Here is a 140,046-nt window from a genome sequence, read left to right on the forward strand (position 1 = left end):
CATGGAATCTTGGTACAAAGACTTCAACGCTTGCCCAAACCTTTGGACGATGACCTACTTACATTAGTGGCAGGTCCCACTAAGATCCCGCCTCCTCCTGCTTCAACTCATCTCACCGCAGTATATAAGCCACCTCTCTGGCCCTATGCTGCACTTACTACAAGAGTGATGGACTGAACACATCGAATCCAGGTTGAGGGACTGATTACCTCATACTTCTACTCTCCTTACCCATTTCTACTTTGTATTGGACTGATGAAGCCACTGTGTGGCGAAACGTTTCTTCAATAAAGATTCCCATGTGTTGCATAAGTGTCTCAATTCTTCAACTTGTCGGTTTTCAAAACCATTCATCACATCCCTGGGGTGTTATAATGCGTGGTGTAGTATCCCTGGGGTGTTATAACGTGTGGTGTAGTATCCCTGGGGTGTTATAACGTATGGTGTAGTATCCCTGGGGTGTTATAATGCGTGGTGTAGTATCCCTGGGGTGTTATAACGTGTGGTGTAGTATCCTTGGGGTGTTATAACGTGTGGTGTAGTATCCCTGGGGTGTTATAACGTGTGGTGGAGTATCCCTGGGGTGTTATAACGTGTGGTGTAGTATCCCTGGGGTGTTATAACGTGTGGTGGAGTATCCCTGGGGTGTTATAACGTGTGGTGGAGTATCCCTGGGGTGCTATAACGTGTGGTGTAGTATCCCTGGGGTGTTATAACGTGTGGTGTAGTATCCCTGGGGTGTTATAACGTGTGGTGGAGTATCCCTGGGGTGTTATAACGTGTGGTGGAGTATCCCTGGGGTTATAACGTGTGGTGTAGTATCCCTGGGGTGTTATAACGTGTGGTGGAGTATCCCTGGGGTGTTATAACGTGGAGTATCCCTGGGGTGTTATAACGTGTGGTGGAGTATCCCTGGGGTGTTATAACGTGTGGTGGAGTATCCCTGGGGTGTTATAACGTGTGGTGGAGTATCCCTGGGGTGTTATAACGTGTGGTGGAGTATCCCTGGGGTGTTATAACGTGTAGTGGAGTATCCCTGGGGTGTTATAACGTGTAGTGGAGTATCCCTGGGGTGTTATAACGTGTGGTGGAGTATCCCTGGGGTGTTATAACGTGTAGTGGAGTATCCCTGGGGTGTTATAACGTGTAGTGGAGTATCCCTGGGGTGTTATAACGTGTAGTAGAGTATCCCTGGGGTGTTATAACGTGTGGTGGAGTATCCCTGGGGTGTTATAACGTGTAGTGGAGTATCCCTGGGGTGTTATAACGTGTAGTGGAGTATCCCTGGGGTGTTATAACGTGTGGTGGAGTATCCCTGTAGTGTTATAACGTGTGGTGGAGTATCCCTGGGGTGTTATAACGTGTAGTGGAGTATCCCTGAGGTGTTATAACGTGTGGTGGAGTATCCCTGGGGTGTTATAACGTGTGGTGGAGTATCCCTGGGGTGTTATAACGTGTGGTGGAGTATCCCTGGGGTGTTATAACGTGTGGTGGAGTATCCCTGGGGTGTTATAACGTGTGGTGGAGTATCCCTGGGGTGTTATAACGTGTGGTGGAGTATCCCTGGGGTGTTATAACGTGTGGTGGAGTATCCCTGGGGTGTTATAACGTGTGGTGGAGTATCCCTGGGGTGTTATAACGTGTGGTTGACAAGATAGATGGCAGTGGTAGCCGCCTCACACCCACACAGTGGATGATTTTCACTAAACTTGGTGTGTAAGACACATTGTGGCACCTGTGAGGGTAGATAACAAGAAGGAAGGAAGACCAGGTCCTTCAAGAACACGGAGGAAGGAGGAGGGAGCAAAACCAGCACCATTAAGCTTATATTCTTCACATGTTAGAGGTGAGTGATGGTTCACACGCTGGCGTTCATGGTACCCAAGTAGGAAGTTCAGTCTGTTATATTTTCCACTGATGTCCCTGGTGCCCTTGATGCCCTTGCTGCCCTTGATGCCCCTGCTGCCCTTAATGTTCCTGCTGCCCTTGATGTTCCTGCTGCTCTTGATGTTCCTGCTGCCATTGATGCCCTGCTGTCCTTGATGGCCCTGCTGCCCTTGATGGCCCTGCTGCCCTTGATGGCCCTGCTGCCCTTGATGACCCTGCTGCCCTTGATGGCCCTGCTGCTCTTGATGTCCCTGCTGCCCCTGATGTCCGTGATGCCCTTGGTCCCTGTGCCTTTGATATAGATGGTGTCCGTGATGTCCCTGCTGTCCTTTATACCCCTGGTACCCTTGATGCCCCTGATGTCCTTGATACTCCTGGTCACCCCGGTGCCTCTGGTTTCCCTGGTATCCTTGATGTCCCAAGTTCCCCTGGTGCCCTTGATGCCCGGTGGTCATGATCCGAGGAAGTGGAGAGATCTTGTCTATGGATTGAACCTGATTTCCTCCCGTTGATCAAGTGCTGTTGTGTCGCTTATTTATTTATTTATTTTATGTCTTTGCAAACAGTACATTGAGATTTTATATTTACAATAGTGGGTTGCAATGCAAGGAGAGCCTCTATTATGCCTAGACATTATGGGCCAACTTAACATTAATGGCTTACAGACTACTTAACACTGAGGAGTATATCATAGTTGTACAGTAGGACAGTAATTATTTCATAGTTGAACAGCTGTATAACCCTTGTGGTTTAGCGCTTCTTTTTTATTATAATAATAATAATCATAGTTGAACAGTTGATTATTAATTATAAGTGAATCAAAATTTGTATAAGATAAAAGATAAATTCATCTATTCAAAAAAAATGCTTTTTGTGAAAACAATCCCCTCAAGGAAGGTTCCTTGATGTTGGTGAGGGGCTCTTGATTTAGGGAATTGGATCTGTGCTCCAGTTCCCCAAATTAAGCCTGAATGCCTTCCACATCCCCCCCCAGGCGCTGTATAATCCTCCGGGTTTAGCGCTTCCCCCTTGATTGTAATAATAATAATAATGTGAAAACAATGATTCAATTATATTCCTGTCAACAATGGATAAAAGGTTCAAAGTGATTGTTGAAGTTATGATGTGGGAGAACATAATGAGTATGTGTGTACTGAGTATTAGTGTTTAGTCTAGGGTGATTAAGTGGCTTTTGAGTAGTCCTGAATTGATTTTCAGACTGGGTTACTTTAATATCTTCTGATAATGAATTCCATATTTTGGGGCCCTTTATGTGCATAGAATTTTCAGTGTGATATGGACACGAGGTATATCAAAAAGAGATCTGTGTCTTGTGTTGTGGTAATGTGCCCATATGAGTTTAGCACTTCCCCACGAATATAATAATAATAATGTATAGGTAGGGCGTCAAGTCACAGTTATTATTATCATGGATATACATAGTTATTATTATCATGGATATGCTTTAGTTAACATTTCAATACATACAACTTATGTCCAGTATGTATATCATGGAATAATCAGTTTCTCGCACAAATTTTCATTTGGGGAGATAACGAAAATGGATTAGGTTACATTTAGCTAATGTTAGGTTACATTTGGTTAATGTTAGGTTAAGTTACATTTAGCTAATGTTAGGTTAGGTTATATTTGTTTTATGTTAGGTTAGGTTACATTTAGCAAATGTTAGGTTAGGTTACATTTACCTAATATTAGGTTAGGTTACATTTACCTAATGTTAGGTTACATTTACCTAATGTTAGGTTAGGTTACATTTACCTAATGTTAGGTTAGGTTACATTTACCTAATGTTAGGTTGGGTTACATTTGCCTAATGTTAGGTTAGGTTACATTTAGCTAATGTTAGGTTAGGTTACATATAGTTAACATTAGGTTAGGTTACATATAGTTAACATTAGGTTAGGTTACATATAGTTAACATTAGGTTAGGTTACATATAGTTAACATTAGGTTAGGTTATATATAGTTAACATTAGGTTAGATAACATTTAGCTAATGTTAGGTTAGGTTACATCTAGTTAATGGCAGGCTAGGAAGGATATAGGAAAGCACTGGTTTGGTAATAGAGTTGTGGATGAGTGGAACAAACTCCCGAGTACAGTTATTGAGGCTAAAACGTTGTGTAGTTTTAAAAATAGGTTAGATAAGTACATGAGTGGGTGTGGGTGGGTGTGAGTTGACCTGACTAGCTTGTGCTGCTGGGTCTAGTGCAGTGCTCCATCCTTGAGTGGAGATGACCAGGCTGGGTGGGTCATTGGGATAATCCGGGGGGGAAACATGGACCTGCTCCACATGGGTCAGTAGGCCTGTTGCAGTGTTCCTTCTTTCTTATGTTCTTATGTTTGGTTAAGGTTAGTAGTTAGAATTGGTTTAGGTTACCGTAAGATAAGATTTCATTTGAATTTTTAACCCTGTGAAGGGTTATCCACCCAGGATAACCCAAGAAAGTCAGTGCATCATCGAGGGACTGTCTGTCTTATATCTATTGTGGTCCTCAATCTTGTCCCCCAGGATGCCACCCACACCAGGCAAATAACATCCTGGTACCTACTTGCTTGCTAGGTGAACAGGGACAGCACGCCCAATGTTTCCACCCTTGCCGGGGTTTGAACCATGGATACTCAGTGTGTGAAGCGAGAACTTAACATGTCACTAGCACGTTAAGAGACCATACAATAAGTGTCAGGGGCCCGAGACTGTTCAACTGCCTCCCAGCATACATAAGGGGGATTACCAACAGACCCCTGGCAGTCTTCAAGCTGGCACTGGACAAGCACCTAAAGTCGGTTCCTGATCAGCCGGGCTGTGGCTCGTACGTTGGTTTGCATGTAGCCAGCAGTAACAACCTGGTTGATCAGGCTCTGATCCACCAGGAGGCCTGATCACAGACCGGGCCGCGGGGGCGTTGACCCCCGGAACTCTCTCCAGGTAAACTCCAGGTCCGGGTAAACCAGGCCATGGGCTTTGGTATGGCAAAGTTATGTTTAGTCAGCCTTAGGTTACATTAGGTTACATTTAGTTGAAGGTTAGGTTAGGTTTAGTTAACCTGGAGTTTACCTGGAGAGAGTTTCGGGGATCAACGCCCCCGCGGCCCGGTCTGTGACCAGGCCTCCTGGTGGATCAGCGCCTGATCAACCAGGCTGTTGCTGCTGGCTGCACGCAAACCAACGTACGAGCCACAGCCCGGCTGATCAGGAACTGACTTTAGGTGCTTGTCCAGTGCCAGCTTGAAGACTGCCAGGGGTCTGTTGGTAATCCCCCTTATGGTTATATATTATGGTTATATATTATGGTTATATATTATGGTTATATATTATGATTAGTTAAAATTAACTTTGGTTAGGGTACATTTAGTTAGTTAGGCAAGGTTTGGTTATGTTGTGATTAGTTAAGTAAACCTTTTTGTATTCTGAAGCCCCATTAGGAGCCCACATAGCCTAATCCTAATATATAAAATTGTTAAAATTGCTTGATAGGCAACACTCTTGCTTCACACACTTGAGTGTCTGTGGTTTGATCCCTGGCTGGGTGGAAACACTGGATGTGTTTCCTTACACCTACTGTCCATTTATCTAGTAAGCAAGTAGGTACCTGGTTGTTAGTCAACTGGTGTGGGTCTCATCCTGGGGAACAAGATTGAAGGACCACAATGTAAATAATGCCCTTTAATCTTAAGTTAATTTTAAGCCAGCCCGTAATGCTATGCATATAAGTGCCTTTGGCATGCTGCTCTTACCTGTATTTTTTTTGTACCTCTGTATGTATGCTAAAATTTATAAATAAATAAATAAATAAATAAATAAAACAAAAGATTAATATCTGGATCGATATCTGCATTCATAAGACTAATGGAGAATTTAAGTGTATATTTAATAATAGGTAAATAGAGAATAGCTGTTATAATTATTGAAATGAAAAACAATTACTATTACTACTAACAAGGATGAGTATATGGATTGGGCAAATTAATCTTGTGCCAGCTTTTCTCATCTGCAGTTCAGTAATTAATTATACTCTGATGAATGGTTTGAAAACTGACAAGTTGAAGAATTGAGACACTTATGCAACATATGGGAATCTTTATTGAAGAAAACGTTTCGCCACACAGTGGCTTTTGATGAAGCCACTGTGTGGTGAAAAGTTTCTTCAATAAAGATTCCCATATGTTGCATAAGTGTCTCAATTCTTCAATTAATTATACTCTCAGGGCATTGGCTTATGTTTGACATTTTTACTCATTATACATATATCATTTCTCAGTGTAAGCATAGTATTGTTTCTTTATAATTGTTGTATTTTGCTTTTACTCTGAATCGTATCATGCTGATTACATTCATTCATTTAAATTTGTTCATTTATTTATATTTATTTATGACTGACTTTTTCTTTTGCCTGCAAAAATGTGTAAAATATACGATGTGGCTCTCGTAGTGAAAAGTTTGGAGGCCCTTGGCTTAAAGTACAGTACTGTACTGTAAGTTTATTACCGACTTTTACATAAAAGTCTTTAACACTGTTGTATAATATTTTACAAAATCAATACTGTGAAGGTAAGTGGAGTGCTGTTTACTTGTATAGTAAATGATGTTAGATGTTCTTTTTCTTTACAGGTTTAAATGGTGGATGAGAAGTCTTAGTGTAATAATACAAAATGTGAAACAAACAACTGTGCAGTGAAAACAGTGACAAAACTCTCAGCTGCTGATTAATTCATCATTAGTTCATATATTACACTGTTGAACAAGTTATCTGGAAGCACTTGATGATCTGAGAGTGAACACCTGACCACCTGGAGGATGTGGGTGAAGAAACTGGGTCGCATGAGTATACTGGCAGCTGCAGCAGGAGGTGCCATTGTGGGCTATGTTGTCAGCAGTGATGAGAGGAGAAGGACAGCTCAGGCATCGTGGACTACAGGCTACACCCCATCAGTTAAATGGGACTGGAACTGGGATAGGTTGGTAGGTTATTTTATAAAGCTATTGCTTTCCCCATAATACTGTGACATAGAGGTATTACCTATACGTGCTATTATAAATGATGTGCGTTACTGACAAGTTAATTAATAAGACTCGTGCAACACATGTCTTATTCATCATTATCCATTTCTAGCTGTAGGAACAGGGAGTGTAATGTTGGGATTAGTTATTATATTTACTGTAAACAATAATTTTGTTAATGTTCATTTTAGAAAATGTTCAGTTTAGAAAACCACTATGTTGTTCATAAAATGTAATTATTACCACTGGGAAATAAAAGTGCCAATATTGTGGCTGAACCATTGTCAGTTTAAATTAATATATAAATACAGGTCAGCGGTCACTAATCTGGCAATCAATTATCTGGTTCCATCAGTAATCCGGCATTAATTTTGGCTAGCATAATTTCAGATTTCATCATTATACTGATTTAAATCATTATACTTACTCAGATTTCATCATTATACTGACTCAAACTGTGCAGATGTTTGTAAATCCACAGCAGCAAGCCAGTGAAGTAGAAAGCAGTGATGAAAATGAGGAAGATGTAGCAGAAAGAGTCTCTTGATAGGTTAGTTAAGTGTATTCTAACTTAACCACTCTGTAATTTGGCAAACTCACTAATCCGGCACACTACAGGTCCCAGTGATGCCGGATTAGTGATGGCCGACCTGTACTTATTTCCAAATTATACATAATGTTTACACAGTTTGATGACATTTAATTGTATATGTGGAAAGACCAGGTTATGCAAAGCATTGTAGGCCAGCTGGAACTAATATAGGATTAATAGAACAGGGATAGAGACAGATAGATGGGATGGATTGAACTGTGACCCTAGTATTGGCAGGTCCAGTGCTTTTCCAGTTTGATTCCCCTTTCCCTCTTTCTGTTTATTCACTTACAGTCGTTTATTATGACTTAAATTGAGTTAGTGATGGAACATTAACATTTACATAGTGTATCGATACAAAGTTATTCAAGAAGTACATAATACATATAAATGTACTTGTGTTAACCAGTAATATTGAAGGATCAGTTATGGAAGGAGAAGAGGGAATATAAATGTATAATTTCAAGGATTATGTGGATTAAAATAAGGGTCAGATCCGAAAAGTGGGTCATAATAAGTTTGTATGCACCTGGAGAAGGTAGGGTGACCCAAAAAAGAAAAACTTTCACCATCATTCACACTATCACTGTCTTGCCACAGGTGCACAGATATGATACTTTATATGTCCTTCTAAACAGCACATATTCCAAACCCCTCTAAAGTCCAGGCATTGTAATTCCCACCTCCAGGACTCAAGTCTAGCTAACCAGTCTCCCTGAATCTCATCACAAAATATTACTCTGCTCACATTCCAACAGCTCATCAAGTCCCAAAAACTATTCATCTCCACTCCTATCTAACACTCACACATGTCTGCTGTAAGTTTAAGTCCCTTACACCTATTGGACTTGTTTAATTGAATTTTGTTGACTTGGTTAAAATTTTTTGGTTCTATTAGACAACATTATTTCTTGAAGCAGTACATTTGCAAACATTATTTTCTTTCAGAAGAGAAGCTCATAGTTTAGTGAAGCCACGTAATCCAAAAAATGACATTAACAATAACATTGTTAATGGTAACTTTGAGGACCGCGTGGAGAAGGTTAAACCTTCAGCCTCTCGTCACTTGATATTTATACGTCACGGACAGTACAACCTGGAGGGTGTCTCAGACTCGGAGCGATACCTTACACAGTTAGGTAAGTGATTGTTTATCATCTTGCCTGGGGTTTTGAAGACTGTCATCTTTTGATATGAACTTAGTGTGATTTAAAAATGGAATGTAATACTGCATTTCGTGTGATGATGATGTGAGCTTATGGTGAAGGTTAATTAATGCTGGTGTATGATACTTTACTATACTTCATCATAGCTCAGCTTGTACATTAAAGTTCATCACTTTTATGTACTTTTTTACATAATATGGACATAGTGAAGGTTAAAGATTGAATACAGTATACAGTGGACCCCCGCATAACGATCACCTCTGAATGCGACCAATTATGTAAGTGCGTTTGTACGTGTATGTTTGGGGGTCTGAAATGGACTAATCTACTTCACTATATTCCTTATGGGAACAAATTCGGTCAGTACTGGCACCTGAACATACTTCTGGAGTGAAAAAATATCATTAATGTATGGGCATTCCTCACCTAAAGACTGAGTTCTGTTCCTACAAGTAGATCGGTAAGCAAACTGGTTGATAAGTGAGGAGTGTGCACTTACAGATATTTCAGATATTGTGTTTATGTTACCTTTGCACTATTTATAACATTTCTGGTATATTTTTAAATGTTTATACAGTAGTGTACTGTATATTGTAATAAACAGAATAGAGGAAATCAGCTCTAATATAAATTATTTAGGTATGAATACTGGTCAGAGAGCCCGCCGAAAGTCCTAGACGTCAATAAACGAGTACATCACTAAGTGAGAAGAGGCTGTATTATTATTATTATTATTATTATTATTATTATTATTATTATTATTATTATTATTATTATTATTATTATTATTATTATTATTACCATTGACATACCTTGTTTATTGTGAAGGGGTTACATGGTGTGTTTGTCTGTTTGTCTACATTCTTGTCATCTTTCTTTTATGATGGCATCTAAGGGTAAGTAAGTGTATTAACCCTTTGAGGGTCGACAGGCCCTCTCCAAGACTTGTTCTCAGGGTCGGCCAAATTAAAAAAAAAAATTATTTTTCTTATGAAAAGATAGAGAATCTTTTCCTGGTCATATTGACACCAAAAGTATGAAATTTGATGGAAAACTTAGGGAATTATGCTCGCGAAGTTAGCGGTCTCGACGATGTTTACGCCTTGGCAATTTTGCCCACTTTGAGCCCTATTTTCAGCCAATTCCAGTGTACTTGTCGACAAAAATCATGACTATTTCTCTAGAACTCTATTTTTTCTATTGAATGAGTACAAGAAACCACCCATTTACTGATTTCAACTGTCCAATACAGTGGTCAGAATTTAGCAATTTTGCCAATTTCACACAAATTTCAAAAGATGCCAATTTCGAAATAGGGTCCAGAATAAACAAGAAAGACATTCCTGGCACTAAAATAACATTTCCTTTGTTTGTTAGTCACATCCCCAGGCCCCTCTTATATTTCTTTGGTTTTCCACTTTCAATTTTTATTCTTACAAAAAATAGAAGATTTACTGTTATGCAGACTGCTGCATTAGTGTAGAAATGGTATAAATAATATCAGCGCACTTGTGAAAGAATATTAGACTCACCAGTTGACACATATTGGTTGCTTGGCATGACTTGTTTACTTTTGAACTTTGGTAAAAATCGAACATTTCTGTTACTTTGAGCTCAATTTCAAGGTACTTTTCATTGTAAAACCAGTCAAAATCATCTCAATTTCTGTAATATGTCTTCCATTCTATAAAATGAGACCAAGAAAACTAGAATACAACAATAAATAACCCCTGGCTGCCTTCAAGAGAGAGCTGGACAGATACCTAAAGTCAGTGCCGGATCAGCCGGGCTGTGGCTCGTACGTTGGACTGCGTGCGGCCAGCAGTAACAGCCTAGTTGATCAGGCCCTGATCCATCGGGAGGCCTGGTCATGGACCGGGCCGCGGGGGCGTTGATCCCCGGAATAACCTCCAGGTAACCATCTGAAAATACAGTGCAAAGTCGCTGTTTTATTCCAAAAACATAGTCTTTTTTTTTCTCATTATGCACTGTGTGCTGCAGGATTTTTTGTATACTGCGCACACTGACCACATAGACCCATTCTTTCATATGTATGCCTACCAGCTTTCTCCCACTAGATTTGAGGGCGCTAGAATTTAGGCGTACTAGTACGTCAAAAACCTTGGGTCGTAAGCCGTACTAGTACGGCCGAAACTCTCAAAGGGTTAAGGTACACATAAATACAGTTACATAGATTATCATACATAGCAGCCTGTGTATAGTGTACTTGTGGATGAGGGAGTGGAGTGTACTAATGGATGAGGGTGTGGAGTGTACTAGTGGATGAGGATGTGTAGTATACTAGTGGATGAGGGTGTTGAGTGTACTAGGGGATGTGGGTGTAGAGTGTACTAGGGGATGTGGGTGTGGAGTGTACTAGGGGATGTGGGTGTGAGAATGTACTAGGGGATGTGGGTGTGGAGTGTACTAGTGGATGAGGGAGTGGAGTGTACTGGATGAGGGTGTGGAGTGTACTAGGGGATGTGGAGGCACACACCCTGGGATGCATCACCATAATCCATTTATGATTAAGAAGCATGGCCCAATAGCTAGAGCTCACTCATGAACATAAATAGGGAAGTGCAAGTGGATATGTGTACATCCTCTTTCCCCCTTCCTTATATCCCTTTCTTACACAGTATCCCTTTCCCATCCTTCTCTTAAATCCTTCTTTCCAAGTTTTCCTGCCAGTGTTTGATCCACTGTGTGGGGCACAAATTTAATGTAAATCTAGTATGCTTTTGTTTAGTTATAATCATTCTCTTCTGTGTATTGAAGTGATACACGTGGCTTGTGCAGCATGAAGGACCAGCATTGAGGTTATGAAATAGTATTTCTGATTTCCATGATTTCGTAACTACGCCTTTTCTCCATCTTTATGTCAGTCACTTCGTAACATCCTTCAACCCCATTTTACAGGTCGTGAGCAGGCATCACTGACGGGGGATCGACTCAAGCAACTTAACTTGCCATACTCGCGTATTGTCTATTCTACGATGACCAGGGCTGCAGAAACAGCAAGGATAATCATTGAGAGGCTGGACAATGTAGAAGAGGTTGAACACTGTGACCTGCTACGAGAGGGGGCACCTGTTCCACCTGAACCACCCATTGGAAGCTGGAAGCCAGAAATGCACGTATGTTGCTGTTATTAAGTTCAGGGTGCCTGCACTCTGAAGGAGAGGTGGGGAAGTTGCAGTTCAGAGGGTCATCCGAACTATGATGTCTAGCAAGATTGAATGATTGAAGGTGAAAGTGTTTCCTCTTTTTTGAGTTGCCCTACCTCAGTAGGAGATGGCCACAGTGTTAAAAAAAAGAATACTCTACAATAATATACTATATTTGACAGTAATTAGAAAAACATTTTCTACCCATGCACCATCATCACTCAAAATTTCCTCTCCAAAAGGGGGGGCTGTATATTAAATTTAGTGTTGATCATTGAATTACAGTCGTCTCTGGTATGCATGGGGATATTGGTTCCAGGACTCCCCATGGATACGAAAATCCTTGGGTGCTCAAGTACCGTATACAAAATGTCGTAGTATTTGCATATAACCTATGCACAACCTCCCGTATACTACTTTAAATCTTTAAAACAGCCTTTGAGGGATTGCTTTGACAATTTAACCATTTAACTGTTTTATTCATTCCAAATTTATTACACTTTCATGATACTAACAATGGAATTCAGCCACAAAATACACTATGAAAATGAAAATGATTATTTCTCTGCAAAGCTTACAATGTGTGGCTTACATATTACAAAATATTAAGTACAAAGAAAGCAATTAGCATGCCTAGGGATTCCTGGCAGACTAAGCCTAATTCTTACTGTCTGCTCTGTATTGACACAGGTTATGGAACAGTACATTTTAATATTTGTTATCTCTCATTATTATAAAAGTTTATCATTAATAAGATTGATAACAGTGAGGTAGCAAAAAACATGTAACAGTATTACAATTAGTATAATTTAGTAATGGGTGTGGTTTTATCTCGTCATGATGCACTGCTTCTATAATCAAAAGCTCCTATATTAGCAAGAGTATTTCAGGACTAACTTAAAATTAATTAGGCAGTAACTAAATTAGAAATTTTATGTTTACAGTCATTTGGGTGAGTATAAGTATAAAACTGAGAGAATTACAGATAATGAGAGTAAGTCTGTTTTGTTACGGATGTGTTCAGGATATTGAAAATAGCATGTGTAGTTTTCACATAGCTGATGTTGGGTTATGTTAGGGAGAGAAGGTGTTTTTTAATGGTAGTTTTGAAAATGGTGGTAGAGTCTGCGGTTTTGGAGATTTCAGGCAGAGAATTCCAGATTTTGGGCAGTCTTATGTACACTGAATTTTTGAAGAGATTTAGTCAGACATGATGTATATTTACCCATGTCCATGGGTCCAGTTTCTGCTGTTTAGCATGGCCCAAAAATAAGCCATAAATTGCTTAATATTGGCACAGTAGTTCAAAAGTAGTGAGGGTGACAGTTCTTTAAAGCCTAAGAGATACCATGAAATGCTTTCCATCAATGAAAAAGTGATAATTCTTGACATACTGTGTGTAATTTATCAACTAAACTATAATAGGTAAGTCTTTCTTCTTTCTTTCAACAAACCAGTCGTATCCCACTGAGGCAGGGTGGCCCAAAAAAGAAAAACGAAAGTTTCGCTTTTAAAATTTAGTAATTTATACAGGAGAAGGGGTTACTAGCCTCTTGCTCCTGGCATTTTAGTCGCCTCTTACAACACGCATGGCTTACGGAGGAAGAATTCTGTTCCACTTCCCCATGGAGATAAGAGGAAATAAACAAGAACTAGAAAGGAAAGAGAAGAAAACCCAGACGGGTGTGTATATACAGTGGACCCCCGGTTAACGATATTTTTTCAATCCAGAAGTATGTTCAGGTGCCAGTACTGACCGAATTTGTTCCCATAAGGAATATTGTGAAGTAGATTAGTCCATTTCAGACCCCCAAACATACACGTACAAATGCACTTACATAAATACACTTGTTAGGTAAGACACATATGCAACAGTTAGGTATCTTTATTTTGAAACGTTTCGCCTACACAGTAGGCTTCTTCAGTCGAGTACAGAAAAGTTGATAGAAGCAGAAGATACTTGAAGACGATGTAATCAGTCCATCACCCTTAAAGTTTTGAGGTGGTCAGTCCCTCAGTCTGCAGAAGAGCATTGTTCCATAGAATGAAACAATATGTTGTTTCATTCTATGGAACAATGCTCTTCTGCAGACTGAGGGACTGACCACCTCAAAACTTTAAGGGTGATGGACTGATTACATCGTCTTCAAGTATCTTCTGCTTCTATCAACTTTTCTGTACTCGACTGAAGAAGCCTACTGTGTAGGCGAAACGTTTCAAAATAAAGATACCTAACTGTTGCATATGTGTCTTACCTAACAACCTGTCGGTATTTTATACCATTTTAATGTTCATAAATACACTTACATAATTGGTCGCATTCGGAGGTGATCATTATGCGGGGGTCCACTGTATATGCTTGTACATGTATGTGTAGTGTGACCTAAGTGTAAGTAGAAGTAGCAAGACGTACCTGAAATCTTGCATGTTTATGAGACGGAAAAAAGACACCAGCAATCCTACCATCATGTAAAACAATTACAGATTTCCATTTTACACTCACTTGGCAGGACGGTAGTACCTCCCTGGGCGGTTGCTGTCTACCAACCTACTACCTAGGTAATAGGTAAGTATGTAAATGAAAAACGACTTGTATGTTGGTTTCAGTATCTGTGGCAGGTGCTTGAAACATATCCCCGCAGCTACGGGGGTTCTACTATACTGATTATTCTAAGTGAAGCATTGTTTGAAGTGCTAAACCACCTTGAAACACGTCTAATATAAGAAACTAGTCTGTATAGTGTTAAACATTAAAAACAATTAAATAACAGAAAAACAGTCACGTCTTAACATCAGTAAATTGTAAAATGTAAATATCACTAGCACTTTTATACTAGTGTTGCTGATTACTGATAATTTTTTCACCAACTTTATCACATCATAAGTTATCAAATCTCGCTCTTGTTCAATTCAGAAAAACAAGCTCTATTGATCTGTAAGATTTTTTTTTTTGTCATTTTTCTATATTTTTTCCATAAATTTTGATCGACAGTTGGTTGAATCCGCAGATGCGGAACCCACAGATACGGAGGGCCAACTGTACTTCATCACCATCCTCACTGAGTCCCTTCAGAGATATAACCCAACTTTCATTCTAACAGCATATCATGTTCTTCAGATCATTCTCCTCTGTTCCAACCAAATACGGCTAGATGGTTAAGCCTTCTAACTCTCAATAGATCTTTCTGCTAATTCTTCCTTGTGTGTTCCCAGTGATGTTTCATTCATGCAAAGTTTATACATCTTAATCAACGTTTTTACATTATTAAAACATTTCGGGCCCCAATGATCTACTTTGAATTATACTTTTCATAATGTTTTGCAACACTATAACTTATGGTAGTATTCTTTTTTTTTTTTGGTCTCAATTTGATAGAATGGAAGATACACTACAGAAATAGATATGATTTTGATTGGTTTCATCACGAAAAGTACCTTGAAATTGGACTCAGAGTAGCGGAAATGTTAAATTTTTGCCAATGTTCAAGAGTAAACAGATGATGTCACTGTTCAGTACATGTTCAACTGGCCAGTCTAATACGCAGTCACGATTGGGTTGACATTATTTATACAATTATTACAATAGTGGAGTAAGCCACTTAACAGTAAGTCTCCTATTTTTTGTGTGAATAAAAATTCAAAGCTGAAAGCAAGCGTAATATAAGAGGGGCATGGAGATGTGACTAATAAACAGAGAAAATGTTATTTTAGTGCTAGGAATGTCCGCATTGTATATTCTGGACCCTATTTTGAAATTGGCATCTCTTGAAATTTTTGTGAAATTGGCCAAATGACCAATTTCTGACCATTTTATTAGGTAGTTAAAATAGGTAAATGGGCAGTTTCTTGCATTCAGTTGACAGAATAGAAGGAATACTAGTGAAATAGCTATGAGTTTGGTAAACTGGAATAATGGAATGGGTCAAAAATAGGGCGTAAAGTGGGTGAAATCACCAATGGGTAAATATCACCGTTGGGTTAAGTGTATTCTAATGTAACCACTCTGTAATCCATCAAAATCACTAATCCCGCACCCTACAGGTCCCGATGATGCCGAATTAGTGATGGTCAGCCTATATTGACACTTGTTTTTTCTATGCACCACCATCTCTCACCAAGACAGGGTGACCCAAAGAAGAAAACTTTCGTAATGTTTTTCTTCTTTTTTGCATTTAGTAATGTGCACAGCAGAAGGGGTTACTAGCTCCTTGCTCCCAGCATTTTAATCGCCTCTTACCACAAGCATGACTCACAGAGGAAGGAGTCTTCTCCACTTAACCGTGGAGATTGATATTATTATAACTTCAAATATTGATTTATACAATATCTGCTTCTCAGTTGCAACTTTCCTACTAGATCATCATTTGTGCAATGATATTTACAGCAGTTAACATGGGTAGTGCATGTGTATTTTTTTTTGTGTGTGTGTGTGTGTATTTTTTGTGTACTTTTGTTTTTGTTTTTTGCATTTTCATTTGTTTTTAGTTTTTTTGTGTTTTTTGTTTGTGTGTCAACAGTGTTACTGATTCCCTATGTGATATACTTGTGTAGTTATCCACAGCATGTTAGTACTGCGTACTACTGTAGTCATAGTAACCATTACTGGTTCACCTCCCTGTATGAATCACTGATTGTTATATCACTGACTGTTATGACTCACTGCTGACCTAACATGATGTTTGAATGCCGCCGTTGCCCTCCGGACACGATAGGGCAGTCCTAGTCCAGCCACCCATCGTGTGTGTTTATTCCCTAATCCGTGATTGAACCCTATTCAACATGTGCATTTTTGTTTGTGTGCTTTTGTTTATGCATTTTTGTTTGTATTTTTGTCTGTGTGTTTTTCCTTGTGCATTTTTATTTTTGTGGGTTTTTTTTTTTTTTTTTTTTTTTTTTTTTTTTTGTGCATTTTATTTTTGTGCTTTTGTTTTTGTATTTATTTTTGTATGTATATTTGTTTGTCCATTTAGTTTTTGTGTGTTTTTGTTTTTGTGTATTTTTTGTTTGTGCATTTTTGTGTTTGTGTTTGTTTTGTTTCTTTTGTGTTTTTTTATTTTTGTTTCTTTTGTGTTTTTTATTTTTGTTTTTGTGTCTTGTTTTTATGTGTTTTTTGTTTTTGTATCTTTTTGGTTTATGTAGCCTTTTGGTTTTTGTGGCCTTTTGTGTATTTTGGTCTTTCGGTTTTTGTGGCCTTTTGTGTATTTTGGTTATTGTGTTTTTCTTTGTTACACAGACCTCTTGTTGTTGTACAGCAGTATTTGTCATTATTATTTTCCTCAGAAGTTTTATGCCGATGGTGCTCGCATTGAAGCAGCCTTCAGGAAGTATGTCCATCGTGCTCCCACTTCCCAGGAGAAGGATAGCTACGAAGTATTTGTGTGTCATGCTAATGTCATCCGATATTTTGTCTGCAGGTTAGTCATTATTGCTGGTGGCATATTAGGTATTACACTGACCTTTCAAATACAAATTAGGATAAGGTATATTTCTGAAAATACAACAGTTAAAATACTTACCGCTCTACGGCCCTTACTTTACCTTCCCTTCTTGCTGATGGACCCTCCTTTAAGCCAGACTCTCTCTTACTGACTTTTTGACAGCAACTGATTTACTGTGTAAACTCTGATGATGATGCCTCTAGTACTCCTCACGGCCCTTTTTACCTCAATCTCTGGCTACTCTCCACCCCTGCACTATCCACTGCCCCACTGCACTGCATGACCTAATAATCATCCCTCTCCCTGTTGTTACCCATTACCCTTGCAACCTTCCCTGCCCGGCTGCACTGTATGACCCTTGTAGGCTTAGAGCTTCTTTTTGATAATTATAGACATTTTGATTAATCCATCTATGATAGTTTTTCAAAATTATACATGTATAACAAACATGCTACGTAACATATAAATATGATAAATACACCCACAGTAGAATAAATTAGCAAATGTGAAATGTTTTTCCAGTCGTCTTGTTGGACTGTCGGAAAGAATAATGTTTTCTCAAGTTCAACACCAAAGAAAATGTTACACAATAGTATTACTGGGAGTAACTTTAGAAAATTATTCCTTTCGTATGCCTTCACTCAGAGCACTATTCCTTCTAAAAGTGGTGTGTTACATGAGAATGGGAGTGTTGCTCTTTATTTATTCTACTTTACCAATGTGGGGACAACTTGTACACAATGTAACGTGTTTGTATTATGGTATAAGATTCACAGACATGGGAATGAATATGTATGAACCAAAAGCAGACGTGTTCGTCTGTTTGTTTACATACTCCGTGGCTCTGTCCTCTCTCATTTGCTCATTCTCTCTCTCTCTCTCTCTCTTGTTTATTCACTTTTATATAGTTTACTCATCTCTCACCTTACATTAAGACTACAAATATTTTAACGTATGATATAGCACGTAATGAAAGTAGTTTGTTAGATTATGTGTTGGTGGATAAAAGGTTGATGGGTAGGCTCCAGGATGTACACGTTTATAGAGGGGCAACTGGTATAGCGGATCATTATTTAGTTGTAGCTACAGTTAGAGTAAGAGGTAGATGGGACAAGAGGAAAATGGCAACAAGAAGTAAGAGGGAGGTGAAAGTGTACAAACTAAGAGAGGAGGAAGTTCGGGTGAGATATAAGCAACTATTGGCAGAAAGGTGGGCTCGTGCAAGTATTAGTGGTGGGGAAGTTGAAGAGGGTTGGAATACATTTAAAAATGCATTTTTAGAATGTGGGGCAGAAGTTTGTGGTTATAGGAGGGTGGGTGCAGGAGGAAAGAGGAGTGAATGGTGGAATGATGAAGTAAAGGGGGTGATAATAGAGAAAAAGGTAGCTTATGAGAGGTTTTGACAAAGCAGAAGCATTATAAGAAGAGTAGAGTATATGGAGAGTAGAAGAAAGGTGAAGAGAGTGGTGAGAGAGTGCAAAAGCAGAGCAGATGATAGAGTGGGAGAGGTACTATCAAGAAATTTTAATGAAAATAAGAAAAAATTTTGGAGTTAAACAAGTTAAGAAAGCCTAGGGAACGAATGGATTTGTCAGTTAAAAACAGAGTAGGGAAGTTAGTAGATGGGGAGATGGAGGTATTGGGTAGATGGCGAGAATATTTTGAGGAACTTTTAAATGTCGACGAAGAAAGGGAGGTGGTAATTTCATGCACTGGCCAGGAAGGTATACCATCTTTTAGGAGTGAAGAAGAGCAGGATGCGAGTGTGGGGAGGTGCATGAGGCATTACATAGAATGAAAGGGGGTAAAGCAGCTGGAACTGACGAGATCATGACAGAAATGTTAAAAGCTGGGGGGGGATGTAGTGTTGGAGTGGTTGGTATTTTTGTTTAATAAATGTATGATAGAGTGGATAGAGGAGCAATATGGCAGATGTTGCAAGTATATGGAATAGGTGGTAAGTTATTAATCGCTGTAAAGAGCTTTTATGAGGATAGTGAGGCTCAGGTTAGGGTGTGTAGAAGAGAGGGAGACTACTTCCCGGTAAAAGTAGGTCTTAGACAGGGATGTGTAATGTCACCATGGTTGTTTAATATATTTATAGATGGGGTTGTAAAGGAAGTAAATGCTAGGGTGTTCAGGAGAGGGGTGGGATTAAATTTTGGGGAATCAAATTCAAAATGGGAATTGACACAGTTACTTTTTGCTGATGATACTGTGCTTATGGGAGATTCTAAAGAAAAATTGCAAAGGTTAGTGGATGAGTTTGGGAATGTGTGTAAAGGTAGAAAGTTGAAAGTGAACATAGAAAAGAGTAAGGTGATGAGGGTGTCAAATGATTTAGATAAAGAAAAATTGGATATCAAATTGGGGAGGAGGAGTATGGAAGAAGTGAATGTTTTCAGATACTTGGGAGTTGACGTGTCGGCGGATGGATTTATGAAGGATGAGGTTAATCATAGAATTGATGAGGGAAAAAAGGTGAGTGGTGCGTTGAGGTATATGTGGAGTCAAAAAACGTTATCTATGGAGGCAAAGAAGGGAATGTATGAAAGTAGTATAGTAGTACCAACACTCTTATATGGGTGTGAAGCTTGGGTGGTAAATGCAGCAGCGAGGAGACGGTTGGAGGCAGTGGAGATGTCCTGTTTAAGGGCAATGTGTGATGTAAATATTATGCAGAAAATTCGGAGTGTGGAAATTAGGAAAAGGTGTGGAGTTAATAAAAGTATTAGTCAGAGGGCAGAAGAGGGGTTGTTGAGGTGGTTTGGTTATTTAGAGAGAATGGATCAAAGTAGAATGACATGGAAAGCATATAAATCTATAGGGGAAGGAAGGCGGGGTAGGGGTCGTCCTCGAAAGGGTTGGAGAGAGGGGGTAAAGGAGGTTTTGTGGGCAAGGGGCTTGGACTTCCAGCAAGCGTGCGTGAGCGTGTTAGATAGGAGTGAATGGAGACGAATGGTACTTGGGACCTGACGATCTGCTGGAGTGTGAGCAGGGTAATATTTAGTGAAGGGATTCAGGGAAACCGGTTATTTTCATATAGTCGGACTTGAGTCCTGGAAATGGGAAGTACAATGCCTGCACTTTAAAGGAGGGGTTTGGGATATTGGCAGTTTGGAGGGATATGTTGTGTATCTTTATATGTGTATGCTTCTAAACTGTTGTATTCTGAGCACCTCTGCAAAAACAGTGATAATGTGCGAGTGTGGTGAAAGTGTTGAATGATGATGAAAGTATTTTCTTTTTGGGGATTTTCTTTCTTTTTTTTGGGTCACCCTGCCTCGGTGGGAGACGGCCGACTTGTTGAAAAAAAAAAAATGTATGAAAGAGGGGAAGGTACCTAGAGATTGGTAGAGAGTATGTATAGTCCCTTTATATAAAGGGAAGGGGGACAAGAGAGATTGTAAAAATTATAGAGGAATAAGTTTACTGAGTATACCAGGAAAAGTGTACGGTAGGGTTATTATTGAAAGAATTAGAGGCGAGACAGAATGTAGGATTGCGGATGAGCAAGGAGGTTTTAGAGTGGGTAGGGGATGTGTAGATCAAGTGTTTACATTGAAGCATATATGTGAACAGTATTTAGATAAGGTTAGGGTGTGTAGAAGAGAGGAAGACTACTTCCCTGTAAAAGTACGTAGGTCTTAGACAGGGATGTGTAATGTCACCATGGTTGTTTAATATATTTATAGATGGGGTGGTAAAAGAAGTAAATACAGTGGACCCCTTGTATTCGATGGCATCGGTATTCGATAAATCCAGTATTCGATGCATTATATCGCAAAAAATTTTCCTTGGTATTTGATTGAAAACCCGGTATTCAATACGATTCGTACAAGACCTGTCCATGTGTGGCCTGAACTGCCCCGTGTGTGCCAGTGTTTACAAGCCAGCCAGTGTGCGTGCATCTAAGGATACATTCGGTACATTCCATATTATCCATATTATCACTGTGTTTGGTGCTTGTTTCTGCAAAATAAGTCACCATGGGCCCCAAGAAAGCTTCTAGCACCAACCCTGTGGTAAAAAGGGTGAGAATTAGTATGGAAATTAAGAAAGATTTTGAAGGGTTTGGGGCTAACCCTGAGAAGCCTATGCCAGTTGTGGAATCCATTGTGCCTACTTCAAAAATTAAGGAAATGTGTGCACAGTGGGTTGAAGTGCAAACCTTTATGGATGAAAATCACCCTAACACAGCTATTGCAAGCTGTGCTGGTGACTATTACAATGACAATGTTGTGGCCCATTTTAGACAAATTGTAAAGGAACGGGAGGTACAGAGCTCTATGGACAGATTTGTTGTGCGACAGAGGTCCAGTGACTCTCAAGGTGGTCCTAGTGGCATTAAAAGAAGAAGGGAAGTAACCCCAGAAAAGGACTTGCTACCTCAAGTCCTAACACCTCTCCCCTCCTCCCATCCCATCAATCATCACCAGATCTTCATTAAAGGTAAGTGTCAATTATTTTATTATTATTGTAATTATTCTATTGCATTAAACTTAATATTTCATGTAGTAAAAATTTTTTTTTTCATACTTTTGGGTGTCTTGCACGGATTAATTTGATTTCCATTATTTCTTATGAGGAAAATTGATTCGGTTTTCGATATTATCGGTATTCGATGAGCTCTCAGGAACGGATTAATATCGAATACCGGGGGTCCACTGTACTAGGGTGTTCAGGAGAGGGGTAGGATTAAATTATGGGGAGTCAAATACAAAATGGGAATTGACACAGTTACTTTTTGCTGACGATACTGTGCTTATGGGAGATTCTAAAGAAAAATTGCTAAGGTAAGTGGACGAGTTTGGGAGTGTGTGTAAAGGTAGAAAGTCGAAAGTGAACATAGAAAAGAGTAAGGTGATGAGGGTATCAAATGATTTAGATAAAGAAAAATTGGATATCAAATTGGGGAGGAGGAGTATGGAAGAAGTGAGTGTTTTCAGATATTTGGGAGTTGACGCGTCAGCGGATGGATTTATGAAGGACGAGGTTAATCATAGAATTGATGAAGGAAAAAAGGTGAGTGGTGCATTGAGGTATATGTGGAGGCAAAAAATGTTATCTATGGAGGCAAAGAAGGGAATGTATGAAAGTATAGTAGTACCAACACTCTTATATGGGTGTGAAGCTTGGGTTGTAAATGCTGTTGTGGGCGAGGGGTTTGGACTTCCAGCAGATTATTATTATTATAATCAAGGGGGAAGCGCTAAACCCGGAGGATTATACAGCGCCTGGGGGGGGGATGTGGAAGGCATTCAAGCTTAATTCGGGGAACTGGAGCACAGATCCAATTCCCTAAATCAAGAGCCCCTCACCAACATCAAGGAACCTTCCTTGAGGGGACTTCCAGCAGAGCTATGACATCTCTGTATGTGGCTGATTCCTTATCTTGTCAGCCTTATATACCATTATTGTAATGATATTTCTTGTAATTTTGAAAGATTGTCATTATTAATTTATTGCATTTGCAGAGCATTGCAGCTTCCCCCTGAAGCCTGGTTACGCATGACTCTGCACAATGGCAGCATGACGCACATTGTGGTTCGTCCTGATGGTCGGGTTGGAATGTGGCATCTAGGTGAATGTGGCTACATGCCTCCCGAGAAACTCTCCCGCTCATGATAAACATTTCCTTTAAAAGTGTCATAAATCTTCAATATTGGTTAATAAGTTATTTCTTGTCGAGGCATATAAAATGTATATTATTTACATGTGATCAATATTTCAATTTGTGTAGTCATTTTACTGATGATGGATGTGTTAACCTTGCTAGTTTAAGCAAGGTGGGGAAGACTTTTTAATTCATGTTTCAAGTTTGTTGTAATTATTTACCACTTGACTCAGGACCAATTTGTACAACTATGTCAAGGTTTTTAATGCTATAAATAAGCAGCTTAATTAAATTTAATGAAAAATGTGAATTACATTAGATTGGTAATTAATTGTACAACCATTTGTGAATAACAGATGGAGTGATGTACCCAAATACACACATTTGTTTACCAACTACAGAATAGTATACAAAAATATAGATGTTTGTATGGTTTCCATGGCTACTTTTGTTGCTTTAAGATAATTTTTTTTAAAGAGATTACATGCTTATAGATATTTTATAATATAACCTTTGATAGTGTTACAAACTTGCGCATGGTATCAGTACTGGTGCGGCTACACTGGTTTACATGTTTGCTTAACATGTACTTGTCTAGGATTAAATATTTGTATGCCTTCCTTTGTTTATTATATCACCACCTCTCTGACATGCTTGTTGCAGCCATCCTCCTCACTGACGGTCCAGCCATCATCCACAACATGCAAGGTGATCTCTTAACCGATACAGATTTTGCTACATCAACTATGACCCTCCAGTCTTTCAGATGATGACCTTCCCTCAACACCACCACCCTCTCTCTACCATCATTTTCACCCTTGCCTTGCAATACTGAATAACCCTCAAAGGTTTAGCACTTGTGATGAGAGTAATAATAATAATATGCTATCACTACACACTTCAAGATGGCCCTAATACACATTTTGTCAAGTGTTTGTGCAGGTTCCTGATAGTAGTTTTTAGTTTTACATATGATACTGAAGTTATATGATTTATATATACTTCTGGTGATATACTCTGCAATGCTTATTCACAGATCTTTCTCTGTGCACATTGTAGTACATCCTCCTAGTTGATAAGTTGTTTGGTCATTTTTTTCCCTCCTTTTCTTTATATTGCTGTGCAGTTGTCTGAAATGAATTCAAACGATCACTTTCCCATCCACATTTGCAGTCTATTCGTCTTGCTGGAACCTCTGTCATCTTCCTCATTAATTTAACATCATTCACCAACTGCAATATATGGGATTTAATTTCTTTTGGCAGGTTATTATGTAAATCAGAAACAGCATTATTCATGCACTGGTATCTGGAGGTCTGTACTCCCACAAGGAAGGTTCCTTAATGCTGGAAAGGGACTCTTGATCCAAGGGATTGGACCTGAACTCCCTTGGATCAAACCTGAATACCTTGCATTCTGCAGGCACTATATGACCCCTATGGGCTTAGTGCTTCCCCAAGTAAAATTAATAAATTTTCTTGAGTGACATTTTACCACAGTTGTATGCTGGTTGTATGACTTCTGGTGAATACTGATTCCATGTTTATGGTCCTGCAAATCATTATAAAACCACTTGTATTGTATGGGAGATTACCACCTCAGCAGCTTCTTGTAGTGCCACTCTTAAGTAATATATCTACACCATCCAGGTCTTCTGGTAGACTTTGGGTTATTTATTACAGCTCAAGCTGAAAGTTGTAGGACTAACCCTGATTACCTCCCATTTCTCCCAGGTGCTGTCATCACTATGGTTATAGTGCCCCTCCCCATGAATTTAACTCTCAGATGCTTATAAGTCATGACTGCTGTTAATTTATTTGCACTTGACTCATTCAGTGGCTCCTTAGAAGAAGTTAACTTGATATATTTACGTACCCCCATAATCACCCTGTGGCTGGTAGTCAGAAAATTAGAGATGAATTATTACTATTACACTCTTAGAGGAGTGCTAAACCTGTAGGGGTCATACAGCACCTGGGGAAATGGAAGGCATTCAGGCTTAATCCAAGGAAGGGGAGCACAGGTCCAATTTCTTAGATGAAGAGCCCATGATTGGCATTAAGGAACCTCCTGCCCCTCTGGGGAAGTTCCTTGATGCTGGTGAGGGGCTCTTGATATAGGGAATTGGATCTGTGCTCCAGTTCCATAAATTGTCTGAATACCTTTGATTCCCCCCCCCCACAGGCGCTCTATAATCCCTACGGGTTTAGCGCTCACCCATGATTATGATAGAAGGAACCTCCCAAACAGAGCAGTACTTAAGGTCAAGGAACTAGGTCTCAACATCTGTTTAAATTAGTGCTAATGAAATAGTTACAAATTTGTCTTCAGAATAATAGTGATGAGTGCGTATTCATCAATTCAATCACAAAAAAAACATAATACGTAACCGGTACATATTAATGATTTAATGTGCTATGTGCCGATATGGGTTTAGTGCTTAGTTTTGATTGTAATAGCTACAAGTTAATTATATTAAGTTTGAAGGATGGGAGCTCAATTCTTGATGTATGATCCAGTTTCTATGTGGGATCTATTGCATTTTATGGCTATAATAAACTGCTGTCAGTGGCTCGATGAACAGGGTAATCATCATAGTTTGTGGAAGAGAATGCCATGTGGTTAAAGCATCAGTCCAGCTTAAAGCACAATGCATAACTTCAAAACAAAGTTCTGATTGTATTTTATTAAGGTTCCTAGGAATGGGGGAGGGGAGAATATAAGAGACAGTGATTGGACAGACACATTTTTTCTCGGTGCAAGGAAGCGCTGCTGCCTTACTTGACATACATGTACATTGTGCATCAGATTCATTTGAGGGTCAGTTCCAGTTTTAAAGATCTATTTGGAGGAGTGCTCACCTGTGGTAAAATATTTATGGGGAAGCACTAAACCCATAGGGGTCATATAACACCTGGGGAATAGGAAGCATTAGGCTTGATCCAAGGAAGGTGAGGGCTGGTTCAAATAAAGGGACCTCATCAGAGGTATTGGTATCTTGTCTTACATTCGAGCCAAGACTCATCGTGCCACTGGATCCTGTGGACTGCACCTACCTGTTGATGACTGTGCTATTTCTGTACCTTTGTTTTCTTAGTCAAAACGATCATTTCCTTTAGGGGGAGTGCTAAACACACAGGGGGTCATAGAGTGCCTGGGGGAATGGAAGGTGGCTTTCAGACTCAATCCAAGAAAGGGGAGCACAGGTTCAAATTCCTTAACCGAGAGCTCCTCACCAGCATCAAGGAACCTGCCCTGAGGGGCTAAGGTGATCAACCCCAGGTCCCAACATGAGTAAGTTTATTTAGACACAGGTACACAAGTACAATTGTCAAGTATAGCACAAATTGCCTAGGATACCCAAAAAAAAAGTCAGTGACTTCATTTCCATTATAGATGGAGAACTGGTAGTATGACAAAATTAAAGCTAGTAATATAATAACTTGGCGGTGGGTATTGAGAACTTTCAGAACAATAGACCCTCAAAGAAGGTTCCTTGATGCTGGTGAGGGGCTCTTGATCTAGGGAATTGGATTTGTGCTCCAGTTCCCTGAATTAAGCCTGAATACCTTCCACATCCCCCCCACAGGCGCTACATAATCCTACGGGTTTAGTGCTCCCCTTGATAATAATAATCAGAACAATAGAAATAATGCCAGTAGTGACACTTACCAAATCGCTAGTGTTCCCTCATTTGGAATACTGCTGTGTTGATGGCCCTGTTCAAGGCAGGAGAAATATCAGAACTTGAACAAATATAGAGATCATTTATAGCCCACATAGAGCCAGTAAAGCATTTAACCAATTCAGGGTCTGGGGTGTTGTTCTATGTCTTTAAAATCAGGGTCAGTGCTGAACTTCTATGTCAAAATTCTAGCGGCTTCAAATTTAGTGCAAGAAGGCTGGTAGGCCTACATATGAGAAACTGGGTTTTCGTGGTCAGTGTGTGCAGTAAACAAAAAATTGGGGCACCCGCAATGCATTGCAAGAACTCCACCTCAGTATGCCTTTTTCACCATGCCTCGTGGTAGGAAAAATCTCACTCCCCATCGTATTGGGAATCTCTTCCCAAGTGACAGTTCTAACAGAAGTGGATCTATGTAGGCCCAAATTTACTGGTCACAGCTTATCTGAGTGAGCTGAGCTCATGGCAACCGACAGTGGCTTCAAAGCCACCTTATCTTTTATGGACAATGTATGGTGTATGTACTTTACACAATGAGAAGCATTTCTTTTATTCATTGGAACCATGGCTAGGGCTAAAAGTGAGCAGGTTATCACAATAAATGGAGAAAAGGAAATTGGAATGACTTGTGCAGCAAGTAGCGCCACAAAACAGTAGTGGCAGGTTGGTATGGAGACCATGGAAATTTGAAATTATGCTAGCTGAAATTAGTTCTGGATTACTGATTGCTAGATTAGTGATGGCCAACCTGTGTAAAACAAATGATCTATAAAAAAAAATGGAAAAATAGCAAAAAATTATAAGAAAATCTTAAAATGCAGGAACTTCCTGTGGAAAGCAATCATGCTGCCATTCAATGGTCACAAAAATTAGCTTAAAATTTATCTCTAAGTAATAATCATATTTCACTCATTCTTCTCTTGTAAACCATACCATGGGCGGGGTTAGAACCCGCGATCAAAGTTATAAAACTCCAGACCGATGCGTTAGCCACCGGGCCAGCTAGCCACAATAAGATTCATCCAGCTAAGTATATTTATACACCATTGGAAGGTTAGCATAAGCACCACTGTGACCACAAATGAAAGTTTTTACAGATGAATCTGCAACTAGCGTGGCCATGATACTCTAGCTCAAGTCCCCTCAAAGCCGTCAACATGATTCACGAAATCGTAATGACATGATTGCAAACAGGGTTAGAACCCGTGATCAGAGTCATAAAACTCCAAACTCTCTGACTGTGTGTTCTAACCCCACCTGTGGTATGGTTTGTTTACAATCGTGTCATAATTTCGTGAGTCATTCTTCTCTCATACTTTTAAAATTAGGGAGAATTTCTTAGCAATGTCATTTTTTTCAAAATCACCATCACCGAGAGCACATTAATTTTAGACCCTACAGCAGTTAAGTGTTAAGGAATATTTTGACTTGTGTATATTACTCAACACCCATAGGCATAAAAAATATACACAATAAAAGCAAGGATAAAATCAACAATCAACAAAAGAAACACACATCAACATAACACAAATATATCATGCAAGTTAAAATAGCCAGCATCAATTAAAAAAATCAATAAATTGTCAAAATGACTCGAAAAAAGTTCCATGAAGTGTCTACAGGCACCTTGGTAATTATATAAAATCATGACAGAAACAGAAAAACCTCAGTCAAGGGCAAACTGTTAAAATATGACCCCATAGTCACTGGCACATCTAAAGCTACACACGGCAGATGACAGGAGCACCCGTGTCCAGGTGTGTGTGTCAGATCCTCAGTTGACACATTTGTCTTAAAGTGACAATTACTGTTGGAGGGACAAACATCATCTTGATGAGCTCATTAAAGTGACCAGCATTGGGGAGAGAACACAAACTTCTTTTATTCCACAACCTCATTAACCTTTTCACTCTACAGAGCCCAAAAACAAAACTGCTCACATTGTCCACATTAAAAAAAAACTCACGATGGGAAACATGGAATTATGCAGATGCAAATTTAGTAGTTAGGTGAAATTTATGCATTGGTGATTTTGCAAACATTGAGTCCCATTTTAAGCCAATTCCACTGTTCAATTCAACTAAATTCTTAGATATATTGCTAATATGCCTTCCAATTTATTAACTGAGCACAAGAAAATGCCCATTCAACTATTAAAACTACACTATACAGTACACAGAATTTTGTTTGGATAATTTTATGCAAAATTAAAAAAATTCCAATTAATAGTCCAAAATAAACACTGTAGATATTACAGACACTAAAACAATATTTCCGGCCATACTAGTATGGCTTACGACCCAGGGTTTTTGAAGTACTAGTACGCCTAAATTCTAGCGCCCTCAAATCTAGTGAGAGAAAGCTGGTAGGCCTACATATGAAAGAATGGGTCTAAGTGGTCATTGTGCACAGTATAAAAAAAATCCTGCAGCACACAGTGCATAATGAGAAAAAAAAAAACTTTGACCGTGTTTTTGGATTAAAACAGCGACTTTGCACTGTATTTTCAGATGGTATTTATTGTTGTATTCTAGTTTTCCTGGTCTCATTTTATAGAATGGAAGACATATTACAGAAATTGAGATGATTTTGACTGGTTTTACAATGAAAAGTACCTTGAAATTGAGCTCAAAGTAACAGAAATGTTCGATTTTTACCAAAGTTCAAAAGTAAACAAATCATGCCAAGCGTCCAATACACACCAACTGGTGAGTCTAATGTTCTTTCACAAGTGCACTGATATTATTTATACCATTTCTACACTAATGCAGTAGTCTGCATAACAGTAAATCTTGTATTTTTTTGTGAGAATAAAAATTCAGTGGAAAGCAAAAGAATGTAAGAGGGGTATGGGGATGTGACAGAGGAAATGTTATTTTAGTGCCAGGAATGTCTTGTTTATTCTGGACCCTATTTGGAAATTGACATCTTTTGAAATTTGTGTGAAATTGGCAAAATTGCTAAATTCTGACCACTCCATTGGATAGTTGAAATCGGTAAATGGGTGGTTTCTTGTACTCATCCGATAGAAAAAATGGAGTTCTAGCAAAATAGTTATGATTTTTATTGACAAGTACACTGGAATTGGCTGAAAATAGGGCTCAAAGTGGGCAAAATCGCCGATGCGTAAACATCGTCGACACCGCTAACTTCGCGAGAGCATAATTCCGTAAGTTTTTCATCAAATTTCATACTTTTGGTGTCATTATGATCGGGAAAAGATTCTCTATCTTTTCATAAGATTTTTTTTTTTTTTTTTTTAATTTGGCTGATCCTGAGAACAAGTCTCTGAGGGGGCCTGTCGACCCTGAAAGGGTTAATACACTTGCCTTCCATTTTGAATTCACAAAAAATTTAAGTTTCATCCTATTTCTTGGATAACAAAATATAATCAGGATGGGTCATGGTTTATGGCATTTCAATTATAATTCAGACCTAGTAAAAAATCCATAAAATAGACTTGGTGTGTAGTGGGGCATCACCCATCCTTAGAAAAATTGAATATTTCTGCTAATTTATAGCCAATTTCAAGCTACTTCTCATCATGGAACCAACCAAAATCATCTCTATTTCATTAGTATGTCATTCTATCAAATGATACCAAGGAACCTCCAGTAAAATTATAAAAGAACATCCATGGAAACACCTTGAAGTCACTTTTAAACCAAACACATGGTCAGAGTTTTCCTTTTCCCATCATACACTACAGGAGGCAGAATTTTTTTATACTGTGCACACTCACTACATAGACCTATTCTATTATATCTGTGTCTAAATTTACTGCTCACAGCTTATATGAGCGAGCTGAGCTCATGATGTCAGTCTACATAATGGACTTTGGTATCAATAACTTAGTTATGTGACTGAAAGAGTTAAGGTGACCAGCATCTGGGAGAAGACACAAACCTTATAAAAGTGACCAGCATCAGGCCAACATAAATCACTCCAATAATAGATATACAAAATGTTTGTCACATTCAGAAAATATATCTCAGTACTATACCTTCAATTTGGCAGGAAAAATAATGAATTATTAAAGATCTATAAATGCTTGGTATTATTTAATGAAACTTTATAATACATCATTCTATAGCTTTTATTTTTAAATGTATTTCCATGATCAAGAAACTCTCACAGCGAGGAAAGATTCACTCGCCAGAGACTCTCGTAATGAGGAAGGATTCACTCACCAGACTCTCATATTGAAGAAAGATTCACTCACCAAGACACTCACAGTGAGGAAAGATTCACTCACCAGAGCTGGTTTCAGATAATGAAGTCACATAATATTTGCAAAATCTTCTATTAATCAAGATTTTCAGTGATCAAACATATAATGCAACAAATGCAATATTTTATAAAAAGCAAATAAAATCCCTGGATACTTAAATATATTTACTGTAGAGTGTACCATGACCTGCTTTCAGCCTACTCTTGAAGTCACATTAATGATACTGAAACATACTCTGCTGCTGATTTTCCACTTGTGTTACATGAAACATATTTAATGTCTGTTGTGCTGTGTTGTCACTGTCAGGAGCAGCAGCCTCAAGTGTGTGGTATTCTCTTCCTGATGTGTTATCATCCTGTGGTTGTTGAGTGGAGGTTTGTTGCAACACTTGTGTCTGCTGGTGAGTATGGTTGTGGTGTTGCTGTTGCTGCTGCTGCTGCTGCTGTTGTTGTTGTTGTTGTTGTTGTTGTTGTTGCTGCTGCTGCTGCTGCTGTGGAGGGTGAGGTTGCTGATGGAACTGTGGAAGACTAGAAGTTGTTTCTGTTGCTGCAGTAACAACCTGAGCTTCAATGTCACATTTCTTCAGCTTGTGTTGCTGTTGTAGATGTTGACGAACACCTTGCAACCATCTGAAACAAATTTCATATAAGCAAATATAATAAATAATCTTACTATAAATTTTGGAATAACACTAGTACTTGAAAAGGGAAGAAATAAGCCATAACAAATTATGAAGTGCAACATTTTATCTAGGAGACCTAACTCGAGAGAAAAAAAAATAATATTTAACAAAAGTATCAAACCTGGGAAGTTGAAGATAATCTTCACATAGTACACATTCAAATTCAAATTTTTTTTCTTACATGGTACATAAAAGTAAGGTAATTTACTTGTAATAAAATATTCATAGTCACAAAAGAAAGTGACTATTATGCAGTGTATTTAAGGCAAAGTAAATGTCAAGTGTCATGTAGTACACAGAAGAGTAATACATCACATGATAATGACTCCTCTGTGTTTCACAATATTGTATTCCATGTAATACATCACATGATAGTGACTCTTCTGTGTTTCACAATATTGTATTCCATGTAATACATCACATGACTTGTCCACAGGGTCCAAGAATTTAAAAAAAAAAAAAAAAAAAATTATTTTTCCTTATGAAATGGTAAAGAATCTTTTCCTGAAAGTAATAAAGTAATCTTGCTACTCCTACTTACACTTTGGTCACACTTCACAGACACGTACATGCATAAATATATACATACATCTAGGTTTTTCTCCTTTTTCTAAATAGCTCTTGTTCCTCTTTATTTCTTCTATTGTCCATGGGGAAGTGGAAAAGAATCTTTCCTCCGTAAGCCATGCGTGTCGTATGAGGCGACTAAAATGCCAGGAGCAATGGGCTAGTAACCCCTTCTCCTGTAGACATTTACTAAAAAAGAGAAGAAGAAAAACTTTATAAAACTGGGATGCTTAAATGTGCGTGGATGCAGTGCGGATGACAAGAAACAGATGATTGCTGATGTTATGAATGAAAAGAAGTTGGATGTCCTGGCCCTAAGCGAAACAAAGCTGAAGGGGGTAGGGGAGTTTCGGTGGGGGGAAATAAATGGGATTAAATCTGGAGTATCTGAGAGAGTTAGAGCAAAGGAAGGGGTAGCAGTAATGTTGAATGATCAGTTATGGAAGGAGAAAAGAGAATATGAATGTGTAAATTCAAGAATTATGTGGATTAAAGTAAAGGTTGGATGCGAGAAGTGGGTCATAATAAGCGTGTATGCACCTGGAGAAGAGAGGAATGCAGAGGAGAGAGAGAGATTTTGGGAGATGTTAAGTGAATGTATAGGAGCTTTTGAACCAAGTGAGAGAGTAATTGTGGTAGGGGATCTGAATGCTAAAGTAGGAGAAACTTTTAGAGAGGGTGTGGTAGGTAAGTTTGGGGTGCCAGGTGTAAATGATAATGGGAGCCCTTTGATTGAACTTTGTATAGAAAGGGGTTTAGTTATAGGTAATACATATTTTAAGAAAAAGAGGATAAATAAGTATACAAGATATGATGTAGGGCGAAATGACAGTAGTTTGTTGGATTATGTATTGGAAGATAAAAGACTGTTGAGTAGACTTCAGGATGTACAGGTTTATAGAGGGGCCACAGATATATCAGATCACTTTCTAGTTGTAGCTACACTGAGAGTAAAAGGTAGATGGGATACAAGGAGAATAGAAGCATCAGGGAAGAGAGAGGTGAAGGTTTATAAACTAAAAGAGGAGGCAGTTAGGGTAAGATATAAACAGCTATTGGAGGATAGATGGGCTAATGAGAGCATAGGCAATGGGGTCGAGGAGGTATGGGGTAGGTTTAAAAATGTAGTGTTAGAGTGTTCAGCAGAAGTTTGTGGTTACAGGAAAGTGGGTGCGGGAGGGAAGAGGAGCGATTGGTGGAATGATGTGAAGAGAGTAGTAAGGGAGAAAAAGTTATCATATGAGAAGTTTTTACAAAGTAGAAGTGATGCAAGGAGGGAAGAGTATATGGAGAAAAAGAGAGAGGTTAAGAGAGTGGTGAAGCAGTGTAAAAAGAGAGCAAATGAGAGAGTGGGTGAGATGTTATCAACAAATTTTGTTGAAAATAAGAAAAAGTTTTGGAGTGAGATTAACAAGTTAAGAAAGCCTAGAGAACAAATGGATTTGTCAGATAAAAATAGGAGAGGAGAGTTATTAAATGGAGAGTTAGAGGTATTGGGAAGATGGAGGGAATATTTTGAGGAATTGTTAAATGTTGATGAAGATAGGGAAGCTGTGATTTCGTGTATAGGGCAAGGAGGAACAACATCTTGTAGGAGTGAAGAAGAGCCAGTTGTGAGTGTGGGGGAAGTTCGTGAGGCAGTAGGTAAAATGAAAGGGGGTAAGGCAGCCGGGATTGATGGGATAAAGATAGAAATGTTAAAAGCAGGTGGGGATGTAGTTTTGGAGTGGTTGGTGCAATTATTTAATAAATGTATGGAAGAGGGTAAGGTTACCTAGGGACTGGCAGAGAGCATGCATAGTTCCTTTGTATAAAGGCAAAGGGGATAAAAGAGAGTGCAAAAATTATAGGGGGATAAGTCTGTTGAGTATACCTGGCAAAGTGTATGGTAGAGTTATTATTGAAAGAATTAAGAGTAAGACGGAGAATAGGATAGCAGATGAACAAGGAGGCTTTAGGAAAGGTAGGGGGTGTGTGGACCAGGTGTTTACAGTGAAACATATAAGTGAACAGTATTTAGATAAGGCTAAAGAGGTCTTTGTGGCATTTATGGATTTGGAAAAGGCGTATGACAGGGTGGATAGGGGGGCAATGTGGCAGATGTTGCAGGTGTAGGAGGTAGGTTACTGAAAGCAGTGAAGAGTTTTTACGAGGATAGTGAGGCTCAAGTTAGAGTATGTAGGAAAGAGGGAAATTATTTCCCAGTAAAAGTAGGCCTTAGACAAGGATGTGTGATGTCACCGTGGTTGTTTAATATATTTATAGATGGGGTTGTAAGAGAAGTAAATGCGAGGGTCTTGGCAAGAGGCGTGGAGTTAAAAGATAAAGAATCACACATAAAGTGGGAATTGTCACAGTTGCTCTTTGCTGATGACACTGTGCTCTTGGGAGATTCTGAAGAGAAGTTGCAGAGATTGGTGGATGAATTTGGTAGGGTGTGCAAAAGAAGAAAATTGAAAGTGAATACAGGAAAGAGTAAGGTTATGAGGATAACAAAAAGATTAGGTGATGAAAGATTGGATATCAGATTGGAGGGAGAGAGTATGGAGGAGGTGAATGTATTCAGATATTTGGGAGTGGACATGTCAGCGGATGGGTCTATGAAAGATGAGGTGAATCATAGAACTGATGAGGGGAAAAGAGTGAGTGGTGCACTTAGGAGTCTGTGGAGACAAAGAGAGGAATGTATGAGAGTATAGTTTTACCAACGCTCTTATATGGGTGTGAAGCATGGGTGATGAATGTTGCAGCGAGGAGAAGGCTGGAGGCAGTGGAGATGTCATGTCTGAGAGCAATGTGTGGTGTGAATATAATGCAGAGAATTCGTACTTTGGAAGTTAGGAGGAGGTGCGGGATTACCAAAACTGTTGTCCAGAGGGCTGAGGAAGGGTTGTTGAGGTGGTTCGGACATGTGGAGAGAATGGAGCGAAACAGAATAACTTCAAGAGTGTATCAGTCTGTAGTGGAAGGAAGGTGGGGTAGGGGTTGGCCTAGGAAAGGTTGGAGGGAGGGGGTAAAGGAGGTTTTGTGTGCGAGGGGCTTGGACTTCCAGCAGGCATGCGTGAGCGTGTTTGATAGGAGTGAATGGAGACAAATGGTTTTTAATACTTGACGTGCTGTTGGAGTGTGAGCAAAGTAACATTTATGAAGGGGTTCAGGGAAACCGGCAGGCCGGACTTGAGTCCTGGAGATGGGAAGTACAGTGCCTGCACTCTGAAGGAGGGGTGTTAATGTTGCAGTTTAAAAACTGAAGTGTAAAGCATCCTTCTGGCAAGACAGTGATGGAGTGAATGATGGTGAAAGTTTTTCTTTTTCGGGGCCACCCTGCCTTGGTGGGAATCGGCCAGTGTGATAAAAAAAAATAAAAAAAAAAGTATGAAATTTGATGGAAAATTGAAGAAATTACACTCGCGAATTTTGCTGCTTCAGTGATATTTACGCATTGGTGATTTTGCCCACTTTGACTCCCATTTTAGGCCACTTACTGTATTCCAGTCAACCAAATTCTTAGCTATTTTGCTAGTATTACTTCTATTTTATCGAGTGAGCACAAGAAATCGCCCAATCAATTATTTCAACTAGCCAATAAAGTGATTGGAAATTGGTAATTTGGCCAGTTTCACACAAAGTTCAAAATATTCCAATTTCAAATAGGGTCCACAATAAACAATGCAAGCATTCCTGGCACTAAAATTACATTTCTTCTGTTTATTAATTATGTTTCCAGGCTTTAAAAATGAATTCCATTTTTATTTTTTATTCACACCAAAAAAATAGAAGATTTACTGTTATGAAACATTGTAATAATTGTATAAATAATATCAGCTCATTTGTGAATGCACATCAGACCCACCAGCTGATGTATATTAAATGCGTGATGTCATTTGTTTACTCTTTAACATCGGCAAAAATAAAAAATTTTCACTACTTTGAGCTCTGTTTCAAGCCATTTTCAGTACTAAAACTAATCAAAATCATCTTTATGGAACGTATCTTCCATTCTATCAAGTGAGACCAAGAAATCGCGAATACAACTGTAAAATACATACGAAAATACACTTCAAAGTAGTAGCTGCTTTAATCCTAAAACACAGTCGAATTTTTTTTCTCTCATTATGCACTGCGTGCTGTAGGATTTATTTTATATGGTGCACACTTACTACATAGATGCATTCTCTCATATCTAGGCCCAAATTTACAGCTAACAGCTTATCTGAGTGAACAGAGCTCATGATGTAGAATTACGGCTTGGACCTTGGCTTCAAAGCTGCAGAACTATGGTAAGGACCCTCAAAGGGTTAACAATGATTTATTCCATGTAATACATCACTTGACAGTGGCTTTATTTTGTGTTTAACAATGATTTATTCCATACAATACATCACATGATAGTGGATTTTTGTGTTTAATAATAATTTTCTATTCCATGAAAGCTACATTTTTTATACTGCAATGAAAAATAATGTTTGTTTGGTATGTTTATGTATCATACAAGAATGGACTAACTGCAACTGCTGTGGCAATAATTTTTATTTTTTTTTCAACATGTTGGCTGTCTCCCACCAAGGCAGGGTGACCCAAAAAAGAAACACTTTCACCATAATTCACACAAAATCACTGTCTTTGCAGAGATGCCCAGATATAGCAGTTTAGATATCACTCCAAACAGCCAATATCTCAAACCCCTCCTTTAACCCCTTAATTGTCCAAATAAAGATCTACGTTGTTACTGCTAGCACTTCAAACAGATAATTTTATTTTTCCTGTCTCCAAATTTGGTATCATTGACCTGGGATGCCTGGTCAGCATAAAATGGGTCTTAACACTTGGTGTGTGCAGTACTAAAAAATCTGGGACCACTTAGTACCTTGTGGGAGCACCAGCTCAATTGAGTGCCAGCTAGAGCAAATAGCGTGGCAAACACCAGGGATTTATTGATGTCATGTCATATTAACACTCCCCTTTTAAAAGGAAAGTGATGTTGACCTTGAGTTTAGTGGCTTTGAGATGGATGTGGCCACAAGTGGTAGAGGAAATATCAAAAACCTCGATAATAACCCATGTGCAACATCCTTTCATTTCTGATACCACTGGTAGTGTCATCCTACCAGAATGTCCTATGACCTAAGTAAAGAGAAATAGCTCTGGAACATGTGTAATACATGTTCAGCAGGCCAGCCAGCCGACTGGGTGGTCGGCTGGGTGGCTAGGTGATTGACTATGGCTGTCTCTATCTCTGTCTCACAGGTAGACAAATAGAATTATACATAGTGTAAATTACCTAGGATAAACCCAAAAAATCCAGACAAAGTGCTATACTGTGCTTGTAGATATCAGGCATAATAAGCATGCCTGGCAAGTTATATACATTTTCACTTGTTCAGGAATCAAACGTGACGACTCTGCATTGTGCGTAATACAAGTTAGTTCATGAGCGAATATCTCTGGGACAGATAGAGAGACAAGCAGACAGAGAGACAGAAAGACTGATAAGCAGAGACAGAGCTAGACAGACAGACAGACAAATATGTTTGTGTGTAACAGTGAAAACAAAGCCAGGGCAGTGCACAATCAAGTGTCACTCCACTGCTGCACTGTCAGCAAGCCTCACTACAACATGCTGCATGCCAAGCCTCACTACAACATGCTGCATGCCAAGCCTCACTACAACATGCTGCATGCCAAGCCTCACTACAACATGCTGCATGCCAAGCCTCACTACAACATGCTGCATGCCAAACCTCAGTACAACATGCTGCATGCCAAGCCTCACTACATGCTGCATGCCAAACCTCAGTACAACATGCTGCATGCCAAGCCTCACTACATGCTGCATGCCAAACCTCAGTACAACATGCTGCATGCCAAACCTCACTACATGCTGCATTCCAAACCTCAGTACATGATGCATACCAAGCCTCACTACAACATGCTGCATGCCAAACCTCACTACAACATGCTGAGGAATACAGAATTTGCAAACACAAGGTCAGATGTTTGCTTTTTTTTTTTTCAAGTAATGGGTGGGGAAAGATTTTTTTTATATTCTGCACACACCCATTCTCTCTTACATCTAATCCAAAATATACCATTTGCACTATAATGGAGGCTACTTTGCTCAAGATGTAGATCTACACGGGATACACTGGTGTCAATAATGTAGATCTACATAAGCAACACTGGTGTCAATAACATAGATCTACATAAGCAACACTGGTGTTAATAATGTAGATCTACATTAGATACACTGAAAGGATAAAGAATACATTAATATTAAATAAAATACTGCAGTTTGTAAGTAAATATTTTAAACCCACCGGAACCACTTGCCACAGAGGCGACACTTGTACTTGGATTCAGCACTGTGAGTCTGCATGTGTTTTTTAACACTGTCATGCCAGGAGAACTTTTTTCCGCACAACTCGCACATATAAGGCTTCTCGCCGGTGTGGATTCGCATATGCTCGTTGTAGTGTGCTCGATGATAAAATCGTTTTAAGCAGAGTTCACATTGAATGTTATACCTAAAAAAAAGAAAATATATCATCAATGAAATTTAAAAGTAAATGAAACCTAGCCTACTGTTATATGCATCAAAATGGGTCTAAACCTTAAATATGAGGCGTTTCTTGGTAGATAAGAATAAACACCGGTACAGCCAAAATTCCAGCAAGTGAGTGAATCAATTCCTTAACATATTGTCTGTCTGTGGGACTACAGAGTGAGCACCCAACCTGGTGCTAAAATATCATACCTCTATCATCCATACAACCTGAGATACAAATTACAATAAGTATCAAAACTTTAGAAGCTTATTCTTTTCTTCTGCACAATGGCTCATACGTGAGCCAAGTTTTATTTAGGGTTGGAGAGAGGGGGTAAAGGAGGTTTTGTGGGCAAGGGGCTTGGACTTCCAGCAAGCGTGCGTGAGCGTGTTAGATAGGAGTGAATGTAGACGAATGGTACTTGGGACCTGACGATCTGTTGGAGTGTGAGCAGGGTAATATTTAGTGAAGGGATTCAGAGAAACCGGTTATTTTCATATAGTCGGACTTGAGTCCTGGAAATGGGAAGTACAATGCCTGCACTTTAAAGGAGGGGTTTGGGATATTGGCAGTTTGGAGGGATATGTTGTGTATCTTTATATGTGTATGCTTCTAAACTGTTGTATTCTGAGCACCTCTGCAAAAACAGTGATAATGTGCGAGTGTGGTGAAAGTGTTGAATGATGGTGAAAGTATTTTCTTTTTGGGGATTTTCTTTCTTTTTTGGGTCACCCTGCCTCGGTGGGAGACGGCCGACTTGTTGAAAAAAAAAAAAATAATATAATTTAATCTCCATGGGGAAGTGGAACAGAATTCTTCCTCCGTAAGCCATGCATGTCGTAAGAGGCGACTAAAATGCCGGGAGCAAGGGGCTAGTAACCCCTTCTCCTGTATAAATTACTAAATTTAAAAAGAGAAACTTTCGTTTTTCTTTTTGGACCACCCTGCCTTGGTGGGATACGGCCGGTTTGTTGAGAAAAAAAAAATATATAATTTAAAACTTTTATGCTGGTTTAACATAATAAATCACCTTATGCCTACACATTGGTCAACAATTTACACTGAGTATAAATGTTAGTGGTAGGTAGTAGGCTGGTAGACAGCAACCGCCCAGGGAGGTACTACCATCCTGCCAAGCGAGTGTAAAATGGAAGCCTGTAATTGTTTTACATGCATGATTTCAGGTACATCTTGCTACTTCTACTTACACTTAGGTCACACTACACATACATGTACAAGCATATATATACACACCCCTCTGGGTTTTCTTCTATTTTCTTTCTAGTTCTTGTTTATTTCCTCTTATCTCCATGGGGAAATGGAAACGCGTGTTGTAAGAGGCAACTAAAATGCCGGGAGCAAGGGGTTAGTTACCTCTTCTCCTGTATATATTACTAAATGTAAAAGGAGAAACTTTAATTTTTCCTTTTGGGTCACCCTGCCTCGGTGGGATACGGCTGGTTTGTTGAAAGAAAGAAGATACGTATATAATTTAAAACTTTTATGCTAGTTTAACATAATAAATTACCATATGCCTACACACTGGTGGCCTGGTGGTTAACGCTCTCGCTTCACACGGTGAGGGCCTGGGTTCGATTCCCAGCCAGAGTAGAAACATTGGACGTGTTTCTTTCCACCTGTTGTCTATGTTCCCCATCAGTAAAATGGGTACCTGGGTGTTAGTCGACTGGTGTGGGTCGCATCCTGGGACACTGACCTAAGGAGGCCTGGTCACAGACCGGGCCGCGGGGGCGTTGACCCCCGGAACTCTCTCCAGGTAAACTCCAGGTAGGTAAACACTGGTCAACAATTTACACCAAGTATAAATGTTAGTGGTAGGTAGTAGGTTGGTGGACAGCAACTGCCCAGGGAGGTACTACCGCCCTGCCAAGTGAGTGTAAAACGAAAGCCTGTAATCGTTTTACATGATGGTAGGATTGCTGGTGTCCTTTTTACTGTCTCATAAACATGCAAGATTTCAGGTATGTCTTGCTACTTCTACTTATACTGAGGTCACACTACACATACATGTACAAGCATACATATACACACCTCTCCGGGTTTTCTTCTATTTTCTTTCTAGTTCTTGTTCTTGTTCATTTCCTCTTATCTCCATGGGGAAGTGGAACAGAATTCTTCCTCCGTAAGCCATGCGTGTTGTAAGAGGCGACTAAAATGCCGGGAGCATGGGACTAGCAACCCCTTCTGTATAAATTACTAAATTTAACCCTTTCAGGGTCCAAGGCCAAAATCTGAAGTGGTGCCCCAGTGTCCAAGAATTTTCAAAAAAAAAAAAATTTTTTATTTTTTCTTATGAAATGGTAGAGAATCTTTTTGTGTATGTAATAAAACAAAAAGTACGAAATTTGATGGAAAATTGACGAAATTATGCTCTCGTGAATTTTGATGTGTCAGCGATATTTACGAATCGGCGATTTTGCCGACTTTGACTCCCATTTTAGGCCAATTACATTATTCCAGTCGACCAAATTCTCAGCTATTTCACTAGTATTACTTCTATTCTATCGATTGAGCACAAGAAATCGCCAAGTCAACTGTTTCAACTACAAAATAAAGTGACCGGAAATTGGTAATTTGGCCAATTTAACACAAAGTTCAAAATATTCCAATTTCAAAATAGGGTCCAGAATAAACAATGTAGGTATTCCTGGCACTAAACTAACATTTCCTCTGTTCATTAGTTATGTTTTGAGGCTTTACAAATAAATTCCATTTTGATTTTTTATTCACATAATGAATTTTTATTCACACCAAAAAATAGAAGATTTACTGTTATGCAATATTGTAATAATTGTATAAATATCATCACCACATTTGTGAATGTATATTAGACCCACCAGCTGGCGTGTATTAGACGTGTGAGGTCGTTTGTTTACTCTTGAACATCGGAAAAAATTTAACATTTCCGCCACTTTGAGCTCAATTTCAAGCCATTTCCAGTGCTAACACCAATCAAAATTATCTCTATTTCTGTAATATGTCTTCCATTCTATCAAATGAGACCAAGAAATCACAAATACAACTATAAAAAACATACGAAAAAACACTGCAAAGTTGCTGTTTTAATCGAAAATCATGGTCTCAGTTTTTTTTCTCTCATTATACACAGTGTGCTGCAGGATTTGTTTTATGTGGTGCACACATACCACATAGATGTATTCTCTCATATCTAGGCCCAAATTTATCACTCACAGTTTATCAGAGTGAGCTGAGCTCATGACGTAGATCTACGGTTTGGACCCTGAACGTAAAGCCGTTGATCTACGGGACGGACCCTGAAAGGGTTAAAAAGAGAAACTTTCGTTTTTCTTTTTGGGCCACCCTGCCTTGGTGGGATACGGCCGGTTTGTTGAAAAAAAAAAATAAATGCTAGTGATACATGATAGAGCTAAAAATAAGGCCAGGCCAGCTGGGTACATTACTAGAAGAGTGAAGCGACACCACTAACTTACTGGTACTGTCGTGTTAGTACTCTAACTTGTACCACAACTGCAAGTTTTATTTGCTGCTTCTTACCTGTTTTATTTTTATTGCCCAGACACTTTTTTTTAACCCTTTCAGGGTTTCGGCCATACTAGTATGGCTTACGACCCAGGGTTTTTGACGTACTAATACGCCTAAATTCTAGCGCCCTCAAATCTAGTGGGAGAAAGCTGGTAGGCCTACATATGAAAGAATAGGTCTATGTGGTCAGTGTGCACAGTATAAAAAAAATCCTGCAGCACACAGTGCATAATGAGAAAAAAAATACTTTGACCGTTTTTTTGGAATACAACAGCGACTTTGCACTGTATTTTCATATGGTATTTATTGTTGTATTCTAGTTTTCTTGGTCTCATTTTATAGAATGGAAGACATATTACAGAAATTGAGATGATTTTGACTGGTTTTACAATGAAAAGTACCTTGAAATTGAGCTCGAAGTAGCAGAAATGTTCGATTTTTACCAAAGTTCAAAAGTAAACAAATCATGCCAAGTGTCCAATACACGTCAACTGGTGAGTCTAATATTCTTTCGCAAGTGTGCCAATATTATTTATACCATTTTTTACACTAATGTAATAGTCTGCATAACAGTAAATCTTCTATTTTTTGTGAGAATAAAAATTCAAAGTGGAAAGCAAAAGAATGTAAGAGGGGCCTTGAGACATGACTAATGAACAGAGAAAATGTCATTTTAGTGCCAGGAATGTCTTTCTTGTTTATTCTGGACCCTATTCAGAAATTGGCATGTTTTGAAATTTGTGTGAAATTGGCAAAATTGCTAAATTCTGACCACTGTACTGGATAGTTGAAATTGGTAAATGGGTGGTTTCTTGCACTCATTCGATAGAAAAAATGGAGTTCTAATGAAATATTCATGTTTTTTATCGACTAGTACAATGGAATTGGCCGAAAATGGGGCTCAAAGTGGGCAAAATCGCCGATGCGTAAACATTGCCGAGACCGCTAACTTCGCGAGAGCATAATTCCGTAAGTTTTCCATCAAATTTCATACTTTTGGTGTCATCATAAAAGTTTTTCATAAGATTTTTTTTTTTTTTTAAATTTGGCCGACCCTGAGAACGAGTCTCGGAGAGGGCCTGTCGACCCTCAAATGGTTAACATGCTAACTGTCTCCCACCAAGGCAAGGTAACCCAAAAAAAGAAAGCATTTTCACCATCATTCACACTATCACTGTCTTGCCAGAGGTGCACAGTTACAACAGTTAAGATATCATTTTAAATAGCAAATATCCCAAACCCCTCCTTTAAAGTGAAGGCATTGTACTTCCCACCTCCAGGACTCAAGTCCAGCTAACATGCCTTAATAAAAAGAATGTAACATTTTATTAAAAAATCTAAAACACCAAAAATAGGAAAAATAAAGATGGAGAAATATGATGCACTATTTCCTAATATTCAACCAAGTGTCCATGTTAGTCCACTCAGACACTCAACTTGATCTAGGTGAAAATACTGGAGGCCTTAAAGAGTGCAGACATAGCTCCTTTGCATAAGGGAGGTAGTAGAGCACTAGCTAAAAATAACGGATCAGTAGCCCTAACTTCTCACATCATAAAAATCTTCGAAAGAGTGATGAGACAGCAGATTACAAATTTCATGAACCAGCATAACCCGAACCATCATGGTTTTAGAGCAGGAAGATCATGCCTGTCACAGCTGATGAACCATTATGACAGAATTACGGAGGCATTGGAAGAAGACCAAAATGCAGTTGTGATTTACAAAGATTTTGCAAAGGTGTTTGACAAATGCGATCATGGAGTGATAGCGCACAAAGTGAGGGCCACGGGTATTACGGGGAAGGTAGGCAGATGGATTTTCGGGTTCCTAACACACACAACACAATAAGTAGTAGTAAACAGAGCAAGATCCAGCATCAGCGAGGTCAAAAGCTCAGTGCCCCAAGGCACTGTCCTGGCACCTCTGCTGTTTCTCATCCTTATAGCAGACATAAATCAAAACACCTATCACACTTTTGTATCGTCATTTGCAGATGACACTAAAATAAGCATGAAAGTCACCATGGTAGAGGACACTGAAAAATTACAGGAAGACATAAGCAGGGTTTTCCAGTGGGCAGTGGAGAACAACATGACATTCAATGGTGATAAGTTCCAGCTGCTTAGGTATGGAAAAAATGAAGAACTCAAAAGGAACACTATACAGTGGACCCCCGCTTAACGATCACCTCCAAATGCGACCAATTATGTAAGTGTATTTATGTAAGTGCGTTTGTACGTGTATGTTTGGGGGTCTGAAATGGACTAATCTACTTCACAATATTCCTTATGGGAAAAAATTCGGTCAGTACTGGCACCTGAACATACTACTGGAATGAAAAAAGTTCGTTAACCGGGGGTCCACTGTATACAAAACTCAAGAGGGTCACCAAACAGAATGAAAGGAACACATAAAAGACCTGGGAATAATTATATCAGCTGACCTTTCTTTTAAGGAACATAAGACAAAGAGCATGCCAGCCAGGAAGATGACAGGGTGGGTATAGAGAACTTTCAAAACAAGGGAAATAATGCCGATAGTGACACTCTTCAAATCACTAGTGCTCCCTCATTTAGAATATTGATTAGTGCCGATGGCCCAGTTCAAAGCAGGAGAAATATCAGAGCTGGAACAAGTACAGAGATTGTTTACAGCTTGCACTGAGCCAGTAAAGCACCTAAATTACTGGGAATGCCTTTAAGTCTTGAACATGTACTTACTGGAGCAGAGGAGAGATACATAATAATATACACCTGGAAAGTACTCAAGGGCCTGGTCCCAAATCTGCACACTGCCATAGCAACATACTGGAGTGAGAGATATGGGAGGAAGTGTAAAATAAACCCAGTGAGGAGCAGGGGTGAGGTGGGGACAATAAGGGAACACTGTATCAACATCCAGGGTCCCAGACTATTCAAAATCTTACCAGAAGATATCAGAAACATGGCTGGAACAAGTGTAGAAGCCTTCAAGAGGAAACTGGACAAGTGTCTTCACCAGGTGCCAGATCAACCAGGCTGTGATGGATATATGGGGCAGCAGACCGCCAGCATCAACAGCCTGGTTGATCAGGCAAACACCAGACAAGCCTGGCCCACAGCCAGGCTCTGAGAGTAGTTAAACTCTCAAAACTCTTCAAAGGTATATCAAAGGTATCAAAGGGGCAGCAGTGAGTGGCGAGTGTTGTGACAGCAGCACTGAGTGGCGAGTGTTGCGAGGGCAACAGTAGGTGGCGAGTGTTGTGGGGGCAGCAGTGGGTGGTGATGGTTGCATTCTTCTTGATGGTAGGAGACACTGTACTGGTATTAACCCTTTGACTGTCGCAACCCCCAATCCTGAGGTGTCTCCTGGTGTCACAAAATTTAAAAAAAGGAAAAATTATTTTTTCTTATGAAATGATAGAGAATCTTTTCCCGATTGTAATGACATCAAAAAAACGAAATTTGAAGGAAAACTGACGGAATTATGCTCTCGCAAAGTTAGCGACCTCGGCGCTGTTTACAAATCGGCGATTTCGCCCACTTTGAGCCCTATTTTCGGCTAATTCCATTGTTCCAGTCGCCCAAACTCCAAGCTATTTCTTTAGAACTCCATTTTTGCTATCGATTGAGTACAAGAAACTGCCCATTTACCGGTTTCAACTACCTAATAATGTGGTCAGAAATTTGCAATTTGGCCAATTTCACGAAAACTAAAAAATATGACAATTTCAAAATAAGGTCCAGAATGAACAATGCAGACATTCCTGACTCTAAAATAACATTTTCTTTGCTCATCCAGGCCCCTCTGATATTACTCTTGCTTTCTATTTTGAATTTTTATTCAAACAAAAAATAGAAGACTTACTATTATGCAGACTACTGCAATACTGTAATAATTGTATAAATAACATCAACCCATTCATGACTGCATATTAGAATGGCTAGTTGGACTTTTATTGGACAACGGCATCATTTGTTTACTTTTGAACATTGGCAAAAATCAAACATTTCCCCTACTTTGAGCTCCATTTCTAGGTTCTTTTTATAGTAAAATCAATCAAAATCACCTCTATTTCTATAATATGTTTTCCATTTTATCAAATGAGACCAAGAAAACGAGAATACAACCATAAATACTATACAAAAATAGACCACAAAGTCGGCATTTTAATTAAAAAAAACGGTCGGAGTTTTTTTTTCTCATTATGCACTGCGTGCTCCAGGATTTTTTTATATGGTGCACCCATTCTCTCACATGTGGGCCTACCAGCTTTCTCCTGCTTGATTTGAAGCCGCTAGAATTTATGAGTATATATACGTCAAACACGGTACCTCGTAAGACATATATATACGGCCGCGAGAGTCAAAGGGTTAATGTTTCCCCTCACCTGTGTGCTTGTGTGTCCTGGCTTGTTTACTGGATTTTCTTGTGTTGGCCTGACCCTTGGCCAGTGACAGTGGGTTCAGGTGGTTTGTTACAGTATGGGTAGTGGGCAGATGTAGAGAAGATTCACTTCGATTAGCAGTGGGGTGACAACAAATCTTGGTTGGTATTATTGTATGGATTTAGGTGATTTCTGCAGCTATTTATCTCATTATGGGTCTCCACTTGTGTTAGTGTTATGTGTGTCTTTGCTAGGCCATCACAAGGTTGTCAGTATCCTCCGGTGATCGTAAAACAGAGGAGAAAAGACCATGCTGCCGCTGCCGCAGTATGAATGCAAAATAAAGACTGAACATAAGACAGTGAATGTGTTTCCTCTTTTCTTCATTTCTGTGTCACATTACCTTACTGGGAGATGACTGCTATGTTGATTTTTAACATAGGATAACCCAATAAAGTTAAACAATGTAACTTATAAATTATGCAAATCATAAATTATTTAAAACCTCAGCTGTATGTTACACAAATCTAAAAGGAGATAAAATCTTTAGTGTGTTTTACAAATGTGACAAAAACTAAAACCTTGGCTACATGTTATGAATCTAGAGTGAACTAAATAACATTAGGTGGTTATATAAATTTAAAGCCAAGAAAAATCTTAGCTCTATTTTATACAAATCAAAATTTCCTTCCTTCCTTGTAATGAAGATAATATTACACATTGCAAGGTGCTACGAATCCGTTTATCATGACATATTTTGCTCTGTCTAGAAAGAACTTTTTCAGTGGGCAGTGGCCTGCCAGTTACAGTAGGCAGTGGCCTGCCAGTTACAGTAGGCAGTGGCCTACCAGTTTCAGTGGGCAGTGGCCTGCTAGTTTCAGTGGGCAGTGGGCAGTGGGCAGTGGCCTGCCAGTTTCAGTGGGCAGTGGCCTGCCAGTTTCAGCGGGAAGTGACCTGCCAGTTTCAGTGGGAAGTGACCTGCCAGTTTCAGTGGGAAGTGACCTGCCAGTTTCAGTGGGAAGTGACCTGCCAGTTACAGTGGGCAGTGACCTGCCAGTTTCAGGACTAACTTATCGCAGTTTTAAACCCCCATCCATCTCTGAAAGTTCTGTATAGACAATCACTAAAGTTAAAGATAGTTTTCTTACCTTTTTTCATGCTGTGATCTAATGTGGCACTGTAAAGTTGACTTGTCAGTGAACACTCGCTGGCACTGGTTGCACTCGTACTTACAATCTGCAACACAGTAACCAACATATTTTCTCAGAATAAACCTGACTTTTAAAATCACTATGAAACTTACTGTGTCTTATTCATAGGGTAAAAAAAAAAAAGATTATATACAGTATTGCAACTGGAGTAAATGTGACATAATTATCAAAGATGGTCAAACAATTTGCTGTGAACTTGGTGAGAACACGTCCTGTACGAAATTCAGTCAATGCACTCCTTCAAATAATGGTTTCAATTGATTTGTACAATAGTGGCAACCAAAAGGAATGAAAAGGCACAATACTGTGATGGAACAATACACAAATAACTCACACATATGTTGTTATAAGTTTCTTTCTCAAGTGCTGGATTTGTGTACTGGCTACCAAATTATCTAACTCAGAGACCTTTTCCTCTAGAGCTAGCCTTCCTTAACCCTTCAAGGGTCCAAGTTGTAGATATATGCCTTGTCCACAGGGTCCAAACCATAGTTCTACGCCATGAGCTCAGCTCACTCAGGTAAGCATTGAGCAGTAAATTTGGGCCTAGATATGAGAGAATGGATCTACGTGGTAAGTGTGCACCATATAAAACAAATTCTGCAGAATGCATTGCATGATGAGAAAAAAAAATGCGACCGTGTGTGTGTGGATTAAGCACAAATTTTGCGGTGTATTTTCGTATGGCTTTGACGGTTGTATTCGTGGTTTCTTAATCTCATTTGATAGAAAGGAAGATATATTACAGAAATAAAGATGATTTTGATTGGTGTTAGTACTGTAAATAGCTTGAAATTGAGCTAAAAGCAGTGGAAATGTTCTATTTTTGCCGATGTTCAAGAGTAAACAAATGACGTTACGTGTCCAATACAAGTCAACTGGTGGATCTAATATATGTTCACAAATGTGCTGGTATCATTTATACAATTATTACAGTATTGCATAACAGTAAATCTTCTATTTTTTGGTGTGAATAAAAAATCAAAATGGAATTCATCTGTAAAGTCTGGAAATGTAACTAATAAACAGAGGAAATGTCATTTTAGTGCCAGGAATGCCTGCATTGTAAATTCTGGACCCTATTTTAAAACTAGAATATTCTGAACTGTGAAACTGGCCAAATTACCAATTTCTGATCACTTTATTGGGTAGTTGAAATAGCTGATTGGGCAGTTTCTTGTACTCAATCGATAAAATATAAGTAATATTAAAGAAATAGCTAAGAATTTGGTCGACTGGAATAATTTAATTGACCTAAAACAAGAGTCAAAGTGGGAAAAGTCGCCAATGCGTAAATATCGCTGATGCAGTAAAATTCGAAATAGTGTAATTTTGTCAATTTTCCATCAAATTTGATACTTTTTGTTTTATTACCTTCAGAAAGATTCTCTACCATTTCATAAGAAAAAATAACTTTTTTTTTTTTTTTAAATTCTTGGACCCTGTGGACAAGGCGTGGATCTACGGCTTGAACCCTGAAAGGGTTAACAAGGTGACCTTGTGTTCACCAGGAACTATCCTTCTTTAACAAGGTGACCTTGTGTTTACCAGGAACTATTCTGCCTTAATAAGGAGACCTTGTGTTCACCAGGAACTATCCTTCCTTAACAAGGTGACCTTGTATTCACCAGGAACTATCCTTCCTTAACAAGGTGATCTTGTGTTCATCAGGGATTATCCTTCGTTAACAAGGTGACCTTGTGTTCACCAGGAACTATCCTGCTTTAACAAGGTGACCTTGTGTTCACCAGAAACTATCATGCCTTAACAAGGTGACCTTGTGTTCACCAGGAACTATCCTGCCTTAACAAGGTGACCTTGTGTAAAATTGTCTTGAATTTCAGCTGCCCTCAAGTGCCTGTTACTAAAAGTGTATTAATTACAATGATGACTGTATTAGTGTTGGAAGAATTACTGACAATATGTTAGGTAGAAGGTTGGTAGACAGCAACCACCCAAGGAGGTATTACTGTCCTACCAAATGAGTGCAAAACACAAGCCTGTAACTGTTTTGCATGATGGTAGGCTTGCTGGTGTCTTTTTGTCTCATAAACATGCAAGGTTGCAGGTATGTCTTGCTACTTCTTCTTACACTTAGGTCACACTACACATGCATGTACAAGCATATACAGTGGACCCTCGACTAACGCTATTAATCCGTTCCTGAGAGCTCATCGTTAGTCAAAATTATCGTTAGTCAAGTTAATTTTCCCCATAATAAATAATGGAAATCAAATTAATCTGTGTAGGACACCCCAAAGTATGAAAAAAAAAATGGTTTTACCACATGAAATATTAATTTTAATACACACAAACTGAAGAAGACATGCACAGTTACATGACACTTACCTTTATTGAAGATCAGGTGATGATTGATGGGATGGGAGGAGGGGAGAGTGTTGATGGTCTTAGTGTTTAGAAGGGGAATCCCCTTCCATTAGGACTTGAGGTGGCAAGTCCTTTTCCAGGGTTACTTCCCTTCCCTTTAAATCTCTCAAACCAACCTTTGCTGGCCTTAAATTCACTCACATCACCACTAGTTGCTGGCATTTTTTTAATTAAATTGTCATGCAACTTCCTAGCCTTTTCACATATGATCGCTTGAGAGATGCTATCTCCTGCTATCTGTTTTTCGTTTATCCACACCAATAACAGTCTCTCAATATCTTCGAGTACTTGCAATCTCAGTTTCGAAAACATAGTTGCACCTTTGGCAAGAACAGCTTCCTTGATTGCCGTTTTCTTGCCCACAATAGCAGCGATGGTTGATTGGGGTTTTGTGTACAACTTAGCAATGATCTCTTTCTTCATATCCATAGTAATTCTCACCCTTTTTGCTGTAGGGTTGGCACTAGAAGCTTTCTTGGGGCCCATGGTGACTTATTTTGCAGGTGCAATCACTAAAAAGGCTGTGATAATATGAAATGTTCCGATTGTATGCTTGGAAGTAACCGCGGTGGCTGGCTGGCTTGTAAACACTGGCCAGAAGTGGACGCGTCTCAGACGGAATGAATAGTGTTGGTCGAGTTTTTTAGCGCTAGTCGAGGCAAAATTTTTGCGTTAAAATGTATCGCTAGTCGGATTTATCGTTAATCGAGGGTCCACTGTATATACAGACCCCTCTGGGTTTTCTTCTATTTTCTTACTAGTTCTTGTTCTTGTTTATTTCTGCTCATCTCCATGGGGAAGTGGAACAGAATTCTTCTTCCGTAAGCCATGCGTGTCTTAAGAGGTGACTAAAATGTCAGGAGCAAGGGGCTAGTAACCCCTTCTCCTGTATATATTACAGCCTCTTCTCACTTAGCGACGTACTCGTTTACCGATGACTCAGACTTACGACAGGTTCTCTGATCAGTATGCATACCTAGATAATGTGTATTAGAGCTGATTTCCTCTATTCTGTTTATTACAATGTACAATACACTACTGTAAAAACTTTTAAAAATATAATAAAAATGTTATAAATGGTGCAAGGGTGACATTAAAGAAATATCAGAGATGGTTGACATAAACCCACCACCATTATAGTATGCTCCCCCTTTAGCAATGAATTCGTTTACCGACACGGTACTAGGAATGGAACTCTGTTGTTAAGTGAGGAGAGGCTGTACTAAATTTAAAAGGAGAAACTTTCATTTTTCCTTTGGGTCACCCTGCCTCAGTGGGATATGACTGGCTTGTTGAAAGAAGTAGAAGAAATTTCTAAGTGAAGATCAGTGCCAGATTCAAGAGGGTAGGAAGCAACCAGGGCACTAGCCAAGGGGCTAGTGGAATTGGCCTAAAAGAAGACTCAAAGCATGTGAAATCGCTGGTGTGTAAATTGTAATGAGACTGCTAACTTTGCACCTACATAATTCCCTGAGTTTTTCCATCAAATTTCATATTTATGGTGTCAATACCTTCAAAAAAGATTGTCTATCATTTCAGAAATATATTTGGGGGGAGAGGGGGGAGAAATTTTTGGACACTGAGAGCAAGTTTCATTTTGGGAGTCTGGACAGTAAAAGGATTAATCTAGCACTGGAGTTTTTGTTTTACCTCAATAGCCATCTCCAGTCAAGGAAGGGTGACCCAAGAAGAAAATACAGTGACTAACATTCATTAAACTGCTACATTTGAAAGAGTATGCTGACATCACAATTCAAATTACCCTCTGAGTGCAACATCTCCACTTGTCCTTCAGAGTGGAGGCAATGTCCTTCTCACGTCCAGGACTCAAGTCTGGTTAATCAGTTTCTCCTGAATCCCTTCATAAATGTTACCTTGCTCACACTCCAACAGTGTACATCCATTAATAACCACTGGTCTTCATTCACTGCTTTATAACATACTGACACAATATAATAGAGGAGTTGGTGACAGATGGTAAGACAGAGTGTACTTAAGACTATAATCTTACTCTCATGCTTCTTGATGTGTTGCTTGAGGTTGAAGGGCTTCTTGAAGTATGCATGACAGTAGGGGCACGTGTGCAAGGTAAGGTCGTGGCTGTGCATGTGTTTTTTAAGGTGGTTCTCCTGTAACAAAACATAAACCTGTCTCAGCATGTAACAAACCTGCTTCAACATACTGCAAACCTGCCACAATAACAAATGTCTATCAGTATTTAACAAATCTGCCATGGTATATTATTATATTTGAAAGAATGTGCAACACCCATACACTCAACCTACTGTATCAATTATATATATATATATATATATATATAATGAGAAATGGTTCATCAGCAAGCAGAGTATGAGTGATAGTGAATATGTTTGTTTCTCTGGTTCACCTACCCTGGTGAGACCTGTCCACAGTGCTCAACACAAGCTGCCTATCTCAAAAGTTGGGTATACGTACAGTATTACCTTTCTTCCTACCTTTGAAGTACTTTGATAAAATGACTTTAAAACCAGTATCAAATGTTAAAAATTATAGTAACAAACTTTCAAACCAGAAAACAATCTGTCATTTTATAAGAGGCATACTATACCCACGAAATGTTTTCCTGTACCGCTGGCTTCATCAGTCAAATACAGAAGTGAATTGCAATCCTGGGGACTAGAAGATGAGGAGAGGTAGTTTTAAGTAATCAGTCCCTCAGCCTTTATGAAAAATGGTTGGTCAGTCCCAAATAGGCTAAGAGACTGACCATCTTTCATTGAAGGTGAGAGACTGATTACCTTTACTGTTATTGCTTCCAGATTGTACTGCATTTTACATCTGTCTGATGAAGCCTGCTGTGCATCCTGTCAGTAATGATATGCAAGTGTTGCATATGTATCTTACTGATCAGAAAACAATCTGATGGAGTGATTATATATGATGCATTATGTTCACGAGAGCCTGAAAAAAAATTTCAGCTACAAATAATTTATTTTAACACACCGGCTGGCTCCCATAGAGGCAGGGTGACCAGAAAAAGAAAAAACACTTTCACTATCACTCACTCCATCACTGTCTTGCCAGAGGTGTGCCAACATTACAGCTGAGATGTCCCTCCAACCTACAATATCTCCACACCCCCAGAATGCAGGTACTGTACTTTTCACCTCCAGGACTCGAGTCCAGCTAACTGGTTTCCCTGAACCCTTTCATAGGTGTTACCTTGCTCACACTCCAACAGCACATCAAGTCATAAAAACCACTCACCTCCACTGACTTCTAACACCCTCACACTTTTTGGTGTCACCCTATTTCAATGGAAAATGGTGTTAAAAACTGAAATGCATGAATCTGGAAGGCCATAAATTTTTGAATTTCATATGTATCACATAAGGCTGTGTCATGTGAATAACAAATATGAAAAAATTAGGACTGCAGACTGGACTAGCTTATTATGTGTATCAATAACATTGAGTAGAATATAGAGACTATGCTAGGCTAAACTTACCCCAACAAATCTTTCCTTACAAACAGTACAAACTAAATTCTTGGGCTTGCCACAAGAATCTGTGTCAGATTTCTTTTTTCTCTTTTTCTTGCCACTATGTACGGGTGTTGCCTCCATTTCCTGGAATTAAAAAGTTGTTAAGTGCTACTGAAGCTTTATATATACCATACTCATGTTGTTATATCAGCAAAGGTCAGCAAGTGTAACTTGGGATCTTGTATCTGTATTTTGTTAGTGGCTTCAGGAATCACTAGCCCTCATGGCCTGGTCTTGGATTAGGCCTCAAAGTGGAATGGAAATATTAAACCCACATTATAATGCATTAATTGGAGGGAAAGGGACTGTATGAGTGACAGTTAAATATGAACAATGTTTAAAAAATAGCAGGAAAAGTACTTATGTACTTATGGTACTGTACACACAATGTGCAGAGGTTGGTGGACAAATTTGGGAAAGATCATAAAAAGAAATTAAAAATGAATACAAGAAAGAGCAAGGTGACAAGGACAACAAAATATTTAGGTAATGAAAGATTGGATATCAAACTGGAGGGAGGGAGTATGGAGGAAGTAAAAGTATTCAGATATTTGAGAGTGAACTTGTCAGCAGATGAGTCTATGAAAAATAAGGCAAATCACAGAACTGATGAGGAGACAAAAGGCGAGTGGTGCACTGAGGAGTCTATGGAGACAAAGAATGCTATCTAATGAAGAAAAGAAGGGAATGTATGAGTGTAGTGGTACCAATGCCCTTATATGGGTGTGAAGCATGGGTGGTGAATGTTGCAATAAGGAGAAGGCTGGAGGCAGTGGAGATGTTGTGTCTTAGGGCAATGTGTAGTGTGAATGTTATGCAGAGAATCTCTAGCTTGGAGATTAACCCTTTCAGGGTCTGTCCCATAGATCTACAGCTATGAAGCCAGGGTCCAAGCTGTAGATCTACGCCAAAATTCTAGCGGCTTCAAACATAAAGTGAGAAGGCTGGTAGGCCTACATCTAAGAGAATGGGTCTGCGTGGTCAATGTGCGCAGTAAACAAAAAATCAGCGCACCCGCATTGCACTGTGGGAACGCCATCTCAGTTCGCTTTGTCCATCATGCCTGGTGGCAAGGAAGCTCTCACTCACCAGTGAATTCTGACTCTCCTCTTCCCAAGTAATTGGGATTCTGCTGTTGACTCTCGCTCTGGCAGGTCATAGAAGCTCTCCTTACTTGCACAGTATCCCTACGATCCCCATTGGGGAGGGGAACCTCTACCATCTCCACGATGTCTCATCGTGTGAGAATTAAGCCCAAGTCTGTTGTCGTCGATGATGCCACGAAGCTTGAGCTTGCAGCTTCTCTCAACACTTGTATTCACGCAAAGTTCTCCAAGATCACGTCACTGAAAGAAGCTTTCATCGTCACTTTTCTCGATGATACTGAAGCTGACAAGGTGCTTACACCTACTGCCATGAAGACCTTAGAAGACCGAGGCTTTACCATCTCTACGTCACCATACATGCTTGCAAAACGTTCAGTGTTTATGAAACGTCTTGACAAGCTGATCACGAACATGATCATCCAGGAAATTACTACATCACTTGAAGACCTCAACACCTGGGCCAAGATTGACAATGTAGTGAAGATCCCCAACGCTTCCTCAATGCTCAAGGTCACATTCCTGGACATTACCATGGTGACCAGAGCACTGTCTGATGGCCTGGCCATCTTTTACTACTACATCAACCCTCGACAGATTGAACCTGAACGCTTCACGTACATAACACCTTGCTGGACATGTTACTCGTACAGTCACTCTACTGCCGACTGCCACGTGAAGAATAAGAAGATATGTTCCACCTGTGGGTCTGCAGGACACGATTTTCGTTCTTGCACTTCCACTGCTGCTCCCACTTGCATCAACTGAAGATATGTTCCACCTGTGGGTCTGCAGGACACGATTTTCGTTCTTGCACTTCCACTGCTGCTCCCACTTGCATCAACTGTAAGAGTGATCACCATACTCTTGCAGCCAAGTGTCAAGTGCGAAAGGATATCCTTTCTAAGAAACTAAAGGAAGAAACAAAGAAGTCATCTGGAACCTCTCTTACATACGCTGCAATTGCCAAGATTCAATCTACAACATCCAAGATTCTACAAGCTACTCAACAGTCGTCTCCAAGAATACTTCAAGCATCTACTCAGCCCGCCTCCACCGTCATCACTCCTCCAACATGTGACGTAACCAAGATTCACTACTGTTTATTATACGCTCACATGCAGAACATGGCTGTACCTGGATCATTTAACTCTACCATCAACGAGTTATTTGCATTAAATAACATGCCTTCATTTACATTTCCCACATCTCCACCTTCTGAAGAAATTCTCAAATTCACCAAAAACTTAATCGCCAACTCTTCTGCAGAAGTTCCATCAACACCACCAACTAGTGACGTCAATCCTACAACGACCAATGAGAAGCCTCCACCGCCACCACCTCTAACTGAATCCAACCAATCAGAAGCCTTACCACCAGAAACATCTAATTCGTCTACTGAAGTTGAAAACGAAGCAACACCACCTTCCTCTACTTCACCACCGCCTTCTCTACTTAGCTCACGTCGATTACCTGTAACACCATGCTTTAAACATAAAGGACTCATATTCTACACCACGAGGCTATACCCTGCAAGCATGACTCGCCTAGAACTCATCCAACATCTCCAAGACAACACTGTATCATACCAAAGCGAAGAAAGACCACTCCCTACCTACAACCAGATACTCCACCACCTCCAAACCAATGAAGACTACTACAGCTCTCCCATAAGTGTGATACAACTCTCTCGAAAACAATATACCGCACTGATAAACGGTTTAAGACCATAACCAACTCATCCTGCTTGCTGCCTTCTGACACTCCCAGCTCCTACCGCTGCCTTCGCCATCCTCTCCTAGTGAGCCAAGCAATGACATCAGTCAAGCCTCTCTATCTACGTCTCCAGTACTTTTGTACCACATGTCCCAAAGTGGTTGGGCCACTTGCCTTGATTCCTCCTCTTCCCCTCCTCCCCATCCTTTTCCAGTTATTTCCATCCTTCCTTATCCTTCTTCCTTCCCATCTTACGACAGCTCTCGTCGTCCTCGATCTGATCCGATCCGATCTTCCCAAGTTATAGTTCTAACACTGATGAAAGTGGATCTGAAGAGGAATTCTATGGTTTTGAACCACATGGTATAATGATACAAGGTACAATGGTACCACATGGTATAATAATACCACATGGTACATTATACCATATGGTACAGGGATGTAGCCAGTAGCCTACATGCTTAGCTCCCCCCCCCTGAGGGCAAGCCTGGAGGGCATGCCACTTCAGCCTGCCCACCCTTGCCTCTCTCTCTCACTTGGAATTCAGGCATCCTAGTATCTACAAGGCCTACTCCTCTCTCCCTCGCGGGCACGACCCCTCCAGGGCTAGGGCACTAACACATTGCCTGTGTACCCACGATATCGCAAATAAAGAAACCTCTGAAGCCTTATCATTCAACCCAGCTACCAATTAACCCACAAACAGGGACCCTAATGGAAATATGTCACTTTGTCTGACTTTTCTTGGTTATCCTAGGTTCTCCACACATATGCTGCTATGTATGATAATCTATGCAACTATCTGTATATCCCTGAATAAATTTACTTACAATGCCATATGCTAACTTACCTTAAAATATTTGTAGCCTTAATGTAGAGTGAGAGGTGAGCAGTATTTATTTGTAGGATGTCAGGTATGGTAGCCAGCCAGGATACCCCCACCCACACATAATATACTACGATATTTAAAGCTCCTCTAGGTAGTAGGTTGGTAGACAGCAACCGCCCAGGGAGGCATTACCGTCCTGCCAGGTGAGTGTAAAACTCAAGCCTGTAATTGTTTTACACGATGGTAGGATTGCTGGTGTCTTTTTTTTTTTTTTCTGTCTCATACACATGCAAGATTTCAGGTACGTCTTGCTACTTCTACTTACACTTAGGTCACACTACACATACATGTACAAGCATATATATACACACCCCTTTGGGTTTTCTTCTATTTTCTTTATAGCTCTTGTTCTTGTTTATTTCCTCTTACCTCCATGGGGAAGTGGAACAGAATTCTTCCTCTGTAAACCATGCATGTTGTAAGAGGCGACTAAAATGCCAGGAGCAAGGGGCTAGTAACCCCTTCTCCTGTATATATTACTAAATGTAAAAGGAGAAACTTTCGTTTTTCCTTTTGGGCCACCCCGCCTCGGTGAGATACAGCCAGTGTGTTGAAAGAAAGAAAGATTTAAAGCTCCTCTAGGTAGTAGGTTGGTAGACAGCAACCGCCCAGGGAGGTACTACCGTCCTGCCAAGTGAGTGTAAAACGAAAGCCTGTAATTGTTTTACATGATGGTAGGAATGCTGGTGTCCATTTTTCTGTCTCATAAACATGCAAGGTTTCAGGTACGTCTTGCTGCTTCTACTTACACTTAGGTCACACTACACATACATGTACAAGCATATATATACACACACCCCTCTGGGTTTTCTTCTATTTTCTTACTAGTTCTTGTTCTAGTTCATTTTGTCTTATCTCCATGGGTGAGTGGAACAAAATTCTTCCTCCATAAGCTTTGTGTGTTGTAAGAGGCAACTAAAATGCCAGGAGCAAGGGGCTAGTAACCCCTTCTCCTGTATAAATTACTAAATTTAAAAAGAGAAACTTTCGTTTTTCTTTTTGGGCCACCCTGCCTTGGTGGGATACGGCTGGTTTGTTGGAAAAAAAAAATTAAAGCTCCCTAGAGCAATAAAATGCATATACAGTACACTCATTACTTCTTCTTCTTTCAACAAACCGGCCGTATAACAGCGAGGCAGGGTGGCCCCCCCCCAAAAATGAAAGTTTCTCTTTTTAAATTTAGTAATTTATACAGGAGAAGGGGTTACTAGCCCCTTGCTCCTGGCATTTTAGTCACCTCTTACAACACGCATGGCTTACGGAGGAAGAATTCTGTTCCACTTCCCCATGGAGATAAGAGGAAATAAACAAGAACTAGAAAGAAATCAGAAGAAAACCCAGAGGTGTGTGTATATATATGCTTGTACATGTATGTGTAGTGTGACCTAAGTGTAAGTAGAAGTAGCAAGACGTACCTTAAATCTTGCATGTTTATGAGACAGAAAAAAGGACACCAGCAATCCTACCATCCTGTAAAAGAATTACAGGCTTTCGTTTGGCACTCACTTGGCAGGACGGTAGTAGTCCCCTGGGTGGTTGCTGTCTACCAACCTACTACCTATAACTTATTACTTACCTTAAAATATTTGTAATCTTAATGTAGGTTGAGAGGTGAGCAAACGAGGTAAAACGAATAAACGAGAGAGAGAGAGAATGAGTAAATGAGAGAGGAGAGAGAGATACAAAGTTGTGTAAACAGACGAACACGTCTGGTTTTGTCTCATATGTAACATCTCATATTTATGTTAATTTATTCTACTGCAGGGTGTATTTATCATGTTTATATGTTATGTAGCGTGTTCATTATATAATTTTGAAAAAATATAGATGGATTAATGAAAATGTTTATATTAACGTAATACACGACATTTAATGCACCTCAATGTGATTACTATTGCGTATTATTATTACTATAATTAATGTGGCGTCCTCAAGACTAATAAGACACACTTAGTGATTTTAATGTGTACCTGCACACCAGCACAGTAAGTTTATTTAGGTGCAAGTACATATACAGTGGACCCCCGCATAACGATATTAATCCGTTCCTGAGAGCTCATTGTTATGCGAAATTATCATTATGCGAATGAATTTTCCCCATAAGAAATAATGGAAATCAAATTAATCCGTCCAAGACACCCAAAAGTATGAAAAAAAAATTTTTACCACATGAAATATACATTTTCCTACACACAAACAGAAAGATGCATGCACAATAGTAGAGTAGCACATGCACAATATATATTGTGCATTTACTACTCTACTAAATGAAGAATAAATGACACTTACCTTTATTGAAGATGCAGCAATGACTGATGAGCACTGTGTCCTGGGAGTGCCTTTTCCTCCTGAGTACTGTAGGTCCTGTTTGGCATTTTCTTCCAGAACAGGCCTTATCACACTGTGTATGCCACTACGATTCTTAAATCTCTCAAACCAACCTTTGCTGGCTTTAAATTCACCAATATGAGCACTAGTTCCAGGTGTTTTTCCCTGTTCACCTGGGTGTTAGTCGACTGGTGTGGGTTGCATCCTGGGAGACAAGATTAAGGACCCCAATGGAAATAAGTTAGACAGTCTTCGATGACACTGACCTTTTTGGGTTATCCTGGGTGGCTAACCCTCTGGGGTTAATTGTTTCTTGGTATTCTCAATAAGCCACACCAACAACGGTGCTACAGCAGCAGCAGCAGCAGCTGACAGTGCTACAGCAGCAGCAGCAGCTGACAGTGCTACAGCAGCAGCAGACGATGCTACAGCAGCAGCAGACGGTACTACAGCAGCAGCAGACGGTACTACAGCAGCAGCAGACAGTACTACAGCAGCAGCAGCAGCAGCTGACGGTGGTACAGCAGCAGCAGCAGCAGCTGACAGTGCAACAGCAGCAGCTGACAGTGCTACAGCAGCAGCTGACAGTGTTACAGCAGCAGCTGACAGTGCTACAGCAGCAGCAGACGATGCTACAGCAGCAGCAGACGGTACTACAGCAGCAGCAGCAGCAGCAGACGGTACTACAGCAGCAGCAGCAGCTGACGGTGGTACAGTAGCAGCAGCTGATGGTGGTACAGCAGCAGCAGCAGCTGATGGTGCTACAGCAGCAGCAGCAGCTAACAGTGCTACAGCAGCAGCAGCAGCTGACAGTGCAGCAGCAGCAGCTGACAGTGCTACAGCAGCAGCAGATGGTACTACAGCAGCAGCAGCAGCAGACGGTACTACAGCAGCAGCAGCAGCAGCAGCAGACAGTACTACAGCAGCAGCAGCAGCTGACGGTGGTACAGCAGCAGCAGCAGCTGACGGTGCTACAGCAGCAGCAGCAGCTGACAGTGCTACAGCAGCAGCAGCAGCTGACAGTGCAGCAGCAGCAGCTGACAGTGCTACAGCAGCAGCAGACGATGCTACAGCAGCAGCAGACAGTACTACAGCAGCAGCAGCAGCAGACGGTACTACAGCAGCAGCAGCAGCTGACGGTGGTACAGCAACAGCAGCAGCAGCAGCTGACGGTGGTACAGCAGCAGCAGCAGCTGACGGTGCTACAGCAGCAGCAGCAGCATCAGCAGTTGACCATGGTACCACAGTATTTCGATAATATTTCTCACCCTTTTTACCACAGGGTTGGCACTAGAAGCTTTCTTGGGGCCCATGGTCACTTATTTTGCAGATAAAATCACCAAAAACGCTGTAATAATAAGAAATGTTACGATTGTATGCTTGGATGTTACCACGGAGGCTGGCTTGTAAGCAATGCCACCGGCGGAACATGTGAGGCTGGCTCAGGCCGCACATTAGACGCGTCTCAGACGAATAGTGTTGAGCGGGTTTTTTAGCGGTATGCGAGGCAAAATCTTAGAGATAAAATGTATCGGTATGCAGATTTAACGTTATGTGATGCCAACGGTATGCGAGGGTCCACTGTAAATATAATTATCAGAGTACATGTATACGTATATAAAACATGAAATAACTTTAAAACATTTGAAATTTTGAAAAGTTTCCAGACACACCGTAATGGAGAGACACGGTGCTCACGGAGCTCACAGAAAATAAAATAAAAGATAAAGGTTAATTTCTTTGTAAAGGTTACAATGTGTTATTACAATTTTGGTTTGATAAGTATAAAGAAAGCCACTATCACGCCGGGGCATTTCGAGCAGACTAATCCTAATACATAGAAATTACTTAAAACTAGACAGACAATAGTGCATAGTAACTACTTAATTTTATTCAGTCTTAATACTAATGCAAGGTAGTCAAGGTGGAGGTTCTGAAGAAAAATAATCCTGAAGTTACACATAATAAAAACAATACAGTGGACCCCCCGCATAACGATCAGCTCCCAACTCGACCAATTATGTAAGTGTATTTTTGTAAGTGCTTTTGTAGGTGTATTTTTGGGGGTCTGAAACGGACTAATCTAATTCACAATATCTCTTATGGGAACAAATTCGGTCTATAATGGCACCCAAACAGACTTCTGGATTGAAATAATATCGTTATCCGGGGGTCCACTGTATTACAAATAATGGTTCAGACAGTAATATTTCATGGACTGACAGAAGTTTAAAAGTCTAGAAGTTACATAATATAACTAATTAGCTTTTGTTTTGGTTGAATTGGTTAATATTGAGAGATAAGATGATTTTTTAGCAAAGTCCTAAATTTATAAGTAGTCAAGGGATCCTTTACTGTTTCTGGTAGTAAGTTCAAGATCTTTGGGCCCTTTATATGCATAGTGTAAGACTGACAAGAGTGATGTTGAAGAGTGCCTTATACCTTGTATTGTGCATTCTGTTGTAACTGTCAAGGAGTAGTTTAAGTGGAGGGTTTATAGTGGAATTTATGGTTCTGTATATGTAGTAGGCACAATAATATGATTGTATGTCTTGTATATTTAGCAAGTTTAGGCTTTGAAAAGTGGTGGGGTGTGCTGTCTGGCATAGCCGCTGGTAATCATCTGCACAGCAACTTTTTGTTGGGTTATTAAAGGTTTAAGGTAGTTGATCCCCAGGCACAAATACCATAGGTGAGGTAAAGATATACTAAAGAATGGTGTAGGGTAAGGAGTGTCATTTGTGGTACAACAAACCAGGTGGGGCATGGTGACCATATTAGAAAGTCAGGTGGGGGGAGCCATACAGCGAGTTTTGGTCATAATTGAAAATGTCTGCATTAGTGGAATGCCGTAAGGCAAAATGCTGTAAAGCAAGGCTGTACTGTATATAAGCTAGCAATTAGTTATTGCCTTTTTAGTCTGAAGTTAGGCTTAAATTTGTCCAAAATGCTCTGCATAACAATGGGCTTTCTGCATGCACACCTCAATGTCACCCATTTTTGTACAAACATTGTATCATGCTGATTATGATTATGACTCTAGACTAAAATGCATCAAAATCATTATTTTAACCCACATACAGTGTCAGAGGTTAACTGTTCCTATCATGCACCACTTCAGGCAGGAACTTTTTTTTTTTTTTTTACTGCACACACTACACAGACCCATTCAGTAAAAGATATTTGCAGAATATAACTACTAGTGTACCATTGGTTGTGGCATAGGCTGGAGGGACGGGTCACAAGGACGGTAAAATATGCCAAGAATTTCTAGCATCCGCTGCACTTGGTCTTCCTTAATGTTGAACTCTTTAGTGAGTTGTTCCACCCTCGCATTGATGTCCCAGGGACCTGTGGCTGATGTTCTGTTGCTGGTAGCACACACTGCCCCTTCCTGCCACAAACACAACAAAATCAATTTAAGTACAGTAATTTTAAATTATTTTTAAATTCATGGAAAGTGGTAAACTGTATGTGCTAAGAAGCACTACACAGTGGTAGGAAAAGCAGAGAGATGAAGGTGGAGAGGAAAGAGGCAGCATTTCACAGTAATGGGAGAAATAATTAAAACATGATATACTGACAAGGGAAATTAACCTCTCTCTAAAACAGATACATTATGCTTACCCACACCTCACAGAATAGCTCAGCTCCTGTAGCTGCAAACACACAATTACCAATAGGTAATTACATAGGAAATCTGTGCCTAGAGATCCACTTTGGCAGCCCACCTCAAATCAACCACCACCCAACAAAAGGCAGCCATCAGAGCATCACAAGCTATAAATATACCTAACACACACCTAAATGTGGTGTTCACAGGTGTGGGTGGTGAAATAAGTAATGGTGAATTAAGTAATGGTGAAATAAGTAAAGATGAATTCACTTAAATGACTTTTACTTTATATGTTTCTCAATATCAACAATAAATTCTGATTAGAATTGATTTTTTTAACACCAGCAGTCTCCTACTGAGGTAGGGTGACTTAACAAAGAAGAGACACTTTCACCATCATTCACTATCACTGTCTTGTCTGAGGCACACTGATACTATAGTTCAGGTGCCCCTCCAAATTACAGTATTCCCACTCCTCCCTCAGAATGCAGGCACTGTACTTCCCATTTCCAGAACTCAAGTCTGGCTAACCAGTTTTCCTGAATCCCTTCACAAAATGTTACCTTACAGACACTAACAGCTCATCAAATCCTAAAAGCTATTTGCCTCCAATCACTCCTATCTAACATGCTCACACACCCCTGCTGGATGTCCAAGCCTCTGGCACACAAAACCCTCTTTACCCTCTCCCATCAATCTTTCCTAGGGCAACCCCTATCCTGCCTTCCTTCCACTACAGATTTATACACCCTCCAAGTTATCATATTTTGTTCTATCCTCTCTAAATGTGCAAACCACCTTAACAACCCCTCCTCAGCCCTCTTCATAATGTTTTCAGTACCCCTGCACCTCATCCTAACTTCTAAGCTACGAATTCTCTGCATAATATTTACACCACACATTGATTTCAGATGTGACGTCTCCACTGCCTCCAGCCTTCTTGTTGAAATATATACACCACCCATGCTTCAAACCTAAGTGTGTTGGTACCACTATACTCTTATACATCCCCCTTTTTACCAGCATGAATAATGTTCAGTGTCTCCTCAGATGCCTCAATGCACTACCCACCTTTTTTTCTTCATTAATTCTATGGTTCACCTTGTCTTTCACAGACCATCCACTAACATGTCCACTCCCAAATATGTGAATACTATTTTTTTTTCCAACAAACCGGCAGTACCCCACCAAGGCAGGGTAATCTAAAAAGAAAAACTGAAGTTTTTCTTTTTGAATTTAGTAATTTGTACAGAAGAAAGGGTTACTAGCCCCTTGCTACCAACATTTTAGTCACCTCTTACAACAAGCATGGCTTACGGAGGAAGAATTCTTTTCCACTTCCCCATGGAAACTATTATTATATTTTAATATTTGTCATCACAGCATACAACATACCCAGGTATAACAGATGGACACTATTTGTAGAAGTGCACTTCTCTAGTGTTAAATATAAATATCATTCATACATACTACTGTTTACCTAAGATGTTTATAACACTACACTGTGCTGCAGATGCTGTCAAGGAAAACTAAGAGAACACAGGCATGCTACTAGAAGCAAACACTTCTCTTATGTCCCTCACGTTCATTTGAACAATATACAAAATTCTACACAACTTAAAGAACCAAAGATGTTGAATAACTTAAGTGAATTAAAGAAAATGTAACAATGAATTAAAATTAAAGTAAAAAAATACCAAGTGCCGAAATAGTTCTACAACCAAGAATTTTATATCAATAAGTAATTTCTGAGCATCTCTGCAAAAACAGTGATTATGTGTGAGTGAGGTGAAAGTGTTGAATGATAATGAATGTATTTTCTTTTTGGGGATTTTCTTTCTTTTTGGGTAACCCTGCCTCGGTGGGAGGCGGCCGACATGTTAAAAAAAAAAAAAAAATCAGTCTTATTGTGCTCATCTGTGATCCTGCTCTCCATCTTACCCATAATTCTTTTAATAATAAATTTACCATACACTACCAGGTATAGTATACTTAACAGGCTTATTCCCCTATAATTCTTACACTCTCTCTTTTATCCCCTTTACTTTATACAAAGGAACTATGCATACTTTCTGCCAATCCCTAGGTACCTTCCTCCCTTTCATACATTTATTAAATACATGTATATGCACCAACCATATAGTCGGACTTGAGTCCTGGAAATGGGAAGTACAATGCCTGCACTTTAAAGGAGGGGTTTGGGATATTGGCAGTTTGGAGGGATATGTTGTGTATCTTTATACGTATATGCTTCTAAACTGTTGTATTCTGAGCACCTCTGAAAAAACAGTGATTATGTGTGAGTGTGGTGAAAGTGTTGAATGATGATGAAAGCATTTTCTTTTTGGGGATTTTCTTTCTTTTTTGGGTCACCCTGCCTCGGTGGGAGACGGCCAACTTGTTGAAAAAAAAAAAAAAAAAATGCACCAACCATTCCAAAACTATATCCCCCTCATACTTATAACATTTCTGTCTTTATCCCATCAATTCCAGCTGCTTTACCCGTTTTCATTCTGCCCACCGCCTCTTACACCCCCCACCCATATTAATTAATTAATTATTACATATTTTTTTCAATGAACCAGGCATATCCCACTGAGGCAGGGTGACCTATAAAGAAAAACAAGAGTTTTTCCTTTTATATTTAGTAATTTCTACAGGAAAAGGGGTTACTAGCCTCTTGCTTCCGGCATTTTAGTCGCGTCTTATGACACGTATGACTCGCAGAGAAAGAGGAGATATTCCTGTAGAGCAGCATTTCTCACCAGGGTTCCCCGGAACCCTAGAGTTTCGTGAACTGTCGCTATGGGTTTCGAGAGAAATGGTGATAAATAGGCTAATCGTGTGTAAATGCATTTTTGAGTAATTTTTGTGTTTAATTTTTTTTTTTCAACAAACTGGCCGTATCTGTATTCGTAATTTTACCATACACATACGGCATATTCTTGAAAAATTCTTGGCTATTATAATAAAGTCTTCAACCTGTTATATCATTTAATGCTTTCATTTTCAGGACCCCTAATTCTAAACTCTCGCTCTGTGTCAAAAAATATTCAGAAAACAAAAAAAAATTATTTTTTCTTACCAAAATCTTAAGAATATTTTTGTGAGTGTTTTAAAACAAAAACAAAAAAATTGTGATCAGAACTTACCGAGATATAGAGGCATGAAATTGACAAAGTTAACCGCTTACGGTAACATCGATGACTGCCGCTCACTCTAATATTATTTTTTACTTTTATTGCATTTTTTCTTTTATTTTTTAATATTTTAAATTTTCAAGTAACTTTTGTGGCTTGTGAGACCAATATAATGTGTAATGTATATTTTTTTTTTTTTTTTAACAAGTCGGCCGTCTCCCACCGAGGCAGGGTGACCCAAAAAAGAAAGAAAATCCCCAAAAAGAAAATACTTTCATCATTCAACACTTTCACCACACTCACACATTATCACTGCTTTTGCAGAGGTGCTCAGAATACAACAGTTTAGAAGCATATACGTATAAAGATACACAACATATCCCTCCAAACTGCCAATATCCCAAACCCCTCCTTTATAGTGCAGGCATTGTACTTCCCATTTCCAGGACACAAGTCAGACTATATGAAAATAACCGGTTTCCCTGAATCCCTTCACTAAATATTACCCTGCTCACACTCCAACAGATCGTCAGGTCCCAAGTATCATTCGTCTCCATTCACTCCTATCTAACACGCTCATGCACGCTTGCTGGAAGTCCAAGCCCCTCGCCCACAAAACCTCCTTTACCCTCTCTTTCCAACCCTTTCGAGGACGACCCCTACCCCTCTTTCCTTCCCCTATAGATTTATATGCTTTCCATGTCATTCTACTTTGATCCAATCTCTCTAAATGACCAAACCACCTCAACAACCCCTCTTCTGCCCACTGACTAATGCTTTTATTAACTCCACACCTTCTCCTAATTTCCACACTCCGAATTTTCTGCATAATATTTACACCACACATTGCCCTTAGACAGGACATCTCCACTGCCTCCAACCGTCTCCTCGCTGCTGCATTTACCACCCAAGCTTCACATCCATATAAGAGTGTTGGTACTACTATACTTTCATACATTCCCTTCTTTGCCTCCATAGATAATGTATATATATCCACTAATTGTATGCAACACAATAACTGCACAAATATTATTATCAATACAATGTTAACAAAACCTGTTTACACAAACAAACAATAAAAAAAGGTGTTTTTTATTATTGTTCTATAATATACATACACATAAGTAGTCACTGGACACATTCCTAGAACTGCTACAGCTAGTGGAAGGTTGTTGTGTGTGTTTGGCCTTTGTTGTGGGTGCTGAGAGTGGCGTGGTTGGTGTCACAATGACGCATTACAAAATCGCCACCACCTATTACCCACACCATCTTCCCCAACAAACATGCTGTATTCCCCACCACCCACATGGAAATAAGTCACTGACTTATTTTGGGTTATCCTAGGTTGAGGGTCATCTGGGTCGTCTTTCCTTCCTACCTTCCTTACTTCTTCCTTCTTTCCTTCCTTTCTTTCTTTCTTCCTTCTGGTTTCCTGGGCATTTCTTTCGGTCACAAACTCCTCAAAACCATGAAATTCATATTTACTGATACTTCCATCTGTGTCAGAACTGTCACTTAGGAAAAGAAGAGTCCCAGTTTGCCGGGGAGTGAGTTACAGTGGACCCCCGCATAACAATCACCTCCGAATGCGACCAATTATGTAAGTGTATTTATGTAAGTGAGTTTGTACGTGTATGTTTGGGGGTTTGAAATGGACTAATCTACTTCACAATATTCCTTATGGGAACAAATTCGGTCAGTACTGGCACTTGAACATACTTCTGGAGTGAAAAAATATCGTTAACCGGGGGTCCACTGTATTTCTTACCGCATGGGAAACAAGGCATACTGAAATGGCATTCCCACAATGCACCACTGGCTCCACAATTTTTTTTTATATGCGCACACTGACCATGCAGACCCATTTTTTCACATGTAGGCCTACCAGCTTTCTCCCGCTAGAATTTTGGCATAGTATTACGGGACCAACACTGGCTCTCAAACCATAATATTATGGGACCGACAGTGAAAGGGTTAAAAATATAATAATCATGGGGAATATACTGAGAGATGTCTATACGGCACCAGTGAGAAAACAGTTTTAGTGGTCAATGGACAGGAGATGTACATGACAGATTCATGTACCATTAAGTGACTCACTTCAGTACAGGACACATACATGGTCTCCATCAGTCCTGTTTGTGCTTCCTGGTATGCAAGTACACTCCCTCATTCACCCACATTATTTAGTAAATGTTACCCTCCCTCATTCACCCACATTATTTAGTAAATGTTACCCATCATTTAGGGATGATATATGAATTTTAAAAATTTAAGTTGTAATTTTATAACTGGAGTGCAGGCGCACCTCTGGCAAAACAGTGATGGAGCGAATGATTGTGAAAGTTTCTTTTTCAGGCCACCCTGCCTTGGTGGGAAACAGTTGATGTGTTAATAAAAAAAAACAATAAAAAAATTTTCATTGTCAATAAACTTGAGAAAAATTTAAGTTATTTCTTGTTTGCACCAGTTATCAGAAAAAAATATGTATTATATTTTCCTTATAACTTTAAGTTGACTTTTGTTTTACTTTTTGTGCCACCCTGCTTCAATGGGACACAGTTGGTTTGTTGAAACAACAACTACTTCAAGTTTATAAAAGAGTATAATAATTTTTATTTAGGGGTTGCCGAGACATTAAAATTATTTTAAAGGTTCCACAAGAGTAAAAGGTTGAGAAATGCTACCCTAGAGGGAGGTTCCTTGATACTGGTGAGGGGCTCTTGATTCAAGGAACTAGAACTGCTCTTTCCTTCTCGGATTTAACCTTAATGCCTCCAATTAACCCAAGGCACTGTATGACTCCTCCAGGTTTAGTGTTTTCCCATGAATAAGTTGGATAAATTTAGATTTAGAAAGGACATAGGTAAGTATTGGTTTTCTAACAGAGTTGTAGACGCGTGGAACAGTCTTCCCAGTGGGGTGATAGAGGCTAGGACCTTGGGTAGCTTTAAGAAGAGACTGGACAAATATATGAGTGGGAGGGGCTGGGTTTGATTGGTGTCATGGGGTACGGGAGTTATTTCTTGGGTAGCTTTAGGTAGAGGTCGTTTTGATAAGGACCTGCCTTGTATGGGCCAGTAGGCCTTCTGCAGTGTTCCTACATTCTTATGTTCTTATGTTTTTATGAATGTAATAATAATAATAAAAATAGACGAGACATTAGTTTGTTAATTATTTTCACACATACAGTATTATGTAAATGAATCTGACATTATTTTGTTAAAAGCAAGTTTGAATAGTGAATGAGTCACACAGCTCTTATTTGGCTTTGTCTTGAAATAGCATAAAATGACTTACCTGGCAGCCAGTACAAATAACACTAAGTTGGGAGACAGCTCCCTCACGGAGAGAAGCTTGCTCCTGAATCACAATGGCTCCCATGGAACCTGTACAACGATGCATCATTCTTATCATCTCACTGAGATTGGTCATATCCATTATTCGGTAGCCAACTGCTGGTATTACATCATCGACGACGCCTTCTGGTATGAGGGTTGCTGGTTCACAGTGCTCGGATGCCTTGAGCAGCTGACCCAGCAGGTTTTCCTTCTGAGATTCGTTCTGCATGGTGATTGACGGAGCAGGTATCTGACGAACAGACAACACACTCTCTGGAATTATGAAATTGTCACTTCCTTCGGTTTTTGGGAAGGGAATGAGTTTTGGCACTCTCTTTTTCTTCCTCCTGCTGCTCTTCTTGGTGTCATCAGTGAGCATATGTTGGTGGTGTTGGTTAGGAGTAGTGCCTCTACTTCTTCTGCTCCTCAGCACCAGAGTAGGCTTGCTCTCCTTTTTACTCACTTCTTCAGATAAACCTTTATTATTTTGGTGATCTATATTATCAAAGTGTTGGTGATCAGTTACACCCGATATGATGGAAGCTGCCCTAATGACATCCGAATGTTCTGAACCCTGGTTCTGAACGCATTCCCGGTCCATTTTCTCAATTTTTGGATTACCAAGACTAGCAAGGGTAAGAGCAACTTCGCTGTCTGTGTCTGTGGAGGTGTGATATACTGCTGACATGGACAGTTGTGCCATATTTGCCACAGTTGTTACTGAACTGTCATAACAAGAGGCTGATATAAGACTAAACTCAGTGCCAATTGGCATCATATTAGAGGACTGATCCCCTACTTTTGTAAAGTTGTTAGTATCTCTGTTTTCAAGAACGATGTTAGGACTCACTCCATCACTTCCATTAATTTGCTCAATGACCATACCTTCAGAATTAGGTTCTTTCTTCTGAGGCTGGTGTAAGACATATAACGGATGAGACATATCATGAGATGGATGAGTGTAAACAGTCTCACTGACGGAGGCTTGTAGTAAGTCTACCCCCTCATTACTCTTCTCACCCATACCTTTGGACATGGGAACAGGCACTAGGGAATCAAAAGGCACAATGTTGCTGGCTGGGACTTCGTACACCATTATTGGTGCCGGGTGAAGAGGCTCGTAGTAATGCTGAGTGTCTAGGGGCAGAGTTCCGCTACCATTGGTAATGCCACCAAGCTGTAGACCTTGAGGGTTGTGTGTTTCATGAGCAGCTTGCTGGCTGGGAAAACTATGCAACTTTACTGTCTTGTTTGCATTAAGAACTTCTGATGCATCTTCTAGCAGATTGGTCTGAGGAGAAAAATCTTTTGTAGATAAAACAACATTAATATAAAAACATAGGCAAAGAGTATAACACAGATTGTTTAAGAAGTACAGGAGATGGAAGCATGGTTCATGCAACTGCAATGCCATAACTGTACTGACTTAACTACTGAGTGATCAGTCAAGGACTTGCAGTTGCAGGGATGTGGATCAGTCCCCAGTACTCCTTACACAATCTGACTAAATCTGAATTTACAGTATTTATGTGAAGTAATAAGCCATCATTGAGAGCAAGGAAGGATAATGGCTCGGTCTTTTGCCTGATGATCAGAAGACACAGACAGACACACACACACACAGGTGGGGCCAGGAGCTGTGACTCGACCCCTGCAACCACAACTAGGTGAGTACAGACACATATACACGCACACATATACAACAGGCTTAGTGTCTAATCGACATGTGCCTAGGACAAAATGGTAACTAACACACACACACAAAAGGATGAAGGATTCAGAATTAGTGCATTAGTGCATGGGATGGTACAGTAAAAGTTGCACTTCTAGGGTCTTGGAACCATTCACCATAAAACTATGTAGTATTTTGGAATTTGAGTTACACTGGCTTTGAGATACATCTTCTAGACTACATTAAAGTTATAACTCAAAGAACCACTGTACTTGTATATAAAGCCAATAGAAAAAAAACTAGTTTCAAAAGTTACCTGATGAGTAATGACCTGTACATCTTGATTCTGATCCATGTCTGTGATCTCGCCATCCATTGTCAGATTATCTTCATTATTTACAGCAAGAGGGTCAGAAACCTGAGAGTAATCACTGCTGACTTGTTGCATGTCGTTGTCCGTCAGCCTCAACTCTTCCCCGTCAACCGATATACCGTTGTTAACTTGGTGGAGCTGTCCGCCAACCTGGCGTATGTCTTGGGCAGCTTGGTGTAAGCCTTCTTGAACTGGCTGTATCTCGTCGTTTATTGAGTGTATACCTGCATCCACTGGTCGAAGGCCAAGCCCCGAGGAGAGTTCATGCTTCCGGGAAGATGTGGGGCGAAGTTCTGGTGATAAAGATCCACTTGTGACATTGGGGATCGCCTGATGATCCATTCTGAAATCAGAGCAATTATTGGCATATTTTTCATTGCATAATTTAAAGTTTTTAAAAATACAGTACGTATATGTATATACTTCAGGTGATAGTGTTAAAAAAAAAGTTACAAGACTTCCTAATAAGAAAGTGAACAGTCTGTGTGTGTGTGTGTGTGTGTGTGTGTGTGTGCGAGAGAGAGAGAGAGAGAGAGAGAGAGAGAGAGACAGAGACAGAGAGAGAGAGAGAGAGAGAGAGAGAGAGAGAGAGAGAGAGAGGCGGGGGGGGGGGGTGAAGACGTGTCACCGTGTGCTCCACAAACTTTCTTAATATTACTTAACTACGAGGGTTGGTAAGTAAGTAAATTTATTCAGGTATACACAAATACAGTTACACAGAATTATCATACATAGCAGCATATGTGTAGAGAACCTAGGATAACCCAAAAAAGTCAGACAGAGTGACTTATTTCCATTGGGGTCCTTTTACCTTATTATTATTATTATAATATAAAGGTTATAATATTTTCTTATTATTCTACAATGAAGATAACATCTTATTATCATACTAAAAAGACTATCTACAATACGAGGGTCATTACTAGGGATAAGGTAAAATTTACACGTATTTTAGCTAAAAAATAGAAAATCATCCCCCTCCCTTTCTGTAGCTTCATTCATCATTCATTCTTCATTCAACTGTTCAGTGACGAAGAACTACCTACAACACATTAGTACAAGTAAGCCAACTCCTCCACTGAAGTGAATACAAGCAATATCAGTGATATTTAAGTGTGGTATGGTGAAGACATAGTGTGTGTGAGGGGACAGTGGCAGGCCTTAGGAGTGACGTTACTACTGCCTTCAGAGTGAGCATCTAATATTATATATGTTTGTGCTATGTACTAGCATCTGGTGCTTTATAACAACGTGACTGGTACAATGCAACATAGTGATTTGTGTAACATCTTCCTTTAGTGGAAAAGTGGACAGCATAAACAGTGTTTATTAAGTGATAGTGAGAAGGCAACACTTCCAGCTGGCCGGCCCACTGCTGCCCTCACTACCCACCCCGCCATAAACACCCCCACCCACCATACCACCACCCCACCCACGATACAACCACCCCAACCCACGACACCACCACCCACCCTCTCTCTCTCTCCTGTGAACTTTATTTATTTATTTATTTATTTAAAAATTTGAGCACACATACAGAGGTACAACAAATACAGGTAAGAGCAGTATGCCAAAGCCACTTATACTATGCATAGCATTACGGGCTGGCTTAAAATTAACTTAAGATTAACTAAGCAATGATGAAATCAGTGAAAAACATTAATGTAAACTGATTACTATAAAGCACAAGTGAGTATTACAAAGACAGGTCATATGGTTGTATGCATTGTTGTACATTCAGTAGAATGGAGTATTCTGTTAGGTAGTGTATTTAAAAAATAATAAAGTTAGATTGGGTTTTAGGTTTAACATTTATGTGATATAATTGTGAGAAACATTTAAGATATACAATTTATAAGGTTCAGTTATTCAGTATTTATTTGGTTTTGGGTGAGTAAGTGATCTTTGAGAAGAGACTTGAATTTATAAACAGGTAGTGTTTCTTTTATATTTACAGGTAATGAATTCCAGATTTTAGGGCCTTTTATGTGCATTGAGTTTTTACATAGTGTGAGATGGACACGAGGAACATCAAAGAGTAATCTGTGCCTTGTGTTATGGTCATGTGTTCTGTTGAGGTTGGCAAGGAGATGTTTGAGGGGAGGGTTAATATCAGAGTTAAGTGTTCTATGTATGTAATAGGTGCAGTAGTAAGTATGGATGTTTTGTATGGTGAGGAGGTTTAGTGTATTGAATATTGGTGGAGTGTGCTGCCAATAGTGAGAATTTGTTATCATTCTAACTGCAGCCTTTTGTTGGGTAATTAGCCTCCTCTGGGATGACTTCACACCGCAAAATAGCAAGAATATCTACGCTATCTGGCTATTGTCCCAGTAGTTACTGCAGTGTTTGTGGGTATACCACAAGGGACAAAATTCTTCTTAGATGTAAGGAGCCTACTTGTTCCAACTACTGCCACACAGATTGCATTCCAGAAGAAGAATTTTGTTGCAGCCAGGTTGAAAATCTCAGAAAATTTAAGGATATCCTTAATCCTGTGGTATATGTGGATACAAGCCTGGAGCTACAGGAGGAAGGTTCAGAAGTCCTACCTCGGACTCCTGTCCAAAGATCAAGACTGCCCTCTTGGGCTGTGTTGTAAAGTTGCAGCTAAGATAATCCATCACGGGGAAGCACTTCATGAGCTCCTCAAATCATTAGATAACCTACAAGCTATTGTAGAAGGCCAGTGCAAGCCTGCATCAAGTGACGTAAGCTGCTCAGCTGATGGTGACACTATTGACAAAGACTGGAAGTCCCACACTGAGCTTAACTCAGGGGTAAATAACTGGTGGAATTCTGTCATCGCTAAGGTCCCACAGACTGACAGAGTTCAAAACACTACCTTTGGGAATTCTAACACAATTCCTCTGACCACCACAGAGGGAACAAATCCTCTTCCCAGCAACGAGGGAAGCCTTGGATCTGTTAATTCTCCTACACCTGACATCTCTGCTTCAGCCACTGCCAGTCTACTTGACAGTGCACATACCATCTCTGATCCTACACCTGTCAGCACACCTGCCGACACTATTCCAGAATCTGGTAGTAGTGCTTCGTCAGCAAGTTCTGAGCCAGGAGTTTCTCCACCAGAGATCGGTACAGTTAATAATCAGGGAACCTTCATTGCACCTGATCACCTACTGCGCCAAAGTACGAACAGCAGGGACACATCTGTCAGAACTGGTAGAGGACGGGGCAGAGGACGTGGAGGAGGACGTGGAGGAGGAAGACATCTACAGCCATCTCACCCTCCACTAACACAGTTCCAGCGGGAGAATCTGAGGACAAATCTGCAAAACACAGGAGGTGCAACAAATCCTAGTCCACCCTCCCAGGAACCTAGGCTGTGCTCCCGCTGTCACCGGAAGGGGCACACTGCCAACAACTGCCTGCGAGATACCAGGTGTAATTACTGCTACAAGAAAGGACATAAGGAGGACCAGTGTCAGAAGAAAAAGGAACTAGACAGACAGGGCCACCTGTTTAGAGACCTGTTCTCAGAACAAACCAGCAGGATCTCTGAATTGGTGAACACTCTCACACGTCACTCACTTAGCTACTCCTATCCCAGCCCAGCAGGTGGGATTGTGCCTTATACAACACCACAGACCACAGACCCCAATGGAAATAAGTAAAGGACCCCAATGGAAATAAGTCACTCTGTCTGACTTTTTTGGGTTATCCTAGGTTCTCTACACATATGCTGCTATGTATGATAATTCTATGTAACTGTATTTGTGTATACCTGAATAAACTTACTTACTTACTTACTTACTTACTATAATCCTTGCAGCTGCCTCAGTACCCTACCTCTCTCAAGGGCAGGCACCTTACATTCCCTACACACCCACCACCTCAAGCTGACCACTTCATCATGAGGAGCCAGTCTATCAGCATCCTGTCGGCCAACATTAGAGGTTTCATCACTAATGTTGGAGAGCTCACACATAGTTTTGTGAACACTCGACGTCCCGACATGATAGCTGTTGTTGAAACATTTTTGGATGACAGGACTCCAGAAAATTTTGCAAGAATTGCTGGCTACACCTCATGGATGAGAAGAGACAGGCAAGGGCAAGGAGGAGGTGTTGCTGTGTGCTTCTCTAAAAGTGTTCACGCCCAGCACATTGATGTTGCCACCCCTACACATCTTGAAATGATGTTCTTCAAGCTCTGTATAAACACTAGTACCTCTGTACTAGCATGTGCAATGTACAGACCTCAGTGGCAACATGCAGACCCCATCAACTTCCTAATGGAAAATATTGACTCCCTTCTGCTACAGCACAACTGTCAACATATTATAATTGTTGGTGACCTCAACCAGCACCTTATACAGAGGGACTTTGATGACCTTCTTGCAGTGTTTGACATGAGAAACTTTGTTGATTTCCCTACTCATATCTCTGGCTCCTCCCTTGACCCAGTAGTGAGTGATCTGGCAGAAGGCATAGTCACTTGTCAACCCCTCGGCTACGTTGGATCGTCTGACCATTAGGCTGTTTTTACGACACTTAAGATCCCAACAGAACGAGGTGAGGAGTCCACACACACAACCTGGCTATGGGAAAGAGGTAATTGGCCAGCCCTTTGCTCTGAGCTCGCCACCACCGATTGGAATGCTCTTCTCCAAGGGGATGTTGACAACCAAGTGAAAGCCTTCACTGGACACATCCTTAATCTACAACAAGAACACATTCCTCACCGGCAATATGTGACGAAGCCTACAGATCAGCCTTGGTTTGGCTTTCATTGTAGATAGGCTGCTACTGCTAAGTACAAAACATGGCGAAGGTATAAGAGACATCCTACCACCTATAACAGGAACTTGCACAGGCAAGCCTGTAGGCATATGGGTGATGTTCAAAATTGGGCCATTGCTAAATGGGAGGTGGACACTAAAAGAAAGCTTGCATCAGGTAGGGTAGGCTCCAAAACCTGGTGGTCCCTGGTCAAGGACAGACAAGGTTATCTGCCTGATGAACTTATTCCACCTCTAAATCGAAAGGATGGGACAACCTCTACTAGTAGTCAAGAGAAGGCGGACCTCTTTGCTGAACACTTTGCTACCAAAATGCAAGTTCCTGATCCAGCAAGGGTCCCTCCTTGGCTAGCTGCAAGAACCGTGTCAAAACTGTCAGTGGTGACAATAAGGCAGGAGGAGGTGCATTTCCTTCTTAAATCGCTGGACCAAGAAAAGGCTGTGGGCCCAGACAAGTTGAGCCCAAGATTGTTGAGAAGATGTGCAGACCTGCTAGCAGCACCTCTAACTCGCATCTTTCAGCACTGCCTAGTACAGTGTAAATGGCCCTCTCTATGGAAAGAGGCAAATGTAGTCCCTGTTCACAAAAAGAAGAGCAGAGCAGAAATCAGCAACTACAGACCAGTGTCACTTTTGTCAATCACTGGTAAGATCCTTGAGACAATAATCTCAAGACAAATGACAGAGTTTTTTGACTACCACTCACTACTTTGTGATCGTCAATATGGCTTCAGGAAAGGTTACTCTGCTGCTGATCTGTTGTTAAACCTCTCCACTAAGTGGCACCAGTCACTGGATGAATCCAAAGTCAGCTGTGTGGTAGCACTGGACATTGCTGGCGCTTTCGACCGGGTGTGGCACCAGGGCCTCTTAGCAAAACTTCAAGCACTGGGAATTGCAGGCTCTACGCTATGTCTCCTCAGTGATTACCTTCATGGTAGATCTCTAAGTGTAGTTCTCAATGGAACGGAATCAGCAAGACATCCTATTGGGGCAAGTGTTCCACAAGGAAGCGTGCTGGGTCCATTGTTATGGAATGTCTACTTCAACGACCTTCATCTCATCCCAGAATCACATGCATATGCAGACGACTGTACACTGACATTCACTTATCCAAGAGAAGAAATGCCAGCTGCTCTAAGCTACATCAATCACCAGCTGAGAGCTGTATCAGCTTGGGGAAATAGATGGCAAGTAACATTTGCACCTGAGAAAACGCAAATGATGATCGTCTCTAGGCACCATGATGGTAATGCTGGGGCAGTAGTAAGGATGAATGGGAGGGTGTTGGCACCTGGAGAAGAAGTTGATATCCTTGGGGTGAAATTTGACTCCAAACTAACCATGAAGAACCATGTTGTAAATCTTGCAAACAAGGCAGCCAGGAAGCTTACAGCACTTTGCCGTATCTCGCATCTGCTTGACAGTAGGGGTTGCAAGATCCTGTACGAGGCACAAGTACGCTCACACCTTGAGTATGCTCCACTTTCTTGGTTTGCCTGCCCCCCCCTCTCATCTGCGACTGCTTGACAGAGTAGAGAACAGAGCAAGACGTCTCATCTCTCGCCTGGACACATCCTGGATAGATCTGTCATTTCAGCAGAGCCTTCAACATAGGAGGGATGTGGGTGGCCTTACTGTTATGTACAAGGCCAATATTGTCAAAATACCACACTTGGATCCACTTCGAGGACAGCGTGAAACAAGCTTTTATGCCACAAGACGGGCAGAAAGCAGCAACTTCACTCTGGCTGTACCCTTCTCCAGAACATCACTCCATCCGAGATCATACATACCCAGGATGACTCGAGTATGGAACACATTTGTACAGCATAATGATGTCAACGAGATAAAGTCAGTTGATCAAATGAAAATGCTGGCCCACAGATGGCTCCAACTTCATCCTGTTCCCTACTTGTATGTCTCATAACAATAAAAATGCTTTCAAATGAGCTGATGTAGGTAACAGCTCTTAGCTTGCCAATAAAGTTAGGAATCCTTAACCTGTAAATAGCTTGTCAATAAAGTTAGGGATCCTTAACCTTGTCAAACCCTGTGTTGTTAAACCTCTCCACTAAGTGGCACCAGTCACTGGATGAATCCAAAGTCAGCTGTGTGGTAGCACTGGACATTGCTGGCGCTTTCGACCGGGTGTGGCACCAGGGCCTCTTAGCAAAACTTCAAGCACTGGGAATTGCAGGCTCTACGCTATGTCTCCTCAGTGATTACCTTCATGGTAGATCTCTAAGTGTAGTTCTCAATGGAACGGAATCAGCAAGACATCCTATTGGGGCAAGTGTTCCACAAGGAAGCGTGCTGGGTCCATTGTTATGGAATGTCTACTTCAACGACCTTCATCTCATCCCAGAATCACATGCATATGCAGACGACTGTACACTGACATTCACTTATCCAAGAGAAGAAATGCCAGCTGCTCTAAGCTACATCAATCACCAGCTGAGAGCTGTATCAGCTTGGGGAAATAGATGGCAAGTAACATTTGCACCTGAGAAAACGCAAATGATGATCGTCTCTAGGCACCATGATGGTAATGCTGGGGCAGTAGTAAGGATGAATGGGAGGGTGTTGGCACCTGGAGAAGAAGTTGATATCCTTGGGGTGAAATTTGACTCCAAACTAACCATGAAGAACCATGTTGTAAATCTTGCAAACAAGGCAGCCAGGAAGCTTACAGCACTTTGCCGTATCTCGCATCTGCTTGACAGTAGGGGTTGCAAGATCCTGTACGAGGCACAAGTACGCTCACACCTTGAGTATGCTCCACTTTCTTGGTTTGCCTGCCCCCCCCTCTCATCTGCGACTGCTTGACAGAGTAGAGAACAGAGCAAGACGTCTCATCTCTCGCCTGGACACATCCTGGATAGATCTGTCATTTCAGCAGAGCCTTCAACATAGGAGGGATGTGGGTGGCCTTACTGTTATGTACAAGGCCAATATTGTCAAAATACCACACTTGGATCCACTTCGAGGACAGCGTGAAACAAGCTTTTATGCCACAAGACGGGCAGAAAGCAGCAACTTCACTCTGGCTGTACCCTTCTCCAGAACATCACTCCATCCGAGATCATACATACCCAGGATGACTCGAGTATGGAACACATTTGTACAGCATAATGATGTCAACGAGATAAAGTCAGTTGATCAAATGAAAATGCTGGCCCACAGATGGCTCCAACTTCATCCTGTTCCCTACTTGTATGTCTCATAACAATAAAAATGCTTTCAAATGAGCTGATGTAGGTAACAGCTCTTAGCTTGCCAATAAAGTTAGGAATCCTTAACCTGTAAATAGCTTGTCAATAAAGTTAGGGATCCTTAACCTTGTCAAACCCTGTGTTGTTAAACCTCTCCACTAAGTGGCACCAGTCACTGGATGAATCCAAAGTCAGCTGTGTGGTAGCACTGGACATTGCTGGGGCTTTCGACCGGGTGTGGCACCAGGGCCTCTTAGCAAAACTTCAAGCACTGGGAATTGCAGGCTCTACGCTATGTCTCCTCAGTGATTACCTTCATGGTAGATCTCTAAGTGTAGTCCTCAATGGAACGGAATCAGCAAGGCATCCTATTGGGGCAAGCGTTCCACAAGGAAGTGTGCTGGGTCCACTGTTATGGAATGTCTACTTCAACGACCTTCTTCATCTCATCCCAGAATCACATGCATATGCAGACGACTGTACACTGACATTCACTTATCCAAGAGAAGAAATGCCAGCTGCTCTAAGCTACATCAATCACCAGCTGAGAGCTATATCAGCTTGGGGAAATAGATGGCAAGTAACATTTGCACCTGAGAAAACGCAAATGATGATCGTCTCTAGGCACCATGATGGTAATGCTGGTGCAGTAGTAAGGATGAATGGGACGATGTTGGCACCTGGAGAAGAAGTTGATATCCTTGGGGTGAAATTTGACTCCAAACTAACCATGAAGAACCATGTTGTAAATCTTGCAAACAAGGCAGCCAGGAAGCTTACAGCACTTCGCCGTATCTCGCATCTGCTTGACAGTAGGGGTTGCAAGATCCTGTACAAGGCACAAGTACGCTCACACCTTGAGTATGCTCCACTTTCTTGGTTTGCCTGCCCCCCCTCTCATCTGCGACTGCTTGACAGAGTAGAGAACAGAGCAAGACGTCTCATCTCTCGCCTGGACCCATCCTGGATAGATCTGTCATTTCAGCAGAGCCTTCAACATAGGAGGGATGTGGGTGGCCTTACTGTTATGTACAAGGCCAATATTGTCAAAATACCACACTTGGATCCACTTCGAGGACAGCGTGAAACAAGCTTTTATGCCACAAGACGGGCAGAAAGCAGCAATTTCACTCTGGCTGTACCCTTCTCCAGAACATCACTCCATCTGAGATCATACATACCCAGGATGACTCGAGTATGGAACACATTCGTACAGCATAATGATGTCAACGAGATAACGTCAGTTGATCAAATGAAAATGCTGGCCCACAGATGGCTCCAACTTCATCCTGTTCCCTACTTGTATGTCTCATAACAATAAAAATGCTTTCAAATGAGCTGATGTAGGTAACAGCTCTTAGCTTGCCAATAAAGTTAGGAATCCTTAACCTGTAAATAGCTGTCAATAAAGCTAGGGATCCTTAACCTTGTCAAACCCTGTGTAAAAAAAAAAAAAAAAAAAAAAAAAAAAAAGAGAGAGAGAGTAGAGAGAGAGAGTAGAGAGAGAGAGTAGAGAGAGAGAGTAGAGAGAGAGAGAGAGGAGAGAGAGAGGAGAGAGAGAGGAGAGAGAGAGAGAGGAGAGAGAGAGAGGAGAGAGAGAGGAGAGAGGTAGGTAGGTAGATTAAAGTGGAAAAATTAATGTTATTAAAAGACGAGGTAACTAATGTGCCTGTTAAGTTGACCCAAAATGGTCTACATATATAGAGGCTTTCAGCATGTATACCTGATGTCATTCATTCTATTTTATACAATCACTATCATGCTGAAATAAAATATAATTATTTGTTTGTTTCACATACGTGTAAATTACCCAGGATAACCCCCAAAAAAGTCCTATTTCCACTGTGGTTTAGACAATGCGTCACTTTTGAACACAATTCCAACACTTAATACTTACCTACAAGGTAGAAGCCTAGAGCCATCATAGTGAGGGTAAGAACTAGAGGATTATAAGAGCAGTAAAGTATAATAATAATATGAGTGATGTGAGTGAGTGTGTCGTCGGCCATGACAATGTAAACACTGACCTGAGAGACCAGCTGTGACGAGAGTGATTCTTATCAATCACGTTTTTACACTTCAAGATGAAGATAATCTCTATTAAGATTATTGTGCGTCTGAAACTTACCCATAAACTGTCTATACAGCTCACGCTGATGCCGGATAATAGTGTCCTATTTTATTTTGCAGAAAATTTGGAGTTTGGGTGGACACGGTGCAGGACGAGAAAACTCTGCTGACATATATATATTGTCAACATCTTATTTTCATGTAATACAAAAACACATGTAATAAAACCTTAAAAAATATCATCAAAAATATATATTGAATTGAAAAAAGCAGAAAAATCATAAGAAAATTATATAATTGAGCATAACACCTGTTGAAATATTTTTTTTGAAGGCTACGAGTGTATATTTTTTTATTTAAAATAGAAACACTACATTGAGGAACTACCCTAAGTGATATAAAAGTTTCTTATCATTCTCTATGACATTATGGTTTACTATCATACTCCATCACACAGGATAGTCTTTTATCATACTCCATCACACAGGATAGTCTTATTATACTCCATCACACAGGATAGTCTTCTATCATACTCCATCACACAGGATAGTCTTTTATCATACTCCATCACACAGGATAGTCTTTTATTATACTCCATCACACAGGATAGTCTTTTATTATACTCCATCACACAGGATAGTCTTCTATCATAGTCCATCACACAGGATAGTCTTCTATTATAGTCCATCACACAGGATAGTCTTCTATCATAGTCCATCACACAGAATAGTCTTCTATCATATTCCATCACACAGGATAGTCTTCTATCATACTCCATTACACAGGATAGTCTTCTATCATAGTCCATCACACAGGATAGTCTTCTATCATAGTCCATCACACAGGATAGTCTTCTATCATACTCCATCATACATAATAGTCTTCTATCATACTCCATCACACAGGATAGTCTTCTATCATACTCCGTGGCCAGTTAGTGCTGGGCTCTGTACAGTTCGCCCTGGCACGGGTCATCGCAGCAGACATGATCTCAGTACACCATCATCATGCACAGAAATGAACAGGAGCCACAGACGGGTATCAGCCATGGGTAAATAAGTTTTTTCATGTATACACAAATACAGTTACATAGATTATCATACATACCAGCATATGTGTAAATAACATAGGATAACCCCCAAAAAAGTCAGAGTGACTTATTTCCATTGGGGTCCTTTGGGAATTGCATCTGTATAACAATTATGCAGGAGAGGGAATAAATCACTCTGGCTGACTTTTTGGGTTTATCCTAGATAATCTACACATATGTAACTGTATTTATGTGTACCTGTACATGAATAAAAACTTACTTAACATACCGAGTGATGGAAGAGCCGAGGAGACCGGACACTAGAGTGTACATCATTGCATATGAATCTTCCTCACCTGCACAATGACAGCTCCTGCACAACCTTCCTTGACCTTAAATCTGCTTTTGATATGCCAACCAACATGTAATCATTAGTAAACTTGCCAGAATGGGCTAAAAAGATGGCTTCTCTTCTGAATTAAAGGCTACCTGTGTAACAGTCTTGTGTGTTGTTGCAGAGGCATAGAAGTGTAACTAAATACTTTGAATTAGGAACTCCACAAGGTGGTGTGCTCAGTCCCATCTTATCCAGTATTCTAATAAATGCCTTACTTAATGTTATGCCTAGCCAGCCTTATCATTATACGATTCGCTTTCCTAATGATATAATGATTCACACCACCGGATTCTCCAACTCCCAAAAACATCCTGAACCATGTACTAACTTCGTGTCAGGACCTGGGGTTGATAATCTCTACGTCCTCCTCGACAGAGGCGCAGTTCGCCATATCTGGGTTCGATTTCCGGTGAGGGTTGAAATATTGGGCGTGTTCCCTTACACTGGTTGTTTGTGTTCACCCATCAGTATGAAATGGGTACCTGGGTGCTAGTCGACTGGTGTGGGTCGCATCCCGCGACAAAACTAACCTAATTTACCCGAAATGCTCTGCAAATAAAGGGCTTTCTAAATAGTAGTATGTCATTTATGTAAGCTAAGCCTTTATATCTTGTACATGTACTTGTAGTATATAAAGATATTATATTATATTATATTATTGTAATCTACCCCATCTTTGAAGGAGTATAACTTAGCCAATTCATCAGTTCTCTCATGCATCTGAAAACCAGTGTGAGATGGAATCCATAGCATGTTCATTCTGACTCTACTGTCTACAATCTTACCATACCTGTGTCTGGCTTCTGACACAAGCATGCCACAATTTATATTTAATGAGCTGAAAGCATTTATGGATGATAGAGAATCAGTTACGATTAGTGTCAACATTAGATACATGATTATATACACTTGGAAAATCCTAGAGGGATTAGTACCAAACTTGCACACGAAAATTACTCCATATGAAAGCAAAAGACTCGGCAGACGAGGCAACATCCCCCCAATGAAAAGCAGGGGCGCCACGAGCACGATAAGAGACAACACAATAAGCGTCAGGGGCCCAAGACTATTCAACTGCCTCCCAGCATACAGAAAGATGATTACCAATATTACCTTTGTAACTTGTGAGTTCATTACCTTTGTACCTTGTTCAGCTATCAAAACTTTGGGGCCCAGTCCCTGGATCCATTATGTACCTCTGCAATCCGTAAATACTTTTGTAACTTGTCATGATTGTGACCATATCTACCTGGAGTTCATTACCTTTTTAACTCGCTCAACTATGAAAACTTTGGGGCCTAGTCCCTGGACCCATTTTGTACCTCTGTAATCCATTGACTACCGCCCACAGGATGGGTATGGGGTGCATAATAAACATATTAAACTAAAAAAAAAAATCAATAGACCCCCCTGGCTGTCTTCAAGAAGGCGCTGGACAGGCACCTAAAGTCAGTACCTGACAGCCGGGTTGTGGTTCATACGTTGGGTTGCGTGCGGCTAACAGTAACAGGCCTGATTGATCATAATGCCTGTTGATCATGATGCCTGGTCACAGACCGGGCCGGGGGGTGTTGATCCCCGAAACCCTCTCTAGGTATCTTCAGTGAAATATCTGGAAATTCCCTTTGACCCAAGAATGTTATGAGAACTGAGAGTTAACAATGTAGTAAAACAAAAAAACAGCGAACTTAAGGCTAAAGATAAGATAAGATTTTCTTCGGATTTTTGACCCCGGAGGGTTAGCCACCCAGGATAATCCAAGAAAGTCAGTGCGTCATCGAGGACTGTCTTATTTCCATTGTGGTCCTCAATCTTGTCCCCCAGGATGCGACCCACACCAGTCGACTAACACCCAGGTACCTACTTGCTGCTAGGTGAAGAGGATAACAGGTGTAAGGAAACATGTCAAAATGTTACCACCCCGCCGGGAATCCAACCCGGGCCCTCCGTGTGTGAAGCGAGAGTTTTAGCCACCAGACCACCAAGCTGGTGTACAGATAGGCAGTGTGTATCTACTGAGGCTCTCAGGACTAGTCTTGCTCTTAAACAATGTCTTATAGATTATTATTGTTCTTCGTGGTACTCTGCTTTAACAAAAAAAAAATGAATGGCGGTCTACAAATCACCCAGAGCAAAATGGTGAGATTCATCCTAGTTCGGGGCCCAAGAGAGCATGTAGGTCAGGCTGAATTACAACAACTGAATGTTGAAGACAGAGTAAAGCAACTAAAGTTAATTCACATTTATAAAACTGCTGACAAGCAGTGCCCAGAATATCTTGCTGTCAAGTTTGTCAGGATTAGGAACCAAAACCAGTATGGCCCGGTGGCTAAAGCTCCCGCTTCACACACGGAGGGCCCGGGTTCGATTCCCGGCGGGTGGAAACATTCGACACGTTTCCTTACACCTGTTGTCCTGTTCACCTAGCAGCAAATAGGTACCTGGGTGTTAGTCGACTGGTGTGGGTCGCATCCTGGGGGACAAGATTAAGGACCCCAATGGAAATAAGTTAGACAGTCCTCGATGACGCACTGACTTTCTTGGGTTATCCTGGGTGGCTAACCCTCCGGGGTTAAAAATCCGAACGAAACCTTATCTTAACACAGGTTTGTAGTACTTACAGTAGGTGGTCAGACCTCAAACAATGCTTACCATCTGACTCCTCTCACTGTATATACTTGTCCTTAGTTGTCTGTATTATGTCTGAAGAAGCCACTCGTGGCGAAGCGCTTCCTCTAAATAAATATCATGAACTGTATATAAGTGTCTTTTGAATAAGACAAGATTTGTTGGGATTTTTAACCCGGGGAGGGTCAGCCACAAAGAGAACCCAACAAAATCAGCGCGTCATCAGGGACTGTCTGTCTTGGTTACATTAAGGTCCTTCAGGCTTGTCCACCAAGATACGACGCACACCAGTTGACCCAGGTACCTACTTAACGCTAGGTGAACAGGTGTCCCGTAGCTTCAGTGTGTGAGCTTAATGCGCTAGTTAGGTTCTCTTCACATATGCTGCTATGTATGATAATCCCCGGTACGGGTGGAAATATTAGGACGTGTTTCCTTAAGGCACCTACTGTCCATGTTCACCTATCAGTAAAATAGGTACCTGTAATGATTTTTCACGCAGTTGAGTTACTTAGATGTTTTAACATTTAAGGTTATAATCATGAGTGATTTCTGCTGTAACTTACAGCTAGGCTTTAAATAATAAAATATTACAAGGATCCCTATGGAAGTAATCACTTTGTCTGACTTTTTTATGGGTTTCCTAGGTGATTTGCACATATGTTATTATGTATGATAGTTGTAGTCACCCAGATCTATATAACTGTACTTATGTGTACGTGTACTTAGGGTTATCCTGGGTTATACTCGGTTAAATAACAAAAAGTCACAATACCATGACTGGAACAATACACACATAACCCCTGGCATAGGAGAGAGGAGCTTACGACGACGTTTCGGTCCGACTTGGACCATTTACAAAATTTACAAGTGACTTTGTAAATGGTCCAGGTAGGACAGAAACGTCGTCGTCAGCTCCTCTTTCATGTGTGCGAGTTATGTGTGTATTATCCCCGATTATTCCTGGTTACTAACACTCTTTGTTCAATAAAATAAGTAATTTTGACTTTTTGTGGTTTATCCTAGATAACTTACACATACATTATCATGTAAAACAATTGCGACCATGCAAGGACTGTGTAATTATATCTAAATAAACTTTTTTTTTACTTCACTATTCTATGGTGAAAATTATTTAAAAAAAATGCAAGAGTTATCCTCCTTAATATAATTTATCGTTTTCTTTGGTTTTCAACCATATTGTTAACATCTCAATTTTTTTTATTATTAAAAATTCTTCCAAATTCTAGATAAAAAAGTGAGAAATAAAAAGGAATGATTAGTTTGCCTAGTTAAAATTTAATGAATTATTGTACTCTATTAATTTCTTTGCTGTAGGTAATATTGTTTATATTTCATTATTAAGGTATTTTGACCTAATTTTTGTTTACTTAGGTATTATAAAAAAATATTGTGACTCAAGATAATATATGATAATGAAATTAAACCTTGATAAATGAATAATAATAATGGGCATAGTTAGCAGAATTTTACAAACAATAGTGGAGGAAATTGACGCTGGTTTTATCTTGTCAAAAACCTTTATTTCTGGTAGGATTTATTGCTTTTTATTAACTGGTGAGTAGCTAGAAGACTGGTGTATATCTCCATGAATGTGTGAGGGTGTGGAGAATGAGGTGAGGGAGAGGGAGAATAAGAGTGTCAAGAGGGAGAGAGAGGACAAACGCGCGCACAGGGAAGTGAGAGAGAATAGTAATAAAGGTGATATATACGCCATCTTGGCCTATATACGCCAGGGTGAAGCCTTTTGGGTGCTTCCCTGGAGGCTAGGGTGAGTGTTGGGGAGGAGGTGGGTGGTGGGGGGTTTGTGTTGGAGGGTGTCAGTCCCCAACACTTGTGACGGCCCCTCCCAGACGTCATTCCTTCCTTATCTCATCCTCCCAGGCTTCCTTCCTTCCTTATATCACCCTCCCAGGCTTCCTTCCTTCCTTATCTCATCCTCCCAGGCTTCCTTCCTTCCTTATCTCACCCTCCCAGGCTTCCTTCCTTCCTTATCTCATCCTCCCAGGCTTCCTTCCTTCCTTATCTCATCCTCCCAGGCTTCTTTCCTTCCTTATCTCACCCTCCCAGGCTTCCTTCCTTCCTTATCTCATCCTCCCAGACTTCCTTCCTTCCTTATCTCACCCTCCCAGGCTTCCTTCCTTCCTTATCTCATCCTCCCAAGCTTCCTTCCTTATCTCACCCTCCCAGGCTTCCTTCCTTCCTTATCTCATCCTCCCAGGCTTCCTTCCTTCCTTCCTTATCTCACCCTCCCAGGCTTCCTTCCTTATCTCATCCTCCCAGGCTTCATTCCTTCCTTATCTCATCCTCCCAGACTTCCTTCCTTCCTTATCTCATCCTCCCAGACTTCCTTCCTTCCTTATCTCATCCTCCCAGACTTCCTTCCTTCCTTATCTCATCCTCCCAGGCTTCCTTCCTTCCTTATCTCATCCTCCCAGACTTACTTCCTTCCTTATCTCACCCTCCCAGGCTTCCTTCCTTATCTCATCCTCCCAGGCTTCCTTCCTTCCTTCCTTATCTCATCCTCCCAGGCTTCCTTCCTTCCTTATCTCATCCTCCCAGGCTTCCTTCCTTCCTTATCTCACCCTCCCAGACGACCTTCCTTATCTCACCCTCCCAGGCTTCCTTCCTTATCTCACCCTCCCAGGCTTCCTTCCTTATCTCACCCTCCCAGGCTTCCTTCCTTATCTCACCCTCCCAGGCTTCCTTCCTTATCTCACCCTCCCAGGCTTCCTTCCTTATCTCACCCTCCAAGGCTTCCTTCCTTATCTCACCCTCCCAGGCTTCCTTCCCTATCTCACCCTCCCAGACGTCCTTCCTTATCTCACCCTCCCAGGCTTCCTTCCTTATCTCACCCTCCCAGGCTTCCTTCCTTATCTCACCCTCCCAGGTTTCCTTCCTCATCTCACCCTCCCAGGCTTCCTTCCTTATCTCACCCTCCCAGGCTCCCTTCCTTATCTCACCCTCCCAGGCTCCCTTCCTTATCTCACCCTCCTAGGCTTCCTTCCTTATCTCACCCTCCTAGGCTTCCTCCCTTCCTCATCTCACCCTCCCAGGCTTCCTTCCTTCTCTCACCCTCCTAGGCTTCCTCCCTTCCTCATCTCACCCTCCCAGGCTTCTTATCTCACCCTCCCAGGCTTCCTTCCTTATCTCACCCTCCTAGGCTTCCTTCCTTATCTCACCCTCCTAGGCTTCCTCTCTTCCTCATCTCACCCTCCCAGGCTTCCTTATCTCACCCTCCCAGGCTTCCTTCCTTATCTCACCCTCCTAGGCTTCCTCCCTTATCTCACCATCCTAGGCTTCCTCCCTTCCTTATCTCACCCTCCCAGGCTTCCTTCCTTACCTCACCCTCCCAGGCTTCCTCCCTCCCTTATCTCACCCTCCTAGGCTTCCTCCCTCCCTTATCTCACCCTCCCTTATCTCATCCTCCCAGACGTCCTTATCTCTCCCTCCCAGGCTTCCTCATCTCACCCTCCCAGGCTTCCTCATCTCACCCTCCCAGGCTTCCTCCCTCCCTTATCTCATCCTCCCAGACGTCCTTCCTTATCTCTCCCTCCCAGGCTTCCTCATCTCACCCTCCCAGGCTTCCTCATCTCACCCTCCCAGGCTTCCTCCCTCCCTTATCTCATCCTTCCAGACGTCCTTCCTTATCTCGCCCTCCCAGGCTTCCTTCCTTATATCACCCTCCCAGGCTTCCTTATCTCACCCTCCTAGACTTCCTCCCTTCCTTATCTCACCCTCCTAGGCTTCCTCCACCATTCCTTATCTCACCCTCCCAGGCTTCCTTCCTTATCTCACCCTCCCAGGCTTCCTTCCTTATGTCACCCTCCCAGGCTTCCTTCCTTATCTCACCCTCCCAGGCTTCCTTATCTCACCCTCCCAGGCTTCCTTCCTTATGTCACCCTCCCAGGCTTCCTTCCTTATCTCACTCTCCCAGGCTTCCTTATCTCACCCTCCTAGGCTTCCACCCTTCCTCATCTCACCCTCCCAGGCTTCCCTCCATCCTTATCTCTTCCAGGCTTCCTTCCTTATCTCACCCTCCTAGGCTTCCTTCCTTATCTCACCCTCCTAGGCTTCCTTCCTTATCTCACCCTCCTAGGCTTCCTCCCTTCCTTATCTCACCCTCTTAGGCTTCCTCCTTTATCTCACCCTCCTAGGCTTCCTCCCTTATCTCACCCTCCCAGGCTTCCTCCCTTCCTTATCTCACCCTCCCAAGCTTCCTTCCTTCCTAATATCACCTTCCCAGGCTTCCTTCCATATTTACCCTCCAAGGATGCCTTCCTTATTTACCCTCCCAGGCTTCCTTCCTTATCTCACCCTCCCAGGCTTCCTTATCTCACCCTGCCAGGCTTCCTTCCTTATCTCACCCTCCCAGGCTTCCTTATCTCACCCTGCCAGGCTTCCTTCCTTCCTAATCTCATCTTCACAGGCTTCCTTATTTACCCTCCCAGGATGCCTTCCTTATTTACACTCCCAGGCTTCCTTCCTTATCTCACCCTTTCAGGCTTCCTTCCTTATCTCACCCTCTCAGGCTTCCTTCCTTATCTCACCCTCCCAGGCTTCCTTATCTCACCCTCTCAGGCTTCCTTCCTTATCTCACCCTCTCAGGCTTCCTTATCTCACCCTCTCAGGCTTCCTTATCTCTCTCAGGCTTCCTTGTCTTACCCTTTCAGGCTTCCTTCCTTATCTCACCCTCTCAGGTTTTCTTATCTCGCTCTCTGAGGCTTCCTTATCTCACCCTCCAAGGTTTCCTCCCTTATCTCACCCTCTCAGGTTTCCTTATTTTATCCTCTCATTCTTCCTTCTTTCCTTCCTTATCTCACCTCACCAGGCTTCCTTCCTGTCTTATCTTACCCTCCCAGGCTTCCTCCATCTCTTATTTCACCTCACCATGCTTCCTCTCTCACCTTCCCAGGCTTCCTACCTTTATTATCTCATCTCACCAGGCTTCCTCCCTCTCTTATCTCACCAGGCTTCCTCCCTCTCTTATCTCACCTCACCATGCTTCCTCTCTCCTATCTCACCCTTCCAGGCTTCCTACCTTTATTATCTCATGTCACTGGACTTCCTCCCTTTCTTATCTCACTAGGCTTCCTCCCTCTCTTACCTCATCTCGCCAGGCTTTCTCCCTGAGTAAGAGAGAGAAGTTAAGATTTTGTTTGTATTTTCAACTCCAGAGGGTTAGCCACCCAGGATAACCCAAGAAAGGCAGTGCTTCATCAAGGGACTGTCTGTCTGATTTCTATTGAGGTCCCTAGAACTTGTACCCCAGGATGCGAACCACACGTGTTGACTAACACCCAGATACCTACATGTACTTGTTTGCTAGGTGAACAGGGACACCAGGTGTAAGGAAACACACCCAATGTTTCCACCCTTGCCAGGATTCGAACCACAGACACACACATTCAGTGTGTGAGACGAGAGTGTTGCCTACCAGGTCATGAGAAGTGGGTAAGTTTGTTTAGGTACAGGTACACATAAGTACAGTTATCATACATAGTTTAACATATGTGTAAATTACCTATGATAACTCAACAAAGTCAGACATAGTGACTTATTTCATTGACGTCCTTCTAATAACTTAATATTTAAAGCAAAGTTGTAAGTTACCATAGAAATTAATCATGATTATAACCTTAACCCTTAAACCGTCCAAACGTATATATATGTTCGCTGGCGCAACACCCGTAATTTTTTGAGAAAAAAAAGTTTTTTTTTTAAAGGAAAAAAGAGCATATGGTACCCAGGCATCCCCAATTTTTTTTCATATGGCACACACTGAGTGCACACACCCATTCTCTAATGTCTAGGCGACTCAGGCATATCATGACAATGTTGAGTGAATGACAAAGGAAATATATACACCTACCATCCGACTTACGACCGAGCTCGGTTCCGACCAACTGGTCGTAAGTTAAAATGGACGTAAGTCAAACTTTACTACTGAATATCAACATCACATTTTTGTAATGACTTTATTTTATTGTTTTATTTTGGTATTTCATGTTTTACTGTACTTTTTATGCTGTTAGTACTGTATTTTATACTGTAAGGTTTAGGATAAACACTGTGTGCAACACAAATAATTCTTTATTTCCCAGAAATTTGGCATAAAAAACATGGTCGTAAGTCGAGTGGTCGTATGTCGAGCAGGTTGTAAGTCGGATGGTAGGTGTATATACATTTGGGGCGCTATGCGAGAGAATGTATATATACGTTTGGACCGTTTAAGGGTTAAAGAGTAATGCAACTAAGTAACTCATCTGCATGAAAATCACTTTAGTAAAAGGAGATACAATAGGAATAAAGTGAGCCGAGTTATTTACTTTAATATTAAAGAGAGAAACTTCATTCAGCTCTTCATTAGCTCTCTTTCTGAACTGGCTTATGCTAGGACAGGCTTTGACATGTGCAGGCAATCCATTCCACTCTTTTATTGCTGTATAGTAAAAGGTGTTTGAAGCCTCACCACCTACTGTAGGTACTAAAAAACTGTTTTCACTTTCCCAAGTATACAATACTGGTTTTGATTCCCAACCTTGACAAACTTGGCAGCAAGATATGTATTCTGGACACTGCTTGTCAGCAATTTTATGAACATGACTTAACTTCTGTTGCTTTAATCTGTTCTCAACATTCAGCTCAAGGACACCAATAGAAATAAATCACTGTCAGAATTTTTGGGTTATCCTAGGTAATTTACACATATGCTACAGTGCATGATAATTTCTGTAACTAAATTATGTGTATCTGTACTTAAATAAACTTACTTAGTATATCCAGTTAGATAAGATTTTGTTTGGATTTTTAACCCTGGAGGTTTAGCCACCCAGGATAACCCAAGAAAGGCAGTAATTCATCCTGGCAAAAATGCTCTCTTGGACCCAAGTCAGGATGAATCTCACTAGGCTTTCTCTGACTTATCTCATCTCACCAGGCTTCCCTCTCTTATCTCACTTCACCAGACTTTTTACCTGTCTTTATCACCAGGCTTTCCCCCACCTTTTCTGAAACTTCCTGTCCATCATCATCTTGAGACTTCCTGTCCCTTATCTTTCTTGAGACTTCCTGTCTCTCATTCTCCTGAGACTTCCTGTCCCTCATCCTCCTGAGACTTCCTGTACCTCACCCTGAGACATCCTGTTTCTCACCTTTCCTGAGGCTTCCCATCTCCAGCAATACATACGTTACAGTCTGGTTGGTTTCTTTTGCATGGTTTGAGGGTCAGGGAGCTGGTCTCATGGGACATTGGGAAATACCTTTTTGGATTGCAAATTGGCCAAAACAAGTTACAGTGGACCCCCGAGTTTCGTGATTAATCCATTCCAGAGAGCCTGCCGAGTCGAAATTGCCGAATGGCGAAACCATTTTCCCCATTAGAAATAATGGAAATAAAATTAATCCATTCCAGACACCCAAAAATATTAAAATAAAATTTTTTTTTTTTCAAATTAAATAAAGATTTACATACTGAAAACAATAAGAAATCAAGTACATGCATATAAAAAATAATAATAACATTACACTTACCTTTACTGCAGACTTCTGAGTGGATGGAAGACGGGAGGAGGGGATAGGAGGAAGGTGTACACTATTGTTTGGAAGGAGAATCTCCTTCCATTAGGACTTCAGGTATGAAGTCCTTATCTGGGGTTACTTCCCTTCTTTATTTTTTAAAGACACTGGCACTGGGAATAACTTGAGAGTCACTGTAACCCTGTCTCACAAATTATCTGTCCAGAGAGCTCTGTTTCTGGCATTTCTTTAAGATTTCTCTGAAGTGGGACACAACACTGTCATTGTACATGTTGCCAATACGGCCTGCAAGAGCTTTGTTAGGGTGAAGTTCATCCATAAATGTTTGCACTTCAGTCCACTTTGCATAAATGTCCTTAATCTTTGCAACAACAGCACACTTTATTTCCTTTTCTTTCGCCACAATCGAAGTGATGGTTGAATGTGGTTTGCCATACATCCTGGCAAGCTCTGTAACATGCACTCCACTCTCACATTTTTCAATGATTTCCTTCTTGAATTCGATCGTGTTCCTCACTTTCTTTACCAAAGGGCTTGCACTAGCTTTCCTTGGGCCCATGGTGACTTATTTAGAAGTTGCAATCACAAAAAACAATGGATTATTACGTATGAACCCGCGGGGTGATGGTCACGTGTTGGTAAACAATGGCACACTGAGCGTGAATGGCGTGGGAGACTGGCTTTGTGTGCACGGTGATGAGTGGACAGGTACCGGACGGTCGCTGAATCATGAGTCTAATCACGAACTGTGAGGCCAAATTTTGCTGAAAAAACTTGCCAAAAGTCGGATTTCACGAAAGTCGATGCCGCCGAAACTCGAGGGTCCACTGTACTTAATAAGTTTATTTAGGTAATGTTTTACATGGGATAACCAAAAAAAAAAAAAAAAGTGACGCTGTACTTTTATCTGGATTGACTTACTGGTGTAGCAGAGTGATTTGTGAGTATAAATCATTTTGGGAATTACAGTGGAACCTCGGTTTTTGTATGCCCAAGTTTGTATGTAGTATAACTATAGTTATTCTCTATAAAATGTATTTTTTTGTTAATATTTTTGGGTACTGGGATAAATATTTTAAATTCTGATAAATATTTTAAATTCTGGTTTTGTCATTGTAAAATCATAACCATTAGAGTTAAATTTTTTGAGTAATTTGCAATTCTAGTGGAATATTTTTCTCTTTCTTTTATAATAAAATTCTTAATCTTATATTTGTTTTTGACTGTTGAGAGAGAGTGGCACATTTTAGTATATATTACCTGTGTTGTACAAACTGGATGTCATAACTTGGTCAATCTTGTCTGTAGTTTCTCAACACTGTTATGTCTTTCCTCAGATGTGGATACCTTATGATGTTACCAAATTCAAGATGTGGGCAGGCAAGAGCTTTGCATAGCAGAACTAGTGAGTCTTGATTTAGATATTCCAATAAGGTATTAATGTTTATAAGAATATTTGTTGTGGTGTCTCTAGAAATTTGTTTACAGAACTTATGATCTTGTCACAGCAGTAACCAAATATAAAATATAATCTGTTATATTTACAGCTAAAAATGTAAAACCCCCATTTACAGTTGGTGCAGTCTACAGGGTACCTCTTGCAAATACTTACACCTTCACCAAAAACATAAAAAACCCTAATAATTTACAATAAGTTGAATAAACATCACATAATACTTGCTGGTGACTTCAACATAACCCTCATCCAAGCAGAGGACCCTCAAGTAGCTGACTTCACAAACAACATGAACAATTTCTTACCATCTATAACTTAACCTACAAGAATTTCAGAGATGAGTGCCTCCTTAATTGATCATATCTGGACCAATAAAATATCGCCTATCAAAGCTGGGATAATCGCAGATAACATCATTGACCATTAACCCACTTTTCTCATTACAGTGGACCCCCGGTTTACGATATTATTTCATTCCAGAAGTATGTTCAGGTGCCAGTACTGACCGAATTTGTTCCCATAAGGAATATTGTGAATTAGATTAGTCCATTTCAGACCCCCAAACATACACATACAAACGCACTTACATAAATACACTTACATAATTGGTCGCATTGGGAGCTGATCGTAAACCGGGGGTCCACTGTACTAACTTCTGCAAATTACCACAAGACACTAGTAAGATCTCATTTTGTCTCAATGATAAGTCATCAGTAAATAACTTTATTTCAGTAGTATGTGACCTTGACATTTATAAGTGGAAACAAATGGCATTCAGCTTTCCAGCGATGTCCACTTTCCGGCAGTAGCCTGGAACCTAAGGTGCCGTGTAAGTGGGGCCCAACTGTACACGTATACATAACTCCGAGTTGTCAGTAAATGAGTACGTCGGTAAGTGAAGAGAGGCTGTATTTGGATGTAGTGAGGATGATAAGAAAGACATGATTGCTGATGTTATGAATGAAAAGAAGTTGGATGTCCTGGCCCTAAGCGAAACAAAGCTGAAGGTGGTAGGCAAGTTTCAGTGGGGAGATATAAATGGGATTAAGTCAGGAGAGTGTATAAATCTATAGTGGAGGGAAGGCGGGGTAGGGGTCGGCCTATGAAAGGTTGGAGGGAGGGGGTATAATAAGTTTTGCGTTCAAGGAGCTTGGACATCCAGCAAGCATGCGTGAGCGTATTTGATAGGAGTGAATGGAGACAAGTGGTTTTTAATACTTGATGTGCTGTTGGAGTTTGAGCAAAGTAACATTTATGAAGGGATTCAGGGAAACCAGGACTCAAGGACTCAAGTCTGGCAGGCTGGACTCGAGTCCTGGAGAGGGAAAGTACAGTGTCTGCACTCTGAAGGAGGGGTGTTAATGTTGCAGTTTTATAACCAGTGTAAAGCACCCCTCTGGTAAGACAGTGATGCAGTAAATAATGATGAAAGTTTTTCTTTTTCGGGCCACCCTGCCTTGGTGGGAATCAGCCAATGTATTAATAAAATAAATAAATAAATAATATATATATATATATATATATATATATATATATATGCAGTATTAGAATGTGGGGCAGAAGTTTGTGGTTATAGGAGGGTGGGAGCAGGAGGAAAGAGGAGTGATTGGTGGAATGATGAAGTAAAGGGTGTGATAAAAGAGAAAAAGGTAGCTTATGAGAGGTTTTTACAAAGCAGAAGTGTTATAAGAAGAGCAGAGTATATGGAGAGTAAAAGAAAGGTAAAGAGAGTGGTGAGAGAGTGCAAAAGGAGAGCAGATGATAGAGTGGGAGAGGCACTGTCAAGAAATTTTAATGAAAATAAGAAAAAATTTTGGAGTGAGTTAAACAAGTTAAGAAAGCCTAGGGAAAATATGGATTTGTCAGTTAAAAACAGAGTAGGGGAGTTAGTAGATGGGGAGATGGAGGTATTGGGTAGATGGCGAGAATATTTTGAGGAACTTTTAAATGTTAAGGAAGAAACAGAAGCAGTAATTTCATGCACTGGTCAGGGAGGTATACCATCTTTTAGGAGTGAAGAAGAGCAGAATGTAAGTGTGGGGGAGGTACGTGAGGCATTACATAAAATGAAAGGGGGTAAAGCAGCTGGAACTGATGGGATCATGACAGAAATGTTAAAAGCAGGGGGGGATATAGTGTTGGAGTGGTTGGTACTTTTGTTTAATAAATGTATGAAAGAGGGGAAGGTACCTAGGGATTGGCAGAGAGCATGTATAGTCCCTTTATATAAAGGGAAAGGGGACAAAAGAGACTGTAAAAATTATAGAGGAATAAGCTTACTGAGTATACCAGGAAAAGTGTACGGTAGGGTTATAATTGAAAGAATTAGAGGTAAGACAGAATGTAGGATTGCGGATGAGCAAGGAGGTTTCAGAGTGGGTAGGGGATGTGTAGATCAAGTGTTTACATTGAAGCATATATGTGAACAGTATTTAGATAAAGGTAGGGAAGTTTTTATTGCATTTATGGATTTAGAAAAGGCATATGATAGAGTGGATAGAGGAGCAATGTGGCAGATGTTGCAAGTATATGGAATAGGTGGTAAGTTATTAAATGCTGTAAAGAGTTTTTATGAGGATAGTGAACCTCAGGTTAGGGTGTGTAGAAGAGAGGGAGACTACTTCCCGGTAAAAGTAGGTCTTAGACAGGGATGTGTAATGTCACCATGGTTGTTTAATATATTTATAGATGGGGTTGTAAAGGAAGTAAATGCTAGGGTGTTCGGGAGAGGGGTGGGATTAAATTTTGGGGAATCAAATTCAAAATGGGAATTGACACAGTTACTTTTTGCTGATGATACTGTGCTTATGGGAGATTCTAAAGAAAAATTGCAAAGGTTAGTGGATGAGTTTGGGAAATGTATGTAAAGGTAGAAAGTTGAAAGTGAACATAGAAAAGAGTAAGGTGATGAGGGTGTCAAATGATTTAGATAAAGAAAAATTGGATATCAAATTGGGGAGGAGGAGTATGGAAGAAGTGAATGTTTTCAGATACTTGGGAGTTGATGTGTCGGCGGATGGATTTATGAAGGATGAGGTTAATCATAGAATTGATGAGGGAAAAAAGGTGAGTGGTGCGTTGAGGTATATGTGGAGTCAAAAAACGTTATCTATGGAGGCAAAGAAGGGAATGTATGAAAGTATAGTAGTACCAACACTCTTATATGGGTGTGAAACTTGGGTGGTAAATGCAGCAGCGAGGAGATGGTTGGAGGCAGTGGAGATGTCCTGTTTAAGGGCAATGTGTGGTGTAAATATTATGCAGAAAATTCGGATTGTGGAAATTAGGAGAAGGTGTGGAGTTAATAAAAGTATTAGTCAGAGGGCAGAAGAGGGGTTGTTGAGGTGGTTTGGTCATTTAGAGAGAATGGATCAAAGTAGAATGACATGGAAAGCATATAAATCTATAGGGGAAGGAAGGCGAGGTAGGGGTCGTCCTCGAAAGGGTTGGAGAGAGGGGGTAAAGGAGGTTTTGTGGGCAAGGGGCTTGGACTTCCAGCAAGCGTGCGTGAGCGTGTTAGATAGGAGTGAATGGAGACGAATGGTACTTGGGACCTGACGATCTGTTGGAGTGTGAGCAGGGTAATATTTAGTGAAGGGATTCAGGGAAACCGGTTATTTTCATATATTCGGACTTGAGTCCTGGAAATGGGAAGTACAATGCCTGCACTCTAAAGGAGGGGTTTGGGATATTGGCAGTTTGGAGGGATATGTTGTGTATCTTTATATGTGTATGCTTCTAGACTGTTGTATTCTGAGCACATCTGCAAAAACTGTGATTATGTGTGAGTGAGGTGAAAGAGTTGAATGATGATGAAAGTATTTTCTTTTTGGGGATTTTCTTTCTTTTTCGGCCACCCTGCCTCGGTGGGAGACGACCGACTTGTTAAAAGAATATATATTGTGTACTATATATATATATACACACACACGTATATATTCACCTATCATCCAACTTACGACCTGCTCGACATATGACCATTCGACTTACGACCTTGTTTTCTTTGCCAAATTTCTGGGAAATAAAAAACTATTTGTGTTGCACACAGTGTTTATCCTAAACCTTACAGTATAAAATACAGTACTAACAGCATAAAAAGTAAAGTAAAACATGAAATACCAAAATAAAACAATAAAATAAAGTCATTACAAAAATGTGATGTTGATATTCAGTAGTAAGGTTCGACTTACGTACATTTCGACTTACGACCGGTTTCTCGGAACTGATCTCGGTCGTAAGTTGGATGGTACCTGTATATATATTCTAGGTAGTAGGCTGGTAGACAGCAACCACCCAGGGAGGTACTACCTTCCTGCCAAGTGACTGTAAAACAGAAGCCTGTACTTGTTTTACATGATGGTAAGATTGCTGGTGTCTTTTCTCTGTCTCATTAACATGCAAGATTTCAGGTATGTCTTGCTGCTTCTACGTACACTTAGGTCACACTACACATACATGTACAAGCATATATATACACACACACCCCTCTTGGTTTTCTTTTATTTTCTTACTAGTTCTTGTTTATTTCCTCTTATCTCCATGGAGAAGTGGAACAGAATTCTTCCTCTGTATGTCATGTGTGTTGTAAAAGGCAACTAAAATGCTGGAGCAAGGGGCTAGTACCCCTTCCCCTGTATAAATTACTAAATTTAAAAAGATACACTTGTTTTTCTTTTTGAGCCACCCTGCCTTGGTGGGATACGGCTCGTTTACTGACAACTCAGAGTTACGATGGGCTCTCTGACGAGTTGTTGTTGTATACTGTACGAGAACTTGTGTCATGAATAGGCAGCGCAGCGTCTCAGTATCAAGCATCTCAATCTCCTTCCTACAGCCACTCAGTACACTAGCTTTCACAGTCTCCAAGACTACATGTTTGTACAAATTTGTACTTTATTGTGCACCCCATAGTACAAAATAGAAGTGTAGCAGCACTTGGAAGAGGAAAGTGGAAGAAATACAAAAGAAGTTCATTTTAAAGGAGTTAGTGATGCATCTCAGCATCAAGCAATCTCCAAGACTACATATTTTGTCTATAAATTTGTACTTTATTGTGCACCCCATAGTAGAAGATAGAAACAGAAGTGCAGCAGCACTTGGAAGAGGAAAATGGAAGAAGTACGTACAGAAGAAGTTCACAGTAAAGGGATTAGCTGGTGTGTTCGTCTGTGTGTTTACATTCTCGGTGTATTGTGGCAGCTTAAGAAATGATTAAACTCAATGAACAAGGTATGTCGATGGTAATAATCATGATGATAATAATAATATGTAAATACATAATAATAATAATCACTTTAGAGTACTTTAAATGTCAGCTATCAAACCTATATGAAATATATATGACAGTTAAGGTGCTTCAGAGCAATTATTTTTTATTATTATTATTACTATAAATTATTATTACACATCTACATCTCTTTATCCGAAATTCTGAAATTCGAAAAGTTCCAAAAACCAAAGTTTTTTCGTGGAGTGTGGAGCGTCAGTCATCTCAGTGCTGGGTCACGTCACTACGTGGCATCATGACCCAGCACTGACAGGCAGAGTGGCAGGCGTCAGTTGTGTCTCAGCGCTTGTAGTGTTCACAAGTGCGTCTGCTGAAGAGCAAGTACACCTACCATCTGACTTACGACCTGCTCAGCATACGACCACTCGATTTATGACTGTTTTTTATACCAAATTTCTGGGAAATAAACAACTGTTTGTGTTGTATACAGTGTTTATCCTAAACCTTACAGCATAAAATACAGTACTAACAGCATAAAAAGTAAAGTACAAAATAAAATACCAAAATAAAACAATAAAATAAAGTCATTACAAAAATGTGATGTTGATATTCAGTAGTAAGGTTCGACTTATGTCCATTTCGACTTACGACCGGTTGGTTGGAACCAAGCTTGGTCGTAAGTCAGATGGTACCTCTACTATAAAAACTATTTCTTAAACTGTATGCTTGCTGCAGGCAACAGAGGAGTAGGAATCCAAGACTTCCTGAAAGAGTTCAGTGTTAAGGACGCATTTATGCAGTTGTTAATGCTTGGAAGGATGCTGATAAATCAACATTAACAAATGCTTGGCAGAGACTTTGGCCTAAAATGATGTGTGATGTAAATGAGCCTACAGATGAAGACTTTGAAGGATTTCGTGTCACTGATGAGAGGATATCAAACCTCATAATTAATGCTAAAAGTTTATTGGACGAAAGTGTAAATAAGTTACAGGAAGCTGACATTGAAGAATTGCTGAACATTGACAATGATGCATCTGTTGTGCATTCCTTGAGTGATGGTGAAGTTGCTGAAATGATGTTAAATACAAATAATCATGAGAATAGTAGTAATGATGATGATGACATTGTGAACACAGGCGAAAAAGTCCCCATAGATGATATGGTGAAAATATAAAGATCAGTTAATTGCTGGCCTTGAGCAACATGCATTTATCAATGAGCAAGAGATTATGGCAATTTACTCAGTTAAAGAGAGATTGCTTAGACATAAACCCATGTTAACCCTTTCAGGGTCAACAGGCCCTCTCCCAGACTTGTTCTCAGGGTCGACAAATTAAAAAAAAAAAAATTTTCTTATGAAAAGATAGAGAATTTTTCCCCATCAAAATGACACAAAAAGTCCGAAATTTGATGGAAAACTTATGGAATTATGCTCTTGCAAAGTTAGCGGTCTCGACCATGTTTACGCATCGGCGATTTTGCCCACTTTGAGCCCTATTTTCAGCCAATTCCAGTGTACAGTGGACCCCCGCATAACGATGGCATCACATAGCGATTATTTCGCATACCGCTTACTTTAATTGCAAAAATTTTGCCTCACATACCGCTTAAAAACCCGCTTACCGATTTTCGTCCGAGACGCGTCCAATGTGCGGCCTGAGCCACGCTCACATGTTCCGCCAGTGGCATTGTTTACCAGCCAGCCTCCGCGGTAACATCCAAGCATACAATCGGAATATTTCGTATTATTACAGTGTTTTCGGTGCTTTTTCTTGAAAATAAGTGACCATGGGCCCCAAGAAAGCTTCTAGTGCCAACCCTACAGCAATAAGGGTGAGAATTACAATAGAGATGAAGAAAAAGATCATTGATAAGTATGAAAGTGGAGTGCATGTCTCCGAGCTGGCCAGGTTGTATAATAAACCCCAATCAACCATCGCTACTATTGGTGGTACAGCTGCTGCTGCTGCTGCACTGTCAGCTGCTGCTGCTGCTGTAGCACCGTTGTTGGTGTGGCTTATTGAGAATACCAAGAAACAATTAACCCCAGAGGATTTGCCACCCAGGATAACCCAAAAAAGTCAGTGTCATCGAAGACTGTCTAACTTATTTCCATTGGGGTCCTTAATCTTGTCTCCCAGGATGCAACCCACACAAGTCGACTAACACCCAGGTGAACAGGGAAAAATGCCTGGAACTAGTGCTCATATTGGTGAATTTAAAGCCAGCAAAGGTTGGTTTGAGAGATTTAAGAATCGTAGTGGCATACACAGTGTGATAAGGCCTGTTCTGGAAGAAAATGCCAAACAGGACCTACAGTACTCAGGAGGAAAAGGCACTCCCAGGACACAGTGTCTCATCAGTCATTGCTGCATCTTCAATAAAGGTAAGTGTCATTTATTCTTCATTTAGTAGACTAGTACATGCACAATATATACTGTGCATGTACTACTCTACTATTGTGCATGTATCCTTCTCTTTGTGTGTGGGAAAATGTATATTTCATGTGGTAAAATTTTTTTTTTCATACTTTTGGGTGTCTTGCACGGATTAATTTGATTTCCATTATTTCTTATGGGGAAAATTCATTCACATAGCGATTATTTCGCATAACAATTACCCCTCTTGCACGGATTAAAATCGTTAACCGGGGGTCCACTGTACTAGTCGACAGAAATCATAACTATTTCGCTAGAACTCCATTTTTTTCTATCGAATGAGTACAAGATTTACCGATTTCAACTATCCAATAAAGTGGTCAGAATTTAGCAATTTTGCCAATTTCACACAAATTTCAAAAGATGCCAATTTCCAAATAGGGTCCAGAATAAACAAGAGAGACATTCCTGGCACTAAAATAACATTTCCTCTGTTCATTAGTCACGTCCCCACGCCCTTCTTACATTCTTTTGCTTTCCACTTTGAATTTTTATTCTCACAAAAAATAGAAGATTTACTGTTATGCAGACTACTGCATTAGTGTAGAAATGGTATAAATAATATCAGCACATTTGTGAAAGATTATTAGACTCAATAGTTGACGTGTATTGGACGCGTAGCATGATTTGTTTATTTTTGAACTTTGGCAAAAATCTAAGATTTCTGCTACTTTGAGCTCAATTTCAAGGTACTTTTCATTGTAGAACCAATCAAAATCGTCTCAATTTCTGTAATATGTCTTCCATTCTATAAAATGAGACCAGGAAAACTAGAATATCATCATAAATACCATACAAAAATAGTGCAAAGTCGCTCTTTTAAACCAAAAACACTGTCAAAGTTTTTTTTTCTCATTATGCACTGTGTGCTGCAGGATTTTTTTTATACTGCGCACACTGACCACATAGACCCATTCTTTTATATGTAGGCCTACCAGCTTTCTCTCACTAGATTTGAGGACACTAGAATTTAGGCATACTAGTACGTCAGAAACCCTGAAAGGTTTAATAAGACAGATGACATTTGAAGTCTTTAAAAATTCTGTTTGTCAATCGTCTTGAGAATCATGTTCCTGGTCTATAATTATCACATTATTGCATTTATCAACATATTACTCTATAAATAAACCATAGTAGTATTTGTAGTCTTTATTTATCCCACTTAGTGTGAGTATTCATATGTTTTTGCTGCAGTGTTAATGTTGGATTATGGGGTGCTGCCCTAGACCCCACCTTCATTCTGAAATTCGAAAAATTCTGAAATTCGAAACACTACTGGCCCCAATGGTTTTGGATAAAGGGATGTGGACCTGTATTAATATTATAAATTATTATAATTATTATGCTAAAATATAAATTATTATAAATAATTATTATAAATTATTATTACCTTCGACATACCTTGTTCACTCAGTTTAATCTTTTCTTAAGATGCCATGAGACAGAGAGCATAGCATACGACTCAGAAAAAAAATCAGGAAAAATCACGCTATTTTTGTGTTTTTTCTTATAAGAGTGATCTAGGAGTGTTTGCCCTGATGTAAACACCATTTTCTTTCATTACAGACCAGAGGTACAGACTAGAGAACGTATCTGTCTTATGATCTTACCCCAGAGCGGCAGCCTCCGCTGCTTACCCATCACATAATATGGCATATATTATGTATTTTAACATCTTTATTACAGTTCTAGGGTATTTATCATGTTTCCGATATCAATTTGGAATAAATGTGATAGATAACCTTTATTACTAATATTAGCATAATTACATAACATTTTATTAGCGCCACGGCTAATATCCGACGTCTGATGACTCACCAGATACTGAATGCTCCTTCTGCTGGCTTCTCCCTCTCTCCTATAGCTCCTTCCATTTTGTAATGATGTTAGACAGTGAATTTAATGTATTAGACAAAAAAAAAAAAATCTGAAAATTCACTACATGCAACTAAATGAATGTATTGCAGATAATTTGAAGAATTGTTTAAAAATACTTAGCATGAAATTGGCTTTATATTCTGCCTTAGTGATGTACTCTTGAATCAGAGCATTAGAGCTTCCCTCCCCATCCTTGGATCAAACTCGATCATCTCTAATTATCCTGGCTCCATATGACCCTTATGAGAAATGATCAATGAAAGTCTTAATATTTATATTTTCAGATTCCTGATGCTGGATGTAAGTTGCCGGGTCTGTCTTCTGGAGAGGATGTCATCTAGTCGGTCACAGCAGCACTTGATCTGGTATGAAGGTTACACTTTTAACAGCTCTTTACATAAAGTTAAACTCTAGTTATTTACATGACATCACGCACTCTGGACTTGCCCACACCTGTGGACACAGGACTTAGCAACCAGTTGCATTTTCACAACATCCACAGTACAGATATTTGAAACATTCATCTTTTATATGGTACAGATATTAATATTCTTGCAGAGAGTTAGGAATGTACAAAATTAGGGAACATTATGAGGATATGAAGGTTATAATTCATAGGGCAGAGGAAGTGTTATTGAGGTGGTTTGGTCACTTAGAAAAGGAGGAGAAAATGTTTACTAAGAGGTAAATAAATCTGGGGTGAACAGGAGGTTAGGTAGAGCTTATACCATGAAGGGTTGCAGGAAGTGGATTGAAGAAGGTTTATAGTAGTAGAAGCTTGAATATCTAATGGGCATGTGTGAGCAACTAAGACCTGCTTCAGGAAACGCTTGTCTTGTTTCCTAATGAATCTTACCTAATCTATCTCTTAAAGAGGGGTGGAATGTTTCATTCTGGAGAGCCTTTTGAAGTGTGATGTCTGTACACCTCTAGTAAGACAGCCACTGAATGAGTGGTATGAATGTGTTTTCCTCTTTAACCCTTTCAGGGTCCGTCCCGTAGATCTACGGCTTTACGTTCAGGGTCCAAACCGTAGATCTACGCCATGAGCTCAGCTCACTCTGATAAACTGTGAGTGGTACATTTGGGCCTAGATATGAGAGAATACATCTATGTGGTATGTGTGCACCACATAAAACAGATCCTGCAGCACACTGTGTATAATGAGAAAAAAAATGAAATTATGATTTTTCGATTAAAACAGCAACTTTGCAGTGTTTTTTCGTATGTTTTTTATAGTTGTATTTGCGATTTCTTGGTCTCATTTGATAGAATGGAAGACATATTACAGAAATAGAATGATTTTGATTGGTTTTAGCACTGTAAATGGCTTGAAACTGAGCTCAAAGTAGTAGAAATGTTAAATTTTTGCCGATATTCAAGAGTAAACAAACGACCTCACACGTCTAATACACGTCAGCTGGTGGGTCTAATATACATTCACAAATATGGTGATGATATTTATACAATTATTACAGTATTGCATAACAGTAAATCTTCTATTTTTTGGTGTGAATAAAAATTCATTATGTGAATAAAAAATCAAAATGGAATTTATTTGTAAAGCCTCAAAACATAACTAATGAACAGAGGAAATGTTAGTTTAGTGCCAGGAATGCCTACATTGTTCATTCTGGACCCTATTTTGAAATTGGAATATTTTGAACTTTGTGTTAAATTGGCCAAATTAACAATTTCCGATCACTTTATTTTGTAGTTGAAATAGTTGACTTGGCGATTTCTTGTGCTCAATCGATAGAATAGAAGTAATACTACTAGTGAAATAGCTGAGAATTTGGTTGATTGGAATAATGTAATTGGCCTAAAATGGGAGTCAAAGTCGGCAAAATCGCCGATTCGTAAATATCGCTGACACATCAAAATTCGCGAGAGCATAATTTCGTCAATTTTCCACCAAATTTCGTACTTTTTGTTTTATTACCTTCACAAAAAGATTCTCTACGATTTCATAAGAAAAAATAATTTTTTTTTTTTTTAAATTCTTGGACACTGGTGCGTGACTCCAGATTTGGGCCTTGGACCCTGAAAGGGTTAAATCACCCAGTTTGGTGGGAGACAGCTGCTGTAAAAACATAATTCATTTGTCGGTTGAAACACCAGGAACCTGTTCACTTGTAAAATGTGGACCTGCTGTAATCTTATCCTCAAACCAAACTTTAATGCAGCATCTACCACCACAGACCGGGCCGCGGGGGCATTGACCCCCGAAACTCTCTCCAGGTAAACTCTCCAGGTAAACAACACAGTCATTGTTATTCACATTCCATTAGTGTCACATACTTTTCTTAGTACAGCATATTGCTTCATGTTTGTAGGTACAAGAGTATCTGATCAGCATATTGCTTCATGTTTTTAGGTACAAGAGTATCTGATACAGATAGGCTTAGGAAGATAATGAATTGAATGATAAGCTCCTAAAATATGAAGACTTTAAGTCTTACCTTTCCTTATTAGGTCTTCAAAAATATGGTTAGCTGATAGCATCACTTTAATGGAAGGCTGTGGGTGTGGCACAGAAGCATTGAATTAAAGATAGAAACTGCCTTCATTCACTGCCTGAGAGCACCTGATAAGAAAATAAGAACATAAGAAAGAAGGAACACTGCAACAGGCCTACTGACCCATGCAGAGTAGGTCCATGTCCCCCCTGGATTAGCCCAATGACCCACCCAGTCTGGTCACCTCCACTCAAGGAAGGAGCACGGCACCAGACCCAGCAGCACAAGCTAGTCAGGTCCAACTCACACCTACCCACACCAACTCATGTATTTATCTAACCTATTTTTAAAACTACACAACGTTTTAGCCTCAATAACTGTACTCAGGAGTTTGTTCCACTCATCCACAACTCTATTACCAAACCAATGCTTTCCTATATCCTTCCTGAATCTGAATTTTTCCAACTTAAAACCATTGCTGCGAGTCCTGTCTTGGCTGGAAATTTTCAGCACGCTATTTACAACCCCTTTATTTATTCCTGTTTTCCATTTATACACCTCGATCATATCCTCCCTAATTCTACGCCTTTCGAGAGAGTGCAGATTCAGGACCCTCAGTCTATCCTCATAGGGAAGATTTCTGATACATGGGATCATTTTTGTCATCCTCCTCTGTACCTTTTCCAGTGCATTTATATCCATTCTGTAATACGGTGACCAGAACTGAGCAGTATAGTCTAAATGATGCCTAACCAAGGATATATAGAGTTGAAGAACAACCTGATAGAAACTGCCTTCACTCCTTGAGAACACCTGATGAGTGATGGAAACTGCCTTCACTCTGTTTGAGAACTACACCAAAACCATTTGATTCATTCCACTGTAGAGTTACATAAATGACAGGCAACCTTCACTAAAATTGCTGGGTAATCAAAGTTTGCCTTGACTGCCTACACCATTGGGTGAAGTGCATGTCAAGAGGGTGTGTACCCTTGCCCCTGGGGGTTTCATGGCGCCTACTACCTACAGATCAAGGCCAGTGGTGCTTAGCTCCTGGCCCGGTGGTTCCTCCAGGGCTGGGCTTCACCTGCCTGTCTCTTTGCTCTTTGGTTGTGGCTATAACCAGCAGCTGCTGTTCAGTGATTGATGACTGACTACTCGTTTCAGGGCATGTGCTTGGGTGCTCTCTCCAGCTTCTATAGTGGGAGGGGCTTTGTTCCTGACTTGAGTTGTTGACCACCTATGTGGGAGTCAGCAGTGCTGTATATTGGCCAGCATGGAAGATCCCTCATTAATGAGCTTATCTCTGCTTCATAAAGTACAGTAAACCTTCAGTTAATACAAGGGTTATGGTCTTGAAAATCAGCATTTAACTTAACCCTTTCAAGGTCAAGAACCCCAGTCTGAACCTTGTCCATGGTCCAAAAATTTTCCAAAAAAATTATTTGTTATTTTTCTTATGAAATGGTAGAGATTTTTTTCTGAAGGTAATAAAACAAAAAGTTCAAAATTTGATGGAAAATTAACGAAATTACGCTATTGTGAATTTTGCTGCGTCAGCAGTATTTACGCATTGGCAATTTTGCCCAATTTGACTCCTACTTTAGGCCAATTACATTATTCCAGTCACCAAATTCTTAGCTATTTCATTAGTATCACTTCTGTTTTATCAACTGAGTGTAAGAAACTGCCCAATCAACTATTTCAGCTATACATAATAAAGTGATCAGAAATTGGTAATTTGACCAATTTCACACAAAGTTCAAAATATTCCAATTACGTACAAAATAGGATGCAGAATAAACAATGAATTCATTCCCGGCACTAAAATATCATTTCCTCTGTTTATTAGTTATGTTTCCAGGCTTTACAGATGAATACCATTTTGATTTTTTATTCACATGAAGAATTTTTATTCACTGTTATGCAATATTGTAATAATTGTATAAATAATATCAGCGCATTCATGAACTCAAATTAGACCCACCAGCTGATCTGTATTGGACGCGTAACGTCATTTGTTTACTCTTAAACGTCGGCAAAACTCGAACATTTTCTCTACTTTCAAGCTATTTTCATTACTAAAACCAATGAAAATTATCTCTATTTCTGTAATATATCTTCCATTCTATCAAATGAGACCAAGAAACCATGAATACAATCATAAAAATCATACAAAAATACACCACAAAGTCACTGTTTTAATCCAAAAACACGTTCATTTTTTTCTCGTGCACTGCGTGCTGCAGGATTTGTTTTGTATGGTGCACACTTACCACATAGATGCATTCTCTCATATCTAGGCCCAAATTTACCGCTTGCAGCTTATCTGAGTGAGCAGAGCTCATGACGTAGTACTACAGCTTGGACCCTGGCTTCAAAGCCGTAGAACTAAGGGACGGACACTCAGAGGGTTAAAACACTTGAAATTTTGGAAAGTTTCTGGACATAATGGAGAGATGTTCTCATGAAGAATGTAAACAAACTGGGTGGTGCGTGGTGACCATATTAGAGAGTCAGGTGTGGGGAGCTGTATAGCGAATTTTTGGTCATAATTTGAAATGTCCATACAGTGGACCCCCGCATAGCGATTTTAATCCGTGCAAGAGGGCTCATTGTTATGCGAAATGATCGGTATGAGAATGAATTTTCCCCATAAGAAATAATGGAAATCAAATTAATCCGTGCAAGACACCCAAAAGTATGAAAAAAAAAAATTTTACCACATGAAATGTTAATTTTAATACACACAAACTGAAAAAGGCATGCACAATTACATGACACTTACTTTTATTGAAGATCTGGTGATGATTGATGGGATGGGAGGAGGGGAGAGAGAGTGTTAGTGTTTAGAAGGGGAATCCCCTTCCATTAAGACTTGAGGTGTCGAGTCCTTTTCTGGGGTTACTTCCCTTCTTCTTTTAATGCCACTAGGACCAGCTTCAGAGTCACTGGACTTCTTTCGCACAACATATCTGTCCATAGTGGCCTGTACCTCTCATTCCTTTATGACTTCCCTAAAGTGTTTCACAACATTGTCAGTGTAATAATCACCAGCACGGCTTGCAATAGCTGTGTGAGGGTGATTCTCATCCATAAAGGTTTGCACTTTCAGCCACATTGCACAGATTTCCTTAATCTTTGTAGTAGGCAACTTCTTCAATTTCTCTCTCCCCTCCTCTGAACCAGTTTCCTCAGGTATGGCCTCTTGCTGTTGAAGTTGATCTATCAGCTCATCAGTGGTTAGTTCTTCATTGTCCTCCTCCACCAACTCTTCCACATCCTCCCCACTAACCTCCAACCCCAAGGACTTTCCCAATGCCACAATGGATTCCTCAACTGGCATAATCCTCTCAGGGTTAGCCTCAAACCTTTCAAAATCCTTTTTGTCTACACATTCTGGCCACAGTTTCTTCCAAGCAGAGTTCAAGGTCTTCTTAGTCACTCCCTCCCAAGCCATACCTATAAGGTTTACACAATTGAGGATATTAAAGTGCTCTCTCCAAAACTCTCTTAGAGTCAGTTGACTTTCTGAGGTCACTACAAAGCACCTTTCAAACAGAGCTTTTGTGTACAGTTTTTTGAAGTTTGCAATAACCTGCTGGTCCATGGGCTGCAGGAGAGGAGTGGTATTAGGAGGCAAAAATGTCACCTTAATGAAGCTCATGTCCCCACAAAGTCGCTCTGCCAAGTCTGTAGGATGACCAGGGGCATTGTCTAACACCAGGAGGCACTTAAGGTCTAATTTATTTTCAGTTAGGTAATTTTTCACAGTGGGGGCAAATGCTTGGTGTAACCAGTCATAGAAAAAGTCCCTAGTGATCCATGCCTTATTGTTTGCCCTCCACAGCACACACAAATTAGCCTTGAGGATATTCTTTTGCCTGAACGCTCTGGGAGTTTCAGAATGATACACTAATAAAGGCTTCACTTTGCAATCACCACTAGCATTGGCACACATGAGAAGAGTAAGCCTGTCTTTCATAGGCTTATGTCCTGGGAGTGCCTTTTCCTCCTGAGTAATGTAGGTCCTGCTTGGCATTTTCTTCCAAAACAGGCCTGTTTCATCACAATTAAACACTTGTTCAGGTTTCAGTCCTTCACTGTCTATGTACTCCTTGAATTCCTGCACATATTTTTCAGCTGCTTTGTGGTCCGAACTGGCAGCCTCACCATGCCTTATCACACTATGTATGCCACTACGCTTCTTAAATCTCTCAAACCAACCTTTGCTGGCCTTAAATTCACTCACATCATCACTAGTTGCAGGCATTTTTTTAATTAAATCCTCATGCAACTTCCTAGCCTTTTCGCTTATGATCACTTGAGAGACGCTATCTCCTGCTAGCTGTTTTTCATTTATCCACACCAATAAGAGTCTCTCAACATCTTCCATCACTTGCGATCTCTGTTTCGAAAACACAGTTAAACCTTTGGCAAGAACAGCTTCCTTGATTGCCTTTCTGTTGCCCACAATAGTAGCGATGGTTGATTTGGGTTTCTTGTACAACCTGGCCAGGTCGGCGACACGCACTCCACTTTCATACTTATCAATGATCTCTTTCTTCATCTCTATAGTAATTCTCACCCTTATTGCTGTAGGGTTGGCACTAGAAGCTTTCTTGGGGCCCATGGTCACTTATTTTGCAGATAAAATCACCAAAAACACTGTAATAATACGAAATGTTCCGATTGTATGCTTGGATGTTACCGCGGAGGCTGGCTGGTAAACAATGCCACCGGCGGCACATGTGAGGCTGGCTAAGGGCGCACATTGGACGCGTCTCGGATGAACAGCGGTGAGCGGGTTTTTGAGCGGTATGCGAGGCAAAATTTTTGCGATAAAAGCGAGCGGTATGCGGATTAAACGTTATGTGATGCCAACGGTATGCGGGGGTCCACTGTATTAGCAAAACACCGTAAAGCGGGGCCCTACTGTATACTGAATGTAAGTTAAAGTTTGTACAATTTACGTGGCATCTTACTCCTGTAAAAACATTTAACAGGCTTCTGTTTCACACTTATGCTAAAATAATAGTACCACCATGGTTAGTTGCTAGTTAACAGCTTACCATGCAGCAAATGATTGACCATGGATTAAAGCATAAATGTGAAGCAGAGGCCTGTTAAATGTTCTACACTCACATGATTGCTGACCTTGTCTCTGTCTCTCATACACTTGTAAGATGCCATGTAAATTGTACAAACTTTTACATTCAGTATACACTTTTTTATAACTTTCCTGTATTTGTGTTAACAGGTCATATTCCTGGAATACCATACATGCATTTCCATTCCAGTTTACGAAACCGACTCAGGGAACAGGCTATGGGATTTTTGTGTGTGTGTGTGTGGGGGGGGGATGTATGCCTTCCTGTACTATGCACTGATGACTCGCCCCCTCACAAAATTAACTCTCTTGAATATATATATTACCTTGATTAGTTTAAAATGTTGTGTATTTACATAATAGCAAAGTCACTTGCAGCACAAGAGATTAGCAACAAAATTTTGAATTCCATTTTGAGAGAAAAAAGTCCCAGATTTCATATTGTTTCTTTATAATTAAGTAAACCCTTCCAGTAATAGGGAGAGCTGGTGGCTAGTAATGATATTTATGGTGGATAGATTAGCAGTTACTTTGCCTTGGTGGTAACACTAATAAACACTTCTCTAACTAATGGACTTTGTTGTTCTCAAATCAATCAACCCAGTGAATTATATTCCAGTGAATTATTTTCTTTTGTATTGGTAATTTTTTTTTCAGATTATGTACCTTGTAGAATGGCTGTACACTTCTTGTAATATAATAGAATTATGGTAATCTAACCCTTAAACTGTCCAAATGTAGATCTACGTTCACATGCGTAGCGCTCCGACCTTGATTTTCCTCATTTGAAAGCATGTAAAAAATACGTAGATCTACATTCGGAGCCCCCCCCCCGCACGTGGACGTAGATTTACGTTTGGACAGTTTAAGGGTTAAAGGACAAAATGCCTTTTATAGCCTCTCAGAGAATGATTGGCATACTGTTAATAAACTTTTGGATGAAGAGTTAATTATTCTTTTTGTTTTACAGAAAGTGAATTGTGTATGAAGAAGGTAGAGAACTCCTGCAAGAATGAAGATAACACACAGAGAAGTTTAACTGAAGAGAAAAGAGAAAACAAAATTTATCAGCAGTCATTAGATAAAACTATACAGTTTGACATTGCTTGTAAAAGAACTTGCTTTAGAATAGACGTAAAGGATTATTTAAAAAAAATCAATATAAATATTTGGTCTGAAGTGATTAGGACAATGGACAGTATGATGTATTCTGGGGATTGCTCATTCCAAGCTCAAGATAATCAAGTGTTCCCACGGTCACTGCAGTCTGAAGAATTGACACGACCACCCATTCATGGTAAAAATTTTGTATGCAAATGTAGCAAAATATTTTCAAATAAAGCTGATTTCACTCGGCACATAAGAGTTCACACTGGAGAGAAGCCTCATGCTTGCCATGTGTGTGGAAGAGAATTTTCCCTCAAAGGTAATCTTACAAAGCATATGCAGCTTCATACAGATCAGAAAGCTTATTGTTGTCCTGAATGTACCAAAACATTTCACAAAAAAGTATATCTGCATCAGCACATGAGGATTCACACTGGTGAGAAACCTTTCAAATGTACACATTGTGATCGTGCATTTTCTTTGAAAGGTAACCTTGTTCAGCACGAGAAGCTACACACTGACAGGAAATCATATAAATGTCCTGATTGCGACAAACTTTTCCTCAAGAAGAGCTACCTTGATCAGCATTTGCGTATACATACTGGAGACAGACCTCATAAATGTGAGATGTGTGGTAAAGCATTTTCATTAAAGGGCAACTTAGTTCAGCATATGAAAAGGCACAGTGGTGAAAAACCTCATTCTTGCTCTGAATGTGGAAAAGCATTTGCCCTGAGATCAGCCCTAAAAGAGCATGATAAAGTGCATGATGGTGAAAAACCTTTTTCATGTCCAGAATGTAATAAAGCATTCAAAAAGAAAATTTATCTTGTGCAGCACTCTAGAATTCACACTGGTGAAAAGCCATTTACTTGCTCTGAATGTGGCAAAGCATTTTCTCAGAGAAGTATTCTCAATCAGCACCTGAAGCGGCATCGAGAGAAATCTTTTAAGTGTGCAGAATGTCATAAACTCTTTCTTAAGAAAATTTACCTACCAATTAAAAAGCAGAATGTTAAATTAGGACCTTTCAGATGCAGTGATTGTGAGGACGAGGAAGAGGAGCAAGAGCGCTATATAAAAGAAGATTTTGATGATAGTATGTTGCAGGTGGATGAACAATCCTACACTTGTAATGCTACAGATAAAGATTGTCAGAATTCAGCTCTCTCTCAAGATGGAGAATATTTTGAAAATGCCAGTCTATCTCACAATGAAAAAGTATGTGAAGATGTTTCCAAAGCAGTAGACAGTAGTGAGGATATATCTCTTTCTGAGTGCAATATTAGGAATATGGTTTCCAAAAATGGTAGAAAATTGAGTGATCTGATACATTCAAGTCATCTGAATCTTGACTGCAGATACAACCAAGTTTCGAAGCAGTTCACAGGCTACCAGTAATACAGGTCATGATCCAAGTATTTCTCTTTAGTATCCTAGTGGAAGCATTCCAGTTAAGAGAGTCAAGTGGGTCAATTTACCATTGCGTAAGACAAACAAGTGTAGAGAATGACATTCTCTACTGGATGCAAGATTATTGGTAATAGTACAAATTGTCAAAATGATAGTATTTTTTTTTTATAATGCATGTATTTAAAATTTCTCAACTAGGTTTTTTATTTTTTGTTTAAAGTAATGTCATTTATAAGTTGGCAGAGTTTCAGATTCCCCTTAATGTCTCATTTACTGTGTTCTTCAACATTTTTAGTGGAAAAATGTTGACAAATGTTTATATTATGTAATACCTCTCCACGTGCATTTTTATTATCAAGATTTTATTGTCATTCAGCAGTGAAGAGTTAAAATACTGTTGTTAACCTAACTGAACTGTGGTGTGGCACTGATGAGAAATTAGGGTTAAGATAGTAATAGAAAAATACTTTCAGTAACTACATATAAAGTATTATAGAAAAAATGTAGTCAAAAAGGTCAATATATTTTTAACACTGGTCTGTGAACATAGTGGTTGAAATTTTATTGCTAGTTATCAGTCAATTTTTATTAAAATTTTGCCAGAGTATAGGAGCTAGTGCAGATAGACTTAAGACACACTTCTGATATAATACTTATGCCTATCTAAGATAGTTCTCTCCTATATTATGTTGTAGTTTGCCAAGCTCCTAGACTAGTGCATCATATAGCTTCATTGTAGAATGCACAATTGGCAATTTGCTCTTAATGCAATTCATTGGATAAAATGAAAAACTGTGTTTAGTTAACATCGCAAAGTTTTGTCATTGTTGTGTTAAGAACACCAGCAGTATCATTGGCCTGAAGAGACTTGTACATTCATTTGTAGTAGACCAAATGTGACATCAATTCAGTGATCTTTAAATTCACAAAGGTAGTTTAGTTAATTTCTTTTAAAGCTACTGAGTGAGATGCCACTTCATTGTGTTAAACATTAATTAGACAGATTAAAAATTACTGTTTATGGATCATTTAAGTCATTGCTAACCAGTTGTCAATGATCATTTTTTTTTCATTGGCAGATCTTGTATCCAGTCTCGTTGAGTAAACATAAAATAGTAATTGATTTTTATTTAGATTTAATTCTATCAATTGGATAATGCCTTTATTTCTATGCACAGCATGTTTTCTAAAAAAATTTTAGCATTATTTAAAAATTTTGTTTGGAAGTTCAAGTATATATCAGTATATATTACACTAGGTTTGAACATTCATTTTTCTTAGTGTAACAAGTGTTTGTAATTTGTTATGTATACAAATATATTATCTTACAAACCACTCTTCAATTAAATAATGCAGATCTTTATCCTTTTTTAACTTTTAGTTTAAAATTGGACGTATTAGCATTGCTCTTCTGTAAAACTATGTCTAGCAGTATTTTATTTTTTTTTTTATTTTTTTTTTGTTTCTAGATAGTGCAATGTTAGTTTAGTAATTTACTTCCATTTCACATCCTAGAAAAACAATACTACCAATAATAAGTTTAAAAAACTGCAAGTGTTGAGCAAGCATTTATTGTCATTTTCCTCGCTCTACAATTTTGTCAAGTCATTAACTTCATTAACCTGACAAAGGTCTATATAGAACAAAACATAGGTACAATTAAAATTTGCAGTCAAGGGGTATATACAGAGGTGGATCTACTTTGAAATTAATGAAGCTTAAGCTTCTGGACCCCAAATTCTGGAGGGGCCCTCACACGTGACTTTAGCCCACATTACTTAAAATTGTTCTGTCTACTGTATGAGAAGGGGCCCCCATAACAGTTAAGCTTCAGGGCCCCAAAAATGTAGGTCCACAACTGGGTATATACGTACATGTATATATACTGAGAGGTATACGTCTCTCAGTATATACGTACATTAAGAGTTTATTTTCATTACTATTTTAGAGATTATAGATTCTTTACAGCCTTAATGATCCTAGTCTGGTGGATAGATTTCAAACCTAATAAATTATGCAGCTAACATTAAAAGCTTGGTCTGCACCAGTATTTTCTTTATTACTGTCGGCAGTATTGAATTGTATCCAATCAAGTCAAATCTAGCCCGTATTCCACAAGTAAACCTTTATTTTTATTTTTTTTTATTAACGCATTGGCCGTCTCCTACCAGGGTAGGGTGGCTCGAAAAAGAAAAACTTTAACCATCATTCACTCCATCCCTGTCTTGCCAGAGGTACACTTACACTGCAGTTATAAAACTGCAATATTAACACTCCTCCTTCAGAGTGCAGGCACTGTATTTCCCATCTCCAGGACTCGAGTCCGGCCTGCGAGTTTCCCTGAATTCCTTCATAAATAAACCTTATCATTCAGTAACCCAGGACAACCCAGTTCAACGCAGACACGGCCTTATTTCTCAAGGAGTCGCTTCAGAAATGATCTCCTGAAATGATGAACATGAAGGTAGCAGTGCCAGCAACTCTAGGTCATAAGGAAAACCTAGTACAGTGGACCCCCGCATAACGATGGCATCACATAGCGATTAATCCGCATACCGCTTGTTTTAATCGCAAAAATTTTGCCTCACATACCGCTTAAAAACCCGCTCACAGATTTTCGTCCGAGACGCGTCCAATGTGCGGCCTGAGCCACGCTCACATGTTCCGCCAGTGGCATTGTTTACCAGCCAGCCTCCGCGGTAACATCCAAGCATACAATCGGAATATTTCGTATTATTACAGTGTTTTCGGTGCTTTTTCTGGAAAATAAGTGACCATGGGCCCCAAGAAAGCTTCTAGTGCCAACCCTACAGCAATAAGGGTGAGAATTACAATAGAGATGAAGAAAAAGATCATTGATAAGTATGAAAGTGGAGTGCGTGTCTCCGAGCTGGCCAGGTTGTATAATAAACCCCAATCAACCATCGCTACTATTGGTGGTACAGCTGCTGCTGCTGCTGCACTGTCAGCTGCTGCTGCTGCTGTAACATCGTCTGTTGCTGCTGTAGCATCGTCTGTTGCTGCTGTACCACCGTCAGCTGCTGCTGCTGCTGTAACATCGTCTGTTGCTGCTGTAGCATCGTCTGTTGCTGCTGTACCACCGTCAGCTGCTGCTGCTGCTGTAGCATCGTCTGCTGCTGCTGTAGCATCGTCTGCTGCTGCTGTAGCATCGTCTGTTGCTGCTGTACCACTGTCAGCTGCTGCTGCTGCTGCTGTAGCACCGTTGTTGGTGTGGCTTATTGAGAATACCAAGAAACAATTAACCCCAGAGGATTTGCCACCCAGGATAACCCAAAAAAGTCAGTGTCATCGAAGACTGTCTAACTTATTTCCATTGGGGTCCTTAATCTTGTCTCCCAGGATGCAACCCACACAAGTTGACTAACACCCAGGTGAACAGGGAAAAATGCCTGGAACTAGTGCTCATATTGGTGAATTTAAAACCAGCAAAGGTTGGTTTGAGAGATTTAAGAATCGTAGTGGCATACACAGTGTGATAAGGCCTGTTCTGGAAGAAAATGCCAAACAGGACCTACATTACTCAGGAGAAAAAGGCATTCCCAGGACACAGTGTCTCATCAGTCATTGCTGCATCTTCAATAAAGGTAAGTGTCATTTATTCTTCATTTAGTAGACTAGTACATGCACAATATATACTGTGCATGTACTACTCTACTATTGTGCATGTATCCTTCTCTTTGTGTGTGGGAAAATGTATATTTCATGTGGTAAAATTTTTTTTTTCATACTTTTGGGTGTCTTGCACGGATTAATTTGATTTCCATTATTTCTTATGGGGAAAATTCATTCGCATACCGATTATTTCGCATAACAATTACCCCTCTTGCACGGATTAAAATCGTTATGCGGGGGTCCACTGTATTTTAAGTGAGAGGTCAGTACAGCAAAAATGGAGTTAAAATCCTTACACAGTGCTCTGGCACATGGCACATAGGAAATGGCGGATCATAGATGATGAGAATTGATGAGATGGATCAATTTTAACCTTTAAACTGTCCAAATGTAGATCTACGTTTTCACTACACAAATAACCTGCACATAGGAGAGAGGACCTTACGACAACGTTTCAGTTTGACTTTGGACCATTTACAAAGTCACGCTAACAAAAAGAGAGGAGGGAGTATACATAGGCCACCACACAGGGACAGTACAAGAGAGGTAGTAGGAAAGGAAGAAGAGAGTTAGAGGTAGTAGTAGTAGTAGTGGAGTTGGTCAAGAACTAAGAAAGAGGAGTACTGTGAGGGGGCTAGGGGCCCACAAAGGGTAGGAACAAGGACACAGAGAGGGGAAAAATAACAATAGACCAAACACCCAAGGCAGAAGAAAGAAACCCCAAATGAGAAAGAAGAAAGGGGAAGAGGGAGAAGGAGGAAAAAGAGAATCAGGTTAAGTCATGGGTGTTCTGAAGTTTGGAGCATTTTATAATGTACATGTAATGGGAAAGGAAGGCATTTACAGGGACAAAGCCAGGACTAAGATTCATACAAGGAAAGTTGTGTATAAGGGAGGATTCAACCAGAGAGTGATCGTGAAAGTTAGACGTAGGGTAGACAGTTTTAACAGATCAGTCAATACTGTGATCTCTGACATGACAGCCCCTCAAGGAAGGTTCCTTGATGCTGGTGAGTAGTTCTTGATCTAGGGAATTGAATCTGTGCTCCAGTTCTCTGAATTGAATCTGAATACCTTCCATCCCCCCCACACGCACTGAGCAATCCTACGGGTTAAGTACTTCCCCATGATTATAATTATAATAATCTGAGATGACAGAAAAGAGCATTGTTGGTGTCGGCAAGCCTAACACTACTTTTGTGTTCCCTGAGTCTGTCAGAAAGAGAACGGCCAGTTTTTCCGAAGTACTGAAGAGGACAGCAGGAACAAGAAATAGAGTAGACACAAGGAGCATCTATAGAGGGAGGAGAGGTATGAACTAGATTAGTGCAAAGAGTGTTAGTATGGCAAAAAGTAAGTTTGATGGCTAAGGAATGGAGAGTTGTTGAGTTTAGAAAGACTGGAAATATAGGGAAGGCAGAGGACAGGAGAGTTCCCAGGAGAAGATAGTTTGGGAATTTGTGCATGGGGCTCAACAACAATTAACCATCTCAGACCACTAATTACCCAACAAAAGGCTGCAGTTAGAATGATAACAAATTCTCACTACAGGCAACACACTCCACCAATATTCAAAACACTCAACCTACTCACCATGCAAAACATCCATACCTATTATTGCACCTATTACATACATAGAGCACTTAACTCTGATATTAACCCTCCCCTCAAACATCTCCTTGCCAACCTCAACAGAACACATGACCATAACACAAGGCACAGATCACTCTTTGATGTTCCTCGTGTCCATCTCACGCTATGCAAAAACTCAATGCACATAAAAGGCCCTAAAATCTGGAATTCATTACCTGTAAATATAAAAGAAACACTACCTGTTTACAAATTCAAGTCTCTTCTCAAAGTTCACTTACTCACTCAAAACCAAATAAATACTGAATAACTGAACCTTATAAATTGTATATCCAAAATGTTACTCACAATTATATCACATAAATGTTAAACCTAGGACCCAATCTAACTTTGTTATTTTTTTAAATACACTACCTAACAGAATACTCCATTCTACTGAATGAACAGCAATGCATGCAACCATATGACCTGTCTTTGTAATACTCATTTGTGCTTTATAGTTATCTGTTTACAATAATGTCTTATCACTGATTTCATCATTGCTTAGTTAATCTTAAGTTAATTTTAAGCCAGCCCGTAATGCTATGCATATAAGTGGCTTTGGCATGCTGCTCTTACCTGTATTTTTTTTGTACCTCTGTATGTATGCTAAAATTTCTAAATAAATAAATAAAGAAAGTCCATTTAGCATGTGAGAAGGCAGTCTATGAAATAGGAAGGGTAGCCAAGACAGGAAAATGAATTTCGAAGAGTGGAAATTTCTGATTCAAGGAACTGAGGATCACAAATGTGGAGAGCATGGAGAAAGAGGGAAATAACATTTTTCTTGTCTTGACAGAGGAAGCATGATAAGAAAAGTAATGAATGTACCTGCCACTGTGCATAGGTTTGTGGTACACGGAAAAAGCAAAACCTGTATCTGAGCCGTGGACATGAATATCCTTTGAGTTTTCTTTCTTCTGCCTTGAGTGTTTGGTCTATTATTTTTTCCCTCTCTGTGTGTGGTGTGAATATAATGCAGAGAATTCATAGTTTGGAAATTAGGAGGAGATGCAGGATTACCAAAACTATTATCCAGAGGGCTAAGGAGGGGTTGTTGAGGTGGTTTGGACATGTAGCGAGAATGGAACAAAATAGAATGGCTTCGAGTGTGTACAAATCTTTAGTAGAGGGAAGGCTGGGTAGGGGTCAGCCTAGGAAAGGTTGGGGGGGGGGGTAAAGGTTTTGTGTGTGAGGGGCTTGGACTTGCAGCAAGCATACATGATCGTGTTAGACAGAAGCGAATGGAGACAAATGGTTTGTAGGACTTAACGTACTATTGGAGTGTGAGCAAGGTAATATTTATGAAGGGGTCCGGGGAAACTGGCAGGCTGGACTTGAGTCCTGGAGATGGGAAGTAGTGCAGCACTCTGAAGGAGGGATGTTAATGTTGCAGATTTACAGTTGTAGTGTAAGCATGCCTCTGGCAAGACAGTGGAGTGAATGATGGTGAAGTTTTTTCTTTTTCGGGCCACCCTCCATTAAGTACTACATTATTAGTATATTTGATGGCAGAGTGTCATTCACAATTACAGTATAATTGTGGTGGTCTCAGACCAGATTGTCTGAATTTGTATGTTCTCTACACACACTGTTTATTATAGACACAAATTAAGGGATGAGACTGTGTCTCATAATTCTCTTATAAATTTAAAGGAAGTTTTCTATTAAGTTTAAACTTTCATATCCATTGGCAGTGAAATTTATATATGTATAATGTATATGTATAAGATACATGTGTGATGTGTATAGCATCTTGCAAAAGGGCAACTCAGCAGTATTCCAAGCTGAGACAGCATCACTTGAGTGTCCTTTAAGTACTAGGCTGTCAAGAGCCTGGATCAAGGTCCTGCCTCGTTTTATTGTTTTTATAGTTTGTTTTATAAAGCAGTTACATAGAAGTGAAAATAATAAAATTTAAAAGACTATACATTCATTGGCCCGAAGAAGATAAATTCTATAATATAACAGTCACTAGCAGTGCCAAATTTAGGTGGTGGGGGGCCCCTTGCATTAAAAAGGTCTAACTCTAATGGTTAGAAGACTTTTAAGTTTCTCCTTGGAAAACTTTTGCCACTCAATATATGTACCATCCTCTTAAGATGAGAAATGAAACAATAAATTAGATTTATAGTGTATTTTAGGACCCTTTTGGCTCATTTGCAAGTGTAACTCAAAAGTAATCTACAGACTTATGAGGAGTTATCTTTAATCACATAAAATATTATAAGCCAGGTATACATTCTGTGCTTTTCTGATGGAAAAATCTGTCTTTTAGCTGCTCTACTGGGATATGTTCTGACTCGATTTTTGTGTGTATCTTTAGAATGGTTATCCATATTTCCACCTGAAAGAAGAAACAAAAAAGTGAAAACTAGGTTTATATCACACCATAGTTTGCAGCCACTTGATTGAAATTTAAAAGAACAGCTTTTTTTAGCATATTTGTTATTTTTTTTAGCATATTTGTCATTGTATTATGAGCGAGTGAGCTTGCTCGCTCGCTCATAATACAAAAAATCTTGTTCAGTACAAGAATATAATTTTTTACTCTGATAATAATAACCGAAACATGTAGCAGTGAGCACTTACCGTATTTCGTCCTCACTACCACACTGTTGTTCACATACTGACCACAATCAAGCAGTCATTCATACTGCAGCACCCTACCCACCCAGGATGATGTGCTGTGAGTCATCCTCACGTCATGCAGCTGACAACGCGCTCGCACCGATGGTGTAACACCAGTGATCAGATGACTCAACACGGCAATCCCACCACAATTCAAACTCTGTTTGCTATCTATTCAATTCTCAGTATAATGTGTCATAATATTCTTCATTTGGTGGGGGGCCCAGGGCCCCTCCCCTAAATCTGGCCAAGGTCACTAGGATATGGTAAGATCAACTGACACAAAATAAATCCCCCTGATGAACTTTGTGAACCATTAACTAACATTTTCAATATATCTCTTCAGACAGGTTTAGTTTCTTTCTAATATATGGAAGATAGCCAATACAGTTCCTATTTTTAAATCAGGGAAGAAGTCGTTACCATCAAATTATAAGCCAATAAGCTTGACCTCAATTGTAGGCAAATTACTAGAATCAATTATAGCTGATATTATAAGAAGTCATCTTGATAAACATAATTTGATTAATGATACTCAGCATAGATTCATGAGACGTTCCTCCCTAACTAATTCAGTAACTTTCTTCAGTAAAGCTTTTCAGGCTGTTGATCACAATAATTTGATATTGTTTATTTGGATTTTAGTAAGGCCTTTGACAGAGTACTGCACCAGAGACTGTTAAAGGATGTGGCAGCTCGTGGCATCGGGGGAAAAGTGCTGTCATGGATCAAGTCATGGCTCACCAACAGGAAGCAGAGTGTTCATAAATGGGGTAAAATCTGAGTATACCTGGAGAGGGTTTCGGGGGTCAACGCCCCCATGGCCCGATCTGTGACCAGGCCTCATGGTGGATCAGGGCCTGATCAACCAGGCTGTTACTGGTGGCCTCGCACAACCCGACATACGAACCACAGCCCGGCTGGTCAGGTACTGACTTTAGGTGCCTGTCCAGTGCCTTCTTGAAAGCAGCCAGGGGTCTATTGGTTACCTTCTTATGGTGTATAAATACTATACCTAATTGGATGGATCTTATTGTGGCCAGCTGGCCCAGTGGCTGATGCGTCGATCTGGAGTTTTACGACTCTCTCACTGCTGGTTCAAGCCTTGTCCGTACCGTGGTCTGTCCATCACCACCAATACCGTTCCGAAGGGGTTCAAGGAGGCCAGAGTTACTCCAGTCTTCAGGAAAAATAGTAGGTCTGACATCAGAAGGTATAGGTTAAGAGTGATCACAAGTTGGTAGCTGCTAATAATTAATATCAGTAGTTAAATATGTTGAGAGCTGAGCCTCCAATATGAATCCTAGCACCATGGTACTGAAGCCCCTCCATTTTTTATTTGCAGTTAGTTGATGGGGAAGCGATTATTTGGCTAGCTTTAAAATTAGGTGTGGGTGGGTGTGACTTAGACTGAGGTTATATTTCAACATAAATCCTCCTGCTTCAACTTGCCTGACCACTGTATTAGCTACTTCTCTGCTCATGTTCTGTACATATTTCAAGATTGATGGACTGAACAAATTGACTCCAAGCTCAGGGACAGATTACCTCTAACTACTCATCTTCGCCATTCTTCTCTGTACTGTACTGAAGAAGCCACTGGCTGGCAAAATGTTTCCACAATAATGATCCCCAAATGTTGCACAAGTGTCTCATTCTTCAATATTCTTTAGTTGAATTCAGAGGAGACAGCAGAAAGCAGTGATGAGAAGACAATGTAATCAGTCCATCACTATAGAAGACTTTGGAACAGAATATTTCTGCTACAAAGTCTGGAACAGTGTGATACTGAAGCATCAGAATGGAGACTTGTATACTGCCAAAGGTGAGGTATTGTATATGTACCTTTATTATATTCACATTCTATGAGTTCAAATGAGGCACAGCTCATCCTCAGTAAATATGATCTTAGACACTGACGAGGTCTAGAAGCTTCACAATTTGTCATCACCGACGACGTAGAATGTATACTGGGAGAAAAGAAAATACTAACATAGATGATAGTTAACCAGGCTTATATTTTTGAAGTCACTATCTAACACACTCATCCCACTTTCTGTCTGTAATGTTTTTTAATCTCTGTGTTATAAATGATCGCTATACAGTAGGAGCTCTGTATCTATGGGAAATACGTTCCAAGGGCCTGCCGCAGATACCGAAGCCCTGGATAGTCGTTTTTCATTTGCGTACATACCTATTATGAAATTTAATTGATAAATTATGCACAATAAGTGGAGAATTATCACTTTTTCACTGATGGGAAGCACTTTATGGCTTCTCTTATACTTTGAAGAATTTCCACCATCACTACTGTTGCACTTTGAGATCATTATTAAGCAAAATTAAGGGTTATTTTTGGGCCAGAGTAAACAGTGTCTAACTGAAATCACGGATACCGAACCCACTGATATGGGGATCTTACTATACTACTAGGATCAAAGCATTTTCGAATATGTCCTAGTGTTTCCTCACAAGTCTTGTACACTAATTAGTCAACCACTAAGTTTATACCACACAATGTAATCCAGCTACAAGTGGTGTCTTCAACTCTTACTGTTCAGCATATAGGCCCAGCTCACTTGTGTCCTTGAAGACAATGTTTGGTGCATTGTTGAAGAGAATGTCTCGTGTGTTATTGAAGGGAATGTTTGGTGTGTTGTTGAAGAGAATGTCCAGTTTTGAAGAGAATGTTTGGTGTGTTGTCGAGGAGAATGCATGGTGTGTTTCTGAAGAGAATGTTTGGTATAGTGATGATAATAATAATACAGTGGACCCCCGGTAAACGAACTTTTTTCATTCCAGTAGTATGTTCAGGTGCCAGTACTGACCGAATTTTTTCCCATAAGGAATATTGTGAAGTAGATTAGTCCATTTCAGACCCCCAAACATACACGTACAAACGCACTTACATAAATACACTTACATAATTGGTCGCATTTGGAGGTGATCGTTAAGCGGGGGTCCACTGTATTATCTTTATTTCTACAAGTACATGTACAAGGTACACAGGCCTAGCTGACATCAATGACATACTACTGCCGCGAGGCATTGACCCTCCAAACCCCTCTGGAGTTTACCTGGAGAGAGTTCCGGGGGTCAACGCCCCCGTGGCCCGGTCTGTGACCAGGCCTCCTGGTGGATCAGAGCCTGATCAACCAGGCTGTTACTGCTGGCTGCACGCAAACCAACGTACAAGCCACAGCCCGGCTGGTCAGGAACCGACTTTAGGTGCTTGTCCAGTGCCAGCTTGAAGACTGCCAGGGGTCTGTTGGTAATCCCCCTTATGTATGCTGGGAGGCAGTTGAACAGTCTCGGGCCCCTGACACTTATTGTATGGTCTCTTAACGTGCTAGTGACACCCCTGCTTTTCATTGGGGGGATGTTGCATCGTCTGCCAAGTCTTTTGCTTTCGTAATGAGTGATTTTCGTGTGCAAGTTCGGTACTAGTCCCTCTAGGATTTTCCAGGTGTATATAATCATGTATCTCTCCCGCCTGCGTTCCAGGGAATACAGGTTTAGGAACCTCAAGCGCTCCCAGTAATTGAGGTGTTTTATCTCCGTTGTGCGCGCCGTGAAGGTTCTCTGTACATTTTCTAGGTCAGTAATTTCACCTGCCTTGAAAGGTGCTGTTAGTGTGCAGCAATATTCCAGCCTAGATAGAACAAGTGACCTGAAGAGTGTCATCATGGGCTTGGCCTCCCTAGTTTTGAAGGTTCTCATTATCCATCCTGTCATTTTTCTAGCAGATGCAATTGATACAATGTTATGGTCCTTGAAGGTGAGATCCTCCGACATGATCACTCCCAGGTCTTTGACGTTGGTGTTTTGCTCTATTTTGTGGCCAGAATTTGTTTTGTACTCTGATGAAGATTTAATTTCCTCGTGTTTACCATATCTGAGTAATTGAAATTTCTCATCGTTGAACTTTATATTGTTTTCTGCAGCCCACTGAAAGATTTGGTTGATGTCCGCCTGGAGCCTTGCAGTGTCTGCAATGGAAGACACTGTCATGCAGATTCGGGTGTCATCTGCAAAGGAAGACACGGTGCTGTGGCTGACATCCTTGTCTATGTCGGATATGAGGATGAGGAACAAGATGGGAGCGAGTACTGTGCCTTGTGGAACAGAGCTTTTCACCGTAGCTGCCACGGACTTTACTCTGTTGACGACTACTCTCTGTGTTCTGTTAGTGAGGAAATTATAGATCCATCAACCGACTTTTCCTGTTATTCCTTTAGCACGCATTTTGTGCGCTATTACACCATGGTCACACTTGTCGAAGGCGTTTGCAAAGTCTGTATATATTACATCTGCATTCTTTTTGTCTTCTAGTACATTTAGGACCTTGTCGTAGTGATCCAATAGTTGAGACAGACAGGAGCGACCTGTTCTAAACCCATGTTGCCCTGGGTTGTGTAACTGATGGGTTTCTAGATGGGTGGTGATCTTGCTTCTTAGGACCCTTTCGAAGATTTTTATGATATGGGATGTTAGTGCTATCGGTCTGTAGTTCTTTGCTGTTGCTTTACTGCCCCCTTTGTGGAGTGGGGCTATGTCTGTTGTTTTTAGTAACTGTGGGACGACCCCCGTGTCCATGCTCCCTCTCCATAGGATGGAAAAGGCTCGTGATAGGGGCTTCTTGCAGTTCTTGATGAACACGGAGTTCCATGAGTCTGGCCCTGGGGCAGAGTGCATGGGCATGTCATTTATCGCCTGTTCGAAGTCATTTGGCGTCAGGATAACATCGGATAGGCTTGTGTTAACCAAATTTTGTGGCTCTCTGAAGGTGAACTCCAGGTAAACACACCAGACATTCTCTTCAACACACCAGACATTCTCTTCAACCACACATCAGACATTCACTTCAACAACACATCAGACATTCTCTTCAACAACACACCAGACATTCTCTTCAACAGCACACCAGACATTCTCTTCAACAACACACCAGACATTCTCTTCAACAACACACCAGACATTCTCTTCAACAACACACCAGACATTCTCTTCAACAACACACCAGACATTCTCTTCAACAACACACCAGACATTCTCTTCAACAACACACCAGACATTCTCTTCAACAACACACCAGACATTCTCTTCAACAACACACCAGACATTCTCTTCAACAACGCACCAGACATTATTTCGAAAACACTCCAGATACTCCCTTTCTGCAACACGTAACTTATTAAAAAATACGTGCCAAACATTCTCTTCACTACACAAGAAATTATCCTCGACACACCATACATTCTCTTTTACAGCACGCCAGACATTCTCTTCTACAACACGCCAGACATTCTCTTCTAAAGCATGCCAGACATTCCCTTCTAAAGCATGCCAGACATTCTCTTCAACACGCTAGACAATTTCTGCAATGAATCAGATATTCTCTTCAATTCAGGCATTCTCTTCTACAACACGAAAAACATTCTATTTTACAACACACCAGGTATTCTCTTCAGCATACCAGACATTCCCTTCTAAAGCATACCAGACATTCCCTTCTAAAGCATACCAGACATTCTCTTCTAAAGCTAGAAATTCTTTTTGACAACACTAACATACCATCATCTTCAACACACCTGACATTCTTTGACAACACGCAAGAAATTCTCTTCTACAGCACATACATTCTCTTCAAACCATACCACGGGTGGGGAAAGAACTCTTGGCGAGTCGTAAATTACGATTTCATGAGTTACATTCTCTTCAACAATATGCTGTATAGTCCTTGTGGCTTAGCGCTTCTTTTTGATTATAATAATAATAATAATCTTCAACAATACAATATTCTCTTCTACAACACACCAGTCATTCGCTTCAACAGCCAGACATTCTCTTCAATAATACAACATTCTCTTTAACAAAACGCCATTCTCTTCAACAACACACCAAACATTCTCTTCAACAAAACACAAAACATTCTCTTCAACAACACGCCAGTTATTGTCTTCAACAACATACAAGACATTCTCTTCTACAGCACGCCATTCTCTTCTACAACATGCCCAAACTTCTTTTCAACAACACACTAAACATTATCTTCAGCACACCATTTTCTTCAACATACCAGACATTCTTTTCACGGTGGCCCGTGGCCTGGCAGGCAAAGCTCTCGCTTCACACACTGAGGGTCCGGGTTTGATTCCCGGCAAGGGTAGAAACATTGGGCGTATTTCCTTACACCTGCTGTCCATGATCACCCATAAGTAAAATGAGTACCTGGGTCTTAGCCAACTGGTGTAAACCTGGAGAGAGTTTCGAGGGTCAACGCCCCAGCACCCCGGTCTGTGACCAGGACTCATGGTGGATCAGAGCCTGATCAACCAGGCTGTTAGTGTTGGCCGCACGCATCCCGACGTACGAACCACAGCCCGGCTGGTCAGGTACTGACTTTAGGTGCCTGTCCAGCTTTGCCGACCCCCTCCCCCCCCCTTCCCCCTTCCAATCCCTTAGTTGCGCTCGAACTCCTGAATCGCCTTCAGCTCAGCTACTGGGTTAATCCCTGGTTCTTTCCCTCTTACAATAACCCTTCCTCTAACAAACCTATTCTTCCTCTATCCCCACTTCCCCACTCACCCCTTCTTGGGGTCTTACCTAGAATCTATCGCTATCGCTATCGCGCCTTCTTCAAGACACCCAACTTTTCACCGTAGCCGCCTCAGACTTTATTCTGTTTACTACTACTCTTTGTGTTCTATTTGTTAGGAAATTATAGATCCGTCTACCATCTTTTCCTGTTTTCCTTTATCATGCATTTTGTGTGCTATTACACCATGGTCACACTTGTTAAAGGCTTTTGCAAAGTCTGTGTATACTACATCGGTGTTTTGTTTGTCTTCTAGAGCATCCAGGACCTTGTCATAGTGGTCCAGAAGTTGGGACAGGCAGGAGCGACCTGTCCTCAACCCATGTTGCCCTGGGTTGTGTAACTGATGGGTATCTAGGTCGGGGGTGATCTTGCTTTTTAGAATCCTTGCAAAGATCTTTAAGATATGGGACGTTAGCGCTATCGGTCTGTATTTCTTTGCTATTGCTTTACTGCCCCCTTTGTGGGGGTGGGGCTATGTCTGTTGGGTCGCATCCTGGAACAGGTCCAGGTCCAGGTAAAATTAACCTAATTTGCCGGAAATACTCTGTGTTGTTGAGGAGAATGTCTAGTGTGTTGTTGAAGAGAATGTCTGGTGTGTTGTTGAAGAGAATCTCTGGTGTGTTGTTGAAGAGAATGTTTGGTGTGTTGAAGAGAATGTTTGGCGTGTTATTGAAGAAAATGTCTGGTGTCTCGTTAAAGAGCATCTCTGCCGTGTTGTTGAAGAGAGTGCCTGGTGTCTTGTTGAAGAGAGTGTCTTGTGTCTTGTTGAAGAGAATCTCTGGGGTGTTCTAGAAACAGCATAAGTCTGCTCTAGTTTATGCATGGAGGCAGGAATTTTCTAAAGGAGTGTATACATAAGGAAACTTGTGAGAACAGTGGCTTACCCAAGTTACGGCAGGTATGGCAGGTGCCCTCGCCGGGTCGCCATCTGGAGAAGACCCGGGCCGGAAGTACCGGCGAACCTACAAGAAGAAGAAGCAGGTGCCCTGGGTGCCACTTGTTAAGTTTGGGTTCCTTCGGGGGACTGTTACTGTGCCGACAGTAACCACCTACAGAAGAAATGCGAAAATCTGGGCGAATTGTACAGCTGTGATGTTGATGGACAGCAGCTACATGAGGGAATTTTGGATTGCAGAATGTTGCTATCTAGTTGAGCCAACATGAAAATATCAAGACCTGAAGAACTTCTCAAATTTATGAGATGCTTTTCTTATTGCTGTGTTCTGTGTTTCTCAGAGGTTGCTGCAGTCATCTTCTTCTTATTATTATTATTAATTTTTAATTTCCCGCGTCTTCACCTATATAGTTAAAACTCACGTTGAACGACTTCAACACTCTTTTAAAAAAACGCCATCGATAAATAACCGTTGGTGAAACATCGTAGCGAAACCACAATAAGTACCAATTAAGTCACTTGAAGAGAGTGAGAGATATATTATTATGTGAGTTAAAGTATAGTTATAGATAGTGTTGAGTGTGTTAGAGTGCTGGAACATGGTATTGACTGAGGCGGGTCAGGCTGCTGGTGTCTGAGTCATGTGTCAGCACACTAACTATGTTACTCCATTATACTCTACTATTTTGACCTCTACCGTGATCGTTAGTGCAGTAGCTGACCTTGTGAGTGTAGCCTGAGGCTGAGGGCGTCACCATGGCGGACAGGAAGGCAGAATTGGAGCGTAAGAAGGCTAAATTAATGGCCCTCAGGGAGGAGAAAGAGAGGAGAAAACGCGAGAAGGAACAAAAAGAGGTGAGTGAAAGAGGAAATTAAGCTTATTAATGTCTCCCCAGATGCCAGGTTAAGCTGACATATGTATCACTGCGAGCTAGGATAAATATATTGTGTTACCACACACACAAGACATAACCTTGTTGTGTTAAGGGAACATTTAGAGTGAGACAAGGTGAGCGTGAGGACACTTGACCACTTCACCATATATTTCAACACTCACACCAGCAGCTACCTTATATACTCAACGTTATTATGCATATACGTAACTCTGAGCAGGTTAGTTACCTTGTATGTCTACACTGAGCTGCACCAACTTTGTGACTTTGTGAGTGGTAGAAAGTGGGTGTGACCAGTGTTGTGTCAGCAGTGTTGATGTGTCTCTTGTGTTGTCACCAGTGTTGATGTGTCACCAGTGTTGTGTCACCAGTGTTGTGTCACCAGTGTTGTGTCACCAGTGTTGATGTGTCTCTTGTGTTGTCACCAGTGTTGATGTGTCACCAGTGTTGATGTGTCTCTTGTGTTGTCACCAGTGTTGATGTGTCACCAGTGTTGATGTGTCACCAGTGTTGACGTGTCACCAGTGTTGATGTCACTTGTGTTGATTTGTCACCAGTGTTGATGTGTCACTTGTGTTGATGTGTCACCAGTGTTGATGTGTCACTTGTGTTGATGTGTCACCAGTGTTGATGTGTCACTTGTGTTGATGTGTCACCAGTGTTGATGTGTCACTTGTGTTGATGTGTCACTTGTGTTGATGTGTCACTTGTGTTGATGTGTCACTTGTGTTGATGTGTCACTCGTGTTGATGTGTCACTCGTGTTGATGTGTCACTTGTGTTGATGTGTCACTTGTGTTGATGTGTCACTTGTGTTGATGTGTCACTTGTGTTGATGTGTCACCAGTGTTGATGTGTCACCAGTGTTGATGTGTCACTTGTGTTGACGTGTCACCAGTGTTGATGTGTCACCAGTGTTGATGTGTCACTTGTGTTGATGTGTCACTTGTGTTGATGTGTCACTTGTGTTGATGTGTCACTTGTGTTGATGTGTCACCAGTGTTGATGTGTCACTTGTGTTGACGTGTCACTTGTGTTGACGTGTCACTTGTGTTGATGTGTCACCAGTGTTGATGTGTCACCAGTGTTGATGTGTCACCAGTGTTGATGTGTCACTTGTGTTGATGTGTCACTTGTGTTGATGTGTCACTTGTGTTGATGTGTCACCAGTGTTGATGTGTCACTTGTGTTGATGTGTCACTTGTGTTGATGTGTCACTTGTGTTGATGTGTCACTTGTGTTGATGTGTCACTTGTGTTGATGTGTCACTTGTGTTGATGTGTCACTTGTGTTGGTGTCACTTGTATTGATGTGTCACTTGTGTTGATGTGTCACTTGTGTTGATGTGTCACTTGTGTTGATGTGTCACCAGTGTTGATGTGTCACTTGTATTGATGTGTCACTTATGTTGTGTCACTTGTGTTGATGTGTCACTTATGTTGTGTCACTTGTATTGATGTGTCACTTGTGTTGATGTGTCACCAGTGTTGATGTGTCACCAGTGTTGATGTGTCACTTGTGATGTGTCACCAGTGATGTGTCACCAGTGTTGATGTGTTTCTTGTGTTGATGTCACTTATGTTGATGTGTCACTTGTGTTGGTGTCACCAGTGTTGATGTGTCACTTGTGTTGATGTGTCACCAGTGTTGATGTGTCACTTGTATTGATGTGTCACTTGTGTTGATGTGTCACTTGTGTTGATGTGTCACTTGTGTTGATGTGTCACTTGTGTTGATGTGTCACTTGTGTTGGTGTCACCAGTGTTGATGTGTCACTTGTGTTGGTGTCACCAGTGTTGATGTGTCAATTGTGTTGGTGTCACCAGTGTTGATGTGTCACTTGTGTTGGTGTCACCAGTGTTGATGTGTCACTTGTGTTGGTGTCACCAGTGTTGATGTGTCACTTGTGTTGGTGTCACCAGTGTTGATGTGTCACCAGTGTTGATGTGTCACTTGTGTTGGTGTCACCAGTGTTGATTTGTCACTTGTATTGATGTGTCACTTGTATTGATGTGTCACTTGTGTTGATGTGTCACTTGTGTTGATGTGTCACTTGTGTTGATGTGTCACTTGTGTTTTTGTGTCACCAGTGTTTTTGTGTCACCAGTGTTGATGTGTCACTTATGTTGATGTGTCACTTGTGTTGATGTGTCACTTGTGTTGGTGTGTCACTTGTATTGTTGTGTCACTTGTGTTGATGTGTCACTTGTGTTGATGTGTCACTTGTGTTGGTGTCACCAGTGTTGATGTGTCACTTGTGTTGGTGTCACCAGTGTTGATGTGTCACTTGTGTTGATGTGTCACTTGTGTTGATGTGTCACTTGTATTGATGTGTCACTTGTGTTGATGTGTCACTTGTGTTGATGTGTCACTTGTGTTTTTGTGTCACCAGTGTTGATGTGTCACTTGTGTTGGTCACTTATGTTGATGTGTCACTTGTGTTGGTCACTTATGTTGATGTGTCACCAGTGTTGATGTGTCACCAGTGTTGATGTGTCACCAGTGTTGATGTGTCACCAGTGTTGATGTTTCACTTGTGTTGGTGTCACCAGTGTTGATGTGTCACCAGTGTTGATGTGTCACCAGTGTTGATGTGTCACCAGTGTTGATGTGTCACCAGTGTTGATGTGTCACCAGTGTTGCTGTATCACCAGTGTTGCTGTATCACTTGTGTTGCTGTGTCACTTGTGTTGCTGTGTCACTTGTGTTGATGTGTCACTTGTGTTGATGTGTCACTTGTGTTGATGTGTCACTTGTGTTGGTGTGTCACTTGTGTTGGTGTGTCACCAGTGTTGATGTGTCACTTGTGTTGGTGTCATCAGTGTTGATGTGTCACTTGTGTCACCAGTGTTGATGTGTCACCAATGTTGTGTCACCAGTGTTGATGTGTCACTTGTGTCACCAGTGTTGTGTTGATGTCACCAGTGTTGATGTGTCACTTGTGTCACCAGTGTTGTGTTGATGTCACCAGTGTTGTGTTGATGTCACCAGTGTTGTGTTGATGTGTCACCAGTGTTGTGTTGATGTGTTACCAGTGTTGTGATGAATGGTTTTGAAAACCGACAAGTTGAAGAATTGAGACACTTGTGCAACACATGGGAATCTTTATTGAAGAAACGTTTCGCCACACAGTGGCTTCATCAGTCCAATACAAAGTAGAAGTGGGTAAGGAGAGTAGAAGTTTGAGGTAATCAGTCCCTCAACCTGGAATCGATGTGTTCAGTCCATCACTCTTGTAGGAAGTGCAGCATAGGGCCAGAGAGGTGGCTTATATACTGCGGTGAGATGAGTTGAAGCAGGAGGAGGCGGGATCACAGTGGGACCTGCCACTAGGTTGAGGGACTGATTACCTCAAACTTCTACTCTCCTTACCCACTTCTACTCTCCTTACCCACTTCTACTTTGTATTGGACTGATGAAGCCACTGTGTGGCGAAACGTTTCTTCAATAAAGATTCCCATGTGTTGCATAAGTGTCTCAATTCTTCAACTTGTCGGTTTTCAAAACCATTCATCACATCTGTCAGACACTGCAACATCATGGGATCTTGGTACAAAGACTTCAACGCTTGCCCAACCTTTGGACGACGACCTACTTACACTAGTGGCAGGTCCCACTGTGATCCCGCCTCCTCCTGCTTCAACTCATCTCACCGCAGTATATAAGCCACCTCTCTGGCCCTATGCTGCACTTCCTACAAGAGTAACGGACTGAACACATCGATTCCAGGTTGAGGGACTGATTACCTCAAACTTCTACTCTCCTTAACCACTTCTTCTTTGTATTGGACTGATGAAGCCACTGTGTGGCAAAACGTTTCTTCAATAAAGATTCCCATGTGTGTCACCAGTGTTGTGTTGTGTTGGTTTTTTGTGAGGGGTAGCAAGTAGGTGTGACAAGTGTTGTTGATGTGTGACCAGTGTTGTGTTGATGTGTTACTTGTGTCACCAGTGTTGTGTTTGTGACTTTTTGTGAGTGGAAGCAAGTGGGTGTGACCAGCGTTGTGTTGTGTGACCAGTATTATGTTGATGTGTCACTAGTGTTGTGTCACCAGTGTTGTGTTGGTGTCACCAGTGTTGTGTTGATGTGTCACCTGGAGATTTTCTTGGATATATGCTGGATGTGGGAATGAAACTTAAGATTACAGTCAAGATGAAGACTTGAAAATTTACCCTCAGTGTGTCTTGTAATGGGGGAACCATTTATCAGTATGTTAAGTTGGATATTTAAGGCTCTGTTTCCAAACAGCATGAAGTAGGTTATGTCTGTATTGAGAGTGAGTTTGTTGGTCGTCATCCAAGTAGATATGTTTTGCAGCTTGTTGTTTACAGTGTCTTTAAGTGTAGCTGGGTTTGGGTGTAACATAAGTAGTGTCATCTGCAAATAGAACTGGTTTAAGGAGTTTAGATGCATTGGGGAGATCATTGATGTTGATGTGAAAGAGGAGTGGGCCAAGGACACTACCCTGGGGCACTCCGACAGCTGCAGGCTGGGTTTTGGAGTTAACTCCATTTGTGTATACATACTGGTGCCTATTGCTAAGATGAGATTGTAGATAATCGAGGGAATGTCTTCTGAGGCTGTAATGGTTTAGTTTTAGGTGCAAGAGATTGTGGTCCACTGTATCAAATGCTTTCCGTAGGTCTAGAAATAGCCCCAGTGGATATACATTTTTATCAAGGGCTGTATAGTATAGCAGTTCAAGCATTTGTGTAATAGCAGCATTCGTACTTTTTTTTTTGGTCTAAACCCAAACTGGCAGGGGTTAAGTATGATGTTGGATATAAGGTAGGAGTAAAGTCATTTGTGTATTTATTTTTTGAAGATTTTAGAAAGTAAGGGCAAGTTAAAGGTTTATAGTCATTTAGATCAGTTGGATTGGATCACCTCCTTTGAGGATTGGGGTAACTGTTGCTGTCTTGAACATGGATGGGAAGGTTGAAGACTCAACAGATTGTTGAACAGTGTTACAGTAATGGGTGACAGCACATGAGATGCTTTTTTAAATATGAATGGTGGCAAATTATTTAGATCTCCTGCTTTGCTTTTTAAAGATTTAATGATGAGTAAGACTTCAGTAGAAGTAGTTGGAGCTAGATGTAGAGTATTTGGGTAGTTACCAGTGAAATAGTCTTTCAGCTGAGTATTTGAGCTTGGAATTTTGCTAGCTAGTTCTTATCCTACAGTAGAGAAGAAAACATTAAGTTTATTGGCAGTGTCTATAGACTGTATGTGAGATCCATCTGGTTTAGTTAAGTTTATCTCTCTGTTTCTAGACAGTTTTCTAGAGCCCAAAATTTCAGAGAGGGCTTTCCAGGTCCTTTTCATATCACCTTTTATTTCAATAAATCTATTTTCATTATGCATTTGCTTTGATTTCTGTATTAGTTTTGTGAGCATTGATGTGTATTGTTTAGTCAGTTCTTTAATAATCAGGCCTAATCTGAAGAGGTATCCATATTGGTGCTTTTTATCACTGGATTTGAGGATAATATTAGTTAGCCACGGGCTGTTTAGTCTCTTTGCTGTGATCTGCTTTGTTTTGATCGGACAATAGATGTTATGAGGAAGGTGGGGTAGTGGTCTGTAGTGTTATCTGTGATTATACCGCCTTGTAGTGGAGATGTAGTGTTGGTCCAGATATGGTCAAGTTATGAGGCACTTGTCTCAGAGATTCTTGTTGGCTTAGTTATAGAAGGTAGTAGCAAACAGTTGCTCATAGTTGGTCGCCCTACCTGTGTGAAATGGCCAGTGTTATAAAAAACTGTGAATGCCATTTTTAAGCAGCTACAACCTAAAAGTACTGGTGTATTTTGGGATATTGTTCTCTGAGACACATAGAGAATGCCTTTTATAATTGACTTTTAAGTTAAGCTTTCAAAGCTGGTGTATCATACTTAGTAGAATTGGTTTTAGCTGTGTATACTTTTGACAGGTTAAACAAAAAATTTCAACTATCAACAGCTCATCCATGGGCCAGGTGTGTTGATAACAAATTTCTAATTTTATTGAAGATACTGGGATATAGCAGTAACTTGGTAGTAATAACTTATGTCTCTTCTGAATGTCTTCAAATTTTCCATGTTTGTATCTAACTGCGTTATAAATGTTGTGCCACACTGTACAATGTACTGAAGTGGAGTTGAAGTAGACAGGGCTGGGCTTATGAGATACAGTAATACTTTCCTGGGATTAAGCAGCAACCACAACACTTGTAGTTATCACTCAACCACAGCACTTGTAGTTCCCACTCAGCCACAACACTTGTAGTTCCCACTCAACCACAACACTTGTAGTTCCCACTCAACCACAACACTTGTAGTTTCCACTCAACCACAACACTTTGTAGTTCCCACTCAACCACAACACTTGTAGTTCCCATTCAACCACAACACATCTGGTTCCCTCTAGATCATAACACATCTAGTTACCTGGAGGCTACCTGGAGGGCATTCCGGGGATCAACGCCCCCGCAGCCTGGTCCACGACCAGGCCTCCCGGTGGATCAGGGCCTGATCAACGAGGCTGTTACTGCTGGACGCATGCAATCCAACGTACGAACCACAGCCCGGCTGATCCGGCACCATCTTTAGGTATCTGTCCAGCTCCCTCTTGAAGACAACCAGGGGTCTTCCCTCTAGATCATAACACATCTAGTTCCCTCTCAACCATAACACATCTGTTCCTTCTCAACCATAACACATCTGTTCCCTCTCAACCATAACACATCTGTTCCTTCTCAACCATAACACATCTGTTCCCTCTCAACCATAACACATCTGTTCCCTCTCAACCACAACACATCTGTTCCCTCATCCACAACCCATCTAGTTCCCTGTAGATCAAAACACATCTAGTTCCCTGTAGATCATAACACATCTAGTTCCCTGTAGATTATAACACATCTGGTTCCCTGTAGATTATAACACATCTGGTTCCCTCTAGATCTTAATGCATCTAGTTACCTGGAGGCTACCTGGAGGGCATTCTGGGGATCAATGCTCCCGCGGCCTGGTCGTGGACCAGGCCTCCTGGTGGATCAGGGCCTGATCAACGAAGCTGTTACTGCTGGCCGCATGCAATCCAACGTACGAACTACAGCCCGGCTGATCCGGCACCATCTTTAGGTATCTGTCCAGCTCCCTCCTGAAGACAACCAGGGGTCTTCCCTCTAGATCATAACACATCTAGTTCCCTCTCAACCACAACACATCTGTTCCTTCTCAACCATAACACATCTGTTCCCTCTCAACCATAACACATCTGTTTCCTCTCAACCACAACACATCTGTTCCCTCAACCACAACACATCTGTTCCCTCAACCACAACACATCTGTTCCCTCTCAACCACAACACATCTGTTCCCTCATCCACAACCCATCTAGTTCCCTGTAGATCATAACACATCTAGTTCCCTGTAGATCATAACACATCTAGTTCCCTGTAGATCATAACACATCTATTTCCCTGTAGATCATAACACGTCTAGTTCCCTGTAGATCATAACATATCTAGTTCCCTGTAGATCATAACACATCTAGTTCCCTGTAGATCATAACACATCTAGTTCCCTGTAGATTATAACACATCTGGTTCCCTCTAGATCATAATGCATCTAGTTACCATTAGCTTGGGAACAAGTCTGGGAGAGAACCTTCGCCATGTACAGTATATGAACATTGATCAGGGCTAGGCTCCATGCTGATGGTGCTTACTCTAACAGGTCTGACATACCTCAGTCAAAGTCAGTTTATTTCCAGATACAATGTTTATACAGAAATGGATGACACTAGATTGCATCTAGAAAGCCCACGGCTGTGTGGAGTGTTTCGGGCAAGGCTACACGTAATTTAATTAAGACTACAAGGGCAATAAACATTACAAATTTGTGTTTAAGATCATTAAATGTATACAAGTAAGTATTTGTTGAATGTATATGTAAGTAGATTAAATATATCATTGTATATACCTGGAGTTTTTCTTCTTCTCTTTTTTAGTAAATGTCTACAGGAGAAGGGGTTACTAGCCCATTGCTCCCGGCATTTTAGTCGCCTCATACGACACGCATGGCTTACGGAGGAAAGATTCTTTTCCACTTCCCCATGGACAATAGAAGAAATAAAGAAGAACAAGAGCTATGTAGAAAAAGGAGAAAAACCTAGATGTATGTATATATATATGCATGTGCATGTCTGTGAAGTGTGACCAAAGTGTAAGTTGGAGTAGCAAGATATCCCTGTTATCTAGCGTGTTTATGAGACAGAAAAAGACACCAGCAATCCTACCATCATGCAAAACAGTTACAGGTTTCTGTTTCACAGTCATCTGGCAGGACGGTTTAAAAATGTAGTGTTAGAGTGTTCAGCAGAAGTTTGTGGTTACAGGAAAGTGGGTGCGGGAGGGAAGAGGAGCGATTGGTGGAATGATGATGTAAAGAGAGTAGTAAGGGAGAAAAAGTTAGCATATGAGAAGTTTTTACAAAGTAGAAGGGATGCAAGGAGGGAAGAGTATATGGAGAAAAAGAGAGTGGTGAAGCAATGTAAAAAGAGAGCAAATGAGAGAGTGGGTGAGATGTTATCAACAAATTTTGTTGAAAATAAGAAAAAGTTTTGGAGTGAGATTAACAAGTTAAGGAAGCCTAGAGAACAAATGGATTTGTCAGTTAAAAATAGGAGAGAAGAGTTATTAAATGGAGAGTTAGAGGTATTGGGAAGATGGAGGGAATATTTTGAGGAATTGTTAAATGTTGATGAAGATAGGGAAGCTGTGATTTCGGGTATAGGGCAAGGAGGAATAACATCTTGTAGGAGTGAGGAAGAGCCAGTTGTGAGTGTGGGGGAAGTTCGTGAGGCAGTAGGTAAAATGAAAGGCGGTAAGGCAGCCGGGATTGATGGGATGAAGATAGAAATGTTAAAAGCAGGTGGGGATATAGTTTTGGAGTGGTTGGTGCAATTATTTAATAAATGTATGGAAGAGGGTAAGGTACCTAGGGATTGGCAGAGAGCATGCATAGTTCCTTTGTATAAAGGCAAAGGGGACAAAAGAGAGTGCAAAAATTATAGGGGGATAAGTCTGTTGAGTATACCTGGTAAAGTGTATGGTAGAGTTATTATTGAAAGAATTAAAAGTAAGACTGAGAATAGGATAGCAGATGAACAAGGAGGCTTTAGGAAAGGTAGGGGGTGTGTGGACCAGGTGTTTACAGTGAAACATATA

At 40.4% G+C, this 140,046-nt stretch overlaps 4 protein-coding genes across 11 annotated transcripts in view; 3 read left to right on the forward strand and 1 right to left on the reverse strand.

The window, feature by feature from the left end:
- Positions 1–1,634: 1,634 nt before the first annotated feature.
- Positions 1,635–23,505, forward strand: LOC128704276 (serine/threonine-protein phosphatase PGAM5, mitochondrial). Of its 3 annotated transcripts, none has more exons than XM_053799385.2 (6): positions 1,635–1,846; positions 6,519–6,865; positions 8,449–8,639; positions 11,586–11,803; positions 17,117–17,247; positions 22,749–23,505. In XM_053799385.2, the coding sequence occupies exons 2-6, from the start codon at positions 6,705–6,707 to the stop codon at positions 22,897–22,899; spliced, it is 852 nt and encodes a 283-aa protein (XP_053655360.1). In that variant the 5' UTR covers positions 1,635–1,846; positions 6,519–6,704; the 3' UTR covers positions 22,900–23,505. The 3 variants fall into 3 exon arrangements, with proteins under 3 accessions (XP_053655360.1, XP_053655361.1, XP_053655359.1); XM_053799386.2 differs by having other exon boundaries at positions 8,452–8,639; positions 17,114–17,247; XM_053799384.2 differs by having other exon boundaries at positions 1,636–1,846; positions 17,114–17,247.
- A 7,114-nt stretch (positions 23,506–30,619) lies between these two features.
- On the reverse strand, positions 30,620–82,029 carry LOC128704273 (uncharacterized). Of its 2 annotated transcripts, none has more exons than XM_070102984.1 (9): positions 81,901–82,029; positions 71,736–72,135; positions 69,707–71,038; positions 62,859–63,044; positions 53,579–53,698; positions 52,103–52,220; positions 47,641–47,728; positions 38,371–38,577; positions 30,620–31,433 (listed from the first exon to the last, which is right to left on the reverse strand). In XM_070102984.1, exons 2-9 carry the CDS (start codon positions 72,132–72,134, stop codon positions 31,019–31,021), a joined length of 2,865 nt encoding a protein of 954 aa, XP_069959085.1. In that variant the 5' UTR covers position 72,135; positions 81,901–82,029; the 3' UTR covers positions 30,620–31,018. The 2 variants fall into 2 exon arrangements, with proteins under 2 accessions (XP_069959085.1, XP_053655347.2); XM_053799372.2 differs by lacking the exon at positions 81,901–82,029 and adding an exon at positions 81,670–81,808.
- Positions 82,030–95,653: 13,624 nt separating this feature from the next.
- LOC128704274 (zinc finger protein 383) lies at positions 95,654–115,667 on the forward strand. The gene is given in 4 exon segments (XM_053799383.2): positions 95,654–95,804; positions 104,744–104,824; positions 112,999–114,493; positions 114,495–115,667. Coding segments are annotated over 2 exon segments (1,554 nt in total). The 5' UTR covers positions 95,654–95,804; positions 104,744–104,824; positions 112,999–113,012; the 3' UTR covers positions 114,568–115,667.
- Positions 115,668–130,535: 14,868 nt separating this feature from the next.
- Positions 130,536–140,046, forward strand: part of sw (short wing) — a 187,712-nt gene continuing 178,201 nt past the window's right edge. For 4 of the 5 annotated variants that reach the window (XM_070103013.1, XM_070103009.1, XM_070103014.1 and 1 more), the window contains exon 1: positions 130,537–130,792. In XM_070103013.1, the coding sequence (XP_069959114.1) occupies positions 130,694–130,792 (99 nt within the window). In that variant the 5' untranslated portion in view covers positions 130,537–130,693. Of the gene's footprint in view, positions 130,793–140,046 lie in introns of all 5 variants that reach the window. The other variant, XM_070103002.1, reaches the window with a different exon arrangement.

The sequence above is a fragment of the Cherax quadricarinatus genome, chromosome 84 (genome assembly GCF_038502225.1).
Source record: "Cherax quadricarinatus isolate ZL_2023a chromosome 84, ASM3850222v1, whole genome shotgun sequence".
NCBI lineage: Eukaryota > Metazoa > Arthropoda > Malacostraca > Decapoda > Parastacidae > Cherax > Cherax quadricarinatus.

What these genes read in the sequence shown, in the direction of transcription:
- LOC128704276 (XM_053799384.2), top strand. Translation starts at nt 6,705, where the DNA reads ATGTGGGTGAAGAAACTGGGTCGCATGAGTATACTGGCAGCTGCAGCA. An exon ending in GCTGGAAGCCAGAAATGCAC is followed by an intron (nt 11,804 to 17,113) that starts GTATGTTGCTGT and finishes TATTTTCCTCAG; the next exon opens with AAGTTTTATGCCGATGGTGC. An exon ending in ATCCGATATTTTGTCTGCAG is followed by an intron (nt 17,248 to 22,748) that starts GTTAGTCATTAT and finishes TTGCATTTGCAG; the next exon opens with AGCATTGCAGCTTCCCCCTG.
- LOC128704273 (XM_070102984.1), bottom strand. Translation starts at nt 72,134, where the DNA reads ATGGATCATCAGGCGATCCCCAATGTCACAAGTGGATCTTTATCACCA. An exon ending in AGCCTATGCCACAACCAATG is followed by an intron (nt 53,699 to 62,858) that starts GTACACTAGTAG and finishes TTTTAATTCCAG; the next exon opens with GAAATGGAGGCAACACCCGT. An exon ending in GTAAGGAAAGATTTGTTGGG is followed by an intron (nt 52,221 to 53,578) that starts GTAAGTTTAGCC and finishes GTTTTGTTACAG; the next exon opens with GAGAACCACCTTAAAAAACA.